Source organism: Drosophila miranda, chromosome 4 (assembly GCF_003369915.1).
Source record: "Drosophila miranda strain MSH22 chromosome 4, D.miranda_PacBio2.1, whole genome shotgun sequence".
Taxonomy (NCBI): domain Eukaryota; kingdom Metazoa; phylum Arthropoda; class Insecta; order Diptera; family Drosophilidae; genus Drosophila; species Drosophila miranda.
Genome location: NC_046677.1, coordinates 13,660,970 through 13,767,172, shown reverse-complemented (window position 1 = coordinate 13,767,172; position 106,203 = coordinate 13,660,970). Strand labels below are relative to the sequence as shown.

Here is a 106,203-nt window from a genome sequence, read left to right as displayed (position 1 = left end):
AGCCCAACACCCCCTCACGCAGACACGCACACACGTACAGCCAGAAAGGAGGCAAGTGAAACTTCTAAGTATATACAATATATTTTCACAAATTGCTAAGACAATGCCGGGCAGAGTGGGGTAGCTGGTAGGCTTAAGATTTTCTTCGAGTGGACAATGCAAGAGGCAAGACAAACACAATGAAACATTTTTGGACAAGATGCAGCAGGCACACATACACGCACACGCACCCACTCTATCATCATGCTCAAATGTCTAGAGATGCAGCTGCATTGTGCGTAGCTGTGTGCGTATGCCTGTTTGTGTTCGGTTTACTTTACTCATTTGCAATGTTTTTGGTAAAATGTAAAATTGAATTATTTAAAATTTAATAGAAAATCTTTGACTTGCTCAAAAATAAACGCACACTCGCATACTCGTGTACACAGAAACAGATGCATATATTGCCGTAGTATATGTGAATATTTATAGAGAGGCATTGGAATATCACAGTCAGTGGTCAGAGCAGAGCAGGCTACGCAGACATTCTGAAGACGTTTGTAACCCATAAGGAGGACATTTTCTACCATCTTATATTCCAGCGAGCACTTTCTCTAATTCTTTACAGAATGAACAGCCTCCTTAAGAGTATATGAATCAAGTGAATAAGAAGATCAACGAATAAACGGGATCGCAAGATCATAGAAAACGGGTCACTGATTTCTTGACTTTTAATAATTTTTTTTTTAAGAAATCGCATTTTGGATTACATTTAAATTATTGAAACTTCAATGAAATGTATGATCTTTATATCTTTGATAAAGTCTGCTCAGAATGCAAGTACATATGCAAAAGAGTGTTGAGAAATACCAAACCAGTCAAATATCCATTATACATTGTTCAGGGTATCCACATACCGAAATGAGACTATATTTCTTTTACTTTGGTATATATTAATATATATTTTATGCTTCACTTCACTCGCACACAGACACAAACACTCACACACACACCGGAATAACCTTAGCAACATCTTGAGCTTGAAAGCAAAGACCAAGAAGAAGGACTTCGTCCCTCGTATCCTTATGTATTCGTAGGCCTTGTTATCATTTTGGTAATTGCATTTTTGTGCTCGTCGTTGTTGTTGTCAATGCACTTTGCTGCAGTTTTTGTTTCTGCTCTCAATATTCTCTCAGGGGTTATTTTGGTAAATGTCTCAAGAAAACCCAAACCAGCTCTGCAGTGGACCAGAGATACTTGAATCGGCAATGGAGCGACCGTTGGGCTGTGCACTGTGCATCCCCCTTAAATACATACAATGTACTTCGTACTTTTGTGCGTCACTGTATCTAATTTCAAGGAAGACATAGAATATTATTAACAAATATGCACAGCATGCATATGCATTGTGAGGCTAGGCTGTCTAGGAGCAGCTTTGTAATTTATATTATGATAAAATTTTATATTTTGTTTCTCGATTTTCTCTGGCTTCGGCATTTGTGCAGCTGCTGGAGCCTCAAACGACTGAATCTATTCACAAACATCCATAATTGGACTTTGCATTTGTTTATCTACATCCACACGGACGATCTCCTCCCTATGTACGTCGGTGATTTTGTTTCTCTGCGAACTTTGCTCTTTTTGTGTGGATTTCATGACAAACAGCTCATTTGAGAAGCTTTGAAGCCAGCATCTTATAGTGTCGTGCCAAAATGTCAATAAATACTGCAATTATAAATAAGAAGTTATGGGAACAATCCAATTAGTTTAGGTACATAGTTTCCATTTAAGAAAGTTCGGAACCTAATGACTTAAAAGTTAGTCATTTATTAAAACATTACTTTATCTTTATCTGTTAAAAACACATTACACAATTGACACAAATAATTTCAAATCGGATATTACGATACAAGATTCCTTGCAGATTATTTTTTTGTGCTGTACCTTTCAAAGAGAGTGATTTGTTTGCAACGCACAGAAGAAAGAATCTCCGGCTGCCGATCGAAATTCCATCATTTGTCAGAATTATTTCTTGTTAGCTATAATATTCCATATAATTAAGTATTCAAATTCTTAATTCAGTCATTATTATAGGCAGAAGGAACAAATCGACTTGCAGTATCTACGCTACCCATTCGTCGCGCTTACTCGATCTCCTCTCACTCTCTCTCTCTCTCTCTCTCTAACGGCTTGTTGGTGTAAATAGAGATAGAGAGATGAATGTAGCGGAATGTACGCAGTATACAAACAGAGAAAATGTAGTAAAATTCTAATCAAATAGGTCTTTAGTTTGAAAGAGGATAAACGAAGAGCAGTAGTTGACATTATAACATAAATGCAGGTCCTGGTCCCTCTCTTTCTCTCCATGCTTTTCCCAACTAAGTGAGATCGCGGAATTCGTTGGCTATTACACCGATATCACCACCTCCGCGCATTAACCAACAAATCAATTCGTCCATTTTGTGAAAAGCAATGCCAGAAGATTGAGAGAGAGAGGCGTGCGGCAGTATTAATATTTATATATACGGTACGGTTAGATAATAAGATTACATTAATACGGGAACAGGGCGCAGGGGATAATTATGAGACTGTATAGGACTGTACATAAAAACGATCAGTACTTAATTTTTGGTTTTTAATCTTTTCTATTTACAGACATATATCTATCCAATGATGAATTCGTTCAACAGCTGAATACATTTCAAATTGAATTTTCCTGCTGGGACGGACACTCAAATAAGGCAGAAATCTCAAATATCTCAAATGCCGGGAAAAATCGCAATATTTTTTAGTGTTGTTGTTTTTTTATCTTAATTTTTTATACGGTTTCGTTGTACTGGCATTGTTCCCCGTGTATTTGAATTCATTTGGCGCTTTGTGTGTGCGATTGGTCTCTCAGGTCGAGGCCCGGTGCGTGGAAGGCTCTCGATAAATTTCAATTACTAACCCAATTAAAAAATGTTGTGCGCTTTTAGGCGCACAAACAATAAAAAAGAAACAAAAAACGAAATAAAATAATAAATGTGGCCATAAAAAAGCAAATATTTTCAATATATTTGCAAAAAGCTTAAAAAGAAACGACAATGCGAGTGGAAAATGCAGCTCTGAAGCGGCATTGCCGACGACAGCGACAGCGGCGGCAGTGGCTCAAACCATTTTTAATTTATTTTTCCTCCTCCACCGTTCCGTCCCGCCCTGTCCCGCCCCGTCCCGTCCTTACCCAACATTTGCCGACGTCACACATACGCACCATTGGCCCCAGCGGCTGTCGTGGGGTTTTTTATGGCCACCGCTGCAGCAGCCGTTGCTCCTCTGCTCAACCTCTCGTGGATTTCCCCTCCCGATGGTGGCAATCAGTGCACCTATGTACGTAGTACGTACCCTGATCCTGGGGCCGGGACAGCGTTGGGACAGCGTTGTGCAATCGCTCCGGCCCGTTTGCTTGCACGCGTTTCCACATTTGGGCATCTCTCTTGCTTTTTGTTCATTTTTTGAGCGGTCGCCGCGCCGGCACGAGGCCAATGGTGGAGGGCAGCACAATGTGTGCGTGCTGTCGGCGTAGTCGTCGTCGTCGTCGTCGGAGTCGACATCGACATCGGCGTTGGCGTTGGCGCTGGCGTCGACATCGGCTATAGCATCGGCGACGTGTTGGAGCGGTACCGGTATATATTTTTATATATTTTATTTTTCATTCGCGCACGCATGCAATAAAACTTGTAAAAAACACAGCCATGGAAAAAACGAACAAGAGGTAAATAATGTACAGCAACAGGAGTTGCAGGCTGCGGAGTGGAGTCAGCTCTGTATGTGTGTTTGTGGGTGGGTGGGCGATTGGGTGGCATGTTGGGTTGCAGGGGCAGTCAGACAGATGGGCAGCCAATGCGTTGCATACTTTTAGGCGCATCGATGCATCTTTACAGGAGTTTGGGTGATTTTTTTCAGCATTTGGGGCGTTGTCTGTTTTACTCGTTTTTTGTGCGTGCAACAGCAACAGCAGCAGCGGCAGCAACGACGGCGATGGCAGCGGCAATAATGCGCTGTGCTGGCACTTTTGACAACAACAAAAATGTTAATGATAGCAAAAACAGCAACAACAATTGAATGAACCGCTAGCAGCAAAGCCAGCGTCATCATCGTCGCCGATGTCCGCAGCAGTTCCGTTCGCTTTGTGCGCTTTTTAAATTGCAACTGAAATATGCGTTAATTTATGTTGCGTTGTTAAGCCCACACCCCCAGCAACCTTCTGTTCGACCAGCTACAACCTACAACCTCCTTCCCAAGACCATCACCAACCACCCGCTATGCCCATCCTCAGGCATCCATCTCTCTTTTTTTGTGCGTAAAATTGCGCCTTCCTTCGCCACTCCACCTCCGCTGCCTCTCGCAAAACCGTTTGCTGCAGCCTCATTATCAGCCCGCCTTCCTGCCACGAGGCTGCAACGAATCAGTTTTCCCTATTGAAACTCCCTGCCCGATCCCCTTCGGAATCCCTCTCTGTATTGGTTTCAGTAAAAAGTATTATAAAATTTCCCCTTTTTTTACCATTTTAAATCTCTAGAACTCACAACGAATTTAATAGTTTAAAAAATATTTCCTTTATTTCACTATCGATTATTATTAATTGAGTGAAAATGGGAAACGAAGTCCCGAAGGAAGTCCTTGTTACGGTGAATATGAATATTCTCGTATTTGAAGGGTGTATTTTGGTGGGACTGATCAGGGTTTTATTTTAGCTGAAGCAAAAGTTTTCATCGATTGTACAAAATTACAAAAATATATCTGAATAATTAACTTAAATATATTGATATACAAGGAACATATGGGGAGTTTATTTTATATTTAAAATTTGTTGCCTAATCTAATTACTAATATTCGATCCATTTGAGCTCATTCAAGATCTTACTGTATTTACTTTTTTTCTACAGTATTATTTTTCTGTAGACTCTGCAGCATACAATTTTGAGGTCAATTCCCATAGTTCAATCAGCAAAAAAAAAAAACCTTAAGAACACCCAAAAAGTACAGCACGGAAACAGGCCATCGGAAACATAACCGGTTTCAGTTCTTGGCTTTTATCTAAAAATTTCAAATAAAAACTCTCATAGATGCAAAATGTGTGGAGTTTTTATTGGTGTCCTTTGGCACAGCGTTTTCGGGGAGATGGAGATCAGCGCAAATGCCAAGCAATTCAGCGGCAGACAAAGAAATAACCAAAACTGGACATTATCTTTGCCGAAAAACAGTGAAAAAACAGTCATGCGGGCCAAATCATATACAGATCAGAAGAGGAAGCCAGAAGAAACCCACCCCGTGGATCTGAAACCCAAATCCCGAACTGAGCCCGAGACCAAGTGACCAGCGGAGGCTGGGGAATGACCAGCAGAGAAAACTGGTTACTCACAAGAAGGCAGGGAAGGGAAGGGTTGATGCTCATCTTGGCCGGAATGGGTGTCAAAGTTCAGCGTCAGTTGATGCTGTTGTCCAGTTTGGAAAACCGGCCTGGATCGGTCGCTGGAGTTCTGGGCTCGAATCTGTTGAAATTTTGATGTGAAAGTTCAACAAAACGGTCAAGGGATTTCTTATAAAAGTTCCATGTCCTGCCACAGATGCGGATGCTGATGCTGAGATCGAGCGTGAGAAAGTTTTCTTCGCCTACCGGCCGCGGACCCGGCGCCGAACGAAACTTGTTTGTATTTAATGTCCTGCCGCAGATGCTGCACTGTTGGGCCTCCTCCTTGCGGATGGAACCAGGCGCACTCCTTGGATCAACTACTCAGCCGACGAGTCGATTTATTCATGCTATTTGGCCAGTTGCTTAATTGCTAACCAAATGCCAAATGCCACGGAGCAGCTCCATTCCCATTCGAATTCCAGCAAGCCAGGCGACCAAACATTAGCTCACGAAATGGCCAAAAGCCATCCATTGTTTGTCTATAAGTTGCTTCGGTAATTGTCCTCGAAGGGAGTCACCATTTAGCTTCATCTGGCTGCCGATGAGTGGCCATGGCCCCACCGCCGAGTATTAGCTTAGATATTCCATTAGGACATCGATTACTCAGACATGCATTGATTTTTTTACAAGTGACTGCCAATTTCAATGCATAAGCGATGAGAGCACGTCCACTAATGAGCTGCTGGACGGTCACACATTTGTGGAGAGAGTTGGAGGAGTTAACAGCCGAATCGGTCACTAAGGCAGCTAAATTTCTATTAAATGTAACAGTGGTTTAGCTCATTGCCTCCATTTGGAATTAACTTGTATCTATCTTTTATATATTTTTCAATGATATCCCATGGAACTATGACATTCCACTCTAGGAACTAGAAGCTAGAGAGGACACTTCGGAAAAGCATTGGGTTATCGTACACTTGGGTTCTAGCTCTCCTTAAAAAATTGTTTCATATTCAGTTTTATTCCTAGGAAATTCAATGAAACTATTAAACACTAAAAATTATTACTACCAAATTATTTGTTACCCACTAAAACTACTGTTTGTTATTTTTAGCTACATCTTGCAGAAAATCCATGAATTTTAAAGGTCTCCAGATAGAGGTATAGATATAGAGGTGTTCTTAATGAACGAATAATTCAGAAAAATGACAGGCGACAGTTGCCCATTTTGGCGGGCCAAAATCAACCAGTTTTTTGTAGTTTCGGCAGCTTTTCGGGTCGGGTCCAGTAATTAAGCTGAACTCTCGGACTGCGGGATCTCAGATACTGAGATGCAGGGAGAAATCACAGGAAAAGAGGCAGGGAAGGGGCGGCACACTCAGGAAAAGCCGGTTCTGGGACAGTGATAGCCAATAGCGAGACAAGATACTTTTGGACAATACCAAGATAAGCAACAATGCAATGAAATTCAAAAGAATTCAAACTAACCCTTAAATAGATAATAGAACCACCACCACCTAAGACAATCCAATCCAATCCAGGAGTCCCAGACGCGAATATAAATATGTGAAACTTTTTAATGCCTGCTTTTGAGCAGATTTGCTTAATTTACTATTAGCGAGGACTACTTTGTATCTAATCTCGTTCACAACCAAACACATTTGGACAGACGAAGCTATTTCCTGTTTTTATTTTTTACTGAAGATATGTACACAACACGTATTTTCCAACAACACTTTTATTGTGCGGCGCAACATGTTACGCTAAGCACCAGAACTAAGCTAACAAAACAATGCATACTTCAAGGCGAAAAGGCGCAACAGGCGGCCGCTTGGGATGGGTTGACAGGGAGAGCCGGCATCTAAACGTCATCATCGTCTTCTACTGAGCGCGGGCGTGCGAGAAAAATGAGCGAAAATGTTTTGCCGCCAAGCCGGCTCTCGCGCGCTCCGGAGCAGCCGGAAAATATGCTACGTAAAAATGCAAAACATCCGTGGCCCGAGTTAGGGTGGCTCTGGCCCAGGCGTCGGGTTGGACAAAGCTGCTCGACATTCGTCGGGTTGGTTGCCCTTCGATTGCGCCACATATTGAGGTAGGCACTTGGGTATTTGCTCGAACCGAATTTTTGAGATACTCGTACCACAAGATACATGCTAGAAGCCAGTTCCCGTTCCCTACCCCCTTTTGGCAGTCTGACCCTGTCCTCCGTTGACTTGGACGTGCAAAGTTCAAAGATGCCCGGAGATGCAACCGGTTTGTATCTGGCAGCCTGTCTTCGACTGGACCTCAAGTCGTTCCGTTCTCGCTTGGTCAGCAGCATCCATCCTTTCGAGACGTGTTCGGCAGGACCACGATCACTTGGGCCCTCAGTTTAGTTTGAACTTTCATTCGGTCGCGTCGCGTTCGCTGTTGTTGAGTTGATCCTTTTCGGCCTTGGTTATTTGTTGAGCCGATAAGTTTCGACTTTTGTTTTTCGTTTTTGTGGGATTTCTATTAAATTTGATATTGTTAAACCATCATTTTCGTTAACTCTTTGTTAAAACGCTTTCGTTACAAGCAAATTCGATTTAGGCTGATGTTGTGTGGAGACTCAAACACAAATCCACATCAGAAGTACGGTGACAAGTGACTAATACAAGTACAATATAAAATAAAAATCTTAAGAGTGTGCAACTGTTCCGTAAAGTGCTGTATACTCCAGGTTTATTGATGTGCTGTCTAATATATTGGCAGATTAAATATTTTACAAGACTATAATAATTATAATGTGTTTTTGCACCCCCAAGCTTGGTCAGATTTTTGCAGCACACAAAGGGACCGATTCGATCCGTAAATCGATTGTTTCCATATATAGTATAGAGTCAAATTTTGTTTGCCATTGGAAAATTGAAATAATATCTATTTGAAGAACACCTTTATTTAGTAGCATCATAAAATGTCCAACATTATCTTAAATTTTTATTTTTTAATCAGTGTATTTATATTTTTTATAAATTCGTTTGAAAGTTGTAATTGCTAACAAATCATCAGATGATTAGCACCATAATGGATCTTATATATTTTTTATTTTGAATAGAAAGAAAATACACATAAGACCATGCTGTAAGTTAAATTTGGATGCCACGCAGTTTACAAATTTAAGCTAAACTCATCTATTCTTTTGGCAATACAAAGAAAATTCCTTTCATAGTTATCTGAACAAATTACGAATGGTATCATAGGATTAAACTGGACTGTTCGCCTTTGACGAATGTGTTTCTAAACCGAAATGGAAATGATTTAAAATTTATTTGTGAAGTTCTTCCTTTCAGAACCCCCACGAAATCCCACTAAACGAAGAATAGAACACAACTTAGCAGAGCCCAACTACAAAAATTCTAATTACACTTCCCTGCTTACCCATCCTGACCCAATGCTATCCATTATCTCTTGGCCTTTGATCTGATTGTGCGAGTCTTGCCAAAGTATTTAGTTTTGATTAAGCTAGTCCGCTGTGCATGCCGATCATGGAAAAGTCTAATGGAAGTCGCAAGCACAGCCTAGATCAGCTCGAGCCTCCTCCGCCTCCGCCTCAGTCCCAGCCGCAGTCTTCGGTGGCCTCGCCGATGCCTCCCATGGTGGAGAACTGGAGTGGAAAGCGGAAGCTCTATGCCATCGATGAGCGCGAAGAGAGCTCGCCGGTGACTGTGGGCGAGGTGGAGGCGGAGACGGCCTATGATGCGGATGTGGACGAGTTGGAGCAGCCCGTGGGTCAGCGTGAGATCATCTACGAGCTGTTCCAGCCATGGGCCCTCTCCACCTACGGCGATCAGGCAAAGACCAAGACGATAACGCTGCGCAAGAAGGCGCGCATTCTCAAGGCGCTGGAAGGCAAGGAGCACAGTCGCCCGGATAGCTCAAAATTTCGCTTCTGGGTGAAGACAAAGGGTAAGAATCGAAAGAGCTACTTCCTGCAAAAAATCCACAGTTGACACACTTCCTTTTTGTTTGCTTTTGTAAGCAGGTTTCACCACAAATCGTCCCGACGGCTATGAAGAGGCTGCCGGCAGTCGACGACGCCTGAAGCCTCTTCCCATTTCCGCAGTTCTATCGGACAATCCTGGCGATGTGGATCTTTTTGCCGCATCGACCAGCAAGGGATTCGGTCGTCGGATCTACCGCAAGGTGGCCTGTGTAGAGGAGTTCTTCGACATCATCTATAACGTGCACATGGAGCTGGGCGGACGCAGTGGGATGCATGCTGGCCAAAAGCGCACCTACCGAATTGTGAGTGTAGTGTATGGGAAGACCAGAGTTCTGAAATCGGAGAACCATATAATGATTAGCCAACTAAAACACTTCGCTTCTGTTCCTCCCCCCAGATAACGGAGACCTACGCTTTCTTGCCCCGCGAGGCGGTCACCCGCTTCCTTACCATCTGCCCCGAGTGCAAGAAGAACCTCAGACCCTCCTCGCCGACGGGGGGATGCAAGGACTCAGAACTGGCCGGCAATGAGAGCTCCTCGGAAGTGGAGAACTATCTGAATTATTCATCGCACACGGAGAGCTCCTTGGAGGCGGGACCCACGGCCAAGCGGCGGCGCCACTCAAGTGCCGATCTCAAGGGTTTAGTGCCCGTGGCCGGGGTGGGCGTTGGCGCCGCTGCCAGCAGTGCCAGTGCCACACAACTCGATGTTCTCGGAGCCCCTCCACCCAGTCCCACCGCGATACAACCCCGCGGCCAGGCGGCTGTCGAGACCACACCGGTTAGCGTGCCCAAGATACGGGTCAAGACACAGTTGCAGCGTCCGTTGAGTCCACCGGGGGGAGTTCCAATCACAGGGCCAGGTGTTTCGGCTTCCGAGCAGCCCACCCCCAACCAGGGACAGCCCCAGAGCTTAAACATGCAGCTTCTCAAGTCGCGGGATAATCTCCTCAAGTACTACGACTTTATGAGACGCTTCTATGCCGGTGGCTCGGTGCTTCATGAACCGGTCCTAGCGCCGCCCCTCTACGGCAGCAGCCTACTGCAAAGCCTCAGCTATCCAACCACCAACACGACAAGCAGCACTACTACACCAACCGCTTCTACTACCCCTGCTTCTATCTCTACCCCTACCCCTACCCCTAACCCTACCACTACCCTTACCACAAGCACAGCAACCACCGCAGCACAGAGCAAGAGTTCGGCACCTCCCAGGGCATCCTCCCCAGTGCCGACGACGACTCCGTCCGCTTCCTTTACCACCTTCAAGACCTCCCCAGATAGTTTGTCTCGGGCACGCTCACCGATACCGATGGCCTCGGTAGCCACGCCTTCCGATCCCCAAGTGTCCCATACGCCGATCAATTTAACGAAATCTCTATTTTGCAGCCCGAAGAACGGGAGTCCTGCCTCGACCTCGACACCAGTTGCCGTGCAGGCCCCGCTCAAGTTGGAGCTACCCAGTCCGCCCAGGTCGTTGCCAGAGCTTCGCATTCCCCAGATACGTGGCATGCCGCATGTGGAGCTGTCCTTGCCGCTGCCTCCACTCGACTTGGAGCGACTGAAGCCCATTACCTCCACGTACTTGCAGTTGACTCGCAGCATGGGACTGAGCGACGAAGATGCCTTGCGCTTTGATAACCTGGTGAGTAAAGATTTCAAGTACTCGCTGTAGACCTAAGAGATGAAACAGCAACCGTCTTTGGGAATTACCTCCAACATACGAGTATTCTTCATAGCGATTCCGTCCCATTTAATATTGCAAAAAGATGCATTTCGGTTTGAGGGATTTGATCTCAAATCATGTTGGATGTTAACATTATTATATTATAAAACTTCAAACTTATATTATGAAACTATCTACCCTTTTATATTTTCAAAAAAATGTCCTCTATTAGAATAATAATGACATGTTTACAATTTGATAGTTTTCGTTTTTTGACGATAAAAACTATTTGTTATGACCAAACATTGCCGATTCCGGCAACAAATCAGATATTATTATTCTATCCAATTTGATATATATTTTATATTATACAGTATTAAATTTGAATGCCTTCGGCGATTTACAACGTTTATTAATAACTTATATTAAAACTGCAAAAATTACAAAAAATTCCAAAAAAGGAAAAAGAAAAAACAAATATAACATGCTTTTTAGTTGCACAAAAAACAATCATGCAAATGCAAAACAAAAATGATGCACACGAAATGCACAAATTTTTCAAATATTTATTCCCTTTGTAATTGTTTTTATGCTTTGTTGAATTTGCCAACGCTTTTAATTAGTTCCGACTACCGTCGGGCCGGGCTTTACCGCCTAGACTAGATTTAAGACACCCACCTATTGCGAATCTCACACTTTTGATTTACAAACAATTTTTTACTAATCTAGTTTCTCTTTTCTCTGACATGCTTGGCTTATAAATGTAACGCAACTAATGCAATGCTAACGAGCGAAAGAGACACTGACAGCGAGAGAGTTCTGTCAGATCAACAATCACTACTCTGAAAAAACACAACAACCACAACCACCTCTGCAACACCAACACGCACCCGTTTCGGCCACACCAATGCTTTATGCACAAAATTATGCAATATTTTTTGTTTGTTAATAATTTTGCTTTGAAATTCAAATTGAATTTCTCGTTCCGTTTCGTTTCGTTTCGATTCGTTTCGCTTTTATTTTTATAATTTTTGATCTCTTTATGCTTGAATTATTTTTGCTGCAATTTATGTATATGTTTTCCGCTTTAATTATGTTGTTAACATGCCTAATCTATTAATTTGTATTATTATTTTTATTTTAAAACTATTTTCGTTGAATTTTGATTATTGAAATTATATTTTTTCTTTCGTTCGATTCTTTACAGCTCAGTTGCTAGCGCAAGACAAAAGAAATTGTTTGTAATAAACTAGATTAACAAAACCATTCCATCTATGCTTTTTAATGACTTTGGCAAGGAATCTAAAAAATGCAAATTATTTAGTATGCTTATTTAGGAATAATAATTATTAGCTTGCCTGCAATTCTGAATATTTTAGAGCTCTTTGTAGTTGCTTAACTTTAAAGATGCAAGACGCGTTCCAGGTAAGATATTATAATAAGCTTGAAAATGCTTGATATTCTTATATTCATCGTTAAAGCATAATATTAAATAATTTTCACCGACGCAGATTGACATTGGCCCTTACTCATTTCTTTCGCTATCATTAATCACCGTATTAGTTGAAGTGGAGGTCAGTTGCTGGCCCACTAAATATTCCCTCAGACACCTCACTCTGCGCAAAGCCCTACTGATAAGCACTTTCATTTGTATTATTATTTATTAATTTATGCTCAATGTATTTCCGCGAAGACATACCTTTCATTAATGTCGCAATTCCAAGGAAGTTAATCGGTCTCAAAATTAGGTCACTTGGTGGGCTGAGGCTCCTGGCGGATTTGCTCCTCCTCTCTGACAGTGCTAAGGACAAATCTGGCACTCAGGATGCGTCCATCCTTATCCACAATGGTCTTGACCACTTCTCCATTCTGGGCTAATATATCCGACGGGCTGAGATTCACCTTCGATAGGTAGTCCTCGATCGACTTGTCCCCTTCTTGTGGAGCATTCGCCGTTGGTCGTCTGGTGGGCAATGGAGGCGGAATGCTCTCATCTGTATTACCATCTATTCTGGGGGTCGTCCTCTGTTGCAAAAAATCGTCTAGAGGTGGGAAAGGCGTGGTCGTTAACATGTCCAGCCCGAAGCTAGGAGCCAGTGCGGGTAGAGGTGTAGTCGAACGGGGACTAGGCATTGCAGGAAGGGGAAAGCCCAATGAAGGCCGATTGGGATTGGGTGGCGGTGCTTGTCCCGGGAAGGGTTGGTTGGGCAGGACTGGGAGAGAAGCAGGAACGGCGGGCCTGGGTGCTGCTGAATTTGGAAACTGCGACTCGAATAGATTAGTTCCCGGATGCAGCGGGCCGCTGTAGAAGCTGGACACACTCGTGACGGTCCGTCCTTGATCATCCGTCTCGGTCTTGGTGGTGGTGCGTGGCGTTACCCCGGGTGGCAAATTGAATGATGGCCAATGAGCTGGCCACTGGGGAAAACCGTTCGAGCTTCCGAAGCTGCCGAAGGTGCTGCCAAAGCCATTGCTCAATGAAAATCCCAAGTCCGTGCCAAGATTCGGGCTAAACTGATGGCTCAGTCGATTGGGTAGTAGCTCCCAGTCCTCATTGGGCTTAGCCGCGTCTACATTCGCCTCCAGTCTTGCCGGGCGAGTCTCCCTGGTTGTAGTTCGCGAGATGCTCGTTCCGTCCGCCGACAGCTCGTAGGTCACTGAGAGCATCTGACCCTCAGCGTCCGGCTTAGTGATAACCACCGGCTGCTTAGTGCGCCACAGCTCTCCCATAGTCACGTCATCGATTTGCAGCGCCCTGGCCTGTTCCATTAACCACTGGCTGGGTCCCTCGGCACTGGGATACGCTGTTGCTGTTCCCATCTGCGGAAACAAGTATATGACGTCATTTGTGGGCTTACTACAAGGCAAGTCGTCTGACCTACCACGAAACAGAGCAGCAACAAGCTGGCGATGCTGGCCTGTAGTCTAGCGACCCTCATTCTCGATATTTGCGAATCACTTGTGAACACTTTGGCTGTCTGAACTGCACTGAGCTGAGCTCCGTAGAATTGTCTGATAATTACGCCTAAGTTGGCTAATCAGACTCGTATATACATATGTATATATGATGAACGGGCATGCACCTAATACATATTCATTATTAGCTTAAAGGTTATCGCTCTGTGTGGTGGGGTTTGTAAGCAAATTGGGATTTTACAATCAGAATGGGAATACTTTCAATATTTTATTTAGTGTAAAAGCTCACCTGCATAAACGCATATAACTAGTATAGAATTATTGAATAATTATCGTTAAATTTCTGATTAGTATATCTTTCAAAAGCCACCAACGATTTCTCATATTTATTCTATATTATGGCCTTGCCTCAACGGTTCTCAACAACTTCCTGGCCGTCTAAATATAGACAAGTATAAAAAGTTATATATACAGTTGAAAATTAAACACACTGATTGACCCAACCTTCACTTCACGAAGGCAAATGCTAGCAAGCTTTCATGAAAATGAAATGGCTCTTAGGGAAAAGAAGAAAAACTGAGAATCCTCCACCTATTTTGAGCATTATTTGAAAGATGATAAAGAATTAATCTAAGCAGTTTATACAATTTTGATATCATATTGTTAGTTCTCTAGGCGGGAGCGGTTCCCCTATTTTATGGCCAACAAGCCACACCAGGAACGCCAGCACCAGCATAACTGCCTCTAAAGGTTAGGCACTAAAAATAAAATCTGTCAAAAAATAACGAAAATAATATGGGACCAAAAAACGGTACAACAACAAACACGTAATGATGAGACGACAGAAATAAAAATTTACCCGTACCCGGTGCTGTGCCTCTTGGCTGCTCCGAGTGTGTGTGTGGGCTTGGGTGTGGCCTGAACCAGAAAGAGACTGAGAACTGAGGATATTGAAGATGCTACCACAGCGATAGGGGCAGGGAGCTAGCCTGGGATTGGTGTCGTGGTCCGGCAACGATCCCCAAAGGGTGCAACAGCAGGACCGGACTCCGGGCAATGGCATGCAGGATTTACGCTAAAAAGACGCCATAAACTTTGAATGCCAACAGAGAGCAGGAAAAAAGGGACCAAAATTGGAATTTGATAGACGCCTGGGCTCTAGTCCTGGTCCTGGTCCTCGTCCTGGTCCTGGTCTTCGTCCGGCAACGTGTATTCGAAGGAGTACGGGTACGGCACGGGTTCGTGTCCGTTCACGTCTCCTTCCCATCCTGTTTCCGAGTTCAGAGGCCGTTGCACGCTTGCCTCTCGCCCTGTCCCAAGTATTGACGACTTTTTAAAAGGGTCGAACCAACGTCGACGCTGTCAAGGATAAAGACGGAGGACTATAGAGGGACTATAGACGATAGACGAGGACGATGCAAACAAGGCTTAGAGGATGGGGATGAGGGCCAAGGGCTGCGTTGGCGCGTGCTATAAACCAACCGATTTGAACGCTTTCGAGGTGAGTCGAGCCGAAGGTGTCTGTGTTTGCGAGGAAGTATATGAGAGGGTGGGGGTGTGGGCGGTATGGGGCATAGGGCACGAGCGGGTCTGGGGGTGGGACCACCCAAAGTTATAAAACTTTACAGTTAACTAGGCTTGGCAATCAAGCTAAAAGCAAAGGCGTCGTCCTCATCCGTGCATCCGTATCCCGCTGTCGCTGCTGCTGTTCGGTGTCGCGCGTCTCGTCTGGCGCCATCTAGCGACAGTTGTCGGTCTGCGTCTCCTTTCGGAGTCCCAGCCCCCAAAAATAGGGATGGCAAGCCCAAGCCCCAAACGCGTCCGAGCACCTCTAAATGTGAGCGGGTCAACTGCCACTTGACCGTATGTGTGTGTGCCTGTGTCTGCCCTCTGTCCCAGGTGGGTGAGTCAGTGCGCGGGCTACCCTTAGACCCAGCTCTTGTCGCGACCCCTACTTCAGTGCCTTGGCTTGCCCAATGCGCCGTCTGTATATCCAAATCGGTTTTCATTGCCTTTTGTTTCAGCCATTTTGTATGGACATTTCATCAGTCTAGCAGATATGGCAGATATTGTCTTTGGACGTTCGACATTTTTAAAAGAGTTTCTTACCCCCAGGCGAAGGGATCATATCGATGGGGATGGGAAATCTGGGGTGCTATTTTTATTCAAATATATTCAAAATAGCTATGAAATTAGTTTAAAACGATAATAATAATCACCGGTTTATCTAAATAGTACTTCGTAATCCCATATTTCATTCGTCTTCAATTGATCTCTCTTCAGATCTTCAGATATTCCATTAATATGAAGTCTTTAAAATTCCAATCCACCCCGACATTTCTGTGAGACGCATTCTAATGTTTAGGTACTTCTTTAAAAAAGCCATAACCAGCAGCGGACCGCACCCCTAGAAGAAGAACCACGACCGGTCCCGAGACCAGCCCTTGTCCTTGTCCCTGCCCAAATCGTAGCCAGAAGAAAGCCAGAGAGGAAGACCGAACCGTCTGTCAGTCAGGGGCGGTGGGTCGATGGGTGGTCGACGGAGTTTTAGTGCCTCTGGAACATGGGTCGGGCACTTCTTCATTAATTTTCATGGCGGCACAAGAACAATGCCCCGCCTGTCCCCGCCCCGCCCTGCCCCACGTGGAGAACAGAAATGTTGGAGCGAAAAAAAGTTTCGCCGGCTCGGACCAAGTTGTGGGTGTGTTTTGTGCAAATGAGTGAAGGTGGAGACGCTGTCCTCGTTCTTGTCCTCGTTCCGTCGCTGTGAGCCAGAGTGTGTGTCTCTCTATCTAGCGTTCTCTCTCTATCTCTCTTTCTCTCGTTGTATCTGTGTGAGTGTGGCTTGATTACTTTCTGTTTTAGGGTACCGTCCCAACCCTCCTTCTCTGCTGCCTTTCAGAAAGGGACTTCTGAGGCAAAAACGCATTTTTATGTTTGCTCGCCCGCCCGCCCATCCAGCGGTCCTTATTCTCTCCCCCTTTTTTTATCGCAAGCAGGATGCGAATCCCTTTTTTTTGCCTAGCTACCCGGCCACACCCCCTGTGGCAGGCACGTGGATGGGGCAGGGACAGGGCAAGGCGACTGAGACCAGAGACGCTGCCAGGCAGAGAAAAACGTCCCAACCTCAACCAGCCTTCGATGGAAAAAATTGCAAGTTTTGCTGGGGAAAAAGCCAAGACAACGTCTTCGAGTCACTTTGACATGGCCATGGCCAGGGACAGACCGGTAACCACTGGCCCAGACCCAGACCCAGCTTCTTCTCTTTTTCTTTCCCCCTGGGCTGCTCTAATGAATTCCCATCCAGGCAACTGGGCAGCATCTCCGGTGCAGAGAGCAGAGACGAGAGAGAAAAAACAATTAAAGTGGGATTTTGGTGGGGTGAAGATGGAGTTGGAGACGGTCCCGTAGCCGGAGGTGGAGATGGAGTCGAAGGTGGAGATGGCGATGGCCCAGGCAGACGCACCCATAATCATAATTGCGCGCCCGAAACTTGTCGATTCATCTCCCGACCACCCCCACTCCCCACCCCTTGGCAACCCCTTACTGTCTTCTAATTCTCAATCCCCCTTCGCTTAATTGTTCACTGGGCTTCCAGCTTGTTTCCTTTTCAGATATCTTTACCCCGTTCCCTCTTTTTTCCTCTTCTCTTTTATTCTGAATTTTTTTTCTTCAAAATTTTCACTCGCCTTTATTTTGTCAATTTGGTTGGAGTTTTTCCTCATTTCTACCTCTTTTTTCTTCAGTTTCTTGTGACCATTCTTGCACGATTTTTATACCCGATACTCAAAATGAGTATTGGGGTATATTAGATTTGTGGTGAAAATGGATGTGTGTAACGTCCCGAAGGAATCGTTTCCGACCCCAGGAAGGAACAAATCAATTTGCAATTTTTCTGTCTCTCTCGCACACACACTTTGTCGTATCGTTTAATATTAGCGGCGTCTGCCGGAGGAGAGCCATACTGACTAAGTATCGGGTATAAATGTAGAGTTGCGGTGTCCGCAGCAACTCACAACGTTCCCCCTCGTTGTGTTTGCTGATGAGCTCTGAAAGTTGCCGAACAAGGTGGCAATTACTTATTTTGGCATTCGCTGAGACTTGTGTTTTAATTACTAGCGAGATTCGAATAGGTCTGTCAGCTTTGGATAGGATTGAGGGGGATTTTATTTTCAAGTCGTCACATTTTCCCCTTGGATCTAGAAGATGGTTTCTTTTATTGAGTGTTGCCGGAGATCGTCCTTTGATTTTCAAGGAGCTGGAAGTTGGAGAACCTTTTTTTCGACTTTTTATATAATTGTTAGTGGGGTTAATTTTGCGGTATTTCTGAGTGAAACTTTGTAATGTAAGATTTTAATTGGTTTTTTTATATATTTTTGTTGACCATAGACTATGGTAAATACTCGTATTAAGGAACGGTTCAGTAGGGATAAGAGGCTTATTTATATGTGACTTATTTGTGGATAGTTTTAGGATATCTCATTAATTTAAAATTCTTTAGGGGTCAAAATGTTCACAGTTTGGTTTAAGAACAGCTTCTGCTCCATCACTGAAACACAGTCCAGACAATTTCTTTTTCCAATCAATACTCCATCCATTCCTATAAACAATTTGACTTCAATTACCGAAACACTAAAAGAAGTACAAAACATGAGCAAAAAGGAAGAAAATTGCATTTCTGCCAATGGAGCTTCCGTTGAATGCAACAGCAGCAAACAGCAGGCAACAAGCAACACGAAGTTGAGCGATGATGTTGATGACGAATAAACAAAAGATTAACCCCAGACAACAGCAAACAGAACTGATCAAAGAGTGTCCCAGAGAGAGCCAGGAGGGGGGCAGAGAGTCGGTAGAAAAAAAGAGTGGAACAATCAAATAATGAATTCCTTTGGCAAACGACAAATTGATAAATTAAACGCCACTTATGGCAGCAATCAAACAGAGCTGTTTATGTGTGTGCCTCTGTGTATGGGTTTCTCTACAAGTGTCTGTGTCAGCCGGAAGAAAGTGCAAAAAGAAATCAAAATAGCGGCAAGGACACGCAGGACAACAACAGGAGGAGAAACAGCCGCAAAGTGCACGCAAATTGAGGCAGCAATAAAAAACAGCATAAACAAGCGACGCCAACAAATAAAAGCAAAAATAAAAGTCAAAGGACTCTCTCCTCTCTCTTACAAGCACTGCCACACTTGTATATACAACACACACACACACACACGCATACACATGTACACAGTCATATACAGGCCAGACGAAAAAAATAGAAGCAAAACAATTAACGTCCTTGACGAAAATGTATTTTTATTTCATTTTATTTTGCGTTGCCATCGAAAAAAGCTAAAAAGAACATGCTGAAAAGTTGAGCCGTGTGCGGAATAATAAAAGTGCAAAAAATAAAAGCAGGCGACCAAGAAAATTATCCTCATGGAGGGGGCAGACAGGAGGTGGGAGAGACTGCTGAAGATACACAAAAGAAAGCAGGAAAAAAGTGGAAAGTGGAAAGTGTAAAGTAGAGGCAAAACAAACAAATAAGCAAACAAAACGAAGTTGAGAGCGAGACGAGAATGTCGTCGGGCTCTGGCAAAGAGAAGATGAAAAGCATAACCGGAAGGCGGATGATGGCAAGGCTTGGGGGCAGCACGCGCACAGACACAGACACGACGCACACACAGACACCCGGACACATGAAAAGCGGAAAGAAATGCGAAGGCAAAAGTGTTTGAAGCAACAAATAAAAAACAAGCAAGAAAGACAAACTAGAAAGCGAGCAGCAAAAAGAGACCTCAATGACAATGGAATCAACAGGGGCAGCGGCGGCAGCAACAGACACAACAACCTGTTGAGTCGCCCAAACACATTCGTACGAAATCATGCTCAAAGAGAGAGAGAGAGTGAGAGAGAGAGAGAGAGTTCTGCAAGTCAAGCGGAAATGCAAATAAACAAACACGAGGCGCACACGAGAAACGAGGACGAGGCAGTGGAACGATGAGTAGGAGAGACGAAAACCCGCGACAACGACAACGACGACGGTGACGAGGATGTCGAGCGGCCTTTCCATTGTAATGGTTACTTGCTCTCTCCGCCAAACACACATACACACACACACACACACAGATACGCATACACTCTCGGCTCTCGGTTGTATGACTTTGAATAACATTATGGAGGATACCGACTTTCAGCACTTTTTCCGATTTTGTTTGACCAGAAATACAGCAACAAAACAACTACGAAACGAAACGGAACAAAATAAAATAAACCAAAGCCAAACAACAATAATTGAAAGCAACAGAAACAGCAAAAGCAGCAAAAAGGGCGAAAGTTTCCAAAGGAATTTACGACTTTTGGCGAAATCAATTCAAAAGTGGAACAGCCATCATAGAGCAGGTCCTGCCAGCAAAGATACTCCTTTTGCCCTTTTTATTTGCATATTTGACGGGGGGAGCCGGGATTTACACATTATTATTTTGTCTGGTTTCTCGTTTGGTTAGTGGAATTTTTTTTTGATTTATCATTCGAGTCAGTTTTGCGGTCGAGCCAGGAGTTGTTTTTGTACTCGTAATTGATATGACCAATTGATTGGATTGTAATTGCTTTTTATTGGATGGAATCTTTAGGAAGAGGGCGAACGATGAGCAGCGGAAAGCAGGACTCTGATTCAGAGGGTCTTCGGCAGGTTAATGAAGTTCGAGCCATGAGAGGGATGTCAAAGAAAGATGCAAATCTCACACTCATCAAAACTATCACAATCATCTGGCACACCCTTTGGGCTTTCGCTGTCCTTTCACCATCTCAATTACTGCATTTTAAATAAAAGGAAACTGCATAGATGTTGCTTAACTTAGAGGCCTACAAATGGTTCATAGCGGTTTCACCTTATACGTATGATCCTTACTACGGACAGACATTAGATATTTCATTTTCCTCAACAATTTCATTTATTTGTACTGGACGAAGCGAAGCTCTCATTTCCATTGGCAAAAGGGATTCCCCCAAAGACCCCACACAAACATACGAAAATACCAAGAACTTGAATTATATTTTGCAACTAATTTAGAAGCTGAACGCATACCACTCTTATACTCAAGCGGGCTTTCTCCATCTCTCTCTCTCTCTCCCTCTGTTTCTCTGCTTCTTTATCCTTTTCTGGCCTAGACATTTTGAAGAAAATGCATTGATTATGCATGCGTGAAGCCCAAAACTCAACTGTGAATATACACATACCCATACCCATATCCAAACCCCGACCATGGAATGGACCATTTCCCGGCTCTGATCTTACGACGTTCCTGCACGCCCACTCAACCTCAGAAGGAGGGGAGGCTTTCAAGTAAAAAGATAAGACAGAACGACTACAGACATGCTACTTTCTCTCGCTCTTTCTCTTTCGCTGTCTCTGTCTTTGTTTCTATCTCTGTTCCTCTCGGCATCCTATCCCTCGCTTTCCGACCTTCTGGAGCTGGCCAAATGTCGTAAGATTTACTCAGACCCCAAAAAGCTTTCAGCTCGCTTACAACACTAGCTCCAGCTGGTATGCAGAATTTTCTTCAAAATTTTGCACTCCTAAGGTCCTTTTGTGCGTGCGTCCTGTGCAAATTAAAAGCATTTATATATGTATATGTGAGCTACCTCCTGGGAGAAATTACCCCAGACTCAGTCCCAACCCTACCTCTTCCTCTTCCTGTCCTCTCTGCCCCAGCAACACTCGCACACACCCCCGAAACGAATTATGCACAAACGACGCTCGTCCAACATTGCTTATACGTAACGTTGCCACAGCTCCTGCTCCGTTCGGCTCCCGTGCAGTTGCTGCTGTGTGTGTGTGTTGATTAGATTTTCTTGCAAGAAAACTGACCAAAGAGTTTCCCATACATCAGTTGACCACACACACACACACACACACACAAGCACCCACACCCACCCATGCAACCTCCCAGCACCCAATCTACCCACACCTAAGCGCACACAAATACACATCCATCTTTGGCCACATAGAAAACCAGAGAGATTGAAAGACAGAAAGAGAGAAAGCGAGAGGTTTCTACTTTTACTTGTAAGAATTTTTGGACTCGTGCATGTGTATGCTTGTATTTTAAGAAGCTGACCACACTCTCACATACACACCCTCTCACGCATACGAGCATGCATCACACACACACACACTGGCGAACCACATGCAGCTGCAACAGCTTCCGTTTCCTGCCCCTCCTGGCGACCGAAAAGTTTTCGTTTTGCTTTCTTGGACTTTGCCTAATGCACATTTTTGCATTTTGCTCTAGACAGAGCCAGCATGCAAACTGCCAGAGCGAGAGGGTTTAATTTGGAAATTTCTTATTAGTGACCCCCTCCGCAGCCCCCAGAGGGAGTAAGCGAGAGAGTGAAGGCGTCCTCGAGTGTGTGCATGCAAGTGTTAGAGCGAGCCAGGCATAGCTTCGAAGAAAGTGCAGCAAAGTTTCGGGCGCCAAGTGCCTGGCCAGGCATAATGTTTGAAGAATGGGCAGGCCATGGGATCCCAGGGAAGCACACAGGCGTGTGTATCAATTGCTGCCTGGCCATCAATTCGCATTCTTTTTTTTTGGGGGAATTTTCGGGTTATTTTTAAGGTTTAATAGCAATAGCAATTGCAATTCCGATCAGAATTATATGTTCTTCTTTGAATACATTTAGCTATGTTGTTTGTTAAGTTGTTCTTGATTTTGTTCGTTAGCACCTTTCTTAAATAGATACATAATTAATGGTATGATGGATTAATTTCACAAAAATGTGATCCAGCTATCTCTCTTTCCCATTTTTTTTGTTTATTATGGTTCCAGGCATTCCATCAGCCGAATTATGAAAAATTGGCAGATAAATCTATCCCACATATTTAAGTTGCTAATGCTATAAAGCCGTATTCAAATGTGCAAGTATATATGTATATACATAATTGGGAAAAAAATATTTTTCAAAATATAGATTAATCGAAAATGTAGAATGAAAGACAGAAAGCACCTATCAAAGAGCAAAGTAAATTGCTTATTTATGTATAAAGGATGCCACACCCCGAGCGCCCAATGAGCTGCCTTTATTTAGTTGCAACAAGAAAATGCAATTTCTTAAGACATTTGCCAGTTCTACAGCGTTTCATAGACCATCAACCTCCAGACTCCTCCCAATACCTCATCACCCGTTCAGGCCAAACAGGGAGAGATATACATAAGGAACGAGATAGATAGATAGATAGAGAGATGGAGATAGAGAGAAAGAGAGATGGAAAAATCTCACGTGTGTGTTGGTCGAAAATTTTAATCAAAATTTATCTTAAGAAAAATGAAAATGCCCCTTAAGCCTTTTGGTGTATTTAAGTGTATGTGTTTTGTGGGTGGGTATGTGTGTAGGTGCGTAAGTGGTGCGTTTGCTAGAGCGAGATGTCGGCTGGAGCAACAAGGCCTACAAATCGATAACATTGCATACTTTTAGGCCTCAAGACGTGGGTACCTCAAGGTATTGGGCTCCGGACCACTTCTCTAGCAGACTTTTCCATAATAATAATTATAACAAGACAATGTTCAGGTTGGACTCGAGTCGTTTCGAAGTTGTCGGAGAGTCGGACTAAGAGAGTCGGGACATCCGAGGGTTTATTTTTCAAGGGGCCACTGCCACTGCTCCGTCTCACTCTGTGGCTAGGGCTCTGAAGCTGCAATAGGATGGGATGGCATCAGGATGAGATTTGTGTTTGAGCTGAACTGAAATAATTATGAAAGGGGGCTCGGAACGATAATAGAGTTGGAAGGCAGCTCCTTGAGTAATCTGCATAGGTGTCGCCGCCTGCCAAGGGGCCATTGTCACCCTCAGTCCTCCCACCAGCTCGCATCGATTGTCTGATTGGGACAGGCGCTGGCCCTGGCTCTATCCCTCCCCTCAAATAGTGTGTAACTCACACCTGTCCGACAATGGCACGGCCGCTCCCACAGAGGAATGGATAAAGGGTTGCCCTGTATAGGGATGGGTTTCGTACTACGTTCAGGGTTCGGTTCTGTTCTGGTTCTGGTTCTGGTTCTGTGCGTGTCGCCTTTGTTCTGCGATGATGCATCGTCGTCATTATGATTTTCTATATATTGTGTGTGTATGTGTGCCTGCGTGTGTGTGGTGTGGGAGAGAGGGTATCCGATGTGGAAAGAGAGTAGTGAGCGGGTAGCGGGGGAGTCCATGTGTGCGAATCGTGTGTTTGTGTTTGTATATAATTTTCCACATATAAATATGCACATGGGCCTCTGTCTCCTCCACGCATCGACAGAACATCCGTTCCAGCCTTCACAGTCTCTCCCCCTCTGTCTCCCTGACTCCCTGTCTCTCGCCGTCTCTTTTTCACTCCCCCGCTGATTGAGCGTGTCTGTGTGTGTAAGCAATTATGTGTGCTTTATGTTTGTGCACTCGATTTTTTTGTTGTTGCTGCTTAATGTTTTTATTGCATTTCTGTGTACAGGTTTTTAGCGCTGGTCCGCTGTCAACATATGCCTATACGGCTATTCAATTAAACGCATTAACTTGATTTTCAATTAACTTTCAATATGACCGCAACAGGAAATTTTCCGTTTGGCTATACGCTCTTATAAGCAATTCGCGAGCCTATCATGCTTGCGTGATATTAGGTCTGTCTCAGAGCATGTCTTCCTCTTTGAAACTCCCAATTGAAGTTATTCCAATTAGAATATCTGTGGAATATTTCAAGAGTATGTAACACAAAGTAATCCCCCAAGCTCACAGGACTCAGAGGCTTCCTTCGCCGTATTACCATTTGGTTCACAAATGACTTGGCACAAACTACATCCGAACATCCGCACATACGAGTATATCAAAGAACTTCGGAAAGTACAACACAGCCCTACCCTTCTGGGGGCCACCCCCTGACTGTTCCCACCACCAAAAGCAGAGAACTTTCACCGCTTTTCTGGCAATATTTCCATCAAATGCTCAAATGTTTTACTTAGAAGCGAAACACAATTAACTGAAATTAAACTAGGCACAATCTCTGTTGAAAACCACCCTTTTGGAGAGTGCCACTGTTCTGTCCCGTCACTCTACCATTAGCTTCAACCCTACCCCTGGCTTGTTCCTTGAGGATTTTACCTGCATCTTGGTCTCGTTGCTGCTGGGAACCCTCTCAAACCCTTTTCGCCACACTTTTTAATCACTTTGTCACCCCTTTGGCGAGAGATTCGGTGCCGAACCCTTTTCAGCCAACTGTCCTAACCCATCCGAAGCCAACCGAATCCCGGCCAGACCCAGACCCAGACCCAGACCCAAAGCCAGGACAGCCCAAATGCAAATCAGACACATTTTCCAACCCAAAATGAGAAATTCCGAGCCCGACATGAATAAAAATGCGATGTTTTCTGGTGGTACTCACTTTTTTTTACCCTCCCACCCCCAGTACATCTCTGTTCCTGTCCCTGTCTTTTGGCCTTTGAAAAGTAAAATTTATTTTTGATTAGGAACACCCCGGACAGTATAGAGAACTGGGCTCTGCTTCGGCATGGCAGTTTGTGCTCATCATTATCATCATCATCAGGCTTCATCGCACGAAATTACGAGAATCAACTGGGAGTCGAAGTCCACCCCTTCCTTTTTTCGTTCGTTGAGTAAGTTGGCGGCCCGAAGATTTTGTGCCTGGTTGTCATGACGGCCTGACAGTGGGGCCTCCCAATCATCTCATCATCATCCCCTAGCCATCAGCCAGAGCCATGTGCCGTAAGCCTCCGTGCTAAGAGTAAACCGAGCTCGCGTCACCAGTCTCGTTAGCACCGCCAGAAGGGAGGGACATCTTTGTATTATTTTCAACATTTAATTTGTTGCCTGAGACGACGAAGATGTAGAGGGAAGATTGGGGAGCGGAGTGGGGATACGGATGAGGACAGAGTAGGACGTCACCATTGCATGGTACCACTGGCCCGCCCTATCGTCTTTGCTACTTTGTTTCGCATCTTCGTGCCCAAAAATGAAATAAAAATTGTCAGGGAGGGAAGTGAGAGGTGGAGGGAGTCCCCAGAACCACATTCATGCCCGAACCCACATCCTTACCCTCACCATTACCCACGTTCTGTCTGCTGCTGAGTATGTGTGTGTGTGTGTGTTCCCAATTTTGGACGCTCGTTTGCGCTTATGTAATAACCTCGAATCTAATTACTTTTTGACAATATCGAAGGGGTGTTGGTGCTGGTGCTCCACCCACGCCCAACCCCCAAATGCCTTCTGGGTCAGGGGATTTTTTCTTCCTCTTCGGCTTCTTCAATTCCATCCTTATTGAATGGGGAGCGGGAGTGGGACTCGGAGTGGGTGAGGTCTAAGGAGCATAATTGAAGAGCTCTACATGGGAGAACTAACATAATATTGCTTTAGACACTGGATTCCGGTGAGTAAGTGGAGATGTGATCTATTTGAGTTTGGTTGGGGGAAAGTTCCGATTTCGATTGGAGTTTCATTTTTGGCTGTTAAGCGAAAGTTGATGATGGATTGTTTGGGACATCTATAGAGTGTAAGGAATCGTACAAGAAATATACCTTTTGCGAAGGGGTTCCACAGATAACCTATAAGGGTGGGATTTTCTTTTTCCATCTTCGTTTGTATCACTCCATTCTCCGTCCGTTCATTTACCATTTTATGCTTTATTCGCAATAGTACTGGCTTTTGTAGCTATAATTTTGGCATCTTCTTTGCCATTTTGGCAACTCAGCTCCAAGGTGACTGCTTTTCCTTTGGTTGTGTTCTGGTTTCGCCACTCCTTTCAAACTCTTTGTCTCTCGCCCGAAAACCCTCGTATTATGCAAAGCAGCTGCAGTGGCAGCGGGGGCCACAGCAGAAGGAAGCACTTGATGAGAAGACCTGACAGAAGGGGGAACAATGGGAGGGCGAACGGAGCCCGAAATCGGAATGAAAAACATGACGGACGTAGAAGGGTGGGTTTAGCACCAGCCCCAGCCCCAGCCCACGTTTTAGGCCTAAAAGCAACCTTTTTTTTGTGTCGACCCCGGAGAAAAAGTTATGAAATATAGAAAGAAAGTTGAAGAAATGGGCTGGGAACTTGGGACTGGTACTGGGACTGGATTGGGTGCTTAGAGGTGAGCCATGCGGCATATCCTTCATTAAATCGAAGAACAAACGAAGCAGACGAGCAGAGACGAAGCAGCATGGCGTCCAGGACCCAAGCCCAAGGAATAAGAGCTACGGGCTGGGGCACACATGTACCAGGTCCAATAACCCCTCTCCGGTCTGTCCCTGTACCCGTCTCCGTTTCCATCTCTGTCCCCAGCCGGATTTCTTTCAGTTTAGTTTCCCATTTCTTTGCTTTCCTTGCCCACACTTCTACTTCTGCCACCAACACCAGCTTTCGACTCCGGCGATGTGTGCCGATGTTAGCGACCCTCTTCAAAAGTGTTTCCTCGGCCTGGCATGCGACGGGAACAGGGAACAGGGCAAAGAAAGGGACAGGGACGAAGAAGAGGACGTTGTGGATGTCGACTGACCTGACCCCCCCACAGACCGATACTCACTCACCCCAGGGCAGCAGCAACGTTTCAAATTCAACGACGACGACAATGATGATGAGGATAGGGATGGGGTGGTGTAACGATGTCGAAAAAAAACTTTTTCTTGGCATTTGTTGAGCAGGAAACGACGAAGGGATGGGGTGGCGTTAGCGCCGTAATGGGGGCTGGGGTTGGCAGGAGGGTTCTCGACAAAAAGGCGGTGTGCCAGGGCTAGACGAGTGCTGCTCTGCTCTGTTCTGCTCTGCTCTGATGTGTGCGCCTGTAGTTGGGTTGGGCCAGGCCCTGGGCTCGCCCTTGTTCACTCTGCGAAGGGAACAGGATTGGAAGAAGGCCCTGACTGACGAGTCCCGCGTTTTCATTTTGTATCTGTATCTGTGTATGTGTGTGTGTTTTCTTTTCCTTTTTTTATATTTTGTGTGCAATGGGGGGGGGAGGGCGAATGAGGTGGAGGTGGATGTGGATGTGGAGCTGGAGGTTTTATTTAGGCAAGGCCGCAAGGATATGCCAGGGGACCCACAGGGGCTGGGTCCGGACAGGCATGTGTTAGTTTGAGTTAGACCCTTGGCTTGGAGCGTTCGCTGGGGGTTCGCTGCGGTAACCATGTCGCCTGATAAGACACAATGGACATATCAAATTGTGGCTTAGCTCCATGTGTGAGTGCCGGCAGCGGGAATGGGGAACGGGAAGGGGGGCTACACTTTAGGGCGCGGCATCCAGCTTAGGGTCCACAGGGGTCTAGGGACTGGGCACTGGGGACTGTGGACTGGCAAGTAAAAATATAAATGGAATTTATGTGCGGCTCCCCGCCCCGGCCCACCCTCCAATTGGCTCAGGCGAATCGCTTTTGCTTTATGTGGGAACTCCGGACTGAGTCAGAAGCTCTGGCTTTAAAAACCTGTCCCGATTCGAAATGCTTTATGTACGGGTATATCAGATACAACTTTGACCAAACCAAAGCAGGGAGAGAGGTGATGGGAGATGGGAAGATGGGGTGGTGCCTCCCCGATCCGTCAACTGTCAGTCGGGGACGCGAACTGCCGTGGAAAGCATAATGCGCGTTACATGAAATGAGTTTTGATGGGCGGCTCGGGTCCGGGGGCCGCCATGCCCATCGGCGCTGACTAACAGTTATCCCATATGTATATGTCGGGGCCCTATCCCATTCCCCACTCTCTCTCTCTCGCTCTCGCTCTCAGTGGATGTGTGTGCAACGAGGGACAATTTAATGGCCTAGGGTTATTTGGGAATAGGTTGGAAACAAAGCGCTGGTCAAACACTGCAACGAGCCCCGACAGCGGCCTGGGAGCGGGACTGTAAGTGGAAGTGCGACTGGGAGTGGCAGTGGGCGCTTGGAGCGGGCGGAAGACCAGGCACCGGGCACAAAAATATCCAAAGCCAAAGAGGAGCTAGCTAAAAAAAAAAAGCACATGGGGAAAATATACGTTGCAGCACAAAGAGCAAATGGTAAAAATTAATGCAACAGAGAGAGAGTGAAGCGAGCAAGGGGAGAGGACAGGACCGTTGGCCAGAAGCCAGGGTAGAAACAGAAGGGAATCGATAGGGACGCGCTGCCTGTAGCACCGCTTAGCCTTCAACTCTCTCTCTCTCTCTCTTGGCGGCTGTGGGGAGACTTTTCTTTACCCACACCCAAGACTGAACAACCCACACCCACCCCCACCCACACCGTCGAGAACTCCCCGACCACAGCTCTGAATTATGCCAAGGGGAGTCCGGTAACGAAGTACTATGGAAAAGCAATGGATTTGATAGCGTAAAAAGTGGCCAAATAATTTATATAAGATTCAAATAAAGTCCTTTATTAAATCTCGATGCCAACAATGGACGATATTGATCTGAAGGCTTTGAAGGACTGTTGTTGTTTTGCTTCAGATATTTTGAAGTTCTTTGTGTGTGTGTGTTTTGTGACTGTGATTTGAAATTTTTGAACACCAATTTTGATCATTAAGAACATCAATTTAATCCATTTGTGTGTGTTACAGTGACATTGGGCATTCAAACAAATATATCAAGAAACATGCAAAATAGTAGAGCAAAAAGCAGAGACGAACGAATCCTACCAGATAACGAAAATGTGCGTGTGAGCATGTCGCAATTGAGTGAATCTTATTCACAAAATGCAAAAGATGAAATAAAACAACAAGGCGGATTAGAACGGACTAAAGCCATGTTACGGATATAATTTCAGACAACATTTAGTTACGCTTTGCTTTTCGTCTCGGTCTCGAGTACGAGCTAAATGTTGTATATTCCGCTCATCCGAAATGTCATGCGCTCAAATTCAAAGATTTGTCTTATGGAATGTGTTGCCCTTCAGTAAAAGTAAAACTAAGTAAAACTTGCTTATCGGTACGGGTTGAAGTTCAAACCTGTTGCTGAAGTCCGTTTGCACATTCATTTCACATCCACTTAGGAAGCATGGAAAGACATCGTTCGGAGCAACAGAAATAGTTCACAAGACTATGGCATATGATGCATAGAAGACATTAGAAGACATTGACCTGTCTCTTCCCAATGAGCGATACATATTTCAGTAGCGTTTTGTTTACAATCATTGGGAGGAAAGACGCAAGTGAAACAGTTCCCACTGTTCGCACTGGGTGCACACCCACACAAAATCCCAGCCCGACTCACTCCTAAGCAACCACTCTCGACCACCCACCCTTTTATGACGATTATTTTTATACCCTTTTCCCCCAGCCGACCCACTCCGAGAGGCACGGGCCGAGTAGCGACCCCAACCCTAAGGAACTTTTCCTGCTGCCGAAATTTCAGCCAGTGCTTTCTCCCCTCACACCGCGATGAACCCACTCTGCCCCACCTCCAACCTCCACCCACCAACCGACCACCCCGCTTTCCCCATCACCCTTGGAACATTTTCCAAGCTTAGCGCAATGGAAAAGGATTTTTGGTCTTTATTGCACGTCAGACTTTGGACCGCTCGCAGGACTTCTTCTTCGTTTCCGTCACCGTCTCTGTCCTTCTCCCCTCGTCCTTCTCCTGAGTTGTTGGGCAGGGGTACCGACTATGATGCTTGATGCTAGTTCCTCGTCTTCGTCCTTGTACTCCTACTCCTACTCTCTCCCACAGCTCCTGGCCATAATGCTGCAGCAGCAAGAAAAAATTTAACGTTTATTGCTTGCGCCAATGAGCTGGTTCTCCTTCTCCTCTACTCTCCTTTGCTGTACCCTCTTTCTGGCTCTGCCACTACTCCAAATTCCACTCCCGCTTCTGTTCTTTCCTTCTGCTTAGTCCATTCGACATCATGTTGGGCGCCAAGCTGTCCCCGTCCGTCTCCAGCGCGACCACGGCGATATCCTCAGCACTCTGGCGTTGCTTTTGGGGTTTTTCTTTGACTCCCTTTTCGCCCTCTCGGCTCTGGCTTGGTTCTGCTCTTGCTCCTGGGTCTGGCGCTGGTTCTGTCTCTGCTCAGGGAACCGCCATCTTGTTGTTTTGCTGAAATGCGAAGGACATTTGATGTAATGATGCCTGGAGGCAGCCAGCAGTGTCTGTGTGGGTGTGGGTGTGTTCGAGGGTGTTTGAGGGATCAGCAGTGTGGTCCTGCTTCCTTTTCTGCAGGAGCACCCCCGAGTCGCCTGCGCCTTTTGTTTGAGTTCACTTAAGTTCAACGCTTGGGCCCGGGTCCGGGTCCGGGTCCGAGTCCACAGTTCCCCGCTTTCACTCCGCTGCCACCAAACCCCATTCTACTCCGAAGTTGTGCTGCTGCTTTCATTATCCTTTTGGCGTATCCTTACCACTCGGGGGCCCCTGACTCATGTGGGCGTCTTGAGAAGCCGTCGCCAAGGCCCAGGAAAAAAAGGCCAAAGAATCCAGAGAGTAAAGAGAGATGGAGAGAGCAAAGAGGACTTAGAAGAAGGGAAGGATGGCAGAGGACGAAAGGAGGAGAAAAAATAAGATGAATTACTTCTTTTGGCCACAGCGCCAATGACCAAACCGGACAAACACCCCACTTCCTAATGCAGCCCAGCCACCACCTTGGAACACTCCACCAGATCTAAGGACCCCTTTCCCGGACCCAACCGAAAAACAGGACAGCACAGGACAGGACAGGACAGGACTCGGACCACGAACAGGGCCCTGGCCCTGGCCGGTCATCAATTTTCGTTCTGGGCGGGAAAGGGCAAGAAGCATTCCAAGAAAGCTGTCCGTTTCGTTTTTCGAATGGATGGAGTTACTTGGCCCGGGGAGAAGGACGTCTTGGTTTCGAAGACGGGAAAGTGGTCAAAGTCCTAGGCAACCGATGTCCAGTGTCCTGCGAGCATCAGCAGCAGTCGCTGTGAGATTAGATTTGATGGGTTTTAGGTGCCCCAGCGCATGTGTCCCGTCCCGTAACGTCCCATCCTGTCCGGATCTCGCCAGTCCCTTTCCATCTCCCATTGGTCCGTCGCCCCACCCTGCTAGGAGATTTTCGAAGGATATGTCTTACGTTATTATGTGCTAGGTTTTCTATTTTTTTTTTTGTTTTGTTGCGTTACTCCCTTGCCCTTGCCCTAGGCATTGCGCACGCAATTTATACTTATATGTCATTTTGGTCGCTTTTTGTTGATTCCTAAGTTGTTGGCTTAAAGAATGCGATAGGAAGTTGTATGTATCGAGCTTGAACCGAAAAAAACGGGTAAGAGATGAAACTGTACTGACTGAAAATATAAGAAAAAAATGAATCGAAAGTAGAAGGCTGCTCTGAAGGCTAATGAACTCTACCATATGGATCGCACCTCTAAGGATCTCATGTGTAAACTGAGCTTAGTGAATCAGCTTTAATTGAAATATTTGTGTGCTGCTCCTTGCCCCCTTATCCCTGCTGTCCCTGCCAACTGTCCACAGCACAGAACTTAAATATTAATTTATAATTTTCAGCATTTCGTTTTCCGCTCAACTGAATTCCACGGCCCACAGCCGGGATAGGCTTCTTAGCCGTCCTGGCCAGCATATGCATGAGTTGACCATTTGCCGAAGTATTTCTGTCTAATGTGCATGCATAAGCACATACCGAAATGACGAAAATCGGGCAGCTCTTTTTACTTCTCATCGACAGTTGCAAGTTTAATGCTGCCCCTGCCCCAGCCTTAGCCCCACCCTCAGCCCCAAACTTAGTAGCAACAGTATTCATCATGCAATCGGACAAGGGACATCGGACATATACTACACTGTATACCACTGGATATGCTCGGCACAATCAATGGCCAACCAATCAAAAGTTGAACACAATTAGTCTAAATGGTTTTTGCCTGGTCTAAGCGTTGCCAGGGTGAGGTCTACTTAAGAGACGAACTTTAATAAACATATATTAAAATTTTAGTTATTTATGTAAATCTCAAGCGAGTTGACAAAAGGCAACGGCAAAGGCAAAGACAAATGCAAATTTCAAATTGCAAAATATATTTCCTATATTATGTACTCAAGATACGAGATATTCCTCCCCTCTCTAGCTCCGTGACATTCGTCTTGGAAAACGAAATACCTTGCACATAGGCTCAACCAAGCCCAAACCTTTTGCAATTATTCACATATTTGAACAAAATTTTAAGAAAATGCAGCAGCAACAAATTTCCGAAGCCCAAAGACGTCGCAATGCCAGTCTTGTGTGAGTGCAAGCGAGAAGGTGAGCCAGAGAGGCCAGAGAGGCCGGAGCGAGCAGTGCGGAATGCTCTGGGAAAATCTTAAGAAAATCCACAAGAAAATTGAAGATGCAGTTGCAGTTGCAGTGGCAGTTGCACTAGGCAGAAGCCTGTAAGGGGTGTTTGTGGGAAGGGGCTTACTGAGGGGGCAACCGTGCGTATGCGTAATGTGTTGGACGGCGCCTAAAACTATCCAAAAGTCGGCCTTATACTGTGATGGTGTGTGCTGGGTATGACTGTGTGTGTGTGAGAGCTGTCCGAAGTGCACTGCCGAAAATGCAGACGAAGAACCCGGCATGCACTTTGCGGGGTTGCAGGGTGTGGACATGGTGCCGGTTTGGTTTCTGTTTACTTGACATTAAGTGCAAGGAAAACTTATTATTGCAGGCTCCTGACAAGCACAAAATGCAACAACACCCACATATGTATATATATAGCCGTACAAGGGGGGTATATAAAAAGATTCGGCCTGCCAGTAGGCCCAAGGATTTGCTTTCCAAAAGGAGTTTTCGGGTTTGGGTTATTGCGTTTTGTAGGAGTAAGTGCAGCTCTCTCTCTCTTTCTTTCTCTCTCTCTCGTTCTCTCTCTCTTCGTCTTTCTTCTTCTCGGTACTGGGAGTTTCATTAAATTTTAAGACGCCTGTGAGCCGACTTGGGTTTTTTGTTGTACATAAGTAGAAAGCAATAGGCGTACATGGCCATGTATTGGCCAAGGAAAAGGCCCAAGAAAACTCACACTTTGGTTTTGGTTGGGCGTCATAAATTGCCAGAGTTGGGCTTAGTTGAAAATCTGAGCATGCCCAGGGAGGATAGATGCGGGGGAGGGGTTGTGTTACGAATGCACTTTGTTAGGGCTTGGTGGGGTGCGCTCCTAAGGGGGTTGCACTGGCAGTTGTCCTCGGCCATCCTCTCCTCCTATTCAGGCTTCCTCTTGTAGCAACCTCTCGAATGTGCAGTCAACGCAACTGCATCTGCTGTCGTTGTGCTGTGTCCTGTGTCCTGTGTCCTCTTCCCCTGTCGTCTTTAATGCATTATTTTGTGTGGCAACACTCAGCGGTAATAACCTCAAGATAAACCCACCACCACCTGCACCTGCACCCCGCAACACATCGCATTGGCTTCGGAAAATGAAGGGCCCGACTCGAAGAAGAGGCCGAAAAGGGTGTGTGAGATGCGATGAGTGTGCGAAGTTGAGAATGTCCTCCATGTCCTGGCATTTTCGGGTTAGCCTGTGTCTGTGCTCCCCACCTCCCCGTGGGCATCCTGCGACTGGACTTGATTAAAACTGATTGAAGCAAATAAATGGAATTGGATTTTTATAATCACTGACGGCTCCTAAGAGTTACATTTCCAATGAAATTGAGCAAACATTATCCGTGAAAGATTTATAATTACTCCTTGAGACTGTGCTTGCAATACTCTCCAGTATTTCCGATCTAGTGTGTTATAAAACTAATGATAGATTAACAAAAATTCAGCCAAGAATATTCCGTATCCTTGTTGGAGCCCCTATAAATTGATACTTGTATGCATTGATTCATTGATAACTATTCCTTGTTCTATAAGGAGAACACAATATCCATCATTGAATGACATCGATTGATGACGAGTTATGCCCACTGGTTTAATCTTAACAGAGTATTTTCAGAGTACATCTTTTAATTCGCGTCCTTTCTGCAACCAACCAACAACCAATACCTTTTACAACTTGCAATTCGAGACCACACCCACATTCGAGTTTAGTGATTAACCAAATATTTCCATCGTATAAATGAGTAAATATATGTGCATATAGTTCATATTCCGGTGTATATATTCTGTATTTCAGCCAGAAACTCCACTGTTCCACTGTTTAGCCTACCTCAACAAACCGGGCCGTAGAGCTCCAACAAGGTATGCCCACAAAAAACAAACAAGAGCAGCCAATGGAACACAAGCGGGCCATCATACCACAATCATAACCATAACCGTCGTCTAAGCGGGGGCTCTACGGAACTCCCCTCCATACATCCCTCTCCAATCCGTTATCCTTTGGTCCCTGTTCCCTGCCCCCTATACCCTGTACCATGCCTGGACAAAGCCCATTGGCAATTTTTGGTCGACGCGTCAAAGCAGAAAAAACATCGTCGGGCACAATAAAAGTTTTGTAGGGGTCGCCGTCGCCACTGCCTACATAGAGGGATTGCAGTTGGAGTGGGTCCTGGGATTGTCTGCCTATGCGTTTGACTTTTTTCTATAGCCTCACCTCCAGCATGGCGCAAAATATTTCGATCAGGCGTAAAATGTGCGCAAAATTCAAACAGCATTTCCACGTTTTTTCACGTCCCAGCGCGGCCCTGCCTGAGCAAATACCCCAAAAACGGTGGGAAGGGGCTTACCCCATTTTTTGTGCATGTGTATGTGTCTATATTTTATTATTTATTATGACCACACACACACACACCTCCACCCCGACACACATGTATCGTGTAGTTTGATGTTGTAGTTGTCGCTGCATTTGGTGACGCGCACAAAAAAAAGGAAAAGTACAAAATGCGTTCGGACCTCTGTCCGCCCCGCGAAACAAATGCGAAAAAACACTAAAAATAAATTCCAATAAAATTTGTGTTATATACAAAATTGTTGGGCCTGTGTGAGTGCGAGGTGGGGTGGGCATTGCATTTTAGTTTGCTGCTCCGGTGAAGCCGCCAAAAGGGATGGAGATCGGTCTTCGGCGGAACCAGTTCGGGATGCGAACAGATGGAACTTTCGGTGCATCTAACGTATTGTCCCAATTGGTAAATTCTTTTAAACGTTCGTAATTTTGACGAGCGAGTATTGAAAATGTAATGATTGAGCTAGATACATATATTACATATAATTATCGTTTCTTATTGGAAGCTAACATGTTGCAAGAGTACAATATCGTTAAGTCATTTTATTCCTTGGAATCCTATTTTAAAGATGCTTGCATTCAGAATAAGTATAATAAAACAAGAAATTTATCTAGATTTATTTCAACCATTCATAATCCAAATGAAGAGATGTATTATACATTAAAGATATATTTTCTATCAAAGCTTCTGCAACATATTCATATTTTTGAGCTAGCAAATTAATTGTCCGGGTCACAGCTGTCATCCAAATTCGATATAAATGAACTAGTTCTATTCTCAGCTATTTTACTGTGGCAGTCAATGGCAGCATTGCATTCCTGGTCGGGCCGCCCCGCGTCAATCCTTTTTCGGGGGGCTTAAGTGGCAGATTTTTAATTGAATTGGCTGCAGTTGCTGTTGCTGCTGCTGCTGCATTTTGGCCCCATGGCTCCTCTCACCTCGCTAGCCACATTTTTTTAGCATATTACTAACCATTTGTTTTTTGCATTAGTTTTTTGCCAGCAGCAGTCGGCTGGGAGAGGTAGGGGAGCGAGCGAACAAACAAATCATTTGACATTTTATACATATTCCATTATATATGTATCTGATGCAGATGCATATATGTATATGTATATGTATATATGTAGCCATGTAGCCGCTGGTGGCCGCCTACCACGCCCACCAAATAGAAAAATAGAGGCGACTGCGCATTTAGCATTTTACGCTGCTTTTATTTTTTATGCGGAGCTGCGCATTTTTGCAATTTATATAAATATTTTATATATTATTTATTTTACACATAAAACATTTCTTTAGCCAGCTTTTTTTTATTGTCCGCTTTCATTTCGTGCGCTTTATAAATATTGCATTAATTTTGCTTTTTCTGCTCCTGTTTCTCTGGGTTTTTTTCTGCTCGTTTTTATTATTATTATATTATGCATTTTTGATGAAATAGTTTTTGGATTTTGTGCAACTAATTTTATGGAAATTTGTTGTTGTTTATTTTTTGTTATTTGACAGCAATAAAAGTGTGGGAAGGAAAGGGTGAGCATCGGAGGTAAAATCGCTTGAATTTATGCGGTAGCCAGTAGCTGATAGTTTTAAAAGATTTACGGCATTTACGAGGCGATTCTGGCATCGGGTTTATTATTTTATAAATGCGTTTTGATTTGTTCCTCCCTTTTGCACTATTCCTACCCGCATATTGGGGAGGCGTAGTAAGGGATGGCGGCTTGGGTGACAATCAATTACCTGCTCGCTTATTCGATTGCCATATTTCTCTTTCAATTTCAATCAACTTTATTGTCATTCAATATAATTCAAAGCAAACAATCCTTTTTTTATATATTTTATTAATTCATAATTCCTCAATGTTCGGGGCGCGGGACCTGGCTGAACAAAAAACATAAAAGATAACATGTTTTGCATAATCAAATCTATTGGATGGATATGGAAATATTAGTTTTGATGGATACTCCCCAAATTGCCTTTGTTTGTTGTAATTTTCTCTGATTTATAGAGAAGTTTCAGCTTTTGAATTTTAAAAATGTGGTTGTAATTGGACTGTTCAAAGCTGTTCAAGACTGTTGGAATGCAATAACCTTTTCAACGGTCGCCAAAAAACGCTAAATTTCAGCAAGAACAAATTCTACCCTTCCCGCAGAAAGTATGGGATTGATCCGACCAGGACTGCACTATCCTATGTATTCATGTGTGCACTGCGTGGAGTGCAAAGGAATTTCATATCGCTTATAACAGTTTTTCCACTGGAAGTCCTTTTAATACTTTTTGTATCATACTCTTACCTTCTCGAAGTCTGATTTATTACCAGGAAGAATCTTTAACGAGTGTGAATGTTGGTGGTGGTGAGGGCGAGTAGGGGGCAGTTTCGGTAGGACATCCAACGCAGACCGCGATCTCTCTCCATTGCAATCATGAGAGATGGGAAAAACTCTTTAATTACCGGGAATAAAAATAAGCTCCAAATTAAATGGTTTCATTAGAAACCTAAGCTCACAGTCTTATTCCCGGCGCTCAAGTGTCGCACCTGTCGATGCGAAGCTGCCAACGGTGGCTATTTAATTAACTTGATTACAAGCCGATTTGAAGCAAGGTCACTTGACTTTCCACGGAATGCACTTACGCACAAGCATATGCATGTACATATGTCTATGTGTTTATATTAATAGCTTTGACGCCCAATCCATTGAACAATGAGACAATGGGAGAATAATCAAATTTAACCTATTTACACGCAAAGGCTTGATCCACTTCACCACAGTCCATGCGATGGCGGCGAGCGGCCTTTAATTATGCATTAGCCAAACGGTCCGTTCAACGAAACACTTTGACTTTCCAAAATCACAGACGCAGACACAAGGATACCTAATGCATGCACGATTATGTGCACTTCCTACGAGTAGAAAGGGAAATGGCTATGTCTCTAAGTGGAAACTTGTTCAACTTAGTTGAGAATGTGGCCACCGCGTCAATCTGGTTGGCTCCATCATAGGTTTATACCCTTTATATCGTGGAGTCCAGCTCTGGGGCCTATTCTTTAAGTACAGAGGTACATATTTCGCCGGCAAAATCAAACATTTTCGATATTTTTATATTCTGTCTGTCGATTACTATTAGAGTTTAGGGATGTATACCAGTTATTCCATAAGTTCAGTAGTAGATCTAGTTGGTAAAACAGAGGGTATCTGTTAGTCGGATTACTCGACCGCGAGGAGGATATGCCGATGCCGTCTTCAGGATTGTTGTTGCAGGAACGTGTTGAATGCTGTGAGCGAGTTGAGGCGACAACGACAAACATCATGATAGCCATAATAACTATAATAATCATCAGTCGTTCGCAGGGTGGGGGCTTTGGGTCGTGGCCACAAATGCTAAACAATGGCGATGCGATGGCTGTCCTTCGGTGTGGCTGGGCTTCCAAATTGAAGGCGACAGTTTTGCGGAGGGCGCACCCGAACTCCAGCTCGAACTCGAGCGTAATCACCAAGAGGCCGTTGAGGGATTTGAAAAGTGAAAATCATGCTGTTAGAGTGTTAAAGATGATTAGCCCCACCATGGGGGGCAAGCACTCTTAATAGCATGACTCCCTACCGCCCCTGAACAGAATTTTGTGGTTCCTCTCTTTAATTGTATCTAACATATTTGATTGCCCCTACTTGAAAGTCCCCGCTCGGCAAAAAACCAACCACATCCGCTCTAATTTCAGTACCTCAAACCACGTGCCCTACCATCTCTCATCGCCCGTCACTTATCGCCCTCTGTCATGCCACATTCTCCCTTTCGTTCCCCCTTTCTTTTTGCTGTCTGTCCTTTGCCACAGCTATTTCGGTCAGAATGGTGTGACGTAGAGGCAACCGAAAGTAGAAAAGAGGAAAAAAGTAGCAGCGAATAACCGAAAAAATGAAAAGAACCGTTGTAGACAATCATCAAATAACTGACAGTCCAATCGACGCTTGAAAGAGTTTCCCCCGCGCTTCGCACTTCGCACGTCGAACTTAGGCGTTCCCCCTCCCACTCCCACTCCGCCTGAACTGTTCCCAGTTTTTCCAGGGTAATTTTTTCCTTATGTTGTTGTGTTTTTCCATCGAAAATTCCAAGAAGGGTGATAAAAGCTGCTGGTTGTGTGTGTGTGTGTGTGTGTGTGTGTGTGTGTGTGTGTGTAAAGGATAAGAGAAGAATAAGGGTGAAGGTTTGCATGTAAGCTCAATATTTATTATGGAATTTCGTTTGTTGCAGAAAGAAGAGGACAGTATATTTGAATATTTTCACAAAAAGAATTGATCATGGTTTCAGGAATAGGAACTGTTGAAAAATCAGCTCTTAAGTTTTTTGGTGTACGGTGGGATAAATTCAAGATTTAAAGTATCTCCAGGATCGATTTTCAAATTCTGGCGAGATTATTTATTTCCATCCCAGACGAAACAGCCATGAGACTTAAATATTTATGCCATTTCAAAATAAAAATATTTTTTTAAATATATAAACTAAATGTTTTTATATTTAAACTATATTCATTTACTTATTAAACATTTTAATGTGAATTATATTGAGATTAAATATGAGACTCATGAAAAATAAGTTTTAATACATTCACCATTATTTAAATCAAAGTAAATTCGATTTAATTTAAGTATGTTTGTTTACAAAAACTGAATATTTAATTTCAATTTGGATGGTTTTTCTTTTTACTATGGCATTTTTCTCTCAGTAAATCCAATATCGATAACATATACAAATTAGAATTCCTCTACTTGATTCTCTACACATACATTTCTCTTAAAACCTATCCCTCTTTTGATGTATCCAGTCCGAACCTATAGAATCGGATCATAGCATAGTTCTCCATAAGAGGGATGGACTTGTTCACCTTTCCTAGCTGGTATAAACCCTTCTTTCCACTTCTTCTGCATTGCTTCCATTTGAGAAAAATTAAGAAGACAGCTCGAAGTAAAATCGAAAGAAAACCTCACACTGCTCTACTCATAAAATATACGTTTACCGCTGCCCCACCCCATCGGGAACTGCGAGAGGGAATCAGTAAAATTGTATGATCGGCCATGGCCGGGAGACAGGAGCCGAAAGAAGAGGAGCTTTCCAAAAACGTTGAAATAGCGACGGCAATGACGTTGACGCTTGCGACGGCTGCTCCGGATCTCTTCTTTCTCTCTCGCTCCCTTCCACATCAAGACCCAAACGCCACCCAACCACGCAAAGGTAGCCATCGCTCTTGACCCTTTTTCACCCAAACCAAAACCCACAAGACCCGGACCCCAACCCGAATGAGAAACAGTCCCCCGCCGCTTTTTACCCTTTTATTCTTTTCAAAAACTTTACGCTGTCCATGCCCACACGGTCCACCTCCCACATGGTCCACCTCACACCACGTTTCAGTCAAGCAGACAAGCGACAACAACGTTGTCCACTTTCGCACCCCTCCGCCCACACCCAGGATCGCATCAAACCCAAGAGCGAGCGAGAGCCAGCATAGAGCAGCACAGAGAGAGCGACCGAGAGAGAGAGAGAGAGAGAGAGAAAGAAGAGCAACAACGTAGCCGGCTCATATATTTTTCTCATTTATTTTTCCCGACTCCGGTCCACAGGCCCGCACCCACTCCATCAGAGCCCACGCTCCTGCCGACCGACCAGCCTTCTATATTTTTTGTGCGTTTTTCATATCCGAAACGCCGACAACGTCCCCCGACCCATCCACCAATCCACCCATCCTCTAACCACCCATCCATTCCCATCCCCCCTTTACGAAACCCCCCACCACCCGCTCTCCAAAATGATGACGATCCAGCCGGCCTTTTTTGCGCCATGCCGGCGAAAGAAAGACAAAAGCAACAGCAACAGCAACAAACGGTCCTCGAGCCCCTCCCCACCCTCTCGCCCACCCACTCATTTACTTACTCTCACTCACTCACATTCTCAACTCTCCCCTCCCCTACCACCTAACGGGGACGCTCGCTGGTTGTTGTTGCATTTTTGTCGGCGTCGCGTGCACAAAAAAAAAGAGCCAAACCAAAACGAAAGAGCGAGAAACAAAAAAGGAGAAAAAAGCAACAAAAATAATTGCCGACCCAACCCCACTACCCACTACCCCTGCCCATGCCCTTCCCCCCCATTCCATTCACAAAACTCCGGCTCTCAGCTGTTTGTCAACTCATCTGCCGCGCCGCCATCCGGCTGGATGCCAGCTCCTGGCAGGGAGCCAGCCCCAACCCCTGGCGCTTGGTTCGTTGACGCCGAGCGAGCGTCGCGTTATCGGCGTTTCTCTGTTTTTGTACTCATATCCCTCGCTCTCGCTGGCGTGGGCACAGAGATGGAGAGAGAGGGCCATGCCCACTGCCACTGCCACTGCTACTGCCCGCCTGGACACATTGTGTTGAATACTTTTTGGCGCTCGCCTTTCACACGCACGTTCGACGGCGTCCCACATTCCCGCTGGCGGCCACTGCGCAGGCGCTGCCACCTAGCGCCTCTCACTCGCTAGCGCTCTCACTCGACGCCGCAGTCGACGTCGCTGCCGGCAGCCAGCGAGGCCCAAAACCCATCTGTCTGTCTCTGTTTTGGTCAGTCAGCAGTTGGCTTTCGTCGTGTTTGGTTCACCCCTGGTGGAAGCGCTCTGAGCCGAGTACAAAAAAAAAAACAGAAAGCAAAAATCCAATCCAAAACCGTTGGGAAATACAAAGAATCAAAAAAAAATCACAGTAAACTTAAACAGGAACCGCCCTCCCGCCCAACTACTCTCGAATTTCGAAAACCACCCGATAAAAAGTGTGCCAAACAGTAACAGTGTACCGCTTGTTGCATTCGTCGCGCCAAACCGCGCGCTCACTGGATACTCATACTCATACTCGCATAGATATTGACGAGTTCTCGTCAGCTGTTGTCAGTTGTTGTGCAAGAAAAAGAAGAAAAACCCGCCAAAAAGCCGAGAAATCCGTTCCGGTCATTGGGAACTCAAGCGGAAGTTACAAGTGTGTTTAGTGCTAAAGATCCAATCGAAACCAGTTGCCTGAACAGCAGCTTTGACATCGTCGCATTTTGGCACCGTTTCCGCCTGTTCAACGCCTTTGTCTTTGGCCGAATTCCTTATCCGACGCCGGCGTTAAAAAAATCTGCCAAAATTCCGAAGAATCCGAGAAAAACACCAAAAACATCGACACGTACCGCATCGGCAACCGGTGGCGGTGGCGGAGGTGCTGGCGGAGGCACCACCACCAGCACGAAAATGGCATCTAAAAGAAAAGCCTCGGTGTTGCTGCACAAGGTGAGTTTTCCTTTGGAGAATGCGCGAAATGCGTTCTGTGAATAGGGATTCATATTCAAAGGAGCTCTTCAATGAAGTGTATTCAAAAAGTTTTCCATCCCATGTGCAAAGCAAGGCAATTGAACTCTTTCGTTTTGTATATGAGAGTGAATTCGATGTGGAAAATGTGTGAAATGAATTAAGGAATTAAATAAGTTCTGGAACTTGTAAAAGTAACTTCCTATGACTTCGAAATCCTGCAATTTTCTAAAACACACATCATCTAATTAAACCGTTCCTAATGATTAATTCGTGAATGAAGTTTAGTGCATTAGGATCTCAATTGTTCAGTAAAAGTCATACGTTTTGACTGAAACACTACTTCTTTACTCTGTTGCATGTTCGGCATAAGCACACTCCCTTTAATTCCTAGGAATTAAACCTATCATATATCCCCAATATCTCACCCTATAATCCGCACTCGGCCAGCACTTAGACATGCCTGGAGTCCTACGAAAGCATTTTCTCCAGCTCTCAACAAAACCTATATGAAATCAATTTTCCCCTTCCACTGAGCCAACCATCCTTTGCCTGCGCCCTTCCCATGACACACCGCAGACCAGACACATTTACCCAGCCGCAGAATAAACAGTTCGAAAAAATACAAGGATACATCCGCGGGGAGAGAGTGCAAAAAGGAACGGAAGAGCCGTAGACAGTGGCAAAAATATTGCTAATACGCCGCGTAGGCAGCACTCGCAGAAGAAGACCTGCTCATAATGCCTTTTCGGATAAAAAGGCGCCTAGGTGGGTCTCAGAGGGTGATGGAATACACAGGGCGAAGAAGATATAGAGATGGCATAGGAAGAGGCACCCTAATGATATACGTCGGTACGGTGACTCTGTCTGAGTGTGGGTCTGCTCCGTGTCTGTGCGGGCTCCTTGGTATATAGAAGCGCGAATTGAGGCTGGGGCAAGACTTGGCTAAGGGTGCGTGTGTCTCTGTCTACTCAGGGGTATGGGCAGAGGCGGTGGCGGTGGCAACGGGTGTCTGGCTTAGGAGAAGGGCACGACTGGGGGGCTAGCCGCCGAAAATGAAACGAAGCGTACACCCACACCCACAAACACACAAACACACACACACACACACACCAAGAGCAACACTCACCGTAACAGCCCCATCCTCCTCATCAACCTCATACCCATGCCCATACCCATACCACCCCTAGCGAAGGGCGCACATTTGCTCTGCACAGTAATTCATCAAATGACGAAGATGAAGGCGAAGTGGAGGAGGGCGATGGCGATGGCAACGGCTACGGAAAGTGGGTGCCACGGTGGGGGAAACTTGGGCGCCAGCATTGCCGCCACAAAAGAAGTTGCTTCTTGGTCCCAACCGCACCCCAACCCCAAGACATTCACACCCCACGCCCACTCCCACTACCACACGCACACAGGCAAAGACACAAAGCGAGTCCAGAGACTGACCAGCACTCCCCTAAAGTTGCTCTCTATGTGTACATCTGTGTCTGTGTGTGCGTTTGTGGTAGGGTGTTTGTCCTAATGCTGTTGAAGAGGGTAACTTGGACTTGCTATCTGGGCTCCTCAAAGATCCCTGAAGAAGAGAGTTCTATTTGTGCAGCATACTTTTATAATTTGAAAGATAGGCTACTGAAGATTGTGTACAAATTTTTCATTTTTGAAACATATGAAATTATTTCAACATCATTACATTTCCAACAGTCATTTCGAAGAGCATCCAAACTTCATTTGACACCAAAAAAATTTCTCATTTCTTACTTGTTTATGGGGTGGTCTAATACTCCATCGCAGCTCGACAGCACCCCCATAACCGGGGCGAGCCCCCAAGCCCACCGTCAAAGCAACAAAAGCATTGACTTTCGTATATAGTCAGCGGCATTTGTATATAAATAGTTGAACCACCATGTATGTGCTCACGTTTGTCAAAGGAAACCTCAATCCATCTCCACCATCAACCCTTTGTGGGTGGGTCAAGATTTACGCTTAAGCGCACATAAGCCGCCACAGGACATACTCGTGTGTGGGGCAGGCGCCCAGGGCCAGCGTCTTTGTGTTTAATTTGAGTCTCAAAATTCTCCATGTGTGTGGGCCGAAACTTAAAGATTTTGTGGAAAGTTCGAAGCCTCCACGGACGCCCATTCCGGGCATAAATTGTTATGCTGCTCAGCTGTAATCAAACATGATTTGGTATCGGGTGCCGGCAAAGCCAGGGCTAGAGTCAGAGTAAGAATGGGAGTCAGTCATCAGCCCATCATCGGAGGTAGGAACGTTCCAGGTTTGGGCCCGGGCCTCGTCACCGTTACACATCTCAGCATTAGTGTCGCAGGCAGACAACGTGCCAAGCGAATCGAAGCAGACGACGACCCTGGATGGGAGGGGAGGGAGGATGAGAATCTGAACTAGAACCAGTCAATGTCGTCAACAACAGGCGGCGGGGGAGATGGAGATACAGCTGGAGCTCTAGCAGAGGATATGGCAGGACCACGGGATGGAGCAACTTTTCGCCACGACGGAGACGTCTTTCGACTGTCTTGACTGGGGCTTGGCTCTCTACCTCGGTTAGATGTTACGGAAAATTGCTTACGGTTTTTTGCGGACAGACACACACTCACACAGCGACACACACGGGCGCACATGAGGAGTGGGTGGTACACACATGAATGGAGAATGGAATGGCGGCGGTATTATGGTGGGACAGGGAGTGGTTATATGGCTGCGTCGCATCATACAAACAGACAAGTTAGACAGCCCAAGACCCTCATCTGCTCATCCATTCCTCGAAAATAGAAATAGATGACAAGAACACCAAAGACGACATGGCAGAGGGGGGACAGGACATTGGGTGGATGATCTAGGCGGTGCACGGAGTGGCGGCAGGGCGCCAGCAATGGGACGGAGTAGGCGAAATGGGAGTCGAGTCGGTTGCAGCAACGACTTTGGCTAAGGGCAAGCGACAATCACGACGGGTTATGCTCGAACACTGAGCACTTGTCAGTGGAAAATCGTAGAGTATTGAAATCCGTTTATACTAACATACCTTTTTACATTATCTTTTACTGATCAATGAGGTGCATCGATCTATTTCCGATGAGTAATAAGGACTACAAAAGTTAAAGACAATGGAGCATATTTTGTGTATTATTTTATTTATAGACTATCGACAGCATTCAATCGTATTCGATAGGTAGCGATAAATTATCGATTCTTCATCAATACTTATATTTTCTTGTACTAAGCATTTCTGTCAGTGCCTTGGTTCCTCAGTGTTCCCATTGCTCACGCCCAGCCCCTGCGCCCACCCACCAAGAGAAGTAACAGCCATCAGGACTGAGTGCCCCTCCCCGAACACTTCTTCCCGCAACAAAACCCCAAAACGGGGAAAAAAAGAACCCGAGAATACCACCCACCTAAGGCCTTGACGTACGGGGAAACCCGGCAACCTTTTCACCCACCCATCATCACACACACACACACACTCACACACACACACAGAACCACCCACACCCCAGCAAAACCAACACCAACACAGCCGCACAAGCAATCTGCCAACTCAACTCCATCTTGGCCTGGCCAAAAAAGGACGAAGAGTGGCGCAGGCACAGGCAGAGGTTGAGGTGGAGGCGTTGATGGAGGTGGATGCAGAAGGAAATGAAGAAGGCAACGATGTATTTCAGCTTCAGCCACAATCAAAGTCGCTTCAGAGAATGGGCTGGTGCCTACTGGCTTGAGGCTGGAGGAGGAGCTGCTGCCAGACTTGGCTCATCCCCAACCCGGGGCACACACAGAGATAGAGAAGAGATAGAAAGAGAACTGAGAGATGGGGGGCAGAGAAACGAATCCCACTCACACACATACAGACACAAAAGGATGCCCCGACAAGCGACGCCGCCGCCTTCAATCTACTAACACACACACTGACACACAGGGACAGGATCTGAAGCACAAAAACAATGCCGAAAGTTTCTACACAAGCGCCTCGACCTCACCTTCATGTGCCAGCTTTCCTTCTCCTTCTTCTTTTGCGTCTACCCATCTACCCATCTGCCCTTACTCCCCTCAGTGTCTCCGTGTTGCCGAGCCAAAGACACTCGCCCCCATACATGCCCCAAATTTTGTGCTACACTTTTGGTAGGCACAAGCCTCAGACCCACCCTTGCCATCCCTCTCCAACCCCTAACCCACTCATGTCCTCATGTGTGTGAGTGTGTGTGCGTCTTCGACTTTGGCTTAGTATTTTTGGTTAATTTTCTTGCAGTTTTAGGTTACGTTTTTGGCTTTTACCACTGATGCCTGCTCGTGCTCCTGCTCCGCCTCCCCCATCCATCCAAACATCTACCCCTCGGGCCATTCACTTGGGAAAGACGTTTGCTTAAAAGCCACCACACTACATACACACACTCTCCCGCACACCCCACTCGTACTTAGTTAGTTTGTGATGCTTTTTAGTGCCGGGGACTCGAGACCCGAGACATCTTAAAGGGGTGCCGGCACACACACACACTCCCACATGAAGTCCCCCTACCTCCTGTCGCCGCCAGGCAGCATACAAATGAAACCCACATCATGTTGTAGCATGGTCCTGGTCCTGAACTAGCTCGACATCAACCTCTCCCCGTCACAGCCCCAGCCCCAGTCCCAGCCCCATCTCCAATCTTCTGCTTACCCTTCATTATTTTCCATTTTGCTCCGGCTGCTGCTGCTCCTGTTCCTGCTTCTGGCTTTGGTTCTGGCTTGGGATCTGGCTGTGGCTGCTGATGAGCTAAGCCAACATCTACAAATTTTTATGCTCCCGTACCCCCGTGCCATCTTTGTGCAGTGTTTCATCAGCCACATTTTACATTTATTACTTGGGACAACGTCTCCTAGCTCCCACCAAAGGGGGTCTCCTTCTGCTTTTAATGAAAATGAGCGAATGCTTTTCGCCAGAGTCCAGCAAAGGCACCACGATTGATGTGTAGATGGAACACACTTAAAGCCTCTCTGCCTCCTGCCGCCGCTGCTTACGATTCTGGCCCTACCCTCCAGGCACAACTGTCGCTGGTAATAACCTTTAGCCAAGTCCTCCCCACGACTTCGCCCACTCGAGTGCTCAAAACGCCTAAACGAAACGATTCATCTTCTCGTGCTTTCGAGCGACACCCAATCCAAGACCCAGAACCCACCCAAAGCACCAGCCCCAGTCCCAGCCACAGCACAGAGCCGTTGGACAGGCAACTTTCCGCTTAGCCAAAGCGTTCGTCTTCATTGTATTTTCCTTCTTGCCTTCTTGGGGGAGCTTTGGACTCGCATTTTTTGCTTGGCAAGATTTCGGCTGCCAGTTTTATACTTTGGGAATGGACAGGGGATTGCTTTCGCCTGCTCCTTGGCTGACTCACAACGATGCCGACGGTCCGCTCCTCCTGTCTCCACTTACAGTCCTTGTCCCTGGGCATCTGTGCCAGCTGGAGAAAGACGACAGGGAAGAGTAGGATGGAATGGAAAAAAAGGTTTCCGGTTGCGCCAATGTTCCTTACTTCCTCTTCGGTCCCTCCTCGGACACAAGAAACTCAAACACAAATTAGAGAACTCTGCAGGGCTGCCAGCTCGAGTCGAGGACTCGGGGTAAAAGTTTCGAGGCACAAAATATTGGAAAAAAATTTATGCATAGTCCGCCGTAATGAATAAATGAGGAAACGGCAAATGGAAGAAGATGGAAGGATGGAGGGTGGGAAGAAGGAAAGGATATTAGGGTACTTCCTTAAGCTTCAGTCGACTTTAAAATAGTGGCTCCATCTCTGGCGCTTCCTCTCTGGCTGGGGTAATCATATCAACCCTCGTCTAGCCGCTTGAAATAGACAATTAAGCCTTGCTCCGGCACACAGGTCACACCTACTACTACTATCTGGAGGAAGCCTACGAACGAAATTAGCTCGCGAGTGCCAGTACTCAGAGGTCCCCCTTCTCTGTCTCAGTCCCAGTCCCATTCGTAGTCCCATCCCCCCACCACGCCTTCACAACTGCTAATGAAATACGCCACGTAGCGTGCGCCGGCAACTTTCTCCGGATGGTAGCTCCGAGGGGTAGGTGGACATCGCTTCTCTCGGGCCCCCCTATTGAATTACTCAAGCCTCACAGTCGCAGTCGTTGCCGTGGTGCTTGTCCCAGGCCCTGGCCCGGGCACGGGCACTGGCACGGGCACAAGTCAGCAACATTTCTGCTGCGGACCACCGCTCAACGAGAACGCTGTCTTGTACCCTTTCAACGCCCTCATACTCATACTCCTGCAGGCAGTCCTCCACTGTCCTCCTTCGGAACAGCCCACACGGTCCCCGGCCCAGGGAAGCACTCCGAAAAAAAGAGAGCAGAAAGTCCTATCCTGCTGGGGCTTTTATGAGAACGTGCGCTTTATTTTCCACTGCGAAGACGTCGAAGAAGGCAGCTCTAAGTTGGACACCATGGACGGACGTCTAAGATTGGGAATGAGGATTGGGGCACAATGTGCTCTGCACAGTGGGCTGAATTGGGAGTACCGTGGGCTTTGTAGCTCTTCTCTCGTATACGTTTTTGAACATCATTCTATCCGAATATAGGCGCGAAAATAAAAAAAAATAATGTGATATGGGACGATATGATATGATTTTTGATTGTATCATTCAGGAACATCTTATTACGATGTATCTTGTCCATTGTCCAGCAGGGGTGAAGGTTCCTTCATTGCTCTGCCCGGTCTTTGATGCTTTCTGCTGACTCAGTTTTTTATTCGCCAGCCACCCCTGCCGCCCCCAGGAAGGAGCTATAGCAATCCAGCCCGTTCCACAGACAGGATTACAGCCCAGGACGCCGTCCTAGAACCGCACCGCACTGGGCACAGAAAACGTTGGGCTAGCCGAACCGAACCGACCCTCACCCAACCCTTACCTAACCCTTTCGTTAGTCTTCCACGTCCACTTCCACCCCAGTCCTTACCCCTTTCCAGCCATGTGGCAGCCACTCCCTTTGGCTACCCTTAGTCGTCTGCCGCTTTGCTTGCTTTGGCAGTGCAATTTTTATACAAAAATTTCTTGCTCATCCGCCAGTCCCCCCCTCCTCCGCCTCATACTTACCCGCCACCGCCAGTATCTATCCCCTTTTGTACATACACTTGGGGGTGTGGGGTCTGGGGTGTGGGGGAGTGGAACCCTCATTCTCTGCGAGCACACAGCTGGAGTGGAGGGAGTCTCTTGGCTGCGGAAGAAGAGACTACAGCGGACTAGTTCACGCGAACGTTGTCCGCCAGGCTGCCTCCGTCCTCCCCTCATGCCATCACTGCTGGCTCCGTCTGTGCTCTGACTGTACTCAACGTCGTCGTCGTCGGCGTCCTTGCTCATCAAGCTCCTTTTTCCGTGCCCCCCTCTCCAACTCCACGATGCCACACTCTTGGCCATGGCCTCCCCTCGCATTTCCGCCCCTGGTGCCTTTGGACGTTTGTCCATTTTAAGTTCGAGCTCTGCCCGTGGCACTCATCCAGCGACGAGTCCTTCAGCAGCCCCAGACCGAGACCGCTTTTCCATACCGCCCCCTACTCTGAACCGCCCCAACCCATGCCATCCTATCCACTGTGCCATCCACACCCCTCCACAGCACCATTTGCCCCATTGCCGGTCGGTCCCTCATTTATTTTGTACCCACTCTGGCAGCAAAGTTTGTCTTGCGTTTCGTTTGGGTTTCCATTTTTTAGATTATTCCTTGCGCTTGCTGCCCAATGCTTCTTTTTTCCGCTCTCTCTCCCACAATATCTCTCTCTCTCTCTCTCTCTCTGTCAGTCTCTCTAGCTGGAGCTAACGAGCATGTTACTCCTTGCCTTCCCAATTCCACTCCTACTCCTATTCTCCAGCCATCATTCCTTTCGCTTTTATTATTATGCTTTGGCGCACATTCCAGGGGCAAAAAAATAAGAGGAAAATGGAACCTGCACCCCTAGCTGTCCGCTCCCTTCCCCAGGCGTTGCCACGGCTACCATTCTGTGGGGAGAGGTGCGGGGGACGGCGCTGCTGAACGATGGACGATTTCTGGGCAAAAGTTGCAGTTGTCCGAGTCACAGGGCTCTGGCTCTGGCTCTGGCTCTGGCTCTGGCCATATAAAATAATAACAACTAACTAAAAATCCGTTCGCTTTAGCTGCAAAATCCTTTTGTTTTCCATTCCATCCCCCCACCCACAGCCATTCCCCGATCCGCCACACAGCCCCACCCCTCCACCCTTCAACCAAAAGCTCTCTGTGCATAAAAAACCGAAAAAACTAGTCGCAAAAAAATAGAGAAATTGTTTGCCCCGCTCAAATTCAATGCAAAAGTTTCGCCTCGCCGTCTAGCTACCCACATAAATTTCTACCCCCCCTGCAACGCCAACCCCAGCCCCTTACCCACCCCTACATGGGCTTGCGAGCCCCCCACAACCCGTTCCAATGGGCAAGGCACTTTTTTGAGGCAGGGGTCGAAAGTTTATCAGCGCGTTTGTCTGCTGCCATCGCCGCACCAGTTCCAGTTACCCCAAAAAAACCCCCAACGCCCCGCAGCCCGAGCCCAAGCTCGACCGCTTGTTTGTCTTACTTTTGACCTCTATAAGCGCGGTGCCGGAGGCCAGTGGAGGAGGAGTGAGGGCCGAGAAGACCCGATAATGATGAATGGGAGGGCAGATGAATGCAGTTCCTAACGGGAGCTCTGAGATGGCCCATGAAATGATGGAGAGCTCTGCGGGGATGGGAATGGGAGTTATCGTGTTATCATGGTAGATCGTGTATCATGTATACTCGTATCTTTCTGTAACTGAACTATCCTTAAATGTAGTTGATGTTCTTTTCTTCTGTATCAGAGAATGTTGGAAAATCCCTTCCCAATCATTGCATAGCAGTGGAAGCCTGTTTGCATGACCTTAAAGATTCTCCTGTTCATGGATAATGATGTATTGCCACAATAAATATTACTTTAATACTGTTGCATATTTAGATGTACTCTAAACATATCCTTGACAATTATTTTTTCTACTAGTAAACCATAAGTAGTAGCGTTAGAAAGTTAGTTTTTTAATGTAGAAGACTTGCTTCTAAAACTATTTTCTTATTATTCCCGTTTCTCCTCTCTCTTTGCAGGTAAGGAGAAAACAAAACAGTTTACTTCTGTAAAAATATAAGACATGTTTCCCTGGTTTGTTGCAAGTGAGTTTCGAGTGCGAAACTCTGGGCCCATTGTCTGGGCCGGTTTTGATAAGCCCTGGAACCGTGCACCCTTTTGGTGCATTTGGTGCAACAATTTCTCCATAATGTTGCAGCTGGGGGCAACTCCATGGCGATGAAAATGAAGTTTTGCTGCCACGCGCCGCACAAAACGAAATGAAAAATGTTCTCTTACCTTAAGCAGCTTAAAATTAATTTACATGGCCGGAGAGGGAGGCCTGCAGTGGGAGCAGGGGTTTAGGTCTGAAAGTGGGGCTGGGAGAGTGGGGGAGTGGGAGAAAAAACTTCAGTGCAGTGGCATAGAATTATACATTTGCCGGCGGAAGTTGAAAGTGGCAGCCACGGTACTCACCGCCTCACCCACACATCCATCCGACACACTCTCGTAGTAAGGACGGGTATGGGGGGGGGTGCACCATGCAGTCTAACCCCAAAACCCAACCCCAACCCCCCCCCGGCCCCGACCAAGCACTTAATAATACGGTTTATTAGCGACATAAGCACATCCGACGCTGCCTCGCCCGCCGCCGCTGCCGTTGCCATTGCAGACATTTTAATTGGTAGGCGAGTGCATGGGTAACATAAAAATTATAGTCCTGCGGTGGCAGGGTGGCCCTGCTAGTGCTAGTCCTCCGGCCAGGGGTGTGTCCCTATAAACAGTGACAGACAACAGCCAGGAGTAAGGGCATAGGCAGGGGCATGCCGCAGGGGCAGTTGCAGCAGCCTCCAAGGCTGGGGCAATTGAAAAGTAGGATATACACTTCAATCATTGGCTGCCTGCCTTTGTCTCTGCCAAAGGATCGCCAAGTGGAAGGGGAGAGAGTACGGGCATGTGGTGAGGGGAGGAGGGGAGGGCTCACCATTGCCACAAATTAAAAACTGCTGCGTTTTTTAATCAAAGCAGCATTAGGAGGCAGCCACGACTTTGCGGATGTGCCGGTGAAAGGGGTGCCGCCCAGCACTGTGCAACATCAACTTTGCAACCGGGAAATGTTTGGTGAAATTCTATTTCAATTCTATTCTCATATGAGTCCTGCTCCCTTACTGGATTCCAAAATTTAGTTGGAATAGAACTCGACTTCTAATTACCATCCCCACATTGTACTAGATTGGATAAAGGAAAGGTATCCCCAGCGATATTATTCCATAGGAGCACACCAAGTAAGTGACAGATCTCCAATTCACTTGAGGGGGAAATGATAAACACATAGAACATAGACAAAGAAATATAACATGTTTCTAATTGTACTATCAGGTACTATTCCTGTACGAAGTTTTAATGCTAAAAAATAGATACACTATCTATTTATATGTAGCCCTGCGTCTCAGAGCCATATTGCTCCCCTGGGGATCTTGAGTTTTGTGCTTTTAGACACGTTACCTATCTGATGGAACGTTGATAACTATAAGGTTTTAGTTCTCCAAGTATATGAATACCTTTTCTTTCTCTTAAAAAGTACACTTAGATTCGAGTGTAAGTAGTTTCGGTTGGTCTTAAATGCAAAGTTCTGTGAATACAGAGGGTCTTTGGGCAGAGCGCTCCTACAGCAACTGCTAAAATGATTCAGAAATTGTTGCCTTAGTGGTTGCAACAGCTTAGCGCTTGCCCTTCGTTGCAAGTCTCTCGAAACAGTTCCCGACGCTTACTCTGGAACCCCTTTCATCGCGTTATAGCCGTCGCCGTTGGTGCTCGTACTTAAATAAGGAGTTGGGCAAAGGGTGGCAGACGTACGAATTTTCCACATCCCTAAATCGCTAATCTGCTACGCATTTTTACCGTGCCACACACTCCGGAAGAACGGAGAAACGAAGAGAAATCTACTTCCCTTACCCTTACCAACGACCCTCCAACTTTTCTGCCTTTTTGTAATAATTTCATCCCCTTCCAACCATCGGGTGGGAGGTCTTTTTTCCGCTCTTTTTTTTTTGCACCCAGGCGCAAATCGGTAACTTTGAGCTGTAAAGTTTGGTGGAGCCCAAGAGGGTTTCGGGATGTGCTAGGCTTTGGGCATGGGTCCGAGTCCGGGTCCGGGTCCGGGTCCGTGCTTGGGTCTGGGTCTGGTTGTGGGTCCGGGCTTCCTTCTACACATATGTGCGAGGGTGCGATAAGGCGGCTGCAGAGAAATTGAAATTGTTTCCATTTGTGAAGGTTGCCGCTGCTAGACGACGTCGAGGACGTCGCGGCTAGGTGTGCAAAACTCCCAGCAGGGCATGGGGGTGGGGATGGGACCGGCAAGGAGATGGAGGACACGCGAAGGTTGTAAAACCGCCAAAGCCGCCGCTGGTGGAAATTTCGTGTTGCCAACTTTCAGGCGCTGGGGCACAACTCAAGTGCGCTTCGGGGATGCAGCGCGTGTGGAAGGAACCTCTTCGTTGAGGAGAAGAGTAGAGTGTAGTGGAGACTGGAAAAAAGGAAGCTTTGCTTCCTGCCTTGGCTACAAGGCGTTGCTGATTATGATGGCGCCGACCATCGACTACAGCCCCGACGAGGAGTTTGGGTTATTTCTCGCAGACAGGCGGCACTGCGGAGATGCTCTTCGAGCTAGTCTTTTAACCACCAAAATATAGAGAGACTAAAGAACGGCATGAACATCATCAGTATTGGGAAAAGGCCTTGATTGAATGCCAGAATAAAGCTAAGAAATCCGACTTGGCTTCCGTTTAGACGAAACACCAAAACAACTATAACTTTCTACTCTCTTCAAAGGATTTTGAATGGATAAATGCTTTCATTTTCGACGAGCAAATGTTCGTGTGTAAACCTTTCTACTAAATGAATTCTCATTTGGAAAGTAACCTAACCCCTTCCGGATACTCGCTGCTATCTAGCTCTCTGCACCCTGAAGGGGCAGCTAACCCAAAACTCTCTTTCAAATTAAGTCTCAGACCTAGCACCCAGGCCCCGAACCCCGGAACGGAACCCTTTTGCAGCTTCTGCCCTCCTTTCTATCGATGGTGGGAGCCAAAAAAATAAAAAAACTTTTTTATTTCGCTGGCTACAGCCAGAATATTTGTTGTATTATCTGCTGCCTAGGGGGTGACAGAGGAAAAGAAGGACGGGGTTTGGGAACTGGCCGTAAAGGACGCCCGTTTTTACGAAAAATATCACCAGACAAACGAAAAAAAGGAAAAATAAGAGCCAAAAGAGAGGGAGGGGACTGAAAACCCACGTGAACTCCTGCCAACAAAACGTTTGCCGCATCTTTTGGGATTTCTTGCCTCGTTTAAAAATCATTCAAGCAGCAGACACCACCAAACCCAATCCAGTTGCCCCGGCCCCGGCCCCGGCACCTGCCTCTGCCGCTTCCCCGGCCCCCATCTTCCAGCCGTCTATTCTATCCCACAGCCTCGCCCAGGTCCGCCCACATTCAGACAGTGGCCCAAATTGTGTCAAAAGCATTTGCGAGTGGGTGGCTGGGGGCGAGGGCAGGATGGGTCCATTGGTTCCACCTTCGTGAAGCGTTTGCTTGGGCTCCGCGTTCATTTTTATGTTTCCGGAGGCCCCATTTGAAAAGCCATCCCCCTCCCCATCCCCCCCTCATGCCAAAATACGATCCGTGCCCCGCATCCACCGAAACTTTGACGCCTAACGTAAGAGGCAGCAAATAATTCATCATTCTGCCTTCAGACTTCGGAGCATTTCCTCTGCCAAAATCTGGGGCCTTGGAGTTTGGAATGCCACGCAGCATTTGCTTCGGTGTCTGAGAAGAGAACCCTCTTCCACCTTCCACCTTCCGCCTTCCCAGACACCACCTCCTTGGATGCTTGGCCCAAAGCGTCAAAGAAGAAAATATTATTTGGAACGGTTTATCATCAATTTTATGTGCGATTTTTCCTTTCTTCTTTTTGTTTGCGCTTTCCTTTTACTGCTTCCCCCCACTATCCAATCCCATCCCACTAAGTTTTCCGGGAAATGAGTCCTGTCCCGTCCCGGCTCTCATACCCTAGTTTTTGGGGAGGATGGAGAAGGCCACTGAGCCACTATGACTGTCTTTGCGAGTGAAAATCAACTGAAATTCGATTTGATTATGATTTGTTTCGATTGAAGGCAATGCCTGAGATGAGGGCACGATGGGGTAACTCTACTTCGAGAACTCCTCTCCCCACCGATTGCAATGAGAATCGTGATGGCTGACTGCCAGTAGAAGTTGAATTTGATTTCTCACATTGCTTGGCACTGCCGGGGACACCGGATGGGCTGGGAAAGACGGCAGGAGAGACGAGTTGCGACTCTGCTCAGCGCTTTAATAGGTTTCCCTAACAAGGTTTTCTTTTAATAGGAGAATGCTGCTGGGGGCTCTATTCCCCAGACAGAAAATCTACGTAAAGGTTATCGAAGGTGGAAAAAAACATACAACTTTACAAATACAGGTTACGTTTTATAATATGTATACGAATGTATAGCTTATATTTAGCAAGTAGTTATATTAATTCTCCAAAAAGGTTTCTGTGTAAAAAAACTCAGCATTTTCAACCTCATAAACATCTGTTTGTCTCCCACTGACTGAGCTCTCAATGGAATCTCCCGAGTACAAATGCCTATAATTTCCAACTGAGTTGTAAAGTATGGGCAGAATATTTAACTAGTTTTCCAATTTAAAGTATGGGCAGAGTACTTGACAATTTTCCCAATTTTAAAGATTTCTTGGCGATATATGACATTGAAACCCTACTTTCTTTGAACTTTCATTTGTTGACATCCCTTGTTTAGTTAAGGACTTTATTTTTCAAATATAGTTCGCTTTAATATTAAAATCTTTCAATTCATGAACTCAAAATTTCATACATTCGTACAAACGATATTTGTTTTCGCAGCATATTATTTTTTTCAATCTGCCACGTGTTTTTTCTGGCATTATATGGGCGTCGCGTTTTATTCTTTAGTTTTTATAAATACATTTATTGCTACATGCATGTCATGCCTGGTACTGTCAAAGACAGCGAACCGCATCAATCAGCGTCCAGTCCGGCAGCAGCGGATATTTTTTATACATTTATCCACACACATATTTGTGTATATAATATTTTATTTGAACTCTTTGTTTATTTGGAATTTTGTTTAATTTGGCATTTGTATTTGTTATGATTCTTTGGCAGCGCAGCAACGTTTTTAGTTTGTTTTAATGCATATTTCATGCGTTCAATATTTAATGGTGCTGCACAGAGCTCCCTTCTGCTTCTATTCCATTGTACGCGTACAGTCGGTTACATAAGTCCCTGTACAGCGTGCACATTATTTTTTATCCCAGCCACGCCACGCAGCGGAAAAGGATTCCGCACGAGAATGAAATCAAAATGAATTAAAAAGGTAAAATGCTCAGTGGGGGAAAAAAATATTAAATGCCTGGCCAGGCGATTCTTTTTCTGGCATTTGCATATTCAAATAATTTTTTATAAAATATATACACACTCACAAACGTATAGCCAGGTGCACGTAAATAATCAAAAAAAAGCCAGGATTCTGGGAGAGAAGAGAGAGTGCAGCATAGAAAAATCAGAACCTGCATTAATATAAAACGAACCGACCCGACTAGTCCTACCGACTATCCGAACTATTTTGATGATATTCTGGAATAAAATCGAAGCCAAAAATTCTATTTCAATCAATTTTCCCAGCATAGTTTGCCTATGCAAAAAAAAAGATTGTCAATACAAATTGTCTATGAATTAAAGCTTCAACACTCGCTCTAATCACCATGATCTTTAAGAACTAACTTCATGAACCCTAGCTAATATTAGGAATGTCTACGACCTCCCTCTCCATTACACTAATAAGCGCAAAATGGGTCACACACACACTGCCGTGGATTTGTCTTGAGCCAACCCTCGCACAAGACTTAGGGGCAGTCGATCGGATGCCGCTCCCTCGACTCCCACTCCGTGTGCAGTGACTCATTCCTTGACTGCCGCTTGGCTTTCCCTCACACCTGAAGTGGCAAAGTCCCGGCATCTCGTATGCCCAAAACGATGCTCTTGGCCAACACACACGGCGTATGCGTAATGTGCGTGCGTGGAGGAACTACGAGGGAGCTCAGGTTCTGCCATAGATTTCAGTTAAATGCAGTGCCACCGTGCTGTCGTCAGCAGCATCCTGCTCATCGCCATCGTTCTCATCCTCGACATCATCATCATCATCGCCGATGCCATCTTCATCAACTTCATGATGAGAATTCATATGCAAATCCAAAACGCAAATAAGCATCGGAACTTGCGCTCTCGGCTCTCGGCTCTCGGCTCCTTGCGTGAGGCAGCAACTTGTGCCGGCATAGTTCTAGGCCTCAAAGAATGCCAACTGGTTTGGCAGATGAGGCATGCAACAGGGTGCGCCCACACAGGCGAGGCGGCGCAAGGCGAGGCACAAGGGGCTTCAAAGTAGCTCAGCAAACAATAAGCTGCAGTTAATGTACTTTTCATAGACCCAACAGAACAAAGCTGTTCGAGTGGCAAAAGGCACCGTAAGCGTTTTTAGTGATAATGTGGACTGTTAGGGTATCGTATACCAATTATTGACGATATCTTCAGCCGAAAATGAAAAATTTATTGAATCCAATGAAGTATCATCAATTTTTAGTAGAAACATACATATATGTAGCTCACAGCTAGTCCAATCCTTAATACAGTACCAATCACTTATCCCCAAAAACTCCAACTATTTTTATATATATTTTATATTTTGAATCCAAATAACTTCGATTATTTAACGTTAATTGGGAATACCATGTTTTTTTTCTAATTGCTAATTTATAATTGGCATAAAAAATTCGGGTTTTTAACTTGTAGACGGTTTAAACTAAAGGCACATTTTATTCTTATTGTAATCCTTGTTTCTTCTGAAAATCCCATGTTTTTCAAATAATTTGTAAATAATGAGTTCGACAATTCGGACTCCATCAATCGGTGCAGAAAACTTCCATTATCGCCCTGATTACAGCCAAAAAACAAAAACCAATGCAGCCTATTTACAGGGGGGAAACATTTGCCTACTTTCAGGCGATTTCACGCTGCCCTTTCCCTATTCATCCATCCATTGTCCTGCCCCACCGAGGGGCAGACGGCTTGGCTTGTTCAGCTAATGCATTGACTAACGGGGCACATCATGTGTGTGGCACAGAGGCTGGGAAGAGGGAGAAAAAAAGGAGAGGGATACAGAGGGTGAAAGAGTGATTTGTAGGGGTTGCAAAAAAAAAAGAGCGCGGACGCACGGAAATGTGTTCGGTGGGCGGCGGCAAAAACCAAAAATAAAATGCAATTTTTGTTTGCTGTCCAAAAAGGGGTGTAGAAATTATTGCGAGGGCGGGGCGGTATGACGGTACGAGTAGTATAATAGTAGTAAGTGGGGTGGCTGGGTGGCCGAGTGGGTGGCATTAACTGGGCAACAGCCCGTTGCTCCTACGCAACACCACCATGCAGCGTGCGTGCGTTTTCGTGTGGGCCGTGCGGCATTAATTGTGATGTCTGGCGTGGTCGGGATTCAGGCTGATGAGTAAGTAGATTTCCTTGTATGCGCATTCCAGCCTGCATTTTTTCAACCCATACCCCTACCCCAACCCCTACCCATGCCACCGTCAGATTGTTGTTGCAACTACGCCTACTTTGGGGGAAGAGGTTGAATTGGTGGCACGGCCGCCTCATTGATAATAATGCCCCTCGCTCGCTGCATTCGCTGCCTCGCTCTTTGTCGGGCCACGTTCTTTTTTCTCCTTTATATGTATATTTTCGTATGCGTAATATTTTTACACACGGACACGGACATGGAGTGGCGCTGCTGCTGCCGCTGTCCAGTGAGAGCCGAGCCGAGCCAGCCGAGCGCCGTGTTGCACGGTGCGTGCCGCGTGTCCGGAGCAGAGCGCGAAAAAAGGACCAAAAAAGCTCCGCCTTTAAAAATATGTGCGCACCAATTGCCATTTGTGTCTGTGTTTTTCTCTTTTTTACTCTCGCATCGGGCACGCATCCTGCAATCGTTGATCAGCACGGTTCTGCCCCTGCCCCTGCCCCTGGCCCATACAGAGCTCCAACCCCAGCTCCAGTCCCCATCCACCTAGGTGTTTGTTGTAAATAGGAAATACAAAAAATAAGGGAAAAAGTTGGGAAGGCCGTTGAACAAATGGCAAGTGCAAAAAGCGTTAAAAATCGCTGCAGAGCCAGATGAAGACTTCCCCACCGACCTGCCCCTTCTAGCCGCTGTTGTTCGTTTACTGGTCCATATGGGGCATCCCCGAGCATATGCGGGGTATTCTTTACATACTTGTAGGCGTCCTCTTTTTATTTTATTTACGCACCTCTGTGCCAGATTGTGGAGTATGGGGCATGCCGCCGAGGTGTTGGCAATTCAGGGCATGGGAGAGCATGGGGGTCAGGCGATGTGGTTAAGTGGCGAAAGAGAGAGACAGACCATAAGTGCGGAAGAGAGACAGAAAAAGAGCGAGAGAGGCGCATATGTGGTTGCGGTTGCTGAAGGAAACGGGCATCAATGTCTGACAATATTATGTTTCAATTTCAGAACGTGATGCGGGGAGAGTCATATAGGGGGCACGGACACGGGCAGGGGCACGGCCAAGAGGATAAATTACAAATGAGCCGCGACAAAGGACAGTGTGGAGCAGCGGTCCTTTTGGGTCTTTCATTGCGAGAAATTTGACTTTATGATCGAACAATAAAAAAGTTTTCCCCAGGGAAGGAGAAAATAAAACCTAAAAATAGGGGAGTAAATTAATAACAAGGAGCATAGTTTTTTTGGATACAGAAAAGATAAATATTCAATTCACAGCAGGATATTTATTTAATCTGCTACCAGTCAGACTCAAGATAGAGTCATCAAATGGAAATAGCATGACTTAAACATTAGCCTATCATATTCCTAAGCTTCGTTTCACTTTCTCATTTTGTTAGCTACTTAACAAAATTCCCGCCAGACCTAACTTCCACCCATGGAAACAACGGAAAAAAGGATAAAACAGTCATATTTATTCGCCTCGTTCTTGCCACATCATAAACTAATCAGTCCAGACAAGGAGCGGTAGCGGTCCTTTCAGCGACTAGCTTCGCGGTGGTCAACAAAATGTTGCATACTTTATGGCGCTCGGAAAATAATATTCGCGTGCTGCATAAAAAGCAAACCGCTAACGCTTCCCCGCTCCGCTCCGCATGTCTGACGGCGTGTTGTTTTTGTGCGATTGAGTGGCATGTACCGTTAGTTACAGTGGCATCGAAATGTATGTAACAGGCGAAACGATTATACGCTCCCCTCCCACCCAAAATCGGTCGCACGGTCTGAGCCTGTGTGTGTGTGCGCGATGTGAGTAACTTTGACCCGTTTTGTGGCCAGCAGTGGGTGTAGGCAGGGTGCCGTTCCTCAAAAAAAAAAGAGAATCAAGTGCGGAGTGAGAGAGGGAGTGATTTTTCCTTTTTTATTTTCATTAAATAATGCTGCCTACCGTCGGGTGGCAAATGGAAAACCAAAACATCATCAATGCTATCAATTACGAAGGGCGGAAGAGCGGCCATACTAAGGGCTGTGCTTGGATGTAGCGCACAGCTTCACTTCCCCATGAACACACCCACTCCCACTTCCACACGCCCACCAACATTCACATAGAGCCGTTCCCTAAGCCTTAATGCCATTTCATGTTCCGTTTGTTGTTGGCTGCAAAATGCAGTTGATGATACCCTTTTAAAGGGTATCTCTGAAGAAGGATATGCTTAAATGTTTCCTATATTTTCGAGAACGAATAATTGTGTCATCAGGATTCCCATTGCTTATGCTGTATGCTCACCGGAGGAATCATTTAAATTCATATTGCCTGCAACGAATGGCACCCATTAATATATTTTTTTCAATTTTAAAGGGCATGCCAGAGAATTCCTTCTCAAACATAGCATTTCTCCTTGCCCTGTTCTGCATTTTTTGTTGCCAATTGTTGTTGCACTTTTGTTCATTTCTCGCGCAAAAGGCAAAGCATAAAAATAAGTACAGTCCACTCCCCACTCCTCATTCCCAACATCCCTTACCCTGTAGCTGCACCTGCACCTGCACCTACGTACGCATTCGCTTTTTAGTTGCAACAAGCATCGGCAACAACAGCAATGTTTCGACTGGCCGCCCGCGCTACCCTCCACACCCCTCGCTACTGTGCGTATGGTGCAAAAAATAAAATAGAAATTTCAGCGGAAACGCTAAAATTTTATAATGGCGCACACGGGGCGTATGACTGTTGCCAGTTGCCATGGCCAGCGGCGGCTTCAGCTGCAGCTACAGCACAAACTGACGATGGCTGACATTTAGGTGGAAAATATGCAGATGGTTAAAGAACAATGGAGTGCCACATTTACTGGGAAAATAAAAAAAAGATGATCACCGGGGAAGATATCGGCAAGGATCAAGGATTTGGATTTAGGTGAAAAAAGCTCCATTGGGGTAATACTAACGCAACCATTTCCCAGCTCTTGCCGTACTTATGGTTCTCATCAGTTGAATGACAATAGTGATAACCATCAGGGATGGGATCTATAAATCTATGCACAGCTTACCTAGCCATAATCCCCATTTTGGACCATCGCACTAAGCCTGTTATTACCTGATTCATCACACGCCCTTTGGTGAACCTTTTTCGAGCGCCGAACAAATATATATCATGCCCCACGCACTCCCCACAAGTACCAGAGTCATATACAAATCCTATGTAAATAGATACCAGGCACAAATATCACCTATGTATATCCCTTTCAATATTTCATATATACGCTCTTATTTGCTGAAAGCTATGCCACCCGAGCACACCACTGCCCCCCTGTCCCCAGGCTAAAGCCGTGACTGGTAACTAATTTGACACTACCCCGTCGGGTCCAACCCATACCTTAACCAATACCCAAACCGATTCTACAGATTTTTTCTATGCTTCAATTTATTTTTTCCACTGGAACATGTCCCCCACCCAGACGCAGTGTATGGGAAAGGCTGCAACGCCACCCAAAAAATCCAACGTCCCGTTCTCTTTTTGTAATTGCTTTGACCAGCGCGGTGCAGCGTGAATGTAATTTTTTTAGGGGCTGTTTTTCTATATATTCTATAGTTGTGCATGCATTTAGTTCATGCGAGGGATGATGCCAGTGGAAAATGCATTGGAAATGTCCCTTTTCTGTGGTAGAGGAAAGTGTCTGGATTCCACTGGAATGCTAGTGGAAATTCGACGTAATGTGTGGGACAGTGCTCTGCCAGTGCCCAGGTGCTAGACTTAAGATTACCCCAGGGCTATCCTACTCTCCTCCGTCTGTCCTTGCAGTGTCTCTTTCTCCTATCGCAATTTACCTGCAATCCACAATCTACGGTCACAACTCCCCAGTCAACTTTCTAATCAAACGGAGAAAACGAAATGGCAGTTTGTAGCAGCTCAAGACAACTCCTCAGCTCCTGTGGTGGCGTCTTTCAGTTTCTTTTAGCCAAGCCCCTTGGCCAGTGGTAGTGGCAGTCAGCATTGGCTATTGAAAAGACAACCACATGAATAAGAGGAAAACGTACAAATTTTCCATTAATTAAAACGATACAAGGCAAAGGTGGAGATGGAAATGGAAATGGAGGGAGACAGTTACTGGACGGAGTCCAGTGGACAAAGATATTTTTGTGAGTCCAAAGCTGAGACGCAACCGGAACTACTCCGTCGGGAGTCTTTCGGACTTAACATGGGGTCTGGGGATGTGTGTTGCTCTCGAGCTTCACTCCCGCTCCCGCTGCTAGTATCGTCTCAGCTCCTTTTGCATGAGTTAAGCTCGGGGCTCATCCAGGGCAACCTTGACTTTGCCCGCAGCTGCCATCGGGGGAAGGTCCTTGCTTTGCGAATAATTTGTTCTGAGGCTGACAGCAGAGCAGCCCACAAGGCGTATGAGTAACACCTGCAAGGCAGAGCAGCTCTCACACCCACCCGAATGCATGGGGCTATAAACTCTAGCATTTATTTCCATTTGCCACAACATTTTCTCGACTCGACTCGTTTCGTCTCGTCTCCGAAATGGGGAAAGTTGCTTTTGAAGTCTCACACAAATTTGTAACCCTTTTGCGGCAGTGGGCCTGAAAGTATTAGAGAGAGGAGGGCCGTGAGGGAGTGTGGTGTAGGTGGGGAGTCTCTCTGAATGTCAGAAATATGCGGGCTTGTGGCATCTTACAAGTAAAGGCTTTGGCATCAGGACAGGAGCAGGAGCAGGATCGGGAGAAGGAGAATGGAGTTCAATGCAAAAGGCAACCCAAAACTAACAAACTGTGAGGTGATGGGATGGAGGATGAACATGTGCCTGCCCCTGCTCCTGCCCCTGCCCCTGCCGGTGACTGCGCCTAAAAGCAGACTCGACTCTGACTTCGACGGCGTCTGGGGCACACCACTACAATGCCAACAGCCTCTAAGCACACGCATAATGAATTACCACCGAGCCAGGAATCGTCCTTCTCTGTCTCCTTTCCGCCTGGGCTTGTGCTTGTGCCTGAGCTAGTGCCTCTGCTTCTGCTTCTGCCAACTGCCGATGACATATTTCTCCAGACGAGGCTGCATCTCCATCCCCTCCACAAAAGCTGCGCCTAAAAGGCAGCTAAGAAAATTTGCGTTTAACTCATAAGTGCGTGAAAGGGTTGCCGTTGCCAGACCCCAGATCCCAGACCCCAGACCCCGACTCTAGCAGCCCCCATACCCATTCCCATCCCAAGCCCAGAGTAGAGTCCCAAGTCTCAGCCAAGCAACATCCTTTGCCATGGTGCTGCCTCTGTTCCCTGTCAAGGAAATTGTAGTTTAAATGAAATGGAAGTTGCTTTTATCAACGGGGTAGGAGGAAGGTTGCGGGGGCTTAAGGTCTCGGATTGGGGCTGTCTTGGGGTTGAGGATTGGGGAAGGGGAAGGCAGGTGGGGCTAGTATGTGTGAGCTTTCTTAGAAGTTCGCTTTCTGTGTGTGCCATGTGTGTGCGTGTGTGCGTGTGTGTGTGTGGTTGTCGTATATAAATTAAAATGCCTAAACATATGCATTAGTTTTTGTCTCGCTCCCACTCTCTCCCCAATATCAAGCAGTCCTTGGCTTGGCTATGTGCAGGGGTTTGGGGTAGCTCCAAAGTTTTTGTGGTTACGACATTGGTTTTCGGGGGAGGTGGATGCTTGAGACAGGCCCAGAAAGGGTATGGGCGGGTGGCAACTGTCAGTCTCGAGTCTCGACTCTCGAGTCTCCAGCCCCGAGTCTCGGGCTCGAGCTGTGGCCTGACAACTTAGTCTAATGAGAATTCAAATTCGAAACCCAACTACGCAATCGTGCTGAAGAAATTAAAAGAAATTGCACATGATGTGTTACGACAAGTGCTCTCTCTCTCTCTCTGTCTTTCTCTGAGTGTGGCTGTATGTGTGTGCCTATTGAACAGCATAATATATAGGTGTGTGTGTGTACGAGAAATAGAACAAATATTTGATTCACTCTCCGAGTGAGGAGGGAACCCTGGCAGCAGACTCAAAAATATTTGCTCAAATTCGGGTCCAGGCCCGCTCCCAAAGAAGTTCAAAAGTGCAATGAAATTTTATGAGGCCTGATGCGAGCGACCTCGGAAAGTTGTCATATGAAAATTAACTTATAAATAAACTGGAACTCAACTCCGAGAGAGTACATTTGTCGAAGAAAGGTTGTGGATGTCTACCCCAAACCCTTTCCTTCCTCGGAAACCCACCACAAATCATTCCCTCGAGCTGACCTTCCATACGGCCCCCAGAGATTCTGCAAATTAATGTTAATTAAGAGCTGGTGCCGATGCTATGCTTTTCCTTCCTGTCCCAGACCATTGTACATTTGAGGGAAAAAGAAAGCTGCCTCAATCTCGACGGCCATCCGCACGGAACGCAGCTTCATTTGCGATAGTAGTCCGAGCCCCCCTCCCTCAGCCAACCCACCTAACCAGTGTCCTTCAACCACAAGCCAAAAGAGTGTGCGGGAAAAAAACCTGGGCTTTGCCTGTGCCGGACGACCAACGTCTTGGGCCAGCTAGAGAAATGTTTCATTAGAGCCAAGTTAGCCGCAAATGGCAGGGACACCGCCCAGCAGCAGCAGCCCCTTGCCGGACCTTGCCAGATCTTGCCCCACCCCTCGACTAATTTACAGTACACAAAAGTCAGGCAGTGAAAAAAGGCAACCCCAAGATTGGACAGCAAAGGAAAAAAGAAGGGAGACAGAAAACAACTGGCCCCCTGCCTGAAGATGAAAGTCCAGAAAACTTTCCCTCAATGCTGGGTTGGATTGGGTCTTGGTCTTGGTCTTGGTCTTGGTCTGGGTCTGGGTCTGGGTCTGGGCCTGGGTTTTGGTTGGGTTGCCCGACTCCGAAAGCTTTCTTTGACGTTTCTTCTTTTTCCGCATTCTTTTGAATGGTCTAACGAACTTCAAACTGGTTCTTCGTCTAATCATTGGGATTTGGCATATCGAACGCAGTCCCAAAACTTTGTGCGGTCTCTCGAAAGTTCCCCAAAAAACGAACTTCCACTCATCTTTCTCTTCCCATCTTTTCGTTCCCACAGGAAACCATACCAGCAACACCGGCCACGAACACCGACACAACCAGCACGGTGGTCGGTGTGGGCGGCGGCGTCGGCGCAGGTCTCGCTGGAGGAGGAGCAGGTGGCGGTGGAGGCCTCCTTGGCACCGGCGGGATCCTGGGCGAAGTCGTCAGCGGCCTGGGCGGAGGAGGCGGCAGCGAGTCGGAGGCCTATGCGGGCCTAATGAAGGACGCAGACAAGCTGAAGCTGATGCTCCTGGCCTGGAACTACCAGAACTCGACGGCGGTGCGCAACGGGACCGAAGGGCCAGACCTCAGTGTTGTGGGTGGGCTGTGGGCCCAGTACCAGAACGCGCTCGCCCAGAATGCGGCTGCAGCTGCGGCGGCCAGTGCCAAGATGGACAGCTCGCTGTCCCCAGTGCCCCGACAGGACACACACTCGCCCATGGAGACGCAGGATGAGACAAACTCCTCCGGGCAGAAGGAGGAGGATGAGGTTTCCGAAGACGACTCCGATGACAAGCTGGACGAGAAGCTGGCCACCACACACGATCCCGAGCGCCTCAAGGCCTTCAATGTGAGTAAAGCGAGAGCTAGAGCGAAAGAGAGACTTTTCTCTTTCTCTCCGCGTGAGCAGCGAATGTAAAGCAAAGCGTTGCCAAGAAGTCGCCAGAGAACTGGTCACCGAGAACGATATAGATTTTCTGGAACGTCTCTTTGTTGCTTTCAGATGTTTGTGCGGCTCTTTGTGGATGAGAACCTGGACCGCATCATCCCCATCTCGAAGCAGCCAAAGGAGAAGATCCAAGCCATCATCGATTCGTGTGCTCGACAGTTCCCCGAGTTCAGCGACCGCTCCCGCAAACGCATCCGCACCTATCTCAAGTCGTGCAGACGCAATAAGAAGACCCGTGACGGATGGGAGAATACGGTAAGCTTAATCGAAGTAAGTTTATACCCGGAAATCGCAGGGTATCAGATTTTCCTCTAAAATTATGCAAACCACTTTACTGATCGATTGTTCTCAATCTGTACTCCCGTCCGTCTGTTTGTTCACGGAGAGGATCCCGGAGACAATAGGACATGTGAAATCAGCCATGCTCCGGTTATCGCAAATAGCAAACATTCGCGAATTGACTGCCAAATCGCAAGATTCTTACGATTAATATACGGTTGGTTGAGCTTGCAAACGATTTCAAGAATGAATTGCACATAGCACACAACATAAGTACAAATTTGTATGAGCGCGAAAAGGATAGAATCATATTTTTATAACTGTACACTTATTTACGTAAATCAGCATATATTCATCATATATATTCAACATACTTAATAAATTTATTTCTAATCACATCTCAAATTTAACTTCACCCAAAATAAACCAATACTACATACAATTGCGAATTACCGTTGACAGATAAAATATCGATATCAATAGATGGCATGGGCTACCGACGTTGTTCCCTAATTGTCGAGTTTTTTATTTCTTTTGGTTTCATGTAATGCGATAAGATATTTTAAACCTAAAAAAAAAACAGCTTTTTTTCAAGTAAAATCCAAACAGTTTGGGAACACTATCGATAGCAAACATTTGCGAAAACCGGAGCATGACCGAATGTATGGTAATTTTTGAGATTTATATGGTAGCTGATTAAAAATATAATGGGTTGATTTACTCATCTTGAATTCAAAATTTCGAATTGATACAGTTTTGAGTACGAAATACCCAGAACTCTTTTCCAAAGAATTTCTACTGATATTGTTTCAAATAGGCTACTGATAGATAATGAAAGCTGCTCAAAAAGTCACCGAACGTAACCCTTTTGCACTGTTTTTGTTACAGACCAGACCAACCCCTGCACATCTCACGTCCGTGCAGGCGGAACAAATCCTGGCCATTGCCTGCGAGAACGAATCGATGAATGCCAAGAGGATGCGCATCGGCCTGGAGCCCATCACCCACGCGGTGCCGGCTCCGGGTAGCGCCGTTGCGGCAGCGGCTGCGGCAGCTGCGGCTGCTGCCGTTGTGGCTGCTACCAGCTCTGGTGCCGGCGGAACGAGCACCACGTCCGCGGGCAATGCCACCGTCACCTGCGGAGGAGCAGGAGTCGCGGATGCCACCGGCCTCACAAATGTGGCGGCCGCTGCTCTGCCCTTTGTCAGCGCCGTGGGCTTTGCCCGCTCCACACCGAACTCGGAGCATGCGGAGGCGCTGCCCTTCGGGGGGGCAAGCAATGTGGGTGGGAGTGCGGGAGGCGGCAGTACCAGTGGAGCGGAGGTAAGCTGTTTTCCAACACTTTTCCCCAGTTAGGTATATAGTAAAAAATATCATTTTTAAGCAATAGCCAGTCAGGTTAAGCCGCAGAAGCGCATAGATCCATGCATAGATCCTCGCATATTGTATCTTGGCCGAAAGCCGTGATCTACCAGCCTCTGGCCATTAGTAAATATAAAATCTTAAAAAAACGTCTAAATCGTCAAGAAAATCTTGATGATGCCACGTACGTTTGACGTAGCCTCTATGTAGGGTATATCACATTCCGTTTTATCCCGTTCCATTATTGTAAGTTTAGATGTAAATAATTTCGAAGGTTCCTGGCAATTCGTGAAATTTGGTTGGCTGTAAATGAACATGAAAGTATTTTAAGTTGGAATAGCAATCAATTCTTGATAGCGGCTAGTTGTATTGCCTTATACATGACTTATACAAATTACTTATATCAGAATACATCATTTCAGAGCCAGCACCATCACATTCATGGACAGCCGCTGATGCAGAGTAACTGTTCAGCGCGCAGCTCTCCATTGGCCCTCAGCTCGAATGCCAGCGTGAGCGGCGGGGCAAGCGTGACCGGCCTGACACTGGCCAATGGGGCTGTGGCCTCGAATGGGGCTGGCCTCCCGCCCACCAGCTACCCCGGCTACTTTCCCGGGGTGGCTTCCCTGGGTAATGGTGAGTAGTAATGATTGAGTAAATTGAAGGAATCAAACCAGAGTTTCATTTCGTCCATTCCGTTGCAGTGACGCCCACCGATCTCTCGATGAAACCGACCTCCCTGGGCTCCGGTGTCAGCGGCAACCTTCTCAGCAGCAACAACGGAAATATCTCCGTGGGCGGCGCCATCAACTCCCAGCTGAGTGCCGCCAACCTGGCCACCCTAAGCAACGCCAACACCAATAGCGCTCTGGTGACCGCAACCCAGCAGCTGCAGCAGCTCCAACAGCAACAACAGCAGCAGCAGCAACAGCAACAACAACAGCAGCAGCAGCAACAACAGCAGCAGCAGCAACAGCTCCTGGCCAGCTCCGGGGGCGGTCTCGATGGGCAATCCTCCCGAGCGCCGCCTATTCTTCCGCACAAGCTGAGTCCCAACGAGGTGTCCGCGGCCCGCCAGGTGATATCCGCATACCGTGAGAGCGCGGCCTTTCTCCTGCGCACCGCCGACCAGGTGGAGCAGCTGCTGGTCCAACAGCAGTAGGCGTGGCCGGGGGCGCACTCAAATTTCCAGGACCCAAGCGATGCCAGGCGCGCACGGGTTGTTCCTATTTAAAATTAAATTTAAATTCAATTACACAAAAAACTGACCCACTCACCCCACACACTCTCGCGCCAAACTACACGAAATAGTCAAAGCATAGAGCAAAACGAAGGAGCAACACAGGAGTAGAAGGAAGAGGATCAGGAGAACAGGAGAGCAGGAAATAGCCAAAGGAAGTTCGTTTAAACAAAACATTTTAAGTGTTTTTTCCTCCAACTACGTACAGAATATTAAAATAGAATTAAACGATAAACAAAAACCAAAACAAATATTGAAAATATCACAACAGTAAAAATAGCAGAGCTGCTCCAGCCATCTGATTGCGTCTTATACGAAGCTCCCATCTTGGAATATGTATTTCAGAACTGTTCAATCCTAGGCTGGGCGATCGACTTAAATAGCATGAAATAGCTCCATTTACTATTCCATTCGATACTCCCGAATAAATTTGACCGGCAAAACAGATATATTATTTCATGGTGAATATACTTACATTTGCTTTAGACACTTAAGAATCGATTACAATATTATAACTTCCAAGCGTTTTTCTTTTTACTCTCAGTAAAGGTTTTTTGACAGCCATATTTAAGACCAGACCTAGGGCAGATTTATTATTGTTATTTAGTCGTCCATTTTTTATTTCGATATCGACCTAAGCTTCGAGAAACGGATTACGGTTTTCGGTAACTGTTACCATACGTAGATGATCCACTACCAGCGAGATACATGCATATAAGAGGCATATCAGCTAGCTGGGCAGCTCTAGTAAAATAAATCCAAGCAACAGTTCAACGTACTACAGTGTCTACTAAAAGTAAAACTACAATAGCCACACACAAACACTCGCATTGATTTTGTTTAAACTTTTGAGTTTTGAATATTTTTCGGACTCTTCCCGGTGGGGAGCCGCGATTTCCGGGCCCATTTTCGATGAGCGCGATTTGTTAAAAATGAAACAAAATAATTAATAAGTTGAAGTATTGTTGTACATTTTAAGGATACAAAAAACATTTTAAGGAAAACAAAAAAAAAAAAAATACGAAAAACTATGAGAAAACACAGGGTGATACTTTGAAAAATTATTACAATGCATAAGCTAAAAATTAAACAAATGAAAAGGGAAAAAAGAAAATGTAAAAAAATGAACTCGAAACAATTGAATAGAAGTTGGTAAATGTGTATTTAAAGTTTAGCTATGTTTCCAGTTTCTTGATTAATAATGTCCCTCAGTTCGACTGGTTTACCTTCCATTAGGTGTATATATTTTGAAATTTTACCTTTTGAGTTTTGCTGTTGCTTTTTACTCACATTCGATTATGGAAGTATATATACCAAATAAAGTAATTAAATAAAAAATAGCCATTCATGTTTTTTGCAACTATAAATGTGCATGTAAAAAAACCACACACACAAAAACACAAAAACACAGTGGAACATCGGAATGTGAGGAAACGGAAACCCTCAATGGAAGGTCGCTATGGAAGGCAGATTATAGAATTTAATAATATAAATAAATTGCTACAATTATTTAACCAACAGATAATTATTGACTAAACCAAACTAAATAAATATCCAAAGAATTCGATCAAGGCGCGGGATATTTATGAAGCGTACTTAAACGTAAAACAATGAGCGGCATTCGCTGAGAAGAGTAAACTAATTAAACCAGCCCGAACAGAGGAATCACGAGTGGAAACAAGACAACATTTTAAAAATCGATTTAATAAAGAATTTATGAGAATTATATGTACATTAAAAACCATTGTATTTGTTGTATCCAGAATATCATACAGTTATGGTGACAGTATTGTAACCTTAAGCAAATTTACTTTACACTTACTGGTCAACTTTATTTGCCTTCTGAAGGGACATTGAAAAGGGTATGAAGTTTTTTGAATATTATTGATCTCAAGAAGAGAAGCTGAGAGGAATCAAGATTCTTCCTAAGACGCGTGGTTATAAGGCCGGCCTAAGGATATAAGGCCGGATTTAAGGCGAGGATCGTCCACGACGCTGGCTGCCTTTAAAGGAGTCTTCTGGCGTTTGAAAGGCACTGTGTATAAATATGTAACTTCAATTTCTAGTCTGTAATACTTTAGTTACAAAAAATTTTGTTTACATTTTTGCAGCCTCCAGCAAAACCGTCCTTTTTTCCATTTTCTTTTCCTCATCTTGTCCCAATCAACAGGCTCGAGAGAGATGCTCTCTTATGCCCTCTCTCCGAAAACCGTCTCTTTTTCAAATCTTCGAACTCGGAAGCAGCCCAAAATCCAGATGATCACTGATCCATATGCCACACAGTGGTGAAGCGGCCTATCTAGATTATACAATTTTCGAATTGCGAATAAAAGTATTTTATATTTCGTTGCCAATTGAACAAAACAAAAGATCTATAATTTACAAGACATATAGGAAAAACAGAACGTTATGTTTTTAACAGCTAGATTGACCTTTTTCCGTTGGGCAGCGACTTTATAAAAGTTTAAAAGTCGTCGTTCTGTCTATTTGCAATTCGCGACCGCTACAGTATGTGGCCAACAATTTCCCAATGCTTTGGGACATAGTTCCATTACAGTGTACTACAAAATATTTATGATACAAAAGATGTTAAGCATCTTTGGCAAAACGAGTTCGCAATATTTAACATTAATCAGGCCAACAATTTAAAGAAATTATTATGGATATATTCTGCTCAATCTGTAGCAGACATAAGTTTAAATAAGGTGAATAGCTTCGAGCTACTCCGCACTTTTAACTTCCAATGTGCCGACATAAATATTGGATTTTATCCATTTAACCCATATGGATGTGTTGCAGGACACAAGGAAGGCGATTCGTTTTTGCTCCCGCGTGTTTGGAGTTTTAACTGACATATATTAAGGTAGTATTCGTTTTTTTTTTATTTGAATTAAATACAAATTCATAGCGATACTAGGTGACCAGGCAAACGTTTGCCATGTATATTATTTATAGGAAAAATTTGTTCAGTTCAATAAAAAAAATATCTACTATAAGTATGCGGCGATTTACCTATCAATTATAAGATTAATTAACCATCGAATCTGGATCTTCTACGTTTGTTGCGTTGTTGTTCAATTCCTCTACGTCTGTCGACCACATATCTGCGCGTTACTCTCCGTTCTAGTTGCCTTTGTTGATTTCGTTCATCTCGGTCCTCTTGCGATTGTGATTCACAACATCGCGTCATGCTCACACGCTCATTTGCTCATCGTTTGACGACTCAAATTGTCCCCTCTGCTTCTTATTGGCATAGCTTAAATATATTAAATTCTCGGATTACTTTATGTGCTTTCGATTATAAGTTGTTTATTTTTAAATGTTTTCGCTTCCGAGATAAAACGAATAATGATTTCATATTCAAACCCCAGGACCAAATTTATATTTCGGCCTACTGGAAAAAAAATGTATTCAATTTAATATTTCTTATAACTTTTTTTTATTTTAATAACGTCACAGTAAATGCTATCAGCTCAGAATGGCGAGATTACCTTTGTAATCGTAGTAAAAACTTTCTGGGTTTTACAGGTGCTGCAGCTCCAGATTTAGAATTTTCAATTCTATCTACAGCCATATCACTACCTTTATTCACAACGATGCCTTAAAACTAATCAATCAGACCACTCCTTCGGGTACATAAGTGTTTGGGAGGTACCCGAAGGATTATTCTGATCGTGATGAAAAATAGATGTTGGCCGATGCGCAGACCTCACCGATCAGCACACAAAATTTCATGAAAATCGGTCGAGCCATTGTAGGAGGTAAGCTACAAAATGTATGACACGAGATTTTATATATTAGATATAAATGTATATGAAACATGGAAATCAGATATTTTTAAAATGGGAATTACTGTTAAGCGGACTACCCTTGCTGTCCACTTGAACAAGATTCGTATACAGAATTGTATATGGTGCACGTCTTCATACAATGTTTAGAAGATCTAAAATACAATGAAGTAGAACTTGGCAGTGCCAGCAGTGCCATTTTCTTAGCGACGTTAATCCCAGTGAGAGGTAGATCTGAGTATAGCACACCTTGGCTATGATGGACAAGGCCAAGCACACGAAAATATCAATAAGGTAGGCAGTGTCGTATCCTGCCAAACAATGTCAGCGAGGACACCTACGAAACCCTCAGGAATCGGGCCAATTTGCAGCCCACCAGCTAAGAAATCGGTGGCTTCCAACCAACCGTATTGCCAGTTGAAGGCATATTTGCATAACTCTCCCATGTAGGTGCATAGATGGGGGCAACTATCCGCAGGTAGAGGTCAAGCAGGTGTCGCCAAAGATCAAGTGGCACATGAGAAAGCGCGGCACTGAAAAGGCAACGCCGCGGCGTTAGCAATAGGGTTCGAGATTAGCACACCATTATTCTGCTGCTGCTGCTGGAATTTGTGTAATTTTTACCTAATCAATAGTATTACTGTCAGCTCCGCCTCGTTACCCACGACCACTATCCAAACCCCGTTACATCCGGCCATTAGGCGTTGGGTTTGACTACAAAGATCAGCTCGAGCTCTCGTGGACTGTGGTGTCGCAGTGCTCCCAACTGGAAGGCGCAATCGTCACCGCCCCCAAGTGAACGAGCGGAGCTCAGCTCCAATCGAACACCTCTCTCAGTCGCTGAGGATCATCACAGGTTTTTGGGGGGTGGCCATGAGGTGACAGTATACAGTAAATATAGTGAAGAATTCAAGTTCAAGTACACATATTCCTCGTTTTTGATATTCCGTCGAATATTATTAACTAGATAGAACCCTGCCTAACCCTAGATCAGCCCTGCCCACATAGTTTTATCTCATTGATGAATAAATTTTCTACAAGATTAGCTACTTTCAAGTACTCCCATTTATTGTAATTGGACTATTTTAAAGCTGTTTTAAAACGTATTTAATAAATTAATGTTCTCAAATTGATATGTTTTAGACGTATTCATATATGTATATCCTGATTCCGATACCCATTCTTGGTCTTTGTAAGAAGACAATAAGCTCCAAAATATTGTTTAAGCAGCTTTAAAACAGAGACTAACTAGTTTCTGCACATATTGGAGCTTGAGATGACAAAGATTTTCTCAATTCTATAATATCCTTTTCCTATGGTATGCCGAATGTTGCGCATCCCACGCCGTAAGGGAGTATGGAATGTTGGGACATTGTTGAGCTGAAAAGGGACATTGGGGTGAGGAAAAATCACGCCACGGAGAGAGTACATACCCATCACGAAATATAGAGCAAATCCCATAACAAATAGAGCAAGTCCCACCAAACTTGAACGCCAGGTAGAAATTGTTTGAAAGTGAATGAGCGAAAAGGATTTAAATGAAATTCATTTGAATAAATGATGCATGTAAGTAAGATTTGAGAGCTAAACTTCAAAAAACTTGCTTGTTTCCTCTGAAAACTACATATATCGTTCGATATAGTGGTGATGTCTTTTTCTTCGATAGAAAATGTGCATGTAGATTGCGATGTAGATCTCATTTTAGTTAATGTAGAGTCCCAAGTTACATTTAAGTTCCATGTAGAAGTGAATTTTTCACAGTGGCGCTTTCCACTCTGAAACTGTATGTTTTTCTTTTAACTGGTATGTAATACTACATAACAACTACATCTTCACCATTCTGTGGTCATTAACAGTGCAATAACAGTTCGGATGGACAGCAATTCGAAAAGTTTAGGGATAGATGTACAGTAGAACTTCCATAAGTAGAACCTCTTTAATCCAAAAAATCGTTTGACTTATGACTTCGACTAACAGACTTGGAGGTAATGTGTTCCCTAAACGAAGTTGCCACGAAGTTTTCAGTTCGAAAATATAGAAAATTCATGTCACAGTCGTCCGAGTTATGGAAGTTCAACTATATTAGTTTTGTGGTGCATGTGGATGTGTATAACATCCAGAAGAAAGCGCAGTTCAAGCGTTCGCACATTATAGTTGGTTGCTCTCTTAGACAGATGGACTGCTGATGAAGAATATTTACATATATCTTATGGGGTCGGAAACGTTTCCATCTGGTTGTTACACACATACACTGTCACCTCAAATCTAATGTAGAGTATAAACAGAGAAAAGATGAGAAATTTTTCGAACGAAATCGATAATATCGACCAGACACAGGACTTCCTTTGACTTTATTCGAAAAAGTGGATATATGGATATATGGGAATTAATTCATAAATTAGGTACAAAGACAAAGCCGTCGGGACTCAGGTTATCTGTAGGAAAAACCTAGTTTGACTTCATCAGCATATGTATATGTGGCCCCGGGTTTTCCGTAGTTATACTTTATTCCAGGACACCAGGATTTATTATAATTAGTCTTTACTTATGAAAATTATTTAAGATTAGTTATGATTGCAATGGTCGCTGTGCTTTAACTTTATTTAGATTAATACAAATAATTGGCGTGTGTCTGGAGTGAGACATTGGCACTGTTCGACGGCCGCTTCTAGTCCCTCTCTCTGTTACTTGCTCTGTTATCTCTACAGACTCTGTTGCTCTCTGTGTTTTCCTACAAAATCCCACATATATCAGACCTCTGGAATAAATTAAGACTTGGGGAAGATTATTTAAAAAACCAATAAACCTCAAGGGACCGAGAGGGTTACCTTAAGGTACCCGAGACGAGACAAAACGCGGTTTAGAAAAAGAGGAATTAAAGAAAACACGCTGAGAACAATTACTAAGATAGGCTTTAATACAGAAAAATAGTTTAGTCGGAAACCAAAGAAGAAAAGGTTTATGGATAAAAAGATTATGATTTACTCAGTCAAAAACTTTACTAAAATCTGTATAGCCTAAATCAGTTTACTGGAACTTTTTAATGGGATAAGGTATGGGTGGATATTGGTAGTTGAAGTAAGAACAGAGGGAAAGGAGGACTCGCAAATAGCTGTCACTATAAATGAGGAATAGTGCAGAATAAAATGGGACGAATTACGTTTGGAGCTAACAATCCTAAAGAATTGCTTAGGGTCACTCTTAAAATTGGGCTTACATTTGGTCAAGTAATTATTATTCAATAAACAAAATCTAGACTTGGAATTGAAAATTTTAAAAATCCGATGGCCAACCCGATCTTTTAACTTCTTACATATATAAACGAGATTATTTATTCCGTATTCTTATTAAACACGGTTTATTATATGTATATTTATATGTGTGGTTTTTATTTACTTTAGGTTTAATAATTAACTTGTGTTGTCGTTTTCTTTCTCTCCGTTGTCTCTTCCTTGCTCGTCGTCTTCTTAGTGATGGCATAATCGTTGTTCGTTGTTCTTTTGGTGATGGCATAATCGTTGTTCGTCGTTCTTTTGGTGATGGGCTCATCGTTGCTCGTCGTCTACGGACCACGGGCTCATTTGGGATTTTGTGTGGTACTCCAACCCACATACATACATATATGTGTCTTAATTTCAAACTTTTAAATAAATCTTTCTCGGAACACGAAAATTTTTCTTTCTCTAAAAGAAAAATGTGATAATTCAAAATATCTAACTCTATTAATTTAATTAATATTTTGATCCTTTTTTTAATATTTAGTTTTAAAAACATTATTATTTCAAGGAAATTAACGGGAACCTGATTTTAAGGAGGGTAGCTAAGCTACTATTATGATACTGTTAAAAAAGGAAAGCATTTTGTCATTTTGAGCTTAGATTTCTGTTATAACCTTGCAGACATTGTCGAAGTTTCAAAACGAAGTACCTGGAATGGTATGAGCACCAGTAACCAAACACCAGTAACTTTTAAAAAAACCTATTTCTTTGATGATTTATGTATGTATTTATTGTATTTATATGAACTGTTATTTATTACCCGAAAATGTTGAAAAACGGGAGCGGTGGTGGCGGTCTTGGGGGTCTTGGCAGACGTGGCGGTAAAGGTGGCGGAGGAAGAATAGGAAAAATGCCAAGTATGGAAGCATCAGCTTCTGTTAGTGGCAAGGTAGGTCCGGGAAATATCAAGGGTGGAAGTGGAAGTCCTGGCAAGGGCAGTGCAAAGCCCGGCGCCCCAAATATCTCGTGATAATGAATGTGTTGCTCTAGATTCGGTTGAGAATTGGTTGCTGAAGTCGTGGTCTCCGTGCTTCTGTCTGATGAAGTGCTTGAAGTTGTGGTTGCCTCTTCCGTTGTTGTCGCTTCAGTGGTTGTTGTTTCTTCAATAGTTGTAGGTGCATCGGTGGCTGTTGTTTCTTCAGTAGTTGTTGGTGCATCGGTGGTTGTTGTTTCTTCAGTAGTTGTAGATGGATCGGTGGTGGTTGTTTCTTCAGTAGTTGTAGGTGCATCGGTGGTTGTTGTTTCTTCGATAGTTGTAGGTGCATCGGTGGTGGTTGTTTCTTCAGTAGTTGTAGGTGCATCGGTGGTTGTTGTTTCTTCAGTTGTTGTTGGTGCATCGGTGGCTGTTGTTTCTTCAGTAGTTGTTGGTGCATCGGTGGTTGTTGTTTCTTCAGTAGTTGTAGGTGCATCGGTGGTGGTTGTTTCTTCAGTAGTTGTAGGTGCATCGGTGGTTGTTGTTTCTTCAGTAGTTGTAGGTGCATCGGTGGTTGTTGTTTCTTCAGTAGTTGTTGGTGCATCGGTGGTGGTTGTTTCTTCAGTAGTTGTGGGTGCATCGGTGGTGGTTGTTTCTTCAGTAGTTGTAGGTGCATCGGTGGCTGTTGTTTCTTCAGTAGTTGTTGATGCATCGGTGGCTTTTGTTTCTTCAGTAGTTGTTGGTGCATCTGTTGTTGTTGTTTCTTCAGTAGTTGTTGGTGCATCGGTGGTTGTTGTTTCTTCTATTGTTGTAGGTGCATCGGTTTTTGTTGTTTCTTCAGTAGTTGTTGGTGCATCGGTTGTTGTTGTTTCTTCAGTAGTTGTAGGTGCATCGGTGGCTGTTGTTTCTTCAGTAGTTGTTGGTGCATCTGTTGTTGTTGTTTCTTCGGTAGTTGTTGGTGCATCGGTGGTTGTTGTTTCTTCAGTAGTTGTAGGTGCATCGGTGGTGGTTGTTTTTTCAGTAGTTGTAGGTGCATCGGTGGTGGTTGTTTCTTCAGTAGTTGTAGGTGCATCGTTGGTTGTTGTTTCTTCAGTAGTTGTAGGTGCATCGGTGGTGGTTGTTTCTTCAGTAGTTGTAGGTGCATAGGTGGCTGTTGTTTCTTCAGTAGTTGTTGGTGCATCTGTTGTTGTTGTTTCTTCAGTAGTTGTTGGTGCATCGGTGGTTGTTGTTTCTTCTATTGTTGTAGGTGCATCGGTGGCTGTTGTTTCTTCAGTAGTTGTTGGTGCATCTGTTGTTGTTGTTTCTTCAGTAGTTGTAGGTGCATCGGTGGTTGTTGTTTCTTCAGTAGTTGTAGGTGCATTGGTTGTTGTTGTTTCTTCAGTAGTTGTAGGTGCATCGGTGGCTGTTGTTTCTTCAGTAGTTGTTGGTGCATCTGTTGTTGTTGTTTCTTCAGTAGTTGTTGATGCATCGGTGGTTGTTGTTTCTTCGATAGTTGTAGGTGCATCGGTGGCTGTTGTTTCTTCAGTAGTTGTTGGTGCATCTGTTGTTGTTGTTTCTTCAGTAGTTGTAGGAGCATCGGTGGTTGTTGTTTCTTCAGTAGTTGTAGGTGCATCGGTTGTTGTTGTTTCTTCAGTAGTTGTAGGTGCATCGGTGGCTGTTGTTTCTTCAGTAGTTGTTGGTGCATCTGTTGTTGTTGTTTCTTCAGTAGTTGTTGATGCATCGGTGGTTGTTGTTTCTTCGATAGTTGTAGGTGCATCGGTGGCTGTTGTTTCTTCAGTAGTTGTTGGTGCATCTGTTGTTGTTGTTTCTTCAGTAGTTGTAGGTGCATCGGTGGTTGTTGTTTCTTCAGTAGTTGTAGGTGCATCGGTTGTTGTTGTTTCTTCAGTAGTTGTAGGTGCATCGGTGGCTGTTGTTTCTTCAGTAGTTGTTGTTGCATCTGTTGTTGTTGTTTCTTCAGTAGTTGTAGGTGCATCGGTGGTTGTTGTTTCTTCAGTAGTTGTAGGTGCATCGGTTGTTGTTGTTTCTTCAGTAGTTGTTGGTGCATCGGTGGCTGTTGTTTCTTCAGTAGTTGTTGGTGCATCTGTTGTTGTTGTTTCTTCGATAGTTGTAGGTGCATCGGTGGTGGTTGTTTCTTCAGTAGTTGTAGGTGCATCGGTGGTTGTGGTTTCTTCAGTAGTTGTAGGTGCATCGGTGGTTGTTGTTTCTTCAGTAGTTGTAGGTGCATCGGTGTTGGTTGTTTCTTCAGTAGTTGTAGGTGCATCGGTGGTTGTTGTTTCTTCAATAGTTGCAGTGGTTGTTTGGCACATTGGTAAATGTGGAAATATAGTGCATAAAATGGATACTCTTTCATTGTTTGGATCTATTGTTGTTGCTTCTGCTATTGCTTCTTCTGTTGATTGAGTTATACTGTTCGTTACCGTAAGCGCAGCCCACAGTACAAAAATAGCAAAGAAACGCCAGATCTATAATAAGAAGTTCGTTTAGTATTAGGAGCACTTCCTGACCAGTCAGATCTTACCATCTTGGCCTCCCAAAATACACTGATGCAATGCGGCTGGGCAAACTATTTATGTACTCTCTTTCTAGATAGTTTGGTTGTGTTAATTCGAGTAAATGCACGAAAATATTTGGGAAAAGCACCTGGTGAGGAAATCGAGATAAGAGTCTTGCAGCACCTTTATTTACGTCAAGAGCATGAGGATAATGAACATATTGGGTTCAAAAGTTTGTGCACTTAGCTTCATGGGTCTGAAATGTAATTATCAAAAGAACCCACTAATGATGAAGCTTATCTTATGGTGTTCATACTCAACTTTGTTTTATCTGCGGACGTTTTACGAAAGTATAAGGAACCCAAAGATACAAATTCCTGGGGAAACTTGAGTAAATGCAGAAGTTTCATAGTATACCGGAATAGCCTGCTGTCAACCAAAGTGCTGTCATTCGTTTTCGTAGATTGCCGCCCTAATCCCGCGGAGGTAACAGAGAGGAAATGGAAATGTCGAGAAAATGTTCTAAGTAAACACAGTATTGGGAAACTATAAAAAAATCTTTTTTTCTGTCGCTACAGTCTTATTTTGAAGGCTGTGCATGAAGGCATTTTCTGCTTCTTGTCAAGGAGAAATTGCAAGCTCGGAATCAACTACGGCTGAAAAGGCGGCTCCGAGTACAAGGACCACCAATTTTAATCGGAATCTAGAGAAAATGTATTATCATCAAAAAAAATATCTGTTTTAAATTAAATAAATATTTCTTTTATGATTTATTTTTTATATTTACTTATTCTTATGCATATTCCATTCCATCATATTGCTTTTAACGATTATCGAGTGAATTATCTTTCAAAGAAAATTAAAGAAAAACGCAAATATGTTTTGATGGCAAGAGTGTTCGCAATGTAGGGGGAAAGCAACGAAGGAAAATATTGTGAAACAGATCTAACATTTTATTTTGAAATAAAACGATCATTGGTTTCAACATAGCGATCGTCCAACAGCCTTTGTATCCGTCATGTAACATAAGATAGTCTTTGATGCTACTTACTTTCACATCTGAAAAATACTCTTGAATACTCTGCTCAATAATTTGTTTATACGAAAAGAGTATACTTAACTATATTTTGTTTATTTTACACAATTTTTGTAAATTAACGTGCATTTAATGTAATGCCAAAATAATAAATTATATATGAACTTAGATTAGATCCCATTCTTTTTCCATACTCTTGGTTTTTTACACATTTCTTCTTTTCTCTTAAATTGAACTATTTGTAATGACTGTTTGATGAAGGCGAAAAAGATACAATACAGGAAAGTTGATGAAAGCACCAAATCTTTGTGTACATCTCTGTCTAATTGCGGATTTGCACCTGTTTTCGAAAGACGGCAATTTGTTTCGGCCCTCCCAAGGCGTTGGCAAGATTTCACTAACAATTTTGGATGTGGTTGATGAAGACTCCTTCTCCTCCTCGCTTAATCTAACTCTTAAGGCTACACGAAAAACTGCGATAACAAGGCCGATATAATCTCCTCAGACAGTTTTTAATCTCTTCACGCAAGAACGCCGTCCAAGGCATGGATCACTCCATTGGTGGCAGGGATGTTGGATGTGACCATCTGGGCATCATTCACCTTGATCTTTCCAGCAGAGGTCTTCTGCAGAATCACGGTCTTGCCCGTGTACAGCGAGTCCTTAACCTGGTAGAAACGCATACCAGCGGAGAAGAGAGCTCCAGGTACTATGTGCTTCATGGCAAACTGCTCGGCGGCTTCCTTATCATTGAATAGCTTCTCCAGCGCATCCGAGTCCAGTTCACTGAAGCTCTTGTCCACTGGGGCAAAAACAGTGTACGTTTTTACACCTAACATTAAGGATGATATTCAATGCCAATTAGAGAGCAAATTTAATAAAGTGAAGCCATTCCCTACCCTTGCTCTGCAGCTTCTCGGACAGTCCAGAGGTGTAAAGAATCTTGAGGAAGTTGCTAAAGCGACCCTCGCGATCGGATTGCAGAGTCTGCAGAAGATCTCCTACGGGCAGTGGAAACATGACACGATCCACGGCATGGGCCACTCCCTGAGGGATCTTGATGTCCTTCTTATTCAGCACAACCATGGCTCCATTGATGGTAGTGAGCTGCATTGGGAGATGTGATTGTTAAAGCCAACCAGCCTAGGTAAAGATTGTTGGGTTTTCTTACAGTGACATCGTTCCACTCCTGGTCGTGCATATTGTACTGATTGACACGGAGCTGGGTTCCAGCCAGGGACACGCCCGTCATCTCGTCTTGCAAAGTGGCAATTTCAAAGGCTCCAGGGATCACGTGGTGAAGTAATAACTACAAAAGAGCATATGAGTAACTTGCATGGGCATGAAGAGCACACACTTACCCCACTCAGCAGTCTTGGATTGGACTGGAACTTCTCCTCTGCGCGCTCGGGTCCACCCAATTGTACCAGGAGATTTTTGAAGGCCTTGTCAGTGGGCACAAATATTGTGTAGGGTCCTGTCTCGTTAAGAATGCTGTCCAATCCCGACTGGCGGAGGTACTTGGCCATAGCAAAGAGCCCATTCGACTTCAATATCTGAAGCAAATCCTCGCTCGGATTGGACAGAACGGAGGTAACACCCGGACCAGCCTGGGCTGCCTTCTCTGTATTCTCGGTTTCCTGGACAAGAGCGTCAGCATACTGAGGCGCAGGTGGCAGCAGCTCCGGTGTGTGGGCTAGATCCGAGAGACGTTCGGTAACCACTGGCAGGTGGGTGGAGACGGAGACTCCTCCCAGGTACGAAGAGGCTGTCACCGGCGAAGAGCTATACACTGGAGCGGGCGTGGTGCGGATCAGGCTCGCAGCTGCCGCGTTGGAGGTACTGCTCTCATAGATGGGGCTGTAGCGAGGAGTGTAGGGCTCACTAGTCGTTGTGCTGGTGGTCGATGTCCGGGAGGGATGATACTGACGATGATTGCTGGGCGTGCCGCGAGAAACAAATGGAGCTGGTGTGGTCGTTGTGGTGGTTGTTGTGCTACTGGTCGTTGTCAGTGGGGCCCGGGTGGTCTGGATGATCTTTCCGCTTTTGATCTCCACGAGCTCATCATTGGGAAGGGTCAGACGGGACACAGAAGGGGGCAGCTTGATCTCACCATTCCTTATTCTCTCCAGAATGCTCTCGACTTCCGCGCCAGTCTGCTTGGTTTCCTTCTCGCCATTGGCCTTCACTCCCTGGATCTTGAAGCTGCCATCGGCCTGTTCCTCGAGGTACACGTAGGTGGCCTTCTTCTTGGCCGGTACCGCCGGTGCTGGCGTTGCCTGTGTCTCGGACTTTGGGCTTAGACCCTCGATCTCATAGCCATCGGGAATAAGTCCACGCTTGGCCAGCTCTTCCAGGGAGGGTGGTTCATCCGAATCTGAAGTGATGACGGCCGAGCTGGCGATGCTGTTGGCTCCACTGCTAATGCCCTGTATGTCGCCGGCTCCACCACCATATAGAGCTGCCAGGCTGGACAGATCTATACCTCCCGGCAGCGATCCGGTTGGGAGGGTGTCGGACTCCTGGGGATCTGGGGACCGAAGGATTTGCACTTTACCACCACCGGGCAGTTCCAGGTCCTTACTCTTGCTGGGAGCCACATCGCTGAGGCTCAACTTGGCCTCAGATCCCAGCGCTTGTTGGGCCAGCAGGGTCTGCAGCTGCTCCTGGGAATAAGCTTTCTGACCCTGCACAAGGTTGGGATCCGTGGTGCGTATCACCTGGACTCTCTGGCCATTGGGCAGCAGAAGATCCATTTCGTCGTAGGTATTGTTGCCAGTCAAGGGCTGCTGCGGGGCTTCTGAGAGGGCTGCTTTCAGCTGCTTCAACAGATCATCCCGGGCAAAGGTCTTCACAGGCTTCTTACCAGCGCCCTTCTGGCTGGGATACTTTCCGAGCTCCGACTTGACCTGGGCATAGATGTTCTTCTTGGGCGTGGTGGTGGCCTCAGTGGTGGTTGTCGTTGTCGTGGTCGTCGTCGTGGTTGGGTGCTCCTTGTAGTACTGCTGTAGGGCGCTGTTGAACTGGTTGTAATCGGTGGGATGGGCCACCGGGCGTCCACGTGGCGGTCCTACGCCATAGGGCGAGTGCTGGTAGTTTCCATTATGCTGAGTGATGATCGTCGGCAGGATGTGCTGCTTGATCTGGTGCTGCTTAACCAGGAACTCCTCATGCTGCTGGCGCACCTTGTGCTGTGACTTCTCGTACTGCTTGGCCACAAACTGTTCGTGTTTCTGGATGAGCTTCTGCTTGTACTCCTGATCTGCTGGCTGGTGCTGAGCGGGAGCATTCACAAATTGGTGCTGGAATTGCTGACCTTGGGGTTGCTGTTGCTGCTGCTGCTGCTGCTGGAAGGCTTCTCTCGTGGGCTGCGCTGGAAAGGGTGTGGACTGCAAAGTGCTGAAGAGTGGTGGCACAGGCAGACCCAGCTGGGGTGTCAATTGGTACTGCGGAAGGGCTGGCTGAGGCTGATAGTTGAACTGGCCATGCTGCTGTTGCTGCTGTTGCTGGTGCTGCTGGTGCTGGATGGGATGCGGAGTCTGTTGTGGAATAGTCTGGAAGGTGGGCACAGGCGCCTGGCTGGGCAACTTCTGTGTGGTCTGAGGCTGAACTTGAGATCCGAATTGCTGGGGCTGCTGGTAGGAAAACTGCTGCTGGGTTTGCTGTTGCTGGTAGGTTTCCCTCGAGGGTTGTGGTGGGAAAGCGGTCGACTGCAAGCGGGAGTCTGAAAGATAGAGCATAAATTCCGCCAAGAATTAACTAGGGATGACCATAAAACTACTTTGTAGTTGCGTGGTTTGCGTTCACGTTTGCGCCCAAAGGTTACCAATGAATACTGACACATCAGATGGGATGTACCCTGAGGATGACTGCAAGAAGAGGGTTCAGCCATTGCGTTGGATTTGCTTTACTTTAATATTGGAATAATCGAATCCAGTTCCAGCCGAAATTGAGGTATAATTGAGGTTAGCAAGCTCAGATGTTTGGACGCTAACGTGTACGCTGATTTTATTATATTTTTACTATATTCGACAGATTGATTCAGGATAGTGGAAGCCAGATATTACCAAATTGCTTGTGGCGTTGGGGCAACTGTTGTTGCTGTTGCTGCTGTTGATGGGGGTGCTGTTGCTGCTGGGAGCCTGCGTAGTTACGCAAGTCCAAGAAGTTCTGATGATGCAGATCCAGATTGCTGGAAGCCGAGGGCAGCTGCTGCTGCGTCTGCTGTTGTTGATGCTGCTGCGGAGGGAATTGAGGAGCCGTTTGCAGCTGGCTTTGGGTGGACCGTTGGAACTGCTGATTGCCGTGGGGTTGCTGCTGGGTGGGCGCCAGCGGTTGCTGTTGCTGCTGCTGCTGCTGCTGTGGGAACTGGCCGAAACGATGCTGCTGCGGTGCCTGGTGGTGCAGATGGGTGTGTTGCGCCTGCTGCTGCTGGCGGTGGGGAATGGGCAGCTCGACGCCGGCCTGGACAAAGTTTTGCTGATTGTACTGCTGCAGATTCAGCTGGCGACGATGCGAGTTGTGAAAGGGCTGCAATGAGAGCAAGAGACGGCAAAACATGAGATTACTCGTACAACTTTCCATCACCATTGCATCATCGTGCATTGCAGAAAACCAGCTTCAGATCCATCATCAGCTGGTTTCACCTTCGCTGGCATGAAATGAAAACTGACACAGAAAAAAGAAAAAACCCCTCGACTCGCCCCAAAATAGACATGAACCAGTTTCAAGCGGCAGTAAAAGCTATCTCTGCTGCTGCTCCATTTTCGATGCCAAAAACGAGATAATGCGTATCGGGATTGGTTGGAGGCTAATGCTCTGGGGTCCTTTTTGGAGGCCAGTCGGTCAAGTTGAAGTCCACAAAAGTGGCACGGTGGCGGAACTTGCTTGCAAAGAGATGACGTAATGATAGATCACAAATCAGGTTGACCTAAATATACGTTTTTATCGCTAGTTTAAAAGATAAATCGCTTTGAATTTGTCCTAATATGAACGTTTTTTTACCCGCAATTCAACTCTTTCCTATTTCCATTGTCTCGCATCTCCAATTGGCATTAGCGAAAGCTTCTCCCATAGAGCAATCGCTTATACAATCTCTCAGGCAAGCACACCCCTTGAACTGCCTGTCATATACTGCGTATACGCATTGCGCTTGGCCAAGTTGGACATCGGGCATCGACCAGAAGTTGTACAACAATGATTATCCAACACAGTTCCAAGAGAGTTGCGGAGAAGCAGAAGGAGAAGCCGAGACGCGACTAGATGCTGCACAGCGGCAGGCTTAGATCTTGTTTGTTTCTCTGTTTGGTTTATGGCTAAAGTGCTGTCTGTACAAATTAATTGCCCGGCTCATAAATCTTATTTTTTGCTGGGCTCCGTCTGCGTCGATGCGAGATTGAGGCGTTATCAGGCTCTCCCCAGACCATCCACAGCTCTTTCTTTTCGCATGGTAATTATGTTGTTGCGGCTAATGCCGCGCCTCATCATGCCGCTGCTGATGGCTCAGCAGATGTTGTGCATGATGATGAAGCTGTCAGTGGGGCGGCGTTTGATTATGCAACCTAATCGGGGAAAAGTTCAATGTGTTTGGTGGAGGAAACAGGTGAACAAGAGGGTTTGGCTCTGACATGGTAAACATCTCTCGATTGGGAAAACATTTCTTTCAACAACAGTTGGAAACAACTGGCCAGCAAGTATTTTCTTTCGCACCACTGTCCTCGTGGCTTATCCCATCCAACCTTCGTTGGCAAGTTTTTCAGCTCGTACAATGGCTTGTCATGCATCTGTATCATTAATTTGGGTTTTTCTGAAATCACAATTTTCTTTCTCTTGAAACATGACTTTTCTCTACAAATTGCTCGTCTGGTGAAAACCTCAATCAATCATCAATCGACTGCCAATGGCGCTGCGAAGGCAATCAACATCCCAGCCCCAAAGCCACTGAACCCTGTCCTCATAGGGTTTGTCATATTTATTTTCCCTTTCTTTCAATCCCATCCTCCTCTTGTCGGTCCGCCTGTGTTCGACATGTCAATTTCATGGTTTAGCGTGCTCATTCAACATTTTCACGGCACTTGAGCTCGTATGCAAAACGCTTTCGTTTTTAAATGCCAGTGCGAGCCACCAATCAATGACCAGCTAATGCGCTGCGCATGCGCAGTGTAGCTCTGTGGCAGACCGGCAGTCGGCAGGTTTTGTGGTTGTCGCTGTCACCAAATGCCACCGCAGCCCACGCCTCACTGATGCCTCACTGTTCACTACTGTGGTTGAATGTGTCAAGTGATTGACAACTCGAGTGTTGGCGTTGTAAAATCTGAGTGTCAGATATCAAGAGATAGTATCCTAACATTGGACTGGGCAAAACTATTAATAGCCTAAATATATTGTATATTTCGGGATTGGTCTTCGAAGGGGTTTCCCACGATCCAATGGGACAAGACTCATTGATAAGACAATTTTTGCAATTCTGAATGCAGTTTTCAAGTGTTTGGCACACAACCACCTTCTCTTCTCAAAACTTACATTACAATCCGTGGAATGCCAAAAATTGATTAACAGCTCATATTTTTCTTTGGATGTACGAAGAAAGTTCCCAAGATGCAGCCAGAAGGGGTTTGGTCAGCAGTCAGTTAGCCGTCTACAAACTCTATTTCATGTCAAATAAGTTTTCATTAGAGGGCCGTCAAGTCAAATGGGCATTATGCTAATGAGAGAAGATACGGCGTGAGATTGTCGGCATCAGGTAGAAGAGGTAGTGATAGCAAACCAGTTCGAAGATAGATCCCGCCGAAAGCAACAGTTTTCACGAGTTTGATGGGGCGTTGTGATCCGTGATGTATCTGTTAGTTACATGACTCGAACTCCCAGCTAATTTGTTAATAATTCATAATTGATTTCACATCGCACATCGGGTTCCATGTATTACGAGAGACAGCCCCGTCTGGATAGGATACAAAATGAAAGCGAATTTGGAAATTTTTTTTCGTTTTCAGTCTCGGTCTTGGTTTTGTTTTCGGTTTCGGTTTCGTTTCGCAGTGAAAGTGATTTGTTAGACATTTACCCAGCAGTTAAGTTGTGTATGCTAATTAGAATTTAATAGTTGAAATCAGAAGATCTGCCACACGCGCCCCAAGAGATGTTTTGCTTACTTAAGAGATACCCAAAAGCCGATGCCACAAATTCTTCAAGTCCCCAGTTGCGCAACGGTTCGCGGCCTCTTAAAAGTTGCAGGTTTTCCAGTTTTTTCGGTCGTGTCGATGGCCAATGGCATCAGATTTGCCCCCGTTTTCCCCATTGCCTTTCGGATTTCCTGCCTGCCCCGCATGCACAAGCAGTATTTGCTTCTACGTCTTGCAGTACATTTTTGTTTATAGAGTTTTTCCCCTGGCTGTTTGTGTTGCATATTTTTTGTCTTCTTTGAGAATTTTGGTGGTTTGTGAAGTTTCAAGGTTGTTTTTAGTCAGTCGGCTCTGAAGATCTGAGGATCTCTTTGGAGGCGCTTGCAGGCATGTTGTGCAATTTGTGTTCTGGCCATAAAAAGAGGTGCACATGTCAGATGTCAGTTTTGGCATCAATTCCAACTGCTCGCTAATGAGGCACTAAAAAGATTACTCTACTCATGTGCAGTTGTGGGAAACGAAGCTGCTGTTGTATTTATAGATTGAACTATTTTGTTTGCCATCAGTTTGGACAAGGGGGCCAATTATAATGTACTTTTTATGGTGACAATTGTTCGCGGTATACTCGTAGTCGAAAAATAAGAATCTACTTTATCCTTAGTGATTGCCCCTGCAGATGGTCTACCATTAGCTATCAGTAAACTGTTGTTCAAATAATATCAGTCCTCTGTCACATTTTAACATCTAAGTAGGCAATCGTTTCCCAAATCTAGGCCAGATCGTTTCCAAAATTGATTTATTGTTGTGCTGCAATCGGCACTTAACGGCTCATTAAATTGTCTTGCTTATCATCGCAGGGAATCATCTCAATCTAAGTCAAATCAGTGAGATCGTGCTCACATCATTTCAACATCGGCTTCAGCCTCTCATCGATCCCATCTGAATACAGTTCAGAACTGACTGTGCAATTTGGGCACCGTCCACAGTCCACAGCTTCGGTCTTCTATCAACTGCCAGAACTGGTTAGCTCCTCGACAGTGTCTGTTGACAGTTTCCACACGGCATAAAATGTGCATAATAAGCACGAGTTGATGGCATTTGATGGCTTAGTTTTTTGAGAGTTGCTGCCTCGTTTCGGGTTCCATTCAGACTGTTGGTCAATCCGAAAATTTGGCAATTCCCTTTCACTTTTCCCGACAATCGACAAATGCCTGCAGTTGGCTCAGAGATGCCCCGAAAAAGAAACAAATATTTTTGTGGATTTCCTAAAGGAATTTTAATTGCCAACAAAATTGTTGGCGGCTAAGCAAATAAGTAATTAATTTGTGGCCGAACAAAAGAATGCCCAGCAACAAAAGCCCCAGAAAAAGCAGCAACAGCAACAGGAAACAGTGAAATTTACATAAAATTTTGTAATTAACTGAGGTAAGTAAGAAATTGCCTCAAGCGAGGCTTTGGCCAACACCTACAACTATGGTATAGTGTGTATCCACTGGCCGCATGAACGCGAAACAAGCCACCCGGCAGCAACAATGAAAGGTTCCAAGCAAATGCCGCCAGCACCACAAAATATAGGCAGAAACAAGCACAAATGTTATTTAACAATCGCTTTGCACAAACAAGAAGGGGCCAAAAGAAACTTGGTCAGCTCCGTACTCGCACTCGCACTCGTACTCCTCGCTTATACTGGAGATGCTATCGCTGCCCCAACTCCCAACCCTACCCACAAAAAGAGAGGGAAACTGCTTGTAAAACTGTTTATAAATTAGCGCGATTTGTCTGCCAGACCCCGAAATTGTCCGAGTATGAGACTGTGTGTGATTGTGAATGCTATTTTGGTAATTTTAAAGCTTTAAGATCTCAGATACTCGACAATTGAGGGCTAATAAAATAGTTATGTTGTAGGACTGTTGTGGCTGGAAGGACTGGAAGGAACTCAAATGGAATCTTGTATGAAGATGGCCTTATAAAATTATTATTGATGTGATATAAAATGGTTTTGAAATTGAATAAAAAAATTAACACGACTTCAAAGTATATATTTACAGACCCACGAGTGTAACCATTCGATCTGGTATTATAAAATAGTGCTTAAAATGATTTAAGGATGGGAGCCTAACAATTGCACAGAGAACTCGGTTCGAGTCTTGTGGAAACTTGTTTAATCATTGCCATATTTCTTGTTTCCCAACGTGTGCCACCGTTAGATCCTCCGCCAACAGTGCCATTCGCAGTTAATTGCATCTCTTGCATCCACAAATCTGCGCCAAGATTGCATAATCACCTGCAAATCCAACAAAGTTGAGAGTTAATGCCATCTCGACTGTTTTCTCGCCTCAAAGTCGAGTGACATACAAATTTAACGCGCGAGTAATTGAATGAGAGGCAGCCAAATGAGTTCGCGAATTAGGCAGAGTGCCGATGGCAAAAGTTGCACAAACTCGCTTCCTGGCAGATGCACATACATCTCAACACCCACGAGGCCCACACAGGTAGCTGCTATTTGGGCCACGCTCCACCTGCAGCGGGCTGTCGACTCGCGAGAAGATTTGTGCATGGAAGCTATTCTTATATGCGTTTAATTTGACACACTCTGACACTTTTTACGAGCTTCGAAGATTTATTATATCGTTAGCACTGTCAGTGGCTGCATCGTCAGAGCCGTGATGCTGTGTCTCGCAGATACTCGAGATACTAAACTGAGTCGAGCAATTGTAGTTTGTAATTTGAATAAACCCACTTCGTTTTTCGGCTTTGGCTTCGTTTTGGACATGGGCATGGGAAATTTGGGTTTATGGGCCAGCTGTTTTGGGCAATTAACATGTTCTTATGGCTAATTGCAAAGTGTTTTTTAAGTCAATACTTAAACTGGGCATCGTTATGAATGTTAGTTCGGATGTTAGTCTCGAAATGAGAAATCTGTCCGAGAAGAGGAAGGTCAGCACTTGACTAGATAACTTCAAATAGAAAGTGAGTGAAGAAAAGAAGTCTAATGGGATTTGTTCGAACAAATCTACGAACAATACACACGTCTCAACCATTATTCCAACCAATCCATCACTAACAAAACCATAATCATCTTCCCAAACAAACAACTCAATTTTCAACCTCAACACACTTTCAATTTCCAAACCACACTGAGAGTATCGGCCAAATAATATCATAACAAAATTATTATTTCGCCGACAATCGCCTGAAAGATCCTCATAATTATTAGATCCAAATTGCGTGTCAGTACCGCATAAAATACAAACCTCCAAAAATTATATTATTGCTGGAAATAAATTTAAATACGCTGCAATTTTACTTTCCAATTCAATAAATTTGGCGCACGCAGCTAAGCGAATTGCGTGCCACAATGTATCTTTGTATCTGTGCCTTGTCTGGTCTTCGGCGTCTCCTCAAGTAGCTGTCGGAATCGGAGACCGCTGGCGCCCACATCGAGATCGAGCCGGAGATTTATTTGCTTGGCTCTGTTGATGGACAGTAGTGAACAATCGGGAGAACCGTCAAAAATATTGTAATTTCGCTTTCAAGGCAATTTGGCCTTGCTCAAGAGATGCCCGAAAGTGCCCCAAAGATTTGCATTCAACGGATTTCGTAACTCAATTTCGCAGTGAAACTCCATTGACAGAGCCCCGACACGCCCAGTCCTTTCCACGCTCATCAGCGTCCAACGTCTAAGTTTCGGACCTTTGTTATGCGAGTGCTGTGCTCATCATTCCAGTCGCTTGTAATTTCTGTGCAATTTTTCTCTCCATTCATCTCTCTGCCTGCCTTGTCACTGGGAATCTCAATGGCACGGAAACCTTAGATATTTCTTCAACACCAGCACCAACTCGAAATCGAACTCGAACTCGTATTTACTTTAGTGACTTCACAGCCATTGAGCTGGGATTGTTTGTCTACTCATTTTCATGGGCTGTCACTTGAATTGAAGCCACTCGATTGCAATTGATGCGAAGCATTAAGCTTTTGTCGCGTTCGTCTTTCGGCTGTTTGAGATATATGGGTCAGGTCAGGCAATTGTTTCGCTAGGGGTCTCCATATATGTGGGCTTCGACCTTGGATAACACTTCGACTTGGCGAATTGTGGGAAAAGTGTGAAGGTGTAAGGTCGAGGTGTGTGTGTGTGTGTGTGATGATTATGATGGTAGCAGGTCTCTCGCGAGGTCTTTGTAGTAAAGTATTTTTCACTAAGTTCTGTTCGTCCTACAAATAATGGCACAGACTCTCTGATACTCCTCAGTCTAAGCAATCTGCTTTGGTTAGCTTGCATATATCCACTCCAATAAACCGAATTAGGCATTCCTCGATTCAACAGTTTCACCCACTCTCAACTATACGTTCAGATGTTTCTTGGGAGTCCGTTTTAAAGTCTGTCTAATGCATTAATTACGTATTAGCATTGCTCAGCAATGCTCTCAGGCATGCAACTGCATTTGGAAATATGCCCCCTCCGGGCATATCATTTGTCAAATGGGCCGCCATTGTTCGGACTGGAGTGGAGCGGAGTCGAATGAACAACTTTTTCATATTCAACTGGAATTCATAATTTATGGGTTAGCAGTGCGCCAGCGCCGACTGACTGGGATTCGAAAGTGAAGTTCTTTTAATTACACTTATTCCACTCCCGCCCCGCTCCCTGGATTTCAGAGGAACCAATTAAGTCATTTTGAGATTATATCGGTTACCCTATCGGCGGAGCTGCCTCGTTGGTCTTGATTCGCCAAATGCTCACATTGCTGGCTTTCAGCTTGGTCTCGTGCCCGTTTCTGTTGCTGGTCACGCAAGCTCCGCCGCGCCAGGTCTGCCGTTCCTCTCGGAGGTCTGTACATGCAAATTTCGGAGGGTCTCCGGCCTCCGGTCCCTGGTCTAGGGTCTTGGGGTCTATGGTCTGACAAATGTTTCGAGTTGCCACCGCGGTACCCAGGGCTCGGAACGGGAGTCGAGTCAAAGTCGAAGTCAGTAAACTGTTTTGCTGCAGTTCGTGACAGTTTTTAGCAATTACCCGGATGGGACGGATGGGATGGAGCGCGACAATGTCGTTAGACCCATCTGGCCGGCTTGCTGACCATTGTTCAGCGGTTACTAACCTTAGCCGGCGCTGGAACTTGAGGTTGGATGGGAGCTCCGGACATATGTCAGTAATCTGAGAAAATTGCTAAGCGTTTATCTGTTTCGGGAATCGCCGCAGGTCCGTAGTTCTCCGGCTAGTCGGCTAGCGATCAACTTTTACGGAGCTCTGCTCCACTCAGTCGATCGATACACATTCGAAATTTCTTCACCCCAGACTCATTTGAGTTTATGAAATCGAAAGCCTAATGCATCTTGCATCTTGCATCTTCCATCTTGCCTCGCATGCCCAAGTGATGCACTCAAGTGCGCAGCCGAAGCCGCGGCGAAATGGGAAGAAGAGGAGAACCGCACAGCAAATTAAATTTTATTATTTGCAACAAAACGAAACACTTTGGGTGCCGAAGAAGAAACACGCCGCCAGCGAATGGAAACGAAAATGCAACTGAAATGCCAGCTCTGGAACTTCTGCGGTGCTCAAAATCAGCGAAGCTTGCGAAAAGTGTTTTTCTTTTGATTTTTCCTTTGCTTTTGTTGTGTTTTCTTCACTCCACGCCACGCCACTCCACTCCAGTGCAACAATAAACTGAAAGTGGCGGACTGAGGCTGCGGGAGTGGGGCCAAAGTTTTGGGGTATTCGGTCGGCCGCTGGCGATAATGTGCCATGAAGGAGCAGCGAGGGCAGACGGACGCCGGCTGCACTAGAGTGTGAAGTGGGTTGCAGCTTGTTGCAAGTTGGGGGCGTGTTTGCATCTGACAGGTACTAACCAGAGTATCTCGTCTCGAGTGCTTTGACTTCTCCCATTCGAAGTTGGATGTGCAGTTGCATCAGCAATGTTGTTTCCACTGTTGATATGGTCCTTCATTTCTAACTATCATTTTACCCTTTTATCCATACAATTTTAAACCCATGAAATGTCCTGTCAGTGCGGTTTTCAAGGATGCCAAAGTACAATGCAATTCCCATAGCCTTTAACCTATTCGGGCCCAACCCGAATTCGAAATGCGATACTGTTCAATTCATTTTTGCACAATTCAGAGACGAAAGTTCGTACTGCTTTTCCGCCAGTTTTCCATTTCACCACGAAAACCACAAAAATTCCATTAAATAATTTCTTTGTACGCTCATAACAGAAATAAAGTGCAAATCAATGGACAAGTTTTTAGTGTTTTCAGGCACGGCGAACGAACCCCTCCAAACTTCGACTCCCACCAGATAGCCAAGAGGAAAACACACAAATTATGCAACTCGTCGTCGACTTGCAACATCTCTCGGCAGACCAGACCAGGCCCCGGCCCCAGCCCCAGCCCCAGCCCCAGTCCCAGCAGCAGTTGCAGATGCCATTGCAGTTGGGTTGGAGGCTGCCAGTGCCACACCATCATCATCAGCAGCAGCAACAGCAGCAGCAGCGGGTTATTTCAAATCTTGTTTTGGAACTCTGTGCCAGCAACAAACGCTTCTTCATTTTCGCGCAATAAACTTTTCACCCAGACAAAAGGCAGAGCCACAATGAGAAAAACGAAAGTGCAACAGCATCGGGCAATAACGGGTTGCCCAGCTTCAGCTTGAACTGCCTCGGGAGGCTCGGAGGTCCCTGTCCCGACCTGATCTTTGGGCTTGGCTATTGCATTACGTGTGGGGCAAGCGAAGCCTCGACGAGGATCGTTTGACTTTTGGCCATAGTCGTGTTGAGTTATTGCGAGAAAGAAGATGCAGCTGAGGCTGCAGTACACTGCTGCCAAACCCGTTTCACGTGGCGTATGAGTAATGCGGAAGTTGACACTTGCTGCACTTGGTACTGGGTACTGGGTACTGCTGCCGCTGCCTGCTCCATGGTGGGTGAAAATTGCCTTGATATATTTACTGCACATACCACATTTAATTGCGGCATTCATCAGGCGACTCCAACTTCCAATTCCTAATTGTCGTATTTTGTAATTTGTAAGGCAAAAATAACTACGAGAAACCCGATTTTCCTCGAACATTATCTGACATTGCTGTTTTTTGGGAAATCCAAGCGACTTTTAATGATCTCACAGATGAGATGCCACTCGGCCGCCCGCCTGTCAATAACAGGCGATGAGTTATGTCGACGAGCCCTTTTACTTTCTTTTACCGTTTCCCCCTCTGAAAGACGCTGTGCGTCATTTAAATGGCCAAAAGGTTTGCCCGCAATTGGCATGTGAAATTATTGTTTCCTCAGATAATGCCTCCGATCGTTTCCATTAAATTATGCGGAACAGACGCTCCTCTGCACGGAGAGATCACAGTTCATGTTAATGACTTAATAATTGAGAAGTCGGAAGAGTAATGAGGAACCATCGAAAGCGGAAGGCGCCCCCATACACGTGTCCCCGAGTCTGCCGGCGTGAGATCCGCGATTCTTGGAAGTAATTTGTCTTCAACTTTTACTCAGCCAACATCGCGACGTTCTACTTAGGCTTAAATGTGGGTCACAGACTGGAGAAACTCAACTGAACAGGGTATTTCATAATCCAAATTATATCAGAACTGCATTTACAGTTTACATTCGTTTCCTGGGCAGCACTCTTACTCCATTTTCATTACCATTTCCATTTACTCCTCTGCCCAATCAGGCATGACACTTCGGTTTCATTTACTTTTCGAGCAATTTTCCCCTCATTCAAAAGCGAAATTGATTTAATTCTCAATCAGATGAAAACTGAAAACCAGTTGGAAGCAAAGCAAATCAAATTAAATCAGACCGCACGGCGTCCAACGAAAATAAATAAAATTGAGAAAGAAGTAACTAATGGTGGGGCAGACCCACTCCCAGACCCACCAGACCCCAATTGGGTCCCTCCTCCCCTCCTCTCAGTGTGTGATTAGCGTTCAATTATTTTATTTGTTTGTGGTTAGCAGCTGAAAGGCGATCGCAATGGGATTTGTTTGATGCGAATCGATTTAGTGTGGCGCCTGGCTAATGGCAGCTTGTTACTTTCCTCAAGTGGAAAACTGGGGAGACAGAGACTTCATCAAAGACGATCGAGGTGCGATGATTGGGCCCTAAGCTTGATTAGCTCTTCGGCCCTAGCAAGTGCCATCATCCTCTCTCTTTCTCTCGAGTGGACACCTTCCTGTGGCTCGACAAAACAACTTTCATTTTTCAAGCCAAATCCATTAACAGTTTGTCACTTTACTGAAATATCTTTCAGATAAATATGCAACCGAACAACAATATTTATAAAGATCTCTCGATTGACCCACTTTCCATGCCATGAAAACGACCAGAACCAAACTCGCAAAAAGAAATTACAATGAAATGTGCGGCGAGTTGTTATGATTGTTGCTGTGGATGTTAGTGGTGCTGTTTCTGGTGCTGTTGAGGCAACAAAAGCCAACCGACAATGAACAGGTTGTAGGTCCGGCCGAGACCGAGGGCAGGTCTGTCAGATATATAAAATTATTACCAACCAGTTTTAATGAATGCCACAGGTAAATCAATGGGAAATGTCTGTCATATTTTCAGCATTGGCAACATTTAATCGAAAATGATAAGCTATCCCATAAATAAGAAACATTTTAAATGTAAGATCAATTGTATAATATCACGGATGGCCTTTTCGGCTTATGGGTATGTGATGTATGTATCCATTAGGATCTGTTATCAATTAAAGATCATAAAATAATTAGTGTTTTAAATGTTACTACTAGAAGTTACTATCCCCAAATGGCGATAGTTATTCTTCTTCTGGTTAAGAACTTATACCTTATTCCTATATATATATGTATATATATATCATCTTTTATATTGCTGAAATCCACAAAAGTGAAAGCCCAAGAAGAAATATATAAATAAACATATTGAATAAAAGCAAAAACAAAAAGGTTTTGCAAACAATTTTGCAGGCAGGCAGGCAGGCCCAGCAAAACATGTTCGACGACAGACAGCAAACTGTTGTATCTGTCGGGATGGATGGGGATTTCTGTTTTGGGGACTGGGACTGGAGCGCACTCGCAGTGAACTCTGGACTGGATGGACATGGACGCTGGGCAACAGATGTTTCTGTTGCTTAGCAGCCGATTGCCATTGCCTGCCTGGCTGCTTAGCTGCCAAGTTGGCGGCAATTTCTGTTTACACGACACAGCAGCCCAACTGCAAATGCTACGTGAGGCAATATAAGTGTACAAAATAATAAAAGTTAAAATAAAATTAAGCAATAGCAAAAACAAAAACCAAATCGCATAAAGGAAATTGCAGAGCCACCGAAAAGACGCCAAGTCCCAAAAACAAAACAAAATACAAAAAACTCTTAAGACATCCACTGCAACTTCGACTCCAACCTCGGCATCGGCATCGGCTTCGACCAGTTCCTGTTTACTGCCAGACAAAAGGAAGATGATGATACGGCTGAAAAGCACTTTTTCCCTCTTTTTATTTGGCTAAGCCTTTGATGCTGCTGCTGTTGCTGCTTCTGTTGCAACCAAAATCGCAATCGCAGGCCATTGCCAAAGCAAACTTATGTCAATGGTGAGAGATGATGTTGGCAGCTATCTCGTGCAAGAGACGTTTTTCCAACGCTTTGGTTGGAAAAATGGTGAAGCTTATTGAAAAGGAAATCGGAAAGTCAATGGCTGCAAAGGTTAAGGACAATGCAGTGCGAGTTGGGATTCATCTGAAGAAATTTGTGATTTGTGATGGGTAAAATGAATTCAAGGGACACATAAGAGTCTCTCTATACACGTACATCTCTTATACACGTATCTCCTTTTGTGTATCGTACATGCACTCCAAAGCCGCACACACATCAGCTCTGATGATCAATGTCTCTTCATCACTTTTTCCCTCCAGTCCTCCAGCTCCAGCGCCAGCCCGTCATAGTCCCGTATCAAAACATTGCCTGCAGCTTGAACAATATCGAAATTAATCTTTTTACGTAATCCAAGTCTCAATTATAGGCATTAGTTCATCCTACAATAAAGCTTAGGCAACCAAAAGAGAGGAGACAACAAAACTGATGATTTCACATCGTAAATTGTTGTGGCTTTTGGCCAAAAGTTTTTGGACTTAGCCATGAAAGTGAAAACTGTAACAGCGGATGCCAAACACGAACAGCTTTAATCAACATGGGCTTGGAGCCGAGATCAACTCCAATCAAACTTAGAGATAATCAATTATCTAGGTGATAACATAAATATCTTTAGAGACCTTCAACTTTGCAAGCCCCAATGCGTTACTCCATAGGAAATTCTCAAACATTCACATGACTCTGCAGTTTTGCGGCTCATCCGCAGTTGAAAGATGGTTTTCTTTTTGTATTCATTTTCTTGACCACTCCAAGCGAACAGGTTTGTGGCCGACAGCGGCCCGCAACGATGCCTTAAACGTTGTCTCATACCTTTACCCATGCTCTTACTCTCGCCCCGATTCGCGGCGCTTTGCTTCCTTTGCATCTTCATTTAATCAAGATCCGTACCCCACCCTCCGTAGCGTACCCCACCAGGCCGATAAAAATATTTTTGTGAAAAGGGAAAGTTCATTGAGGCGTTGAAAATCGTTTTTGTTTTCGTTTTCGTTTTCAATGCTGCCAGCACACACAATTCTTCCACAATTAATATTGAAATTTGAATACAAATATTTGAATAATTGAATTGTTAAATAGTCGCTTAAGATCGGACTTCAATCTGGGCCTCCGTTTGGTATTTGGATGCGGTTGCGTCTATTGGTAGAAAGTCTTATGCAAGTCTGTGGAATTTTCAGATTGGGATTTGCTTAAGATTTAGGCGCAGTCTCTGAAAACTTGTCCAACCAAAAAAGTGTGGTGTCTGACATATTTATGCGAGTACTACTCAGCGCCAGGGAACTTTCTTTGGGATTCCATTTTGGCCAAGGGCCTGAGCGAACAATCTAAAAACTGTGTCAATTTGGTGGCCACAATAAATATTTGCATAACATTCAATGGAAATGCAAATTGTGTGTTAAATATTTCTTTCTTTCATTTATATGATTGCTTGGCACACATTCGGGCTGGGGATTGTTTGGGATGGATGACGTTTATGAGGCACGGCCTTTGTCAGTAGGAATGTGGAACATCACCATCACATGTGGCTAACGATCTGAACTGACATCGAATTAATGATGAATATTCGAGATTAACGATACTCGAAAACTGGTAAAAATGTTCAATTTCAACATTACATAAACAAGGATGTACGAGCTGTTCCCCAAACACTTTGAACACTTTGAAAGCAAGACTTACCGCATTATGAAGACCCGCGTTGGGTGGCGGAATAAATCCCTGGGCATTCGCCGTAACCACCCACAGGCACAGAGTGCCCCACAGTGCCAATGAGACTCGCATGATTCACCGAAACTCCGAATCCAATTTCGTATTTTTGTTGGTGGGTATTTCCCGATAGATCAATCCAATATCGTTGCACTATTTTCTTTTAAAACAAACACGATGGAGGGGCACGCGAGAAATTTCAGGTATGTCAGATATATCAGATAAGCGATAGGTAAACGATACACAAAATCAAAATCCAAGTCAAGTTTTGCCAGAGTTATTTTTGTTTCGTTTCGATTCGATTTCTATTTGCTTTATGCAAATGATGCAGGTTCTGCTTCTTTTTTCGAGTAGTGTTTAAAATTCCGTTAACGTTCGAGGCGCGGTGAGGAACTTGGAGCTGCAGGTGGAAGCCGCAGACACGACTGGTCCGGTAAAAGTTCGAAGACTAACTGAAGATCATTAAACGTTTGGTAACAATTTAAGCCAAGCTCGCGACGAAGATGCCAAAACGAAGACCGCGACTCAGACGCTGACGCTGAGGCTGACGCTGAGGCTGACGATGGGGCTCATCGTGGGGCTGCACCGACCGCACGCCGGCAACATGTTGCCAGAGTCGAAGAGGGACTGAGCCAAGCAACGTTTTGGCCAGGCCGCCAAATGCAAAGAGAAAGCAAAGAGCGCAGATGAGCGCTCGAAAGAGAAAGTGTTGCTGTGCTGAGCCGGCAACATGAGGAAATGCCATGCAGAGAGCTTGGATTTTTCCCGTGAATCATTGTCGCAGTGTCTCCGCTTATCGAACCCAGAAGTAGTCGCCCATCCACATCTAAAAGCCATCTTCTGCGATTGCCATTGCTACTGGCAACTGCTCTAGCCATCACGTAGCCGACTCGGAAGTGCAGATAAGCTCTCGGATTGGGGGCGTCCGAGAATTCGAGTTCGCGCCAAAAGAATGGAATGGAATGGTGTACTATACTTACACCGTTTAAAGCATCATCGTGGCGCACAGACGTGTGTCTCTCGTCTCTGCTCTGCTGCTGTCCACAGTAGCCCCTGAAATTGGAATTCCATGTTCATTGCCGCATTAATTATGACTTTATGGTACTTTTGTTGAACAAACAATACATCTGCGGACTGATTCATATACTCATGATATGGCCATGATTAATGCTCTGTTTCCCGTTCAGTTGTACGGGCGGGTATCCCGCTGCGATCGCAGAAGGCGATCACTGCTGGCTTACATCACATCAAGGTACATTTGGAAGGGTATACGCGTGTCATTATGCTTGATTTGATCTCTTAATGGACAGTCACGCCATGAGTAGCTCGGGGATCTGTTTGCGGATGGAACTGTTTGAATAGGAACTAAATTAAATTTATTTAATCTGTTCTTTATTTACTCAATACTGTCAGCATTCACAAGAAGGAATAAATCATAATGATATGATATTTAATCCTAACGTTCCTAAGTATCTACTGCATCCAACACTTTGACCTAAAATAAGCTTTAAGGCGATCTTTACTTTGGTGATTTTGTTGAATGTCTCCATAATTTTTCCCTTTAACTCTGGCCTTTGATTTGGTCATTTTCCCCGCAAGATAATCTCTGTACAACTTTCCCAATTCTTCCGACCTACCCAACCGATCGAGTTAGTTTAATTATTAAATTGATTTCCTCTTGTATAACAAGTCATTCATAGTTCCCGACACAAAAAAAAACAACGCATTTCTTATCAGAAACACTGGTACACCGTTCAACAAATTATTGCATTTCCAGCTTTCCACCCAATTATTGCACCAATTTTCCCAGACCCCAAACAATTCAGTGGCGGGTCTAACGACTAATCAACTAATCCATCAATCAGTTTATCAAATGGGCATTTCAGCGCCGGCTTCAAGAAAAATAGTTTTGAACTTTCCGACTCCGAACAGCCAATTATCCGAAGCCCGAAATGCAATTCTAGAAAATACTCGCACCCGTACCAGTAACCGTTCCGTACCCGAGCTCCCTTCAAGTAGCGATTGCATAATCAGCAAGCAAGCGCCAGAGAGCTTATCAGGTTCGGCTTCGGCTTTGTGCCCTCACAGACAATGATAATGGCCCATGATGATACTATGGTTCGGGGTTCGGGGTTCGGGGTTCGGGCTCGCTCGCCGGTTGTCCAAGTCATTGACTGCAGTCCGGCTCTCCTCGGGTTTTGGGTCTTTTGTTGCTTTTGTGTGCTTAAATTTTATTTGATGGCTTTCTTTGTTGACCGATCGGGCTGTGAGAAAAGCCTTTACACAATATCCAAATCGGTGGAAAATATATTTTCACCTGCTCGCGGGTTGGATTGAATTGTTTGCACAATCCCAAGAGATGTACTCAAGAGAGTATTCAGGAAGTTAGCCCCTTGTCAAATCAATTTCTAATTACTCGATTTTGAATTGCTTTTCTCATAGTTTCTGCGTGTTTCTCTCACTCTCCTCAATCTCTCTGTCTTTTGGACTCGTGTTTTTGTAATTACTTCCCACACACAGAGCCAGTTTTGATTGATAATTGCCAATTTCGCTACATTGTTAATGGGATGCCATCAAAATTTAGCTCCCAGGGTCATGCCCAAATTTATAAAAATGTCCAGTGGCAGTTGGGATCTTGTCTTCGATCAATTACATCTAGCCGAGGGTGTAACTGTTTGTGACTCCGAATTGGTAGTGGGATCGTTGCACACTGTATCGCTCTGCCCTTGTTGATAGTCATCTAAGTTTCTTTATATGATCCACAAAGCCTTGCCCTCGCTGTATCCTAAACTGCCGAGCTGGCCTCTGGCAAAGACATTTATATCTAGCTGCAATTTATTTTATGGCAAACGATATAACAGCCGCTCCCCACAAAAAGCGAGGATAAGTGCCATGAATGACATCATGGCTAGTCCCAAGAAAGAAAGGAAATCTCATAGATGGAAGCCGCTAAAAAACCATAAGCGTGATCATAGATCAGCGAGAAAAGTTCTGAAGCGGCAGATAAACGACCTTAGAGCATGAATAATTTGCACTTTCAAAGACCAGCTCCAAATCATGATGAATGGGTAACCAATAACCAATGGACAGTCATATATCTGCCGAAGATTAACAGAAAAACAAAAGCCATTGCCAGACAGCCAGAAAGCAAAAACTGAAACACCGAAAGAGACTAAATGCTTTACAAATAGCAACAACAAACTGCTTGAGGGAGAAAGACTTTCACCTTGCGACGAATAATCACAAGAAGAAAGAAGCAAAGATATAAAAACACAAACCGGAGAAAAAAGGCAGACAAAGTCGAAGCAGAAGCGGCCTTCGAGAGAGCCTCCATGCCACGGACCCGAAACTCCCAACCAAACCGAACCGAACCGATCCGAGCCCGATCTGCGACGGCCTCACCTGGCAACAAGTGGGCATCATTCAACGACAAGCAGGAGGGGATCATGATCGCCGGCAGGAGAAGAAGACAGGCGCTGAAGAAGCCACCGCAGCCGTACGTCAATAAACCTTTGACTCAATGACGCTTATCACTGCTCGGCCCGAACGCTTCCCCTCATGGGGAATCGGCTCGGCGGTGTGAACGATCATCGCTGGATCGTGAGCTGGCAACTTTTACTTTTCATTCAAGAATGAGGCGGGCGCTTCGACGCATCTGGGAATCTGGGAATCTGGGCGTCTTGGATTAAGTCATATGGCTGATCCGCAGCGCGTACTTAGAATTCTACTTTCCCCGGCATCTTGCGCCTTGTCTATGCCCACGCACCACACTACTTACGAGTCAAAAGTGAAAACAAAACGCAGTGCATTTGAAGCTGTCAAGCTGATGACAGGCCGAAGATCTTCAGGTACGCTATAGTACAGTACAGTGCAGTACAGTACAGCAGTGTTGTGTGTTTCTAGTTCGTTTCGAACCTTTGTTGGATAATTGTCTAATCGCTGAAGTTTATTAAATATCTTGTGAAACGATCCCCTCAAGTAATTACTAAGTGCAGCTTTAAATGCAAAGACAAATTTGTAAAAATATACAAATCTTAACTCCACACTGAAATTGTAAATTCTGTTTAAACGCTGTCGGAAATTGCATAATAATTCACGCAAACAGAAAGATACACAAAAAGAAACACTAAAAACACGAATCAATAAAATAATAAATCAATAACCAACGCGAAGAGCCCTCAAGGCATCCCAAATGGTGTCACGTGGAATCATTATTACCGACACCATCACCATCGTTGGGAAAGAAGAAGTGGAGCCGACAAAAGTAGACTGGAAGGGAAATTAATAAATTTTGATAGATAGCCTATTATTGCTTCCGTTCGAATTTGATGGTTTGACAAATCAGTGAAGGCCGCACCAAAGACGTTGGAGGAATATCTAGAGAAGATGCTCCCGGCACTCGATGGCGTTGACCGTAAGATCACCATAAGCTCCCACGCATCGCGAAAAACTTTCCTGGTGGTCTTTCGAGCATGTTCGGCCTGGGCACTCTGGAGTCGCCTGCCTGCTTGCACCGTGCTGCTAGCCACTGCAGGTCGAGCGGTGCCACTCCTCGAGGCACTGCGTTATCTGGATGTGCAGAATATCACACGTGAGCCTCTTGCACATGAGCTGGGTATTGCCGGCCATCTTCGTTCGTTGTGTATCTGGCTCAGTATGGACACGGCCATGGCCAAGTCAGTCCAGGCGAGTTTGCGTAATAAAATGCATTTGAATTTGGCTAAAATGCAAACATACGCAGGTCTGCTTTTCGCATTTAGTGTATTTACTGTCTCTGCGTTGTGCTTTTCCGCACTGGAATCGATGACCCGAACGACCCTCCAACGAATCCCCTTTTGGAAGCTCGTATCAGTTTGAAATCGGGCGTGTATTATATAGAAATAATATTGGAGAACATAGAAAACTGCTTAAATATATTTGTGTGTACATTTCTTTTTCATAATTTTAACTAATATGCATGGTAATTTGTATGATCCAAAAAAATTTAATAAAATACAGCTGCTCTGGCGTCTATTGAGGGCTCCCTTGGAGAATACCGATATATTGTGAAATACACTTGTTACAAAGAAATCTAACAGAAGTATGGGTACACAATTTTGGTGCTCTAGCTCTGATATTCTTTGCGATTTGTGGATGCCACAGATTTTTGTCCATTGCGGGGGCTTAAAGAGGTGGGCCAAAATTTTGAAGTGCAGGTTCGATATCACAGGAGTGTGGATCCCAAATTTGGTTACTCTAGCTCTTATAGTCTCTGAGATCTACGCGCCCACTTTTTGCGAAAGGCAAAGCCGACCATGAAACGTGTGTGTTAGAGAAAGACAGAGCGAAAGAAAATTAAATTTTTTCATAATTCTCGCAATAATTATGATACGATCTGGTTCAGATTCTCCAGTCTAGAAGATATTGTTCTCTACGACGTTTTTGGTTTCGTCCTTTGTGGGCGCGGAAAGGGGCGGGGTGATGTTTTGAAATACACTTGTAACAGTGACATATTACAGAAGTCTGGATACAAAAGTTTGGATACACTTTCACCACAAATATACTCATTTATACTACCCCTATACTCATTTTGATTATCGGGTATAATTACGCTTTTTTGAGAGATTAAGATGGCTTTTTAGTCATATAAGAAAAAAACATATTCAAGTAACGCAAATTTGGTGTTAAACTTTTTTTGTTAAACTATATTTTATCTTTTAATTTAAAACATAATCACTAATACCTCTCTGAAAAGGTAATACTGAAAGCTTTATTCTACCACCAAACATTTTTATTTTTTATAGTTTTATGCATTTTATTCGCGTTTGAAGTTGAGTTACTCCCTATATGTTCAACTGGAACTGAGAACTGTATAATAGACTGATATAATATGAATATATATTATTAATGGAAAAATTTTAGAGACACTGAGAATCGGGGTAATTTTACACGTTATACACGTATTTGACAGAAGATTCCCTACATGAGCAAGCCGAATAGTATGCTAAGGAAACGGATGTATTTTACGCGCAGAATTCGTGTAGTATGTATCATGTACTTGTACATCTACATTCTGAGCAATGCACTGTGGGCGGAAATGCCCTTTGATTAGGAATATTAGGAACTTCTCAAATTAAGAAAGATTTTTAGCGGTTACTCTATTTCGTTGGCCACTCATCTAGGTCAGGTGGATTCATAACGTGTTTATACATATGGGTACTCATATTAAAAGATCTGCATTGATCGTTTCTCGGCATTCA

At 45.1% G+C, this 106,203-nt stretch overlaps 4 protein-coding genes and 1 long non-coding RNA gene across 9 annotated transcripts; 1 reads left to right on the top strand and 4 right to left on the bottom strand.

The window, feature by feature from the left end:
• The first annotated feature begins 8,613 nt into the window (after window positions 1–8,613).
• On the top strand, window positions 8,614–71,661 carry LOC108164002 (mucin-5AC). Of its 5 annotated transcripts, none has more exons than XM_033393403.1 (8): window positions 8,664–9,298; window positions 9,375–9,637; window positions 9,733–10,980; window positions 66,480–67,034; window positions 67,188–67,403; window positions 68,301–68,735; window positions 69,197–69,410; window positions 69,479–71,661. In XM_033393403.1, the coding sequence occupies exons 1-8, from the start codon at window positions 8,869–8,871 to the stop codon at window positions 69,934–69,936; spliced, it is 3,819 nt and encodes a 1,272-aa protein (XP_033249294.1). In that variant the 5' UTR covers window positions 8,664–8,868; the 3' UTR covers window positions 69,937–71,661. The 5 variants fall into 5 exon arrangements, with proteins under 5 accessions (XP_033249297.1, XP_033249294.1, XP_033249295.1 ...); XM_033393404.1 differs by having other exon boundaries at window positions 8,667–9,298; window positions 67,188–67,388; XM_017299575.2 differs by lacking the exons at window positions 8,664–9,298; window positions 9,375–9,637; window positions 9,733–10,980 and adding an exon at window positions 42,064–42,747 and having other exon boundaries at window positions 67,188–67,388.
• Window positions 11,354–13,995, bottom strand: LOC108164003 (leucine-rich repeat extensin-like protein 5). Its single transcript, XM_017299577.2, has 2 exons — window positions 13,884–13,995; window positions 11,354–13,821 (listed from the first exon to the last, which is right to left on the bottom strand). Exons 1-2 carry the CDS (start codon window positions 13,938–13,940, stop codon window positions 12,751–12,753), a joined length of 1,128 nt encoding a protein of 375 aa, XP_017155066.2. The 5' UTR covers window positions 13,941–13,995; the 3' UTR covers window positions 11,354–12,750.
• A 293-nt stretch (window positions 71,662–71,954) lies between the features above and the next one.
• Window positions 71,955–73,342, bottom strand: LOC117188879. Its single transcript, XR_004472933.1, has 3 exons — window positions 73,027–73,342; window positions 72,116–72,313; window positions 71,955–72,049 (listed from the first exon to the last, which is right to left on the bottom strand). It is a non-coding gene; the product is annotated as an uncharacterized LOC117188879 (long non-coding RNA).
• Window positions 73,343–77,597: 4,255 nt separating this feature from the next.
• LOC108161384 (mucin-5AC) lies at window positions 77,598–80,534 on the bottom strand. Its single transcript, XM_033393942.1, has 3 exons — window positions 80,512–80,534; window positions 79,035–80,455; window positions 77,598–78,782 (listed from the first exon to the last, which is right to left on the bottom strand). The coding sequence occupies exons 1-3, from the start codon at window positions 80,512–80,514 to the stop codon at window positions 77,837–77,839; spliced, it is 2,370 nt and encodes a 789-aa protein (XP_033249833.1). The 5' UTR covers window positions 80,515–80,534; the 3' UTR covers window positions 77,598–77,836.
• A 1,070-nt stretch (window positions 80,535–81,604) lies between these two features.
• LOC108164194 lies at window positions 81,605–100,487 on the bottom strand. Its single transcript, XM_017299814.2, has 6 exons — window positions 99,938–100,487; window positions 85,589–86,051; window positions 82,883–85,245; window positions 82,693–82,830; window positions 82,421–82,628; window positions 81,605–82,353 (listed from the first exon to the last, which is right to left on the bottom strand). Exons 1-6 carry the CDS (start codon window positions 100,037–100,039, stop codon window positions 82,043–82,045), a joined length of 3,585 nt encoding a protein of 1,194 aa, XP_017155303.2. The 5' UTR covers window positions 100,040–100,487; the 3' UTR covers window positions 81,605–82,042.
• Between the last annotated feature and the right edge of the window lie 5,716 nt (window positions 100,488–106,203).

What these genes read in the sequence shown, in the direction of transcription:
- LOC108164002 (XM_033393403.1), top strand. Translation starts at nt 8,869, where the DNA reads ATGCCGATCATGGAAAAGTCTAATGGAAGTCGCAAGCACAGCCTAGAT. An exon ending in CTTCTGGGTGAAGACAAAGG is followed by an intron (nt 9,299 to 9,374) that starts GTAAGAATCGAA and finishes TTTTGTAAGCAG; the next exon opens with GTTTCACCACAAATCGTCCC. An exon ending in AGCGCCTCAAGGCCTTCAAT is followed by an intron (nt 67,035 to 67,187) that starts GTGAGTAAAGCG and finishes TGTTGCTTTCAG; the next exon opens with ATGTTTGTGCGGCTCTTTGT.
- LOC108164003 (XM_017299577.2), bottom strand. Translation starts at nt 13,940, where the DNA reads ATGAGGGTCGCTAGACTACAGGCCAGCATCGCCAGCTTGTTGCTGCTC. An exon ending in TGTTGCTGCTCTGTTTCGTG is followed by an intron (nt 13,822 to 13,883) that starts GTAGGTCAGACG and finishes TTGTTTCCGCAG; the next exon opens with ATGGGAACAGCAACAGCGTA.
- LOC108161384 (XM_033393942.1), bottom strand. An exon ending in ACTACTGAAGAAACAACCAC is followed by an intron (nt 78,783 to 79,034) that starts CACCGATGCACC and finishes AGAAACAACAAC; the next exon opens with CACCGATGCACCAACAACTA.
- LOC108164194 (XM_017299814.2), bottom strand. Translation starts at nt 100,039, where the DNA reads ATGCGAGTCTCATTGGCACTGTGGGGCACTCTGTGCCTGTGGGTGGTT. An exon ending in ACGCGGGTCTTCATAATGCG is followed by an intron (nt 86,052 to 99,937) that starts GTAAGTCTTGCT and finishes CTCTCATTGCAG; the next exon opens with CCCTTTCACAACTCGCATCG. An exon ending in ATCCAAGACTGCTGAGTGGG is followed by an intron (nt 82,831 to 82,882) that starts GTAAGTGTGTGC and finishes GCTCTTTTGTAG; the next exon opens with TTATTACTTCACCACGTGAT.